The 144,179-nt window shown below is 36.4% G+C and overlaps 1 protein-coding gene across 1 annotated transcript; it reads right to left on the minus strand.

Moving 5' to 3' along the window:
* Positions 1-9,731: 9,731 nt before the first annotated feature.
* LOC145669812 (putative cytochrome P450 49a1) lies at positions 9,732-103,756 on the minus strand. The gene is made up of 11 exons (XM_081738155.1): positions 103,713-103,756; positions 100,396-100,556; positions 94,741-94,987; positions 57,095-57,211; positions 54,995-55,071; positions 50,395-50,596; positions 40,942-41,104; positions 35,534-35,703; positions 27,791-27,869; positions 16,824-17,078; positions 9,732-10,689 (listed from the first exon to the last, which is right to left on the minus strand). Exons 1-11 carry the CDS (start codon positions 103,754-103,756, stop codon positions 10,579-10,581), a joined length of 1,626 nt encoding a protein of 541 aa, XP_081594281.1. The 3' UTR covers positions 9,732-10,578.
* Positions 103,757-144,179: the final 40,423 nt, after the last annotated feature.

Below are 144,179 nucleotides of genomic sequence, written 5' to 3' on the forward strand. Positions count from 1 at the left end.
ATGTGGATTGGAGTAAGCACTTGTGGAATATCGTTATGTTACGGAATTATACTATTGTAGAGAATCTGAACGTTGCTCCAGTCCAAGCACATCTAAACGTGAAGGATGTAACGCCTGTGATGAAACGACTGTTCCAAGAGGAGACTGATGAAGACGGATATTCGTGAGACAACCGGCTACTTATGATTGCACACCATAAGAAGTCTCAGACGGCGAAGAAGAATCAACGTACCAACGAAAAAATGACATCGGATCGGCATGCTAATGTAGGCGATCTTATATTCCTCAGGGCACATCCCACCAGTGATGCAGCAGCACAGCAGATAAAAAAAATGTTCGATCTGTACTCAGGACCGTACTTATGTGTTCGTAAGCCAAGTCTTAAGGTTGTGGAGCTGATTCATCCGAACAATGGGAAATCGATAGGACACCGATCCGAACATCAGTATAAATTGTGGAAGCCCACTAAGGAGGAATACTGGAAATGGCGGAAGAAGGCAGAGGAGAATTGTGCCAGTCAACTTTTGAAGGACTTGCCTGATGAATACTGCGAATAGATTGCGGGCTGTACATATTTCAAAATATTGTGTGTATATATATATATAAGTGTATGTGTTAGGTTTCATTTGTTTGTGTATTATCTTGTTCTTATAAGTATCTGTGGAACTAAGTGAAAGTTAATCTGTAAATGCTTAGTGACGGCGCAGGGATCAACCTATTCGGACGCCATATGTGACAGGACACGCTGCCCCATCAGCATTTGTGTACCGTTGTTTTCGCGAGTTTTTCGTTTCGCTCACTTCGAGCGGTGTGACTGAGCGCTCCGCTCAGTAACCTTCTGAACTCTACCTTAGCTGTCTAAACTTGACTGGCAACAGTGACAACATATGATCGGGGAGCAGCAGGTTGAATCGACAGCAGGAGGAGCAGGTTGCAGGTAGACAGAAGAAGAGAAATGCAGTGTAATAAGAACAAGTGGGAAAGCATAAAGAAAAGAATAAGATAAAAATGCAACTATGAAGAATTATTTGTAAGTGAATTAATAGAACAAGAATTGTTTAAGGACTTGTTTTGTGTTAACCTATCAGTCAAGGTAAGAAACTAATAAGTAAGCCGTATTCGTGAAGAAGCCAGCCACTGCAAGTAAACATCGCATGTCACGTACTAATGTCAACGAAAAGAATTAAAACAAGTGATATGTGTATACGGTATACGACACACTAAAGCATGCTTAGCGTTCGTAACATTATAGAATTCTTTTGATATTACCGTAAAAACATATGCGCATATAAAAAGTAAATCTAAAATATTAATACATTATTTATATAAGCCGACATAATATCCATTTCAAATACTTCATTCATGACCTAATCTATTTTATTGGATACTGCATATCAGTGCTACAAAAAGTAAATATAAAGTTTCTTGCGCCAGTCAATATTAGTAGAAGTTAATAATTTGTATACACTCTAGAGGATCAGTAAATATAAAACGTCATGTATATAATGAGGGCACAATACAAACGCATTACTTTGTATTGAATTCTTTCAACCTTAAGCTCAAGTTTGAAACATATATCCACAAAAAGCGCTTGAAAGAAAATCAATCTATATTTGATATAGGCCTATATAATAGCGGAATATTCAAATTATAGCTATAAAATATCTAACAACCACAGTAGTGATATAACATCGTTACATAACTGCATTATTTCTGAATAAGAGATCAAATTTCTCTAAAACAATTCTTTCTGGACTTATGAAATAACATAATTTGCTACTGTCGTCTGGACTTTCATTTATTCTGAAAAGACTTAGAAATATAGTAGAGAAACCTTATTGCATGTATTATTATTATTTTTGTTGTATATAGTATTTTGTATGTTTCCTTGTTTGATATATCTTATTTCTTTTAATTACTTGTCAATCTCAGTTTTATATTGAACGGTATCATTAATTAAAGTGAGTGACGTTATCAAATCATTATTGAAGCGACTGTTTACGTCAAAATATTTTTCATTTGTGGTGACCATTATCTGTTGTGTATATGAATACTATTTTGTGATAGAATGTGGTATTATAGAAACAAATATAGTAAATAAATACATGTGGTTTTTGATAAGTTTACGCAAGTGTATTCTAAAACTCCAGTCTAGATTGCATCATCTCTCTACGTCCACGCTACGTCTGACAACTTCGTGAATAAAATCAGTGTGGAGATTTATATTGAATGCTCGAATGGTAAGTTGTCGATTACGACCCAAGAGTGTTGTAGTATTAATATTAGTATTCTTATTTGAGTTCATTACTTTTTGATGCACTGTTTTCGGAGCGTGCGCTCCTGCTACCGAGATTCCGGATAACGGGAGGTTATTAAAATTTTGTTTCATATTTTAACCACTAATACCCTCCACCGTTACCGTCACCGTCACAACTCCATATTGGCGTAGATATTAATATTACAGTAGATTGGTAAAATCAATCTTCCACATTTAAAAATTAAAGTACACACAAATACAAAAATAAGCATTTACCATAAAAACACTAGCTGCAAGTGTTCAAAATAGATTGATGGTTTCTATAAAATCAATTGAAAATTGCTATTTTTAATTAGGCAGCTAGTGAAAAACAGCAGCTTTCGACTCCACCGAGTTTAAGCTCAACCAAAACTCAGTTGACCAAAGTGAACTGACCCGACTGACCCGACCCGACAACCCGACCCGAGCTGACCCGACCGACCCGACCCGATATTATTAGTTATGTTTTGTTATTTTTTTCACCACTATCCCTGCCATTGCCAATTATTTTGGACATATCGGCAGTCGCAACTGCCCCTAACTCTTTCCTAATCTCCCTACTTTTTATTTCTTTTTCTCTCTCTCTTTCGTTTTTTATTACCCATTACTGGGGCTGGGGCTTTCTTATTAACCCGAGTCCTAAATTTAATCTCGGGTCTCTGCTTCTACTTGGAGCATCTTTATTACTGTAAGATAAGAAGATTTTAGTACATAAATATAAACGTAATATAAACATACATACACACACCAACAAACAAAACACAACAATTACAATTACACAATCAAAACAAATTACACTATTAAATCTCACCAATTCTATTATTTCTCTCCTGTGGAATATTATTATTATTATTATTATTATTATTATTATTATTATTATTATTTTTATTTTGATAATATTGCTTGTATGCACATGTATATTATCTATCTACTGTAACATTATTATTATAGGTTGGGTTCTCTCCTGTGTTCCCACATATAAGTTTATCATGTACCTTATTTGTTGATACATGCACTTAATATCTGATAAAATTTTAAAAGCTTAGTGAACAAGGATTCACCTGTATGGTAATAAAACACAACATTTCACTTGTATGAGATGGTTTCCACCAGTGTGTATCAAGAAGTGAATACTGGTGACTGGTGAATACTGGTGAATATGGTAACTGATAGACTTGTTTCCAGTTGGAGGCTAACTGTACTGTTGAATTCCAACGGTCCTCCGTTTCAGTTTTACAATGCTGCTCTACATTACTACGCGGTCCTCCGCAATTATACATATGGTGATATTTATTCATCTACACTACACTACAAATACCGTAACGCAACAACCACGACACGACACAACAACACACACACACAGACTTGAGTCATAGACTTTATTATCTTCTTAATTTCTTCTTCTTAAACTCTATTGATTTCTAAAATTCTGTTGCAAAAGACTGTTCAATTGAGATATTTTATTTTTGTCTTGTAATATCATCCCTAATCCATCTCGTGTCATATCCTGTCTTAAGTTATGTCTTAAAATCAATGTCTCATTGGTTAAAACAAGGTTATTGCAATAAAACAGTAAGTGATCTGGCGTTTGAGTTTCCCCACAATCACATTCGTCACTGTTTAAAAGTCCTAATTTGTTAAATGTTGTTCTAAATGGATCATGTCCACTCAGAAACTGTATGACTTGCTTGCTTAGATCTAAATTGCCTAGTTCCATTCTTTGTACTATATCTGGGAAAATTTCGTGAACTCTTCTGGCCTTTGAACTCCTATCCCAGTCCTCTTGCCATTTTCTACTAATAAAATTATCTATTTCCTCGGTGGTGTTTAACCTGGTTTTAAAAAGGCTTTCCACTTTTCCATAATCTCCTTTGTGAAGCCAAAACTTTCCTGCTTGTCTTAATATTGCCAAGTGTAACGGCTCCACGCCTAGTAGTACCTGTAAGGCGCCTACCGGCGTGGTCGCCATTGCTCCCGATATTCTTAGCAAAATCAGTCTTTGTATGCTGTCAATCTTGGATCTTATTCTGATGTTCTCCAGAATTCTATGTCCCCAAGCACTTGCACTATAGGTAGCAATTGGGCTGACCCGACCCGATAACCCGACCCGAGTTGACCCGATTGACCCGACCCAACAACCCGATCCGAGTGACCCGACCCGATAACCCGACCCGAGCTGACCCGATTGACCCGAAATAACAACCCGACGCGAATAACATGACCCGACAACCCGACCCGAGTAGCCTGACCCGGCAACCCGACCCGAGCTGACCTGACCAGACACGACCCGTAACCCGACCCGTTTGAGAGCACTAATAAGAGATATCTGACTCGGTAATGAGAGGAAGTAGGTGAAATTCGTATTAAATAGTACTTTCCATTTCTATTGCAAGCAATGATTTGATGCAAAAATGAATCAACTGAAATGCTAAACAAAATTGTCAAACAATGCAGTTTTTAGAACAATGAGTAGACGTTTCTTTGGTTCAACTGCCGTTTTCATTTAAAATTTCAAACTTGTGGTCTGGGCCTCCATGCAAGGCGGCCCTGGGGGTACCGCGATAACATCATTCGACGTGTCCCATGCCATTTTCCTGTTTCACTTTTCGTTCTGTTCTTTATTTCCAAGCGTTTTCATATTAGTGGTACTGGACGTTTTATCTGATGTACGAACCATGTCTTGGCGAACATTTTTAATATGGTGATCTAAATGAAAAATATTTTACCACTACGCTGTTTAGTGTTTAAAGATCTATGGAACGAGGTAACACTTGATCCATGTTTGCATTTAAAATTTTAAAGTTGGGCCGTGATCCTCCATGAATGGCGGCCCTGGGTGGCACCGAGACAACACCGTTCGATGTGCCCCATGGCGTTTCCTAATTGAGTTATTTGTTCAGTTTATTTATGTTCAACTGTTTTCGAGATATTTCCCCGGAAAGATTAAAAGGGACCACCCGATATATATATATATATATATATATATGCCCAAAGAAGTCTCCTTCTTAATTTCCCTTACATTTCACTATATATGTAGTAAAATGTAAGGGAAATTCAGGAGACTTCTTTGGGCATATCTTAAGATTGTTGGAAGGGTTTGTATTTAAAATCCAAAATATAGTTTGGCTACATATATCTGTGAAATTAACAGTAATTACTTATTTTTTTAATGAATAAAAATTATGCATTTAAGGTTACTTATTAACAAACATAATAAAAACTCTCTCTCTCTCTCTCTCTCTCTCTCTCACACACACACACACACACACACACACACACACATATATATATATATATATATATATATATATATATATATATATATATATATAACAACTTGATATTAAAAAAGTCTTAGGTATAAAAGAGGTTGATGGAGAAATGATCTTAATACATTCCTTCAGATTCAATACTAGAATTTCATATTTCGATGGAATAAAAAAAAAAAGTCACTCGAAGTGATCAGCCTTTCAAAAACACGAAATTCATTGCGTGAAGTTCTGATCTCTAAAGCCCCTATTCTCCAGTTGCCTCACGTTCAAAAATGTTATTATTCCCCAGCTTGCATATGTATTTTTTCGCTTTCTAATTGTTATATCTTTGTTCTGCCCGTGAATAATCTGGGCAGAAAAGCACGATTGACTAACCAAAATCATCATCTCCGAAATGTCGAACAAGTATTTCAGGCTTTGACAGTTTCTGATTTTAAAGAAAAATCCTCGTACTCGCCAACTTAAGCATACATAAAAGTAACTAATCAATTTCTGTCACTTTTTTACCCACCACCTTCGAACGTCGATATGTCACCTGAGACGTACTTGGAAGGTCAAAAATAGTCCCTATCAGCATCGACGACCTTCTGCCAACGAGCTGGAAACTCATGGATTCAATTTCGGTAGAACTTGGTGGGCCATGAAGCGAAGAAGGTATCTAGTGCATTTTTCACCTGTACTAGGGATTTGAACTGGTGTCCTCTAGAGTGATTGTCAAAGGAATGAAACAGGTGTTAATTGGACGGAGAAATGTCCGGGGAGTATGGCGGATGCAACAGTGTTCCTCATCCAAGACAGTATGGTGTCACGGGTGATCCTAGCCACGTGGAGCTTACCGTTGTCCTGTAACAAAAGGACCCTTTTGCAATTCAGAAGTGCTGCCTCCAGAGTCTTGAGTTTTTCTTCGACACGGCATACCTGCTGACAGTTCACAGTTCCATTGATGCTCTGACCAGCTGGTAGCAGTCCCCGATGCATCACCAAACAACAGAATTATCTTCTTCTGGTGCAGTGCTGGTTTCACTTGTTTTGGAACCGGTTCATGGGATGCTAACCAATGATGACGGTGCCGTGAAGCTTCGTACAGGACACACTTTTCATCACATGTCAATATCCTATCCAGAAATGGCTCCTTCCTCAGACGAGACAGGAAAGGAACACAGGTCTCTGCACGCATTGACTTCAAATCCTGTGGGACTCATGGATCCTCACATGTCTGGCCACAGTTCACGTCAATTGCTGAATTACGATCTTCCTTTTATAAATGTGTTGGTCTTCCGGCACGTTGTACGTCTTCGAGTGTTTCATCACCATTCTTAAACTTGTTAAACTATCGCTGCACTGTCCGCATAGTCACCACACTCTCACCAAAGGCCTGGCATATCTTCCGCCTCGCTGCAGCGGCGTTTGACTCTAGTGTGAACACGTACAGCATACGTGCCTTTATGAGGTCCTATGTTCACTCTCTCCTTACGCAAGTTGACGGTGTAACTGAACTGCCACAACCAGGTAGTGTGTTGTATATACCCAGACCAATAACTGACCTTCGCACAAGACACCCAAATGTACAAGATTTGTTACAATCGATTTCCCTTTATAAAATCCATGCTGAAATTCACTTAATTTGTTTTTTACATTAAAATATAAATGTTTGTGTATTATAATTTCAAAAATCTTGCAAAATGCATTGACTAGTGTTATTGGTCTGTAATTTTTTATAATCCTACGATCACCTGCTTTGTATACTGGTACAATGTATACTTGTTTCCACATTGAAGGAAACTCACCATTTCTCAGGGATGCATTAAATGTATTTGTTAAAACAGTTGAATATTCGGTACTACAAGCTTTAATTATATAATAGGGGATATTGTCAGGACCAGGAGCTGTGCTCGCCTTAATAACTTTGATTGCATGAATTACATCAGACTCAGTGATATTCGGTATATCTATGACGTCATGGTTGCTAATGAGCGAAGGAGAATTCATAACCTGGCTATCTGGGTAATGTCCTAATTCTAAATTAAAATTTTCACTAAAAACATCTTTAAATAATTCCACATCATTTAATTCTGTAACTGATTTGTCATTATGTTTCATTTCAGTTGGTATTTGCTTGCCATCAGAATTTTTAAATATTTTCCAGAAAAACATATTATTATTGACAACACTATTTTCCAGACTCATATAATATAATTTTCTCGCCTCTATGTATTTCTTTTTGACAATTTTCCGTAAATTGGAGTATCTTTGATACCATGTATTACTATTTGTTTGTCTTGCTTTAACAAAATATTTGGTTTTCTTATTAATTAATGATTTCAGCTCCTTGTTCATCCAGGGGTCTCTGTATTTAGGCCTATTGCTAATTGGTTTCTTAGGAACACAATTATCTAGCACATCGTATATATTGTTATACAATATATTGGTCAATTCATTAATATTACTACTCTTAGTATCTATCCGATCCATTTCCTTAATTCCATTATATACACCTAGAAAATCAGCATTTTTAAAATCATAAATTCTTTCAATAAATGTAAAATCATTAAATATATAATTACATGTAATTCATAAATGTTGCGAGACTGCGAGAAGTCTCGCGAGACTTCTCGTGCGAGACTTAACTGAGTCTCGTCTCGCGTCTCGTCTCGCATGGTTTAGTCTCGTCTCGCATAAAATTTTCAGTCTCGTCTCGTGCCTCGTCTCGCAAATACGAGACGAGACGCGAGACGAAACGAGACTTCTCGCGTCTCGCGTGCATCCCTACCTCTAAAATAATAAAGATTCAGATAGTTACATAAAAAATATATAATGTAAAATAGTTGAAATAAATAAATGTAACTATCCTGAAAATGGTAGAGTACACTCTGATTGGTTAAACAACAAATCTGAAACTGAATTCTGTAATTTGCTTGTAAACAAGCTTCATAGAGAATATTTAGGTATTCATCCAATTGGAAATTTGTGAGATGCCGGCAACACTATTACTTGTCGTACGAAAGAAAAACTAATTTTCACGTGTACGCCAGAAATTGGGTACAATCATGCTTCCTACGAGAATCATCGTATATATATATATATATATATATTTCTTTTCGAAAAATTTTGGTTTACCCTGACGTTGTCAGACCTAATGATGTCCCTAGTTGTCACAGAAATGTAAGCCATATCTCGTTCGAAAGCTTATGGAACACAGATTTCAACGAGCTAACTTTTGTCTCCCCATACCAAACCTGTAGAAGAGAAAGATTATTTCTTAAAAATGAGGATTTTTTGTTTTTGGAAATTTGTGAGAGGTTGGCAACGCTGTTATTTGTTGTATGCAAGAAACAAGTTCTTACATATACAAGGATATCAATAGTTAGTATATTCATTTATCTTTATTGACATCACCTTTTATGCTTATAGCTCCTTTGGGGGGACAGTTTCCCCGCAAATGCTGAAGGGAGGGGGAACTACAACATCCAACATTTGCCCCTACTCTTTTGCTGCGGGAGCTCCTCCGTGGCTAAAGGGTTAGCGCCTTTGGCGTGGGAGTCACGGGTTCGATTCCCGGCGAGAGCTCATGTGGGTCGGATTCCACGTTAATCAGTAGGTCCACGTCTCATACAGCCTCGCTGCTGAGCGGGACGTTAAACTCAAAATCAACTCAACTCAACTCTTCTGCTGCGGGACACACGATGCCGCTCAAATGCATATCGTTGGAAAGTTTCATTCTTCCTGAAGAGACAGATACCTAAACCATCTCTTAGGTTAATTAGGAGTCGAGCTACGGAGGCTTAAACTGCTGGCTCGACCACTAGAAAATAAGCCTTTGATTATTATTATAGAGAAGAAATCTACAATTTTATCAGTATCATTAGCGAAACTGATAGAAAAATGTGGTTACCTTATAGGCCACCTACGACTTTTGCGTATCGTGATATAGAGAGCTATTTAGGCCATAAAACATCACATATCATATCACGCTGTACTAATATAATGACAAAAGAATCTTGGGTCTGAATTCCTTTCTTGAAAGAGGAAGTTCTCTCGAAGTAGAACTTTACCAAAAAATTGCTGAATATGTTGACAAATAGCAAAACTTGATTTACTAAGAGTTCCATAAACTAATATAAGAAATCAGCTTGGAGTTATTCAGATGGAGCATGTTGCAAGAAAAAAATGCTCTACACAGATATAAGAGTTTCCCGAAAGCTCACTAAATCACTGAGAGAAGAGGCCTTACCCGTGTTTTCAAGTTCTCTTTCTAAATCACAACAAAAGTCTTGTGAATACTACAAATTTGAAATTCGAAATTCCGCTAGCTCGGTTTATAGTTGAGTAACTCTGCTGATCAGGACCAACAGACAGCTTGTTGGGGCTAAACCTAGAATAGCCTATCAAATGAAATGATCAAAACCTTTGATATCTCCAGAGTCAACACGCTCTATGCAAATCTTCAGCCACTCAACCATTATTATCAGAGTTACTATTGTCTTTCACCACTAAAATTCTCGTGTTGGATAAGTGAACTCGAGGCTTGCAGCTCAAGCAGTGTTGATTGGCATCACAGCAAGCCATGGATCTATTAATGACGTCGTACCCATAACGAAGATCAGAACACATTCATATTTTCGCCCTGAAAGGTTCAAATAATCTTGGAGATGCCGCTTTATTACCACGAAGAAACCTACTGGTGTACATCGCCGTGAGATCGATTGCGCATATCACCTAGAGATCGCCAATACACCTATAGAAAGTGTTGTGTGACTGATTACTTTCAACACACTTTTCTGATGGATTCAGAGCATAACGGTTATAAATGGAGATATTTGAGGAACACTTAGTGAGTTTTGAGTCTTTCTCTTGTCTAAATTTATTTAGATTAATTGACGCGCAGATAATAGGGAAAAGTATCGACATTTTCTGAGTTTTTATATGCCTTTGAACGATACGACTTTGCTTTCCTTTTTCTCTTTTTTATTCTTTATTTCACCAATTTCAATGAAAACAGATTCGAAAGTTTTATATTCTGTCCAACAATCGAAACTTAAGTGGCTTTTTGGGCAAATTGATAGCTTTGCAATCATACGTCATCTCACCATAATGGTATTCAACTTTGAAACGCTGAAGTATCTGAAAAGAAAGAAGGAAAAGTAATAAAGCAAAGATTCTAAGTATGCGTTTACAATAATGATACTACGTTATATTGTCGTAGGTTTCTTAATTGCACCAAGTTTACGCTCGATATAATCCTGGGTCACTAATCTTGCATAGCCTCAGAAACTATGCACGCAGATATAGTCCTGAGTTACTAGCCTGAAAAGCTACGCAGAAAGATACAGTCCTGAGTTATTAACGTGAGAATATACGCAGAAGGATATGAGACTACATAGTTCCTCTCTCACTTGATTGGCGTGTATTGGAAAAACATGAAAGAACATTTAATAGACGTATTGTTTTGCTGCATACCTTAGCAGCAAGTTATCAGACAGTACCAGATTATTGTTTTTTATCTTATTGTTTGAGGTTCTAGTAATACAGATTCTACTAGTTTAGTTTCTTTCTACTTAAGAAGACATTAAAAAATAAATCTTTAAATTCTAGTCTTTTAAACATATAACGAAAATGAATCTCCAAACATAAAACATACCAATCCAAGGATCTCATTGAGATGAGCGAATTGATATATACAGAGTGTTTCAAAACAACACCGACAACGTTTGGGAAGTGATTTCTGACACCATGATAAGACAAAAAGTATAGACCAACCTGGGTGCACAAATGTTTCCTTTAGAAGTTATAGGCTCCCAAAAACACGAAAAAAATTAATTTTAAAGGTCCATAGCTCCAAGACTATGGGACGTACCGTAGTCGGTTCAAGACTTCACTTAGGAACTATCTTATCCAAATATCCATATTTCAGAATTCTACTGTACTTTCACAACAATTTTTATAGATGTGGTTGGTGAGTACTTCAAATTATATGCCCGTGAAAAGCTCCCTCTATAAAGAGTGTCACGTGAGTGCTTTATGATTCTGAAACATGGATTTTTGGATAGGGCACATATTACTTCCTAAGTGAACTCTTGAGCCGACTACGGAGGTACCACAGTTTTGGAGCTATGGACCTTTAAAGTTTGTTTTTTCGTATTTTCGGCAGCCTATAACTCCGAAAGGAAGCACTTATGCACCCAGGTTTGTCTATACTTTTCGTCTTACCTTGGTGTCAGGAATCACCTCCCACACGTTGTCGGTGTTGTTTTGAAACATCCTGTATGTATGAGTGCAAATCCTTATACGTAGAGTGTCCGTACTCTTTGTAGGTTTTCTCGGGTACTCTCGTTTTCTCTGATATTGTCAACGAAGTCAGTGCAAATGTTAGAGTATAAGCATATTGTCAAGAGGACAGAGCAGTCACAGCAGGAAACTGAACAATGAAACAAAGTCTCATAAGACATTCTCACTTGAGCACGTTGTAGACAAAGGCCTGTCCAATGACAATTCACTCAGGCTTTTTCTGTCTCTTCTCCTGCCTCCGTCTGCTTTGGCTTGGCTATTTTATCCTCTGGTCAATATGTAGATAGCCTTATAGTCATACGTGAGTGCCGTGAATCTTAACGAGGAGATTAAGCTGAAGTCATAAGAAATCTTTTCGACACAAAGTTCTGATTTAAAACAAAAGTCAGTGTATGCTATAAAATACTTGATACTTCAGGTTTGAGAAGTGTAGAAATAGTAAATTTTTATATGGATAATGAGATGAAGGTCATGTTGTGAACTTGGACTATTCTAGCTTACATCTAGACGTAAAGCTAACGATTCTCTTGATCTTAATAGATTCAATGTCACGTGAGATGCTGGAAATAATACCAAGATCTTACAAACTGTTTCTTTATCAAGAAGTCTTGCCAAATAAATCTCATTATTAGTGCATTATTTCTTTTTACTTATTCTGTAGCAAACCTATTTGTAGATAAATGTTTCATCTGATGTATAATCTAAATCATTTCCATATAATTATTGTACTAGTCGAAAAAGTTGTTACAATTCTTCATTATGAGTAACCTCAGACATTCTCCAGTTTCGATGTCCCATTATTTTATTAATTTTATGGTTGATAGAACTATAAAATCTAATCTTATATCACTTTAATCATCAACAATATAGTGACAAAATCTCATAAACCTTCTAGAAAGAAGGCTAGTTATTAATGCTTCAACTGCAACCCAACTACAGCTTAAATTTATACTATGAATTGATTTTACCAAACTGATTCGTGAGACGTAATGTAAATTCACTTTGCAGGTTCATCTTTCAAAGAACAATCCCAAATATAATAAAAGAAGATATCGGTCTGTGAGTAAAAAGTTAATATGCAAGCTTCAAAGCATTTTAAAGTTACGGGTTACATAAATATCTAGGCGGAAATATTTAGATCCTTATACATCTGCTCCTCGGAGACAAGAACTTGTAATGCTCCGTTTCTAAAATTGATTATCTTAAAACGCGTTTTCATACATATACCATAAAATTTACTTAGTTTCCTCCAATTGTTTTAATGCATTAGGAACAACAAATATATCCAGATGTTATTGTATCAACCTCGTACAACGATGTTGCAGTTCTTTGGTTCAGTTCTCCATTTCCCTGAAAACCACGAAGAACTGAACCTGTGGCCCAGTTAAACGTCGCCATCTCGACTTGCGGAATCGAGAAGAAAAATAGTTTAGGTCGGTTCGTGGCAAAACAAGCAAGATCTCACGAAACAGAATATTTACAATGCCATGTAAAACATGCTGAAAAGAAGACATGACATAATGAATTTACGAACAAATTTAATAATAAAATCAACAGAATTGTACACACAAATAGTGATGTTTTCCAAAATAATATATTATTGACTTTATCAACATACGCAATTGATCTATTGTTTTACAAATGTTTACACAATAGTGTTCAAATACTCAAATGAACTTCCAAATGTTATATTCAATATTTCCGTGAATGAGTATTGTTACATGTAATTATTATTTGCCTAGGGAATTCAGGTAAGGTTCAGGTAAGTATTATCAATTCCAAGTAGCAGTAGGTGAGGTTTGATTTTAAAAGGATAAGTTCAGATAGAAAGTAATGAAGTAAGTTCCAGACGAATTTCAAGTAAACTAAAGTTGATTTCCATAAGGTAAGTATTTAGCATAAATCCAGGCAAGGAATTTCCAAAAGGTAAGTATCCAATATGTTTGCAGATAAATATTAAAAGAGTAACTATTAATTTCCAAATAGGATTAATGGCTAATGTATTTTTAGTTGAACTTTTGAGCAATTGTTGCATAGTTTGTCTTTCTAAATATCCAGAAAGCTACAAAGCTGGTAGTTTTCTGATCTTTCAGGTTCAAGGATGTGTTAGATGTGGCAGACGTATCAACAGTAACGAAGTGATCCCGGTACTTGTTAAAATCTTATCCCTATATCCAAAACGTCATTCAATTTGTTTCTTTTATTTGTAAATATTTATATTCTCTTAATTCTTATTAACACATTTTCTTTATTATTTTATTTTACTTTTACTACCTTTTTTACCACGTAGCTTCATTTTTTATATACATTAATTATCAAATTATTTTTCTTTTCAGGGAATCGAAATCAACATTTTAGTACTAGGGATTATATTTTTAATACACACGTCATAATGACATCTTCCTGCTGATGAATTGCTAAAGGATGTATTTCCAAACCGTTACTACATCTATGAACACATTGCTCCATTACAAGAATATGCAGCCAATTTATGAATAACCTATGTAAATTTAAGTACCGTATGCATATTCAATAATTATAGGAAATTTTGAGTTGTGAAGCCAATCATTGATTACTAGAATTTTGTCATTATCTCTGTATATAAATCAAGAGTGCATATTATCAGGTGGAACATGAAACTTCGGGAATATTAGCTTCCCGAGCAAAGATTACTTAGCTCATAGCCATTATTAATTTTCCTTTCTACCTTCAAAATAAATAATAATTTTTAGTAATTTGATAATCAAATTACCTGTTAGTTTCTTCAGAGCTATTTTACTATAGTTTTCTGCACTTTTATAATATAAGCTTCAAGAATAATTTGAAGTTATCGTCAGCAAGTTTCCCTCTTTTCTTTCAGACGTTCAAAATCTTTTTCAGATCAATAAAACAGATAATCATTAATTTAATACATTTTCTTCTTCTTTTAATGTTTGTTTCTAGGGATGATACAGGCCACAAAACTAATTGCCCACATCTAAATATTTAACACTAAACATAATTAAAATTTTAAATTGAACTTATTTTAGAAATACAAATAAACAAAAGTCAACTACAAAACACAAATTAAAAATATATGTAATGCACGGTATAGATTCAGAATAGAAATAGAAGAAGGCTAGTTATTAATGCTTAAACTGCAACCCAACTACAGCTTAAATTTATACTATGAATTGATTTTACCAAACTGATTCGTGAGACGTAATGTAAATTCAGTTTGCAGGTTCATCTTTCAAAGAACAATCCCAAATATAATAAAAGAAGATATCGGTCTGTGAGTAAAAAGTTAATATGCAAGCTTCAAAGCATTTTAAAGTTACGGGTTACATAAATATCTAGGCGGAAATATTTAGATCCTTATATATCTGCTCCTCGGAGACAAGAACTCACTAAGAGCACTTACTTTTGCATCTACATCTTGAAACCTACTGCAGCATATTCTTCATAGCGAGTCTAAGAGAGGAAACGGTCTATATTTATGCTTGAGTGTGCATTCTGTATACCGAAATCATGATTAGAACGTTAGGCTTGAGTGACATTAGAAGATGGCTACTTTCAATCTTAATTGACCCTCAGAACTTTTTGTTTTCTCAGTTACATATTAAGTTATGAATAATCAAGCAGTAATAGCGCTTACCTCACTTCGGATCCCTGGTTCGATTCCATTACCCCAAGTGGGTATTGTAGTGGACATATGTTGTGTAGAATGGTTTTCTGGGGTCCTGTTTCTTCCCACTTTCTTCACTCCACTATTTTGTTCATTATCAAGGTCACAGTCTCCGATAGCCTCGGAGCATAATGATGGGACGTTAAACTATGGAAAACAAGAAAGTAGGCCAAGTGTTGGGGAAGGATTGTCATTTTTCTGTCGTTGTTCAATAGAAAGATTAAGGATGGCATTTTTGATAATACACTGGCTTGGAAACACCAAAGATTATGTATTCACAAATACCTTGAACGGCGCGGATGTTCAATATCGGATTTACTTATCGATTTTTTCAGCAACATTTGAGCAATGTTAAACGTGATAGATAGGAAAAGATTATTAAAAAAACATGCTAAAACCACTGGAATGCCACATGAGTTTGAACTTTCATTTATCCCAAGTTTCATCCTTGATTGTATTCTATGAAACTTCAGTGCGTAGAGCGAAATACTGAGAAGGAGGCTCCACCAAGATATCAAAGAGACGGTAAAGAGATATAGGGTCGATGGGATGTGTCAGTGATGAGAGATTTCTGTTGGTATCTAGTTCGAAATATGGCGCACGAAGGCCATAAGTACAAATGAACACAGCGCACACTTGCAACTGAATGACGGAGCTGATATTATTTGGTATTTGGTGAGTTTCAACTAACTTCAAGATTTTTTTGAATGGGTTCGTTACATTTTGTTGTTGGTAATAAGTCTTACGCATATTTGATATTGTCATCGATACTAAATGTTATATTTATTACAAATCAATAAGACATTAAATATGTCATCGAGCCATCGTAGAGAACTCTTACATTATGCGGAATAGCGGTTGTTAAATCTGAAATAAGCACACTGAAATTAAGTGAGGATATCTGTTTCACTTTATGTTCGTTTTAATGTGAAGGCCTGCTTGTATATTTTATGCAATGACACTTGCGTCACGGCACAGAGAGTCCAAGAATACTATAGAAATCTGAGATAGTTTCGTTTTACAGTGATACATGAGTCAGGGCTCCGACACGTATAGTATCTCCCTGTTCGCCAGATATAGGAAAATTATATCTGTAGCCAACCTTTTGTCGAAGAAATTTGAGTCAAGACTGAAAGATATGGTCGTGTAGGTCCCTGTTCTGGACAGTTCAATGAGGTCATGAACATATATTTTACCGTTGAAGAGTAGGCATATTCATATAGATTTTGCATAAATTTAAGTCACTGGTTTACGCACGTTACTCAAAGAAGCATCGGATGTTTTACTCCTCCATCATACTTACCTTGGTAATTATCGTTCCAATTTCCAACTCTGCAAACCTTCTCCCTATGCAAGTGCGGGGACCAAATCCAAATGGGAGAGATGCGAATGGATGAATTTTGGTGTTCTTCAAGAATGAGCATTTATCATTGAATCCTTCCGGCAAAGATGTATTTCTTTCTTTAGATACTATCCATCGCTCGGGAATGAACTTTTCTGCTTCGGAAAAATATTCCTCCATGTGGCTTAGTAACATGTGAGGTATTATCACCATCGTCTGTAATAGAGTTAAATACTGTATATGACTCTTATTAATATGTATTATTCTAATATTCCAATATTACATAAGAATAATATGATTCAAAGGGAATCATGGAACAAATTCAGAACAAGCTGATTTTGGTACACGTTCAAAATAGCATTAGAAACAATATTGGCGAGTTGAATTGATGTCAATGGTGGGAAACCTGGGAAATCGCCGCCATCTTGAAAAAACTATTTTCGGCCATTTTTTCTTAACAATTTTATTTTTTGTGCTAGCACTATGCAAGATACGCAAAAATGTTATTGGACCTTTCTTGTAAAGCATTAAATTTCCAATAAATTGAAGAAAATTGCAATTCTCTAAAGCAGTTGTTTACAATAGGTGGTCCGCGGATCCATAGAGGTTAGTACGCAGTTATGTGATCAAGAAATTTTGCTATAGCTCAGTAGTAGTAGTGTTTGATGGCTATGAAGCCAGCTCAGCACTAACAAAAAATGTCGAAAGGGAGAGACGATCTTTGAAAGTAACTTGCCCTGAAATAGTTTTTGAAGAACTCAAGGATTGAACAAAATAAGGTTTTGCCAAATCTGGCGAATAAGTTTCGTTTCATTCTGTAACTCACAAAAGAACTCCAAGGCAAGGGATTACTATCATTCAAGCAAATGATGATGCATATAGGCTCATCGTGCAAACGGCTGCCGAACTGGCTAGCAGTGTCATTAATAAGCCTGAGTTATACGAAGAGGAAATTCTTTTGACATCACTTACACTCAATGGATACCTATCTACCTTTTGAACCCAGGACGAGGCAAAGTTTCTGATAAAATGTTATCTTCTATTGATGCGAAGCACTACTTTAAAAATATCAAAGATCAATTTCTGTTTTTATGCATTATCTTTGTTCATGCAAGAAAAGAAGAAAAACTTCCAAATCCTGAGAACTAACCCTGAACTTCAAAATATAGTTTCAGTTTTCAATGCTCCATCAGCACAAGCATCTACATTACTGGCTGAGGGAGAAAAATTTCTTCTTCGAGTCTTCGAAGCTACAAAGCCTTCTTTAAATACCTTCAAGTACACTAAATTCTGTCAACTCGTTTCTAAAGCCAAAACTGAAGTTAACTTAGCTGGTCTTCCCGAACAACAGGCGCTGCCCAAAACACCTATTCAGAGTGTTTCAAGTGCAACCATGGAAAAACAATGTGTTACCAGCAGAAAATGGATTTTGCAGAAAGATGGAATTTCTTTGGTTCCAGTCACCACACTTAAGCAAACCGCTCCCGAAAACATCTTGAATTTAATAGCATGTAAATGTCAAAAGGTTTGTTATTTAGGTTGCAGATGCATAAATGCAAGTCTTCGATGTTCTATTGTATGCTCTCACAGTAATGGATTGGGATGCCACAATTCGCCACCTATTATGTCAACTAAAGAAGAAATCATGAGTGAAGTTGAAGAACAACTCTTTGGTGATTAAGACAAAAACATAAGAGAACCAGAAAATGAAGAGCTGTGTATTTCTGGTAGTAGCGTTTCGAAAATCAGAGATAGAATGGCTGACGAAAAATTGATAAGAGAGGATTGCGAACAGCCAGGACATTCAGATGAATATATAATGGGATATGAATAAGGAATCTTACATGATGTTAGCCTACTTGAAATGAAATGAAATCTTTGAGTTTTACGTCCCACGGTTATGCCGGTGAAGCTGAAGAAGACGGTGATGATGAGTAATGAATGAAATGGTGGAATGAAGTGGGAGGAAATGGGAGAACCCCGAGGAAACCCACGTACACGGTGTTTGCCCACCAGAAAGTTCACTTGGCGAGAGCTGGGATCGAATCAATAAGATGTCAGAAAACTTAAAGACTAGCTGTGAAGAATAAGAGATGAAAATAAATGTTAGAAAGACAAAAGCCATGGTGATTGGAACAAAGTGGTCAGTGTCAAATATAGAAGTAGGACAGGAGAGAATAGAACAGGTGACTAGTTTTTCATACCTGAGTACTGTTATTAGTGATGACAAGAAGTGTGAACGTAAAACCAAAGCAAGGATAGGAATGACGGAAAAAAGCCTTTAAGAGGAAGAAAACACTAATTTGTGGACCTTGAACAAAGAGTGAGAAAAAGACGCATAAAATGCTTCGTCTGGAGTATTGTAGAGTATTGTGGAGTATTGTGCTGTATTGTATTGTATTGTATAAAATGCTTCGTCTGGAGTATTGTGCTGTATTGTATTGTGGAGTATTGTGCGTCTGAAGTATTACGCAAACATGATGACAGACGACTGGAAGTAAGCTTTCGAAATACGGCGTGGAGAAGAATGAAAAGAATTAGCTGGGTCGAGCGGAAAGCGAATGAGAGGAAGAAAAAAAGCAGTTTTAGATATTATTAAGGAGAAGTAGAGAAACTGATTGGGACATTGCCTAAGAAGGAACGGTATCATGAGGGACATTTTAGTAAGTATTGTAGCAGGAAAGAGAGAGAGAGAAGGCTGAAGGAGGTTACAATTAATAGACGATATCAAAACAGAGAAATCGTACGTGAAGACGTTAGCAAAAGACCGTGTAGCATGGAAGATTCTCAGTTCGGCAAGTGACCAGCCAATAACGGCAGAATACCTATGACGATGAATCTTCTCTACCCATTGCGTCAGGTGCATTTCGCCAGCCCCCCCCCCACCCCCCACCTTGGACTTTTGAAACAAAACCTATGCCAATCGTTTGTGCTACGTTTGTGCCGGAATGTACCGCAAAAATTTTCGTTTGTACCACTTCCGGTACGAAGTTATAAGGGATTTAAAGTGGGGGGCTGGGGAAACGGCAGCCCGCCCACCTAGGAATTTCAAAACAAAACCTATGGCAATCGTTTGTGCTACGTTTGTGCCGGAATGTACCGCAAAAACTTTCGTTTGTACCACTTCCGGTACGAAGTTGTAAGAGTTTTAATGTGGGAGGGCTGGGAAAAGGGCAATCCCCTACCTTGGAATTTCGATACGAAACCTATGCCAATCGTTGTGCTATGTTTGTGCCGGAATGTAAGGCAAAAATTTTCGTTTCTACCACTTCCGGTAAGAAGTTATATGGGATTTAAAGTGGGGGCTGGGAAAACGGCAGCCCCCACCTAGGAATTTCAAAACAAATCCTATGCCAATCGTTTGTGCTACGTTTGTGCCGGAATGTACCGCAAAAATTTTCGTTTGTACCACATCCGGTACGAAGTTATAAGAGTTCTGAAGTGGAGGTCTGGGAGACGGCAGCCTCCCAGTTAGGAATTTCAAAACAAAACTTATGTCAATCGTTTGTGCTAGGTTTGTACCTGAATGTACCGCAAAAATTTTTTGTTTGTACCACTTCCGGTACGAAGTTATAAGGGTTTTAAAGTGGGGGACTGGAGAAACGGAAACCCCCTAAAGTAAAATTTTGAAACGAAACCTATGCCAATCGTTTGTGCTAGGTTTGTGCCTGAATGTACCGCAAAAATTTTCGTTTGTACCACTTCCGGTACGAAGTTATATGGGTTTTAAAATGAGGGGCTGGAGAAACGGCAGCCTCCAACCTTGGAATTTAGAAACAAAAACTATGCCAATCGTTTGTGCTACGTTTGTGCCGGAATGTACCGCAAAAAGTTGCGTTTGTTCCACTTCCGGTACGAAGTTATATGAGTTTTCAAGAGGGGCTGTGGAAACGGCAGCCCCTCACCCAGGAATTTCGAAATGAAACCTATGCCCACTGTTTGCACTACTTTTGAACAGGAATGTTTCGCTAAACTCTTTCTGTACCACTTTCGGTACCAAGATACGAGAGTTTCATACTACGGGGCTGCCGTTTTCATACCCCTTCGGAATTTCGAAACGAGACCTATGCAAATCGTTTAACAACATTTGTGCCGGAATGTATCGCAAACATTTTTGTTTGTATCACTTCCAGTACAAAAGTATGACAGTTTTAACTAGGGGGCTGCCGTTTCCAGAACCCCCCACCTTGGAATTTCGAGATAAGACTATGTCAATCGTTTGTGGTACGTTTTTACCGGAATGTACCGCAAAAAAAATTACGTGTCTGAAGTTGGCCCCCCACCTTTCCCAAATTACACCAAACGTTGCACATCGTTAATGCATCGTTAGTGCACGTTAGTGCATTTAGAACTAATGTTAGTGCTATCAGCGTTTACGATATTGAAGCTTTTGGTGGGGGACCAACTTCATATGAAATTAGCCCCCCATCCATCTTTATGCAGACAGATTTTCACAAAACTTAGCGCATCGTTAGTGCATCGTTAGTGCACTTAAACACACTAAGCACTACCGTAAGTGCTACCATATTTTGGGATTATTCAAGTTTTTCGGTGGGGGGGCCAACTTCAGAAATATCAAATTCTATACAAATAGAGGTAGAAACATGGGGTTGACGATAATCGTTAGTGCATCGTTAGTGCACTTAAAAGCACTAAGCACTAACGTTAGTGCTACCATATTTTGGGATTTATTCAAGATTTTTGGTGGGGAGCCAACTTCAGAAATATCAAATTCTATACAAATAGAGGTAGAAACATAGTGTTAACGGCAATCATTAGTGCATCATTAGTGCACTTAAACGCACTATGCACTAACGTTAGTGCTACCATATTTTGAGATTTATTCAAGATTTTTGTTGGAGGGGCAACTTTAGAAATATCAAATTCTATACAGAGGTAGAAACATAGTGTTAACGGCAATCGTTAGTGCATTGTTAGTGTACTTAAACGCACTAAGGACTAATGTCAGTTCTACAATATTTTGGTATTTATTCGAGATTTTTGGTTAGGAGTCGTCAACGTCAGAAATATCAAATTCCATACAATTGATGTATAAATATGGGGTTAACGGCAATAGTTAGTGCATTGTTAGTGCACTTAAACGCAATAAGCACTAAAGTTAGTGCTACCATATTTTGGGATTTATTCAAGATCTTTGGTGGGGTGCCAACTTCAAAAATATCAAATTTTATACAAATAGAGGTAGAAACATGGAGTTAACGGCAATCGTTAGAGCGTGATTAGTGCACTTAAATGCACTAAGCACTAACGTTAGTGTTACCTCATTTTGAGACTTATTCAAAATTTTTGGTGGGGGCCAACTTCAGAAATATCGAATTCCATACAAAGTGTCAGTATTTTCAGGAATCAGTAACGAATGCACTAATTACTTTCTTAGTGCTTGAAGAGGGCGCAAATTCACGCTGACCACCAAAGATATTTTACTTGTAGCACCTACACTAATTAAGTACTAACGTTAGGGGTTGGTGCACGAAGAAGCACTAACGATGCACTAAGGATTGTACTGGAAATGATCATTAGTGCTTTTTAATTTGGCAGAAATTTGACACAGTGAAAAACTCCCCTCAAATTTCTTATGTGAGTTTCCTGAGATGTAACTGGCCATAACTACACTAATAGTGAAGCACTAACGAAAACGGCTCTAATTTTTTCGTTATTGGTTGAAGTGGGGCGCCAAGTTCATGAAAGCTTCCAAAGGTTTTTTTACTTGTAAGACCTACATTAATGAAAAACTAACGTTAGGTGTTAATGCACTAAGAAGCACTAACGATTTCAGTAGAAGAGGTCATTAGTGCTTTTGATTTTGGCGGAAATTTGACGCAATGAAAAATTCCACATGAATCTCTTATGGGATTTTTGTGGCATATAATTGGCCATATCTATAGTTAAGCATTAACGGAACTATGAGTGTTTTCCAGAAGCGCTAACGATACATTAACGAATGGACTTATTTTTCGTTACTGCTTGAAGTGGGAACCAAGTTCACGCTGGCCCGCATAGGTTTCTTACTTATAGCACCTACACTAATGAAGCACGAAACTTAAGTGTTGGTGCACTAGAAAGCACTAATGTTACAAGGAAAGAAAACTTTCGAAATTATCGTGAACTTAGCCCCCACTACAAGCACTAACAAAAAAATTAGTTTTATACGTTAGTGCATTTTTAGTACTTCTAGAAGATACAAGTAGTTTCGTTAGTGTTTCACCATTAGTGTAGAAATGGCCAATTATAAGTCTCAAAACTCTCATCAGAAACACATGGGGAATTATTCATTGTATCAAATTCCCATCGCATTCAAAAGCACTAATTACCTCTGTTAGTGCAATTGTTAGTGCATCGTAATTGCTTCTTAGAGCACAAACACTTAACGTTAGTGCTTCATTAGTGTAGGTGTTACAAGTAAAAAAACCTATGGGGAAGTCAGCGTGAATTTCGCACCGACACTTTAAGCACTAACGGAAAAAATAGTCCAATTCGTTAGTGCTTCTAAAAAGCACTAACAATTTCGTTAGTGCTTCACTATTAGTGTAGTTATGGCCAATTACATATCACGAGACTCACAAGAAATTTAGGCAAATTTTTCATTGAATCAAATTTCCGCCAAATTCAAAATCACTAATGATCTCTTCTAGAGCGATCGTTAGTGCATTGTTAGTGCTTCTTAGCGCATCTACACCTAAGGTTAGTGCTTCATTAGTAAATGTGCTACAATTAAAAAACCTTTTGAGGCCAGAGTGAACTTAGCGCCCCACTTCAAGCACTAACTAAAAACTTAGTGTCATTCGTTAGTGCATTTGTAGTGCTTCTGGAAAACATTAACAATTTAGTTAGAACTTCAATATTAGTTTAGTTATGGCCAATTACATGTAACGAAACACATAATAAATTTATGGGAAATTTTTCATTGCATCAAATTTCCGTCAAATTCAAGATTACTAATGATCTATTCTAGTGCAATCGTTAGTGCATCGTTAGTGCTTCTAGAAAACACTAACAGTTTCGTTTGTCCTTCAATATTAGTATAGTTATAGACAATTACATGTCACTAAACTCCTATAAGACATTTATTGGGAATTTTTAATTGCATCAAATTTCCGCCATATTCAAAAGCACTAATGATATCTTCTAGCGCAATTGTTAGTGGTTCTTAGTGCACCAACCCCTAACGTTAGTCTTCATTAGTGTAGGTGCTACAGGTACAATATCTTTGGAGGGCACGGTGAACTTGCGTCAACTTCAAGCACTAACAAAAAATTAATGCCATTCATTAGTGTATCGTTAGTGCTTCTAGAAAGCACTAAATGTTTGTATGGAATTTGATATTTCTGAAGTTGGCCCCACCAAAAATCTTGAATAAATCCCAAAATATGGTAATGCTAACCTTAATGCTTAGTGCATTTAAGTGCACTAACGATGCAATAACGATTGTCTTTAACTGCATGTTTCTACCTCTATTTGTATAGAATTTGATATTTCTGAAGTTAGCCCCCATCTAAAATCTTGAATAAATCCCAAAATATTGTAGCACTAACTTCGGTGTTTATTATTTTAAGTGAACTAACGATGCACTAACGATTGCCGTTAACCCTATGTTCCTATCTCTATTTGTATAGAATTTGAAATTACTGAAGTTGCCCACCGAAAATCTTGAATGAAATCCAAAATATGGTAGCACCAACGATAGTACTTAGCACGTTTAAGTGCACTAACGATGCACTAACGTTTACCATTAACACCATGTTTCTATCCCTATTTGTATAGAATTTGATATTTCTGAAGTTGACCACCCCAACAAATTTCTTGAATAAATCTCAAAATATAGTAGTACTTACGTTAGTGCTTAGTGCGTTTAAGTGCACTAATGATGCACTATAATACTGAACTTTCTCACTGTTATTTCTTAAATTATGTCAAAATGTAGTTATTATTGAATCATTCATTTATGTAATATGAATAAAATTATAAATATGTATTTTGACAAAGTTGCAAAGAAATTCACCTCTACAGTAAATTAACCCATGTGTATGTTTTTCAGAAATGGTTTATACTGTATTGTAGAAGTGTTTCTTGAAGTACACATACATATATTTGTTATATGTAAAAGTGATTGATTATTACTGCCATCCAACTTAGATCCCAATTCAATCTACACCGTAAAAAATCGTTGTGTTATTTCAACGACATGCCTATGTGTTAACACGATTGTGTTAAAATATAACACAAACAAGTGCTTAGAACAACTCACTCCCCATTTGGAGTTGTGTGTCAAATGCTGGTAGTTGAAATGACACACAACCTGTGTGTTAAATTAAGTGTAGAATCTCCGATGTTTTTTTCTGCGTGATTGCCAAATATGTTGGGCGTTTAATTATAAAGGCTTATGAATTGAAGCTTCAGACAAACACAGTAGAAAGAAATACTTAAACAAATCCAGGTATACGCAAAATTTCAAAATGCAAACCGCGCGATGTGTTTTCAGTTGTTTTACATAATGTTTCTGAAGAAACCCTAACAGCACAAGATGTGCTAGGCATGCGCCATTTAGGTGTTCTAAATTCATCTCCCACATTTGATGCATTTATTTCTTATTTTTCTAAGCTATTGTGTACTAGAAGTAAGAAACGTATCAACTTTATTAGATAGCAACTGGAGCCGATCATTTGAAAGTGAATTTGGAAGAACTATAAAATAAAGTAAATAGACAGTCGTCATTTTGTTATAAAATTAGGTCTACATGGCGAGCAGATTTTATCTTATCCCGAACGGTTATCTTCGAATATACGCGGCTTAAAGGAGCACTCTGATTAGTCAAATTCAAAAGACCTCAACAATTTATCCCTCTACAAGCGACGTTTTCTTTATCGTCTCCTTGGCCAAGTTGGAAGAGCATGCGGCTAGTAATTGAAAGGTTGGTGGTTCGTGCCGCCCCCCCCCCTCCCCCGCCGCTGGAGGACTTTTTTTTTACTTGTTTAAAGTTTTATTTTTAGACTCAGCATAAAGTAAACACATTACGCATATATGCGATGTAACATATTTTGGGGGAGTAGTTTTGTGGTTCATTAACGCTTAGGGCACGACTCAACACCGGTTGTGTGTTAAAGACGTAACACACCCTGTGTGTTAAACGCCAACCCCGCGGGGTATGTGTTGAACTAATACCGCATAGTGGTAATCACGCTGGAACCACTGCCCTGTGTTAAAATTGTGTTGAATTAACACAACCATTTTTTACTGTGGATTAATAATTCATAGTGGATTCTATTAACAAATTAATATGTCACAATGGAACTACTAATAATTACACACTGCATTAATTCTTTGCTAACTGCATTAATTCTTTATGATTTTTAAACCGTATATTATATCTGAATTTAAATGCCAGCCCAACTCCCCATTAATTACGATATAATATTTACTCAGAACAACCATGAACATTAAACAATTTTTACGAACAAGTTCTGAGAAAATAAATAAATAAATAAATAAATCAACAAACTCCTAGCAACCAGCTTCTATATCTTTTTTATAAAAATTCAACATTGTCATGAACTGGACGATTTTATGGTAATTGTTATCCCACATTCGTAAAGTTTACTTTCCAACTGGATTTTTTCATGAAATATAAACAATATCATCTGAGCACTTCTTTAAGAAAAGATTGTCAAATAAATCTCTCCTAAGTGCAAACTATAAGTTGTGGACTTCAAAAGGAGAAATGGCTTACGCAATTTTATGAAGTAATTAATGAACTATGAACTAGATCGCTTGAAGAGTTTTGGAGAAAATTTTCCTAAATGTCCATCCTCAAGAATAAACCATTTCTTGTTGATAGTTTCAGTAGTAGTGGCATATGCCACATTAGAGAAGTGCCGAAGAAACATTTATTTAGGAAATACGAAAAAATAGCCCGAAAAAATAGGCCTATTTGAGAAAATTGTCCGAAATAATCTGAGTTCTAAAAGTAAAATGGACCTTGGGAATGTTTTCATGTGAAATCAATCATTGTAGTGTTCGTAATTAAGTATACACTTATGAAATACTAGCAGAATACCCGTTCTTCGCACGGGGAGAATATGTTTCATTTTAGACATAAAGTAATAGAAGGGTGGAAGAATTTGGTTTTAAGTGTCGCTGTACGTCTCAGCAAATCCGAAAACTACGGATTCGACACTAATATCGATCATTTGCGATCATTTTATACTGTCACATGAGATCCCACTGGAATTATAATCTACACTTTTGTCTTTGATATAATTGCAATTTTTAACGAAACTAACATAGTTTACAACTAAAATTAGTCTTCTTTACTATGTGAAATCACGTGTGTTTATTATATGTAAATTCTGAATATCACGTATCTTATTTTCTCCGCTCCCCTAAAAATAGTTTTAAAAAATCCTTTTTCCTCTCTCTCTGAAAAATCTAACAACCCTAAACTCAGCTACCAATCTCCGTTTCATCCCTTCAGACATTTGCAGAAGCACCTGCTAGACAGGCGATTGTCAACAGATAGGCAAGTTCAACAAGCCCTCATAAAGTGGTTAGCAGAACTTGACACAGATGTCTTGTCGTGTTGTTGCTTTGGTACGGTACATGGATGCGTTGATGAACAAATGGTTGAAAATTTATGATACCTATATTGAACAGTAACATATGGCAGTCGTGATCTACTAGTATGCTTCTAGGGTTGCCAACTCTAAAAAATAAAATTTGCGACACTCATTTATATTCATCAAAACACATGAAGAATAGTTGTATTTTAAACCTTGAAATATATAGTTGAGACTGACAAAAGTGTATGTAGTTGGTAAAATATCAGTCAGTTGGAAACTCTATCTTACTGTGGAATAAACTACGAGTTGTTATTTTACTTCTTGAATCACCTTGTACAATAAAAGTATACTTACATTTTTAGGTATCCTATAGTTTCTGATTATAAGGTCTTTCACAATTGTTCTTGCATTACTGTTCGTGACTGGCGATAATCTGGAAAAGTATAATAATAATAATAATAATAATAATAATAATAATAATAATAATAATAATAATAATAATAATAATAATAATAATAAATTTCTAAACTTGTATGATAAGAATAGTAAAGAATATAATGAAAAACTACATTTGTGAAAGAATCTATGCTGATTTGTTTATTTTCTTGATGAAGTATATCGTTCCTTTTCAGATCCGAGGCTATATAAGACGTGAACTCACAGTTTAAGGTATAATTCGAATCACCGTCATGCGGTCTTATTTTTTACTGTTATTCCACCACCAGTCAAACATAGGTACACGTACTGATCACTAGACTAGCCAGAATATCTGAATTTATGTTGGTAGTGAAAGTGATCAGTGTGTTTTATGTCTTCTCATACCTCAAGTATGAAATGAAATGAAATTTTTGAGTTTTACGTCAAACGGTTATGTGACTAGGATAAAGGAGACGGTGATGATGAGAAATAAATGAAATGGTGAAATGATGAAAGTGGGAGGGAACGGGAGAACCCCGAGGAAACCCATGCACACGGTGTTTGTCCACCACGAAGTTCACTTAGCGCGAGCTGGAATTGAACCAGGGACCCCATGCAGCAGAAGTGAACGCTCTATCACTGAGCCACCGCAGCTCATACACCAAGTATGTGAGGATTCAACCTCACCAATATTTTTAAATTTAACCAAATAATCTTATATTTCAGGTTAAACCGATAACAAACGACAATAATACCCGAGGTTTCATATACCTTTTCATGTGAGGTTTTTATCAATATTTTTTGAAGTTTAACTAAAAAGTCTGTTAAACTCAAACACATTTTAAAATTTTAAAAATCTGAAAAAGTAGTTTATTTTTGAATCTTAGCACTCATTTGCGTGTATAGGACATAGAGAGCTTACATTGAAATCGCATTAACCAGCAGAGCGACTTTGTTAACGAACTTGGGTGACACAATTATTTTAGCTGTCTAAGGCAAAAAATAAAATTTAAAAATTCGTTCTCCTTCGAAAGATATCATGTGGAGTAACGGACAAATGTTCTAACATTATACTCTTATAAAGCCCACTAGCGAGATCCTAATAACTTTACAATATTATAAATAATACTAACGTGTTTCTAATAACATTACAGCTTTATAAGATTCACTAGAGTGATATTAATAACATTGCAATTTTATAAGGCCTATTGGCATGATGTTAATAGCATTATAATCTCATAAACCCTACTAGCGTGTTCTTAATGTCATTACAATCTTATAACGCCTAACTTTACGATCTGATAAGGCTTACTGGCGTGTAGAGGCCCATTAACATGTTCCTAATAACAGTACAATCTTGTAAGGACCACTAGCGTGAACTTCATAATCTTACAATCTTATAAGGACCGTTAGCGTGATCCTAATAACATTACATTCTTATAAAGTTCACTAGCATCATATTAATAATATTACAATCTTATAAGGACTACTAGTGTCATCCAATTAACATTACAATCTTAACATTATCCTGATAACATTACAATCTTATAAAACCCAGTAGCGTGATCCTAATAATATTACATTCTTATAAAGTTCACTAGCATCACATTAATAATATTACAATCTTATAAGGCCTACTAGTGTCATCCAAAAAACATTACAATCTTAACATTCTCCTAATAACATTACAATCTTATAAAACCCACTAGCGTGATCCTAATAGCATTACATTGTTATAAAGTTCACTAGCATCATATTAATAATAGTACAATCTTAGAAGGTTTACTAGTGTCATCTAAATAACATTACATGGTCCTGATAATTTGGTCCTGTTAGTATTACTAACATGGTTCTGATAACATTACAATCTTATAAGACCCGCTAGCGTAATCCTAATAACCTAGCAATATCATAAAAGCCACTAGCATGAACCTAATAACATTACAATCATATAAGATCTACTAGACTGATCCTAATTGCATTACAATGTTATAAGGCCTACTAGCGTAATCCTAATGACATTACAATGTTACAAGGCCTACTAGCGCAGTGGCGTAGGGAAAGAGGGTAGAGGGGCCTCCTCCCCAAAGAGGTCCGACAATGTACTTTGGTACTTTGATGTTTGTAATTTTTTTTATATATTTTTATGTTTATTTATTTTTTGTTTGTAATTTTTGTATATGTACCTATAACAGCAATTGCCCCCCCCCCCAAACACACATCCTAGCTACGCTACTGTACTAGCGTGATTCTAATAACATTGCAATCTTGTAAGATCCACTGCCGATATCCTAATAATATTATAAGCAGTACCGGATTTACGTATAAGCTAAACAAGCTATAGCTTAGGGCCTCCCTCTCTTGGGGGCCTCAAACTTTAAGGGGAAAATTGAATGTACGTTTCCAAAATATAAGAAAAACAAAGGATAAAATCTACTTATAGCAACAATGCTTCTTGTTGTGTAGACGGGTATGGTATAAATAATGAGGCCCCTTCTGCTAGCCTGCTTTCTGAAATATCACTAGTTTCTTCATATCTATATACAGGTGCCTACGTTCATCTGGATACATAAAGGGCCCCATTACCTTCAGTAGCTTAGGGCCCCATTACCTTCAATAGCTTAAGGCCCCACTTAACCATAATCCAGCTCTGATTATAACCTTATATGAACATGATTCTAATAGAAGTAAAAAGAATTTCCCAAAGAGAGATATATACCAGAAGTTTTTGAACACGACTTCACAACCGTGGCATTTCTTGGCTATTATTTCGATATCCACATAATCACTTTTGTTTCTGTATGTATTCGCTCAAGGTGTATATTTGAACAATGCATTCCGTTTAAAATAGGATTTATGTTCTGAATATTCGCTACTAAAAACTACTGAAGGTATTACGATCATTCTTTATGTGAGTATATGTGTGTGAAAATTATTATATTAAAGCCCGGTCGTCAGGCCCGAAACCAGGCAAGAGGTTTGGGGGGCCAAGTCATTAAAAATTATTTTACAAATATGTAAATTGTGTTTTTGTATTAATAATAGCATTTTGTGTTCAGGTCTGGAGGGGCGACGAAAAGTTTAGGGGGGCCAAGCCCCCTTTAGCACCACTCTGTTTGCGGGCCTGCCAGACGTTACTACTAAAATGATTCTTTGTTGCCGGATAGTTCTTGAGATTATATTTTATATGTGATGTTAATCATACACATCTCTTTGATATTAACCCTTTCACCTCGAATTAGTTTTGACACAGCAAGCTGTACAGCTTGGATTTATTTTGAGATATACCCAGTACTTGAGTCGGCCAATACAAATATTGGTTGGCTTCTGTGGGTTGTGGTACTTGAAAACTATTCTCCCTTTGAGCCCCACTGTACTTTCATCAATTCTTACATTTTGTCCTGGCACAAAACATTCCCTAAACTTATTGTCAAGATGTTCCACAATGTTTTTATCTTTGAACACCTTGCACGATCACCTTGTTGCATCTGAGGTGTTGGGGGACACAAGTGAATCATCCAAAAAATTTGAAAATGTCCTTATAAAGTGAACATTTGTCCAACCATTCCTCTGAAAAGTAATCTTGTATTTTTGGTTTAGGATTTAGTGCCATATTTAGTATTACACCCAAAAATGCCTTCAGTTCAGGAACTCTCATGTCATGGCAAGTGGACCAAATGCACCTTTTTTGTAGTGGCATTTGTATCTTAGACTTAGCATAATTGTTTGTTTAATTTTTAATTTCCTCAAGCAAAGTGTCACTAAAAATAATTGGAAAAATTCAATTTCTGTAGTTGGCCTTCCAAAAACTGGTGGTTTATACCCGGAATTTGCTGTGAAGGTATTTTTGGAAAATCTGCATCATTATTATCATAGGGAGTCCAATTGTACCTTGTCAACACATCACCTGTCACTTGGTCATCATTTTCATTGGAATCGGAAGATTTATCGCCACTACTTTATTCATTCAAACTATCATTATCTAAATATTCGCTACCACTATCACTCAAATCGGTATCTGCAGCTTCGAAAACACCTTGTATATCTTCGTCTCTCACAAACCCAACCATCTTTGGTGTTTGTTTACATTTGTATATCGCTTTTCATTTGTTGAAAACTATGGCAGGAACAGCCGAGTAAGGAGTTGAATAGACTGCCAAAAGATGGCAGAAGTTGTCGACTAAATCATACAAGCGGGGCTCTGTCGACATGCGAGTAATTAAAGCGTCAAAATTAGTGTGGGGTAGCCCGAACATACGAGCGGAAAGGAAAATCTCGAATGTCGGGGCTCTCGCCGCATTCGAGGGGAAAGGGTTAAGTTGGGAAATTACCATATGGGTAAGTCCACGTATCAAAAAAGTCAGAGCGGGGTAACCAGACTATAAATATGGAAGTCACGCATGCAGGAATGTCAGTTTAGCAATTATTTTGATCTTACCGTTATTTTTGTCTGTGGGTAGTGGAAGTTTATAACAAATTCATAAAAGATTTTCTAATTTATTCTAATAAGATTGAACATACCTATAGGCAGGATTGTTTCCATGTTTTGCATTTCAACATCATCTCCTGCACTTCACACGTAGGGCCTGGTCGGCTGAAACTAATATAAATTCGGCCTACTTAAGTTTCTGTCGTAACAACAACTATGAGTTCTGGAATATTGTTTCCTGAGTATATCGAAGGGACAAGAATGATTCTAACCAACTAACTCTATGGCCTATGGAACCCCAATGTTCAATGCCGTGTTTACAAAAGTTCTCCACTGACTTCTATTTTTAGCCAATTGGATCCAGTTTCTACTTTGTATTCCTATTTCTGCGAGATTCACCTTAATATTGTCCTCCCATCTGCGCCTAGATCTTCCTGATGTCGTTTTCCGTTTAGTCATTCAGTCAAGACTTTGAAAGCGTTTATATTTTTTCCCCATCCTAGCCACGTGACCTACCCACCTAAGCATCCTAGAGTTGATGACCCTAACAATGTTTGGTAAACCGTATAAATTATGCAGTTCGCGTTATGAAGTTTCCGTCATTCCCTATTCCCGTTCCTCTTGGGTCCGAATATTCGTCTCAGGATCTTGTTCTCAAATACTTTCAGTCTATGTTTCTCCCTCAGAGTAAGCGATCATGTTTCTCATCCATACAGAACAACAGGCATGATTATCGGGAACAATGATTGTAGCCTTATTTATTCTTATTTTACTATCGTTTTATTTTCCTTTAGTTTTTTGTTGCTTGATTATGGAAGTTTATTTTTACGAATGAAAACCAACATAAATAGATAAATTGGGGAAATAAAATGTCCATATATATGTATAATATAATCCAAACTACGAGAGTGAATCAGAAAGTTATACCTCGAAGGTGATTCGTTTATTTGTGTTTGACAGATAACATAGATTCAGTGGAAAGCTTGGAATGTCAGCTACAAATGGTGGCATCATTTTTCAACATAATCCCATTACAGGTAACACACTGGCGCCAACGTGAAACAAGGTTTTCATGCTGTCGATGAAGAATTGTGGTGGTTGGTTACTGCTGCTTCCACCTCCGCGTCACAACTGTAGCGTTGGCCCTTAAGGTGATCCTTAAGTTTGGGGAAGAGCCAGGAGTCGCAGAATGCAGACTATAATGGCAGGATGAGGCAGAATGGGAACAACACTTTGCCAGCAGATGGTACAACTTTGAATCTTTTTTGGCGAAGGAGAGGACGTGTTTCGGTACTCGGTGTCGACTGACGCTTCATTTCCGGATCCTAATGATGTATCCCCGACTCGTCACCGACGATGAATGTTCTTGGGCGCACAACCTTCCACAGTCAGAAGTGCAATGACAGCCCGTTGTTTCAACCGGACGTCATCACTGAATGCAATGTATTGCTCCATTACTCTGAAACGAGAAGATATAGGAAGTTGAAACAAGTGGCATTCTGTAGCTTAAACGTCAGTACATGTAAACAGTTCGGAATGTTTGCAGTACTGTTGGCCAACTAGTGGGCTTGGAGACATTACTTTTTGAATCACCCTCGTATAGAATGTGTGAGAATGCGTCTTCCGTGTATTGTGTAATGTGCAGACGTCTTCAAAAACACTAATCTCTGCTATAAGTGTAGGTTGCAACAGCTGTTCCTTAATTTTGTACCGCAAATTCCCGGATCACCACAAAATATTCGTTGATGTGATTATATACGTACAGTGTATAAGATTAATACATTTCAGGTACATCGTATTTTTAAATAGTATTGATTTTTTTTTATTTTATTGACATTTGTGGTAATGATGGGCACAGAAAGCGGTTTTCTGGTTTCCGGACCGGCATACGACCAGAGTAAACATACAGGCTGTCTCAAAAGTTCCCTGACATAAGGTAATATGTTATTATCATAGATATAACAACATGTAAGAGGGGAAACAGTCTCCAAATATGATGTTTTCAATCTAAAGTGAAGGAATTTTTAAAATCGGACGAGCCGTTTCTGCTGTACACTCTTTATGGGCCCAATGTTAAATAAAAATGCAATGTTGTCTACCTAAGTGAATAAAGTTACTGTCTTTCACGCTAATGTGTAGATGGCTATCTCCCATTTCAAACAGTAACTTCGTTTACTTATGTTGTCGGTCCAGGTAAATAGCAATGTTGCATTTTCATTTAACATTGGACGCATAAAGAGTGTACAACCCAAATGGCTTGTCCGATTTAAAAAAAAATCCTTCACTTTAGATAGAAAACATCATGTTTGGAAACGGTTTCCCCTCTAACATGTTGTTGTATCTCTGATAATAACAGAGCTACTCTATGTCCCGGGACTTTTTCGAGACACTCTGTATGCACGAATTATGGTAAACTCAGATCTTTAAATTAAAAACTGTTTTCTATCCAGTGTTTCTCGCCATCTATGGATAAAATAATTTCATTAGCAGTTTAAAATAAAAATCAAAATGGAATACAAATAAAGTCTTATAATAATTGATATAATTGGGCTTATGCAGGTAGAATCGTTCTGATGCGTGATTGGTGCCATACTAAAGAGTTCGACTAACATGTGTTTCCTGCAGTAGCCAGGGTTTAGTATGATACTACTCATGCGTCAAAACGTCTGCATAAGGCCCAAAATGTTTACACATAAGCTTATCAGGAAGGTGGTACACATAATGAAAAATAATAAATATACAACCTGAAATATCAAAATAATTGCAAGATTTTAATAACACCCAAAGCTTTGATTTTTTTTTCTTTTACATGACACTAATAACTTTGGAGAAAAGGAGATGAGGGATATTGGGGAAAGCTAGCCTTCTCTAGCATAAATTAACAATCAATGTCTTCCTTGTTTAGATATAGATTTCAGGCATATCATGACAATAATCCTGTTCCCTACCAACTATTCCACAACTCATACGTCCGCAGAAAAACTCGTCGTACAGTTCAACTTTTCTATATACTTACGGGTACACTCCTTAACGGTTTGCTTCAACGCACGCCAAAATTTGTGATTTAGTTTACGATAAACGGCACAGAAGATCAAAGCGAGTTTTTGAATTTGTTTCGCTCCGTTGTGTTGTTATACATAGAATTTTAAGAAAACTAACACGGAACGTGGCCCTTAGTTATTTAGCTATCTGAGACGTATATGTAAGTACTACATAAAAAACTGTATACTATTAAAAGATTAGGTACTTACCTCAGGACCTCTTTTAAACACACTTTCCAGTATTTCATGTCTTCTAGATTCACTGGCAAATAATTATCATTCGTCTGTGATATAACTCTTGAAATTTCCTTGGCTAACTTTTCTTGTTTATCACGATTTTTAGCCAGGTAGTAGAGAGTATTTCCTACAGTCACAGATGTCTACAAGATAATACCTCTTTGTAATGCATTACAGTAACAGAAAATGGGACATTTAATTTTATATTAGACCCACTAATTACATTGTTATATATTATACTTCTAGATTACATATTTTTTCACGCGCTACCTTAGGTAACTATCTCAAGTTGGTGACAAGGAACCAGGTCAGGTTAGATTTACATAGAAGTTGCACCTCACGAGTGAGACGTATTATCATGAGGGTCAACGTGGAACAAATCGAGCCGGCAGGCAGGGATTGTCGGTTTTAAGTGCTTGAAGTTCCGGGCTTTGACCCTTGCCTTCCATGTGGATTGTGTTTTTCTTGACTTTTGGGTTCAGCGTTGTTTCATTGTAGGGCTGCAACTGTCGCAGGCCCTATGTTGCTTCCTTGAAATTGGTTCAGTGTGGTCTTGGCATCCGGTAGATTCTTCTTCGTGGATCTCCAGTGGCGATGGCAGTGACGTAGTGGTTTTGGTGTCTTTGGACTGTGTCCCAGAATCTTCTTGATTGTACTTGTTGTACTTCAGTCAGCAGCGGAAGCTCTAAGTCTTCATGTATTTGGGCGATTCTCGTGTCACGGCTGTGGCCCGTTATGATCCGAGCTGCCCGGTTTTGAATGGTCTGCAGTTGGCGTTGATTTGTGCGGGCTGCGTGTTCCCACGCCGGGTGGGCGTAGAGCAGCGTCGACCTGATGTACATTTCATAAACGTGTCTTCTCGTCCTGTGCTCAAATTGTGGGCTCAGTAGGATGGGAAGTAGATACCGCACTCTCTGGGCAAATCGAGCCCTGCGAGGTTTCTAACCCCATTCGGTCGTTGACGCTCGCTCAGCTATGTTCCGTAACGTAAGCAAGTCACTTTTTTTTTATCAATAAAGTTGTGTGTGCAAAGTCTTTTCTCGTCATGGTGGCTTTGGCACCTTCCACTCTGTGTCCCCCAACTATCCCCAACAACACCTTGCTTGGCGAGGATCCACTTCTTACTCTCCTGTTGATTTATGACGTCACTGTTTGTTTATAAGGGCTATAAGAAATCTCTAGGTAGATGGTGAAAAAGGCAAAATTTATGCATTATATATTACGTATAAGGGAAAATGAGTACTATTTTTATCTTGTTTTAATAAGAGGAAGGGTTATTTAAATTTAAAAAATAAAAAACCTTCTTTGAGCACGGTTAGAACGAACGACAAAAGCAATCTTAAATAATAACTCGCTCGCTAGGACGCTCGGCTGCGAGGGCGAACGGCATCTGGCTGTTTACTTTGTGCTACATGTATGCTACATGGTGAGAAACGGTAACTCCAACCAATCAGAATGTTATATTTAGTTCCTATGGCTAGAGTACAGCATGATTAAAAATTATGTTTCTCGATTCACCGGAAAAATTATTACTATGAAATTTCATTGGCTAATTTTCTTGTTTGTCAGGTCTCTGTTAAGTCTTTTCTCCCTGAAGTCATTCTTAAGCATTTCCATCCATTTCCTTCTTGATCTCTCTCTATCTCTTCCCCTATCCACTTCCACTACCAACACTCGTTTGACCACATAGTTGTTCGCTTTTTCATTCTCATTAGATGGCCATAACACGGAAGCCTTCTTTCTTGGATCTTCTTAGATATCTCCAGTGTTACAATGCTAAATTTTTCATATAATATATGCTGTTTTGTGAACATCTATGATTGGCTTAAAATACATATTTGACAATAAACGAGTTATTTTTACTCCATTAATAACACAAATGAGTATAAATGGGCAGAACGAAGTAACCCTCTGCGAGAGGGAAGATAGAAATCGCGCCCGATGTATTAGAAAGAATTAAGGAAATTTTCCTCAACCGTACACTGGAAATACAAATATGCGAGGTAAAGAGCTTTCGCACTGATACTCTGTGTCAAAACAACACGAACTTGGACAGAGTTAATTTAATCTTTCGGTTTTCTGTCTCTTCCTCTCTTCCCCCCCTCTCTCTCTCTCCCTCTCACTTTTGTGCTCCCAAACTAGCCAGAAAGAACAATTTCTTTTTAGAGTTCATATACGCCTACTTTATTTTATTTTATTATTTGTTTAAACATATTTCTAGACAATACTGCCCTCGATGTCCTTAAGCCCATCATATATGAGAGATGGGCCGTCGGCGAGCACACTATTCCGAGAGAAAGAAAGGAAGAAAGTGATGGAAAAGTGGCCTGGAATCTGTATGTTAGATAACATCCCGGTATTTCCCTGGTGTGGACGAGAAAAAAATCAGAAGAAACTTCACAGAGAATGATTGGCCTGAAAGAACTGTTACACTTTTTCGACGATCGAGTTTCCCTACCAGGAATCGAACTCGCGATATCTCGCACCAAAGGCAAGAGCGTTAGTACGAGAATTACAAGTAAGCTAAGAAGAACGCCAAGCAGGTAGTTAGTGTAGCAAAGGAAGGTTTATGAGTTGTACAGCAAACTGGAAATAAAGGAGGGAGAAAGCATGATATACAAGCTTTCGAAGGTAAGAGAGAGTCAACAGAAAAGTATTTATCTCCACTACATCAAGGGTGAAAATACGAAGGTTCTGACAAGTGAGAATAAGAAGAGGTAGAAACAGTATTTTCAGAAACTTCTTATTGAAGACAACTCGAGTTAAACTTGCAAAAATCTCACTGATTGGTTCTGCTTGTGACCATAGTATAGGTAGAAAATGCCATGAACATAATGAAAAATGGTAACGCCTAAGCACCAGATAATTACCCTATCGGAGCATGGAAAAGTTTAGGTAAAGGAGTGCAGTAGTTTCCTTGAAGTTGGAAACAGGAAATGTACCAAACAAATGGAGAATCAGCTACATTGTACCGGCTTTTAAAAAGAAAGGAAATGTGCAAGAATGTGGCAAATACACGGAAATAAAACTTATGAGATATGCAACAAGGCTCTGGAAGAGAATGATAGAAGAAAGATTGAGAGAAGAGATGGAAATAACCGAGAATCAATTTGGTTTCATATCAGGAAGGTCGATAACAGATGTAATATTTGCGCTTAGGATACTAATGGAAAAGTAGAGGGAATACCAGAAGGATCTTCATATGATTTTTATTGTCCTGAAGAAAGCGTATGATAAAGTGCCATACCTCGTGATCTTATTTGGTGGACATTAAAGAAGTGTGTTCCGAACATATACATCTGTATAATTCAAGATACGTGTGATAGATGTAGGACAGGAGTGAAGAGCGCATGTGAAATAACAGAAGATTTCACAGTTAAAGTGAGACTTCATTAGGGAAGTAGTCTGAGAACATACCTTTTCGCAATTGTGATGGGCGAGCTTACAAAAGATATATGAGTTAGTATCTTTTACCGACGACATAGTGCTGGCAAATGAGACCAAGGGAGCACTGCAAGAGAAATTAGATAACCGGAGAGGAGCATTGAAGAGCGAAGGGCTTAGAATTAGTAAAACCAAGATAAAACATTTACGTTGTCATTTCAAGAAAAATGTAATCAATAACTAAAGAATACGACTGGATGAAGAAGAGGTGGTAATGGTGAAGAAATTCAAGTACTTGGGATCAATACAGGAGGAAAAAGCAAGGATAAAAGAATATATAAAAACAGCAGAATCAGCAGCGGTTGAAGAAATGTAGAGAAGTGGCAGGAATATTGTGTGGCTGCGGGGTACAAATGAGCCCTAAAGAAAAAAATACAAAACAGTATTGAGACCTACCATATTATAAAGAGCGGAATATTGGACAACGAAGAACGGAGAGGAACAGAAGTAGGATGTTGTGAAGATGAAGATGTAGCGATGGTTGTATGCAGTAACGTGGAAGGACAAAATTAAGAATGAAGTGATCCGGGGAACGGTAAAGTTGACCCTGTGGTAGAAAACTTTCAAGAAAGTAGACTGAGATAGTTTGGGCACGTAAGAAGCTGACCTTCCTAATGCATAGCTCAGCAGCGACTGGATCCTGTAGAACTTAATAGGCAACGAGCTTGAGGCCGGCTGAAGAAAAAGTGGGGAAATTATCTTCACTGAACGATTTGGTGCAGTGGGTGTTACAGTGGATATGACACAAGATAAAAACAGATGGAGGACAACACTCCAGAGAGGCAACCATAGTAACTATAAAAAAGAGTTAGAACAGGAAGGCCATTGGAGTGAAAACCGGCTTAAATAAATAAACGAACAAGTACATATGAAACAAAAGTACTGTATGCCTTGAAGTAGAAAGTATATTCTAATCACTATGATTAAGCAAAGGATATACGACATACACCACAGTGTACCTACGACTACAGCCCTTGATATATCTATGATCTTGGTTGTTTCCTTACTTTTATTCCTAATTCTTCTTTCTTGTTATCCCACACGTCCAGAAATAGATTCTCATTTCGGTAACAATCTTTTTTCTTGTGCTTTCTTTATTGGTTATCTTGTACTCTGTATATCATTGCTGGCCTATCCACTGCTTTGCAAATAATCTCTTTATCCTTTGTTATGATTCTGTGGTCACACAGAACTTCACATACTTTCTTCCAATTTTATTTAATTATGTCGGTTTATTTTATATTTCATTGAGATTTTATTTACTTTCACTATAGTACTACCAGCATTTCTGATAACTGTTTATAAAACTAAATGAAATCTTTCAGTTTTACTTCCCAAGGTTATGTCCTGTATCGGACGAAGAAAAGCAGTAAATAATGCAAGTGAATAATCTAGAAAGAATTGATGGAACATGAACATGGAACGAAACGCGGGTTACTCGAAAACACTCTAGGACACGATATTGTACACCACAATCTCACATGAGTTGTGATTGAACCAGAGGCTTCATGCACCGAACGCAAGCGGCCTATCATTTTTTCCTATTGACGGACTGCTTACTAGATTCACGTTTAGGTAATTGAAGCCTTTGTGATAGCCTTGGTAGTGACGTATCCATTAAAACACCTAATAGTTTATTCATCCTTAGATATTTTAGGTTAAAATCCAATATATCACTTGAAAACATTAGTGTTCGTAGCGAAATAATAACGATGGTTAAACTCCATAAAATTATTTTTTTTTAAAGATGGTGTTTGCAGCGGAATGATAGAAAAAGTTAAACTTCGAAATATCACTTGAAAACATTGGTGTTAGCAGCGGAATACTAACAAGGGCTAAACACCGAAAAATCACTTGAAAAAATTAGTGTTAGCTGCTGTATAATTAAACCAATGTGTACAACAAGAAGAATACAAAGTAAAATATTATTTACATACCGTATCAATACCTCCTATCATCATGTCCAAAGCCATTACAGTGGGTATTTCGGCACTTGGATCCTTGACCAAAAGTCTTTCCAGCAAAGTCATGTTCTCGCTACTGCTTTCCGGTCGATGCTCCATATTAAGTAAAGCTTTGTCTATATGCTTCGAAGCCACTCTATCAAAAATGATAAAAGTAGTTAAATACACTTTGACATGGATAAAGACAAACATTAAAAGATTTTGTGGGCGGACAACCAGTAGAACAACTGAATCTTCATTCTACGAAAAATGTAGTGGTTCATGCTTTCCTTGTGTCTAGTATTTTCTCCAGATGCACTTTAGTGAATAGGGAGTAACATTCTCGTAAACATTTTGCTAATGTGGGCTAACTAGCTAACTAACTAAACTCTATGGCCTAAGTAAGCCGGAGGTTCAATGCAACGTTCACAAAAGCTCTCCATCATCTGTCCTTAGCGATCTGGATCCAGTTTCTACTTTGTAGTCTTATTTTTGCGAGATCCATCTCAATATTGTACTCACATCTGTTCCTAGGTTTTTCTAATGATCGTTTTTCGATTGGATTTCCAATTAGAACTTTGAACGCGTTCATACTTTCTTCCATCCTGTCTATAAGACCTGCCCACCTGAGCTTCCCTAGACTTGAGACCCTAACAATATTTGGTAAACGATACAAATTATGCAGCTCTTCGTTATGAATTTTCCTCCGTTCCCCATTCCCGTTCCTCTTGGGTCCGAATATTAGCCTCAGTATTTTATTCGCAAATACTTTCAGCCTGCGTTCTTCCCTCAGAATAACCGACCACATTTCGCAATCATACATCACAACAAGTATGATAATCCATTTACATTTTATTAAGGTTCAAATTCTTACATAGAATTCGTGACGACAAAAGATGTTGAAATACATAATAACACGAATTTCCTGCTTTCAGTCGACATTTAATTTCTTCGTGGATTTGTTTTTGGTCAGTTGTTAATGAAAGTATTCTCTTTGTCAAAAGTATTATTTGATATTTAAACGCATCCATATTTTTCAGTTTACGATCCCGGCGAACTTTCATGTGTTTAGTTTTGTCTCTATTTACTTCAAAATTCATGTCCCTGCAATAGTTTAATAAAACCTCTGTATTCCTTTATATAGTTTTCCTACTATCCCCAATCATATTTACACCATCAGCACACGCCATCAGAGGATTTGTACTTCTTGCTATAAGGTTTTCGGATGTTGAAAATTTTACGAGTCTAACAACGTTGTCATTATCTCCCTTATGCAAACTTTCATTCCTTACAATTGTTTTGAAAATATACTCTTGTTCTATCTTTGCATTGAACTAACAAAGTTGTCATTATTTTCCTTATGTAAACTTTCATTCCTTACAATTGTTTTGAAAATATACTCTTGTTCTATCTTTGCATTGAACTAACAAAGTTGTCATAATTCTCCTTATGCAAACTTTCATTCCTTACAATTGTTTTGAAAATATACTCTTGTTCTATTTTTGCATTGAACTAACAAAGTTGTCATTATTTTCCTTATGCAAACTTTCATTCCTTACAATTGTTTTGAAAATATACTCTTGTTCTATCTTTGCATTGAACTAACAAAGTTGTCATTATTTTCCTTATGCAAACTTTCATTCCTTAAAATTGTTTTGAAAATATACTCTTGTTCTATCTTTGCATTGAACTAACAAAGTTGTCATTATTCTCCTTATGCAAACTTTCATTCCTTACAATTGTTTTGAAAATATACTCTTGTTCTATCTTTGCATTGAACTAACAAAGTTGTCATTATTCTCCTTATGCAAACTTTCATTCCTTACAATTGTTTTGAAAATATACTCTTGTTCTATCTTTGCATTGAACTAACAAAGTTGTCATTATTCTCCTTATGCAAACTTTCATTCCTTACAATTGTTTTGAAAATATACTCTTGTTCTATCTTTGCATTGAACTAACAATGTTGTCATTATTCTCCTTATGCAAACTTTCATTCCTTACAATTGTTTTGAAAATATACTCTTGTTCTATCTTTGCATTGAACTAACAAAGTTGTCATTATTCTCCTTATGCAAAATTTCATTCCTTACAATTGTTTTGAAAATATACTCTTGTTCTATCTTTGCATTGAACTAACAAAGTTGTCATTATTTTCCTTATGCAAACTTCCATTTCTTACAATTGTTTTGAAAATATACTCTTGTTCTATCTTTGCATTGAACTAACAAAGTTGTCAATACTCTTGTTCTATCTTTGCATTGAACTAACAAAGTTGTCATTATTCTCCTTATGCAAACTTTCATTCCTTACAATTCTTTTGAAAATATACTCTTGTTCTATCTTTGCATTGAACTAACAAAGTTGTCATTATTTTCCTTATGCAAACTTTCAATCCTTACAATTGCTTTGAAAGTATACTCTTGTTCTATCTTTGCATTGCACTAACAAAGTTGTCATTATTTTTCTCATGCAAACTTTCATTCCTTACAATTGTTTTGAATATATACTCTTGTTCTATCTTTGCATTGAACTAACAAAGTTGTCATTATTTTCCTTATGCAAACTTTCATTCCTTACAATTGTTTTAAAAATATACTCTTGTTCTATCTTTGCATTGAACTAACAAAGTTGTCATTATTTTCCTTATGTAAACTTTCATTCCTTACAATTGTTTTGAAAATATACTCTTGTTTTATTGTCTTTGCATTGAACTAACAAAGTTGTCATTATTTTCTTTATGCAAACTTTCATTCCTTACAATTGTTTTGAAAATATACTCTTGTTCTATCTTTGCATTGCACTAACAAAGTTGTCATTATTTTCCTTATGCAAACTTTCATTCCTTACAATTGTTTTGAAAATATACTCTTGTTCTATCTTTGCATTGAACTAACAAAGTTGTCATTATTTTCCTTATGCAAACTTTCATTCCTTACAATTGTTTTGAAAATATACTCTTGTTCTATCTTTGCATTGAACTAACAAAGTTGTCATTATTTTCCTTATGCAAACTTTCATTCCTTACAATTGTTTTGAAAATATACTCTTGTTCTATCTTTGCATTGAACTAACAAAGTTGTCATTATTTTCCTTATGCAAACTTTCATTCCTTACAATTGTTTTGAAAATATACTCTTGTTCTATCTTTGCATTGCACTAACAAAGTTGTCATTATTTTCCTTATGCAAACTTTCATTCCTTACAATTGTTTTGAAAATATACTCTCGTTCTATCTTTGCATTGCACTAACAAAGTTGTCATTATTTTCCTTATGCAAACTTTCATTCCTTACAATTGTTTTGAAAATATACTCTTGTTCTATCTTTGCATTGAACTAACAAAGTTGTCATTATTTTCCTTATGCAAACTTTCATTCCTTACAATTGTTTTGAAAATATACTCTTGTTCTATCTTTGCATTGAACTAACAAAGTTGTCATTATTTTCCTTATGCAAACTTTCATTCCTTACAATTGTTTTGAAAATATACTCTTGTTCTATCTTTGCATTGAACTAACAAAGTTGTCATTATTTTCTTTATGCAAACTTTCATTCCTTACAATTGTTTTGAAAATATACTCTTGTTCTATCTTTGCATTGCACTAACAAAGTTGTCATTATTTTCCTTATGCAAACTTTCAATCCTTACAGTTGTTTTGAAAATATACTCTTGTTCTATCTTTGCATTGAACTGACAAAGTTGTCATTATTTTCCTTATGCAAACTTTCATTCCTTACAATTGTTTTGAAAATATACTCTTGTTCTATCTTTGCATTGAACTAACAAAGTTGTCATTATTTTCCTTATGCAAACTTTCATTCCTTACAATTGTTTTGAAAATATACTCTTGTTCTATCTTTGCATTGCACTAACAAAGTTGTCATTATTTTCCTTATGCAAACTTTCATTCCTTACAATTGTTTTGAAAATATACTATTCTTCTATCTTTGCATTGAACTGACAAAGTTGTCATTATTTTCCTTATGCAAACTTTCATTCCTTACAATTGTTTTGAAAATATACTCTTGTTCTATCTTTGCATTGAACTAACAAAGTTGTCATTATTTTCCTTATGCAAACTTTCATTCCTTACAATTGTTTTGAAAATATACTCTTGTTCTATCTTTGCATTGCACTAACAAAGTTGTCATTATTTTCCTTATGCAAACTTTCATTCCTTACAATTGTTTTGAAAATATACTCTTGTTCTATCTTTGCCTTGCACTAACAAAGTTGTCATTATTTTCCTTATGCAAACTTTCATTCCTTACAATTGTTTTGAAAATATACTCTTGTTCTATCTTTGCATTGAACTAACAAAGTTGTCATTATTTTCCTTATGCAAACTTTCATTCCTTACAATTGTTTTGAAAATATACTCTTGTTCTATCTTTGCATTGCACTAACAAAGTTGTCATTATTTTCCTTATGCAAACTTTCATTCCTTACAATTGTTTTGAAAATATACTCTTGTTCTATCTTTGCATTGAACTAACAAAGTTGTCATTATTTTCCTTATGCAAACTTTCATTCCTTACAATTGTTTAGAAAATATACTCTTGTTCTATCTTTGCATTGAACTGACAAAGTTGTCATTATTTTCCTTATGCAAACTTTCATTCCTTACAATTGTTTTGAAAATATACTCTTGTTCTATCTTTGCATTGCACTAACAAAGTTGTCATTATTTTCCTTATGCAAACTTTCATTCCTTACAATTGTTTTGAAAATATACTCTTGTTCTATCTTTGCATTGCACTAACAAAGTTGTCATTATTTTCCTTATGCAAACTTTCATTCCTTACAATTGTTTTGAAAATATACTCTTGTTCTATCTTTGCATTGAACTAACAAAGTTGTCATTATTTTCCTTATGCAAACTTTCATTCCTTACAATTGTTTTGGAAATATACTCTTGTTCTAACTTTGCATTGAAATTCCCTAATAGAATTTTCAAATAGTATCGCGGAAGTTGGTCAAATATCATCAATTTGGCAGCTGGTCTTTTATATGGCGTACTTATCTTGTGTTCGGGCACGTACATTGAGAACAGTAATATCACACCACTGGCCCTTAAGAGTAATAAAAGAAAGTCTACCATTAGCAAATCCAACCAGTTTAGTTGCTGATATTATTTGACTGTGAACGAAAAAACCTTTACGTAGTTGGAGATTTTTATTTCGTTCCCTGTAAAAGAACGGAAAATTTCTGGATTTCACTGCTACCTTTCAATTCCCACCTACCTTACTAAATTTCTACTGGATTGACAATATTTCTTTAATTCACTTGTTACGGATTTTAGCGCGCATGTGCTATGAAGATTTATTATATTGCACGTTCCAAATCTCATACCCATATTACTTTGCTGAGGTCGTGCTTGCTTATCAGTCCTAGTCCGAGACTTCTATGAATATTTCTGAACAAGTGTGTGTTTTTTTTTTTTTTTTTTTAACAGAACAAGGTTGTTAGCTTTATGCCAAACCCCCAAGCTGGAGGACCACCTTTGTCGTCTGTCCGCGGCTGCTTATTCAATATATTAGCAACTAACTTTTATATCTAGAAATCATCTCGTCGATCCGCAACCTGAGGACGCGCCATGCCGTGGTAACAGGAACCCACATTACATGGGCTAAGGAGAGCATATTTCTTTCATTCTGAGAATTAAAAGAGCTTTATCTGTGAACAAAGGAAGTCCGGGTGGATCAAGGTTCTATGCTATCTAGTGAACAATTATTTTCACACTTGCATTAATAGATGGAGTTAAAGAAGTAGATTTTATTTTTTCAAAAATAAATCGTTATATATACAAGCGGTCTAATTTGACAAATTCAGAGACCTGCTTCTTTAGCCTTTGTTGACTCGTTCAGAAACATTACAGAAGCCTGGGACTAGGACAGATAACTTGGCACGACCTCAGCAGAAAAAAATGGATATGAGATTTGAAACATGGAATATTAGAAGTCTTTATAGGGCAGGCGCGTTAAAATCCGTAACGAGTGAGTTAGAGAAATAGTAGGAGTTCAGGAAGTTAGGTGGGAAGGAAATGGAACTGTGAAGTCCGGAAATTTTACGTTCTTTTACGAGGAAGAAAATGAAAATCACCAATTAGAAACAAGGTTTTTCGTTCACAAACGAATAATATCAGCAAATAAGTGGGTTGAATTTATTAATGATGTGCTTTCTTTCATTGCTCTTAAGGGTCGGTATTGTGATATTGTTATAAATGTACACTCATGTCCAAAATGATTGTCGCATATCTATAACTGTCTTCTTGTAATATTATAATTTGATAATGATTTTGCAGGGTACTTTTAATATTGATACTAAGTGCATAACCGGGCAATGCATGTTTGTGGTAAATTTCATAGGAAAAGAATTGTAAATACGAAAATTACAATGAGCAAAATAAAATGTTGCTAAATGGACAAGAAAGTTTTATTTTCGTTTTATTGTTCTTATTTACTGCTCGTTTGACATGAAATTTGCCACATATATATCTTTGCCGATTATACACATAGTAATATTATAAGAAACACAAAGTCGTTATCAAATTATATTCCTACAACAACATATTTATAGACATGCGACAATAATTTTGTACATGAGTGTGCATGCCGCAAAAGAGAATAAGGTTGAGCATACAAAAGACAGTTTTTATGAAGAAGAGGAACGGATATTTGACCAACACCTGCGATACCATATGAAAATCCTATTAGGGGATTTCAATGCGAAGTTAGGTGGAGAGTATATTTTCAAACCGATTATAGGGAACGAATGTCTACATCAGGAGAACAATGACAACGGTGTTAGACTCGTAAACTTTGCAACATTCCAAAACCTTACCGTGAAGAGTTCAAAATTCCTACATCGCGACGTCCATAAATATACTCGGGCCTCACTAGACTGAAAAACACACGATCAAATTGATCACGTTTTAGTAGATAGAAAAAGACAATCTAACATAACCGATGTTCGTATATATTCAATATTCAATATCTGAAAACGGAGAGATTTAACTTAAAGAAATTAGAAGAGAGCCAGGTAAGAGAGAAATATCAGATTGAAGTGTTAAATATATTCTCAATTTTAGAAGGTTCTTAATGCACTAGTGTTCAGGATGCTTGGGTTGAAATCAGAAATAGCAGTAAAATTTCATCAAAAGAAAAACTGGGACACGCGGAAATACGTAGGAACAAACCATGATTCGACCAGGAATGCATTAAAATAACAGAGAAGAGACAATAGGTAAAATTTTGTTGGCTATAGAATCCGAATAAAATAATTCCAGAAAATTTCGTAGACATCATGCGAGAGACTGCCAACATTTTTAGAACAAAGAAACAAGATATTTCAAAATTTAAAATTAATGAATTTGAAGATAAAAGTAAAAGCTAAAACATTCGGGACATGAATAAGGGAACCAACGAATTTAAGAAAGGATATCAACCGCATTCGTATATTGAAGAAAGCCGATGGAACAGTTCTCACTGATACAGGTAGCATCTTAAAGAGATGGAAAGATTTCTTTGACGATTCGCTTAACACGCAGACAAAAACTAATGTGTGTGGAGAAAGGGAAGTTTACACCGAAGAACCGTATATTCCAGAACCTAACCGAACAGAAATAGAAAGCTCTATAAAGAAATTAAAGAAACACAAATCTCCCGGTGTAAACGAAATCCCGGCTGAGTTATTTTAGCTGGTGACGAAAAATTGTGTGACAAGATACACAAACTTATTCTCTTTTCTGGAACAAGGAGGAATTACTACAAGAGTGGAAAGAATTACTAATTGTTCCAATTCACAAGAAAGGAGAAGAAACTGGTTGAAATAACTATCGAAGCACTTCTCTTCTGTCAACATCGTATTGAAACCTCTCAAACATTTTATCACCATGATTGACCTTATACGCAGGTGAAGGATTATTGGATATTATAAGTGTGGTTTTAGACGATATCGATCAACTATCGACCAGATATATACCATTCGAAAAATCCTAAAAAAGAAATGGGAATACAATACCCCGGTACATCAATTATTTATTGAGTTTTGAAAGGCTTATGACTCGGTTAGGAGAGAAACATTGTACAACGTTCTTACAGAATTTGGAATACCGAAAATGCTAATTAGAATATTTAAGATATGTTTAAATGAATCCCAAAGTAGTTTCCGGGTAGGATTTTTGTTTTTCAGCGAGCCTTCACGTCGAGAATGGCCTCAAACAAGAAGATGCGTTGTCGCCATTATTATTCAACTTTGTCCTGGAGTACGCTATAAGGAAAATCAAAGATAGCAACTAGGGCGTAGAGTTGAGTGGTATTCAACAGGATATGGCATATGCTCATGATGCAAATCTAATAGGGAATGATAGGAGAATAATAGAAAGAAAAGCAGAGGTCTTATTAAACGCTTGCAGGTACATGAGTTTAGAAGAAAATGTAGAGAAAAATAAATACATGGATGTTCGTCGAGATCGTAATACGGAAAATTACGGATGCTTTAAAATATCAAATAATACTTTTGATAAAGTGAATACTTTCAAATATCTAGGACCAATATTACCAGACGAAAACCATATTCACGAAGAAATTAAATGTCGACTAAAAGCAGTGAATTGGTGTTATTATTCAGTTCAAAATCTCTTGTTTTCGGGAATTCTGTCGAGAAATTTGAAGTTTGAAATGTATAAAAGAATAATCATGCTTGCTTTTCTGTATTGTTGCGAAACATGGTTGCTTACTCTGAGGGAAGAACGTAGACGGAAAGTATTTGAGAACAAGATCCTGAGGCGAATATTTGGATCTAAGAGGAACGGGAGTGGGGAATGGTGGAAATTTCATAACGAGCACTACATAATTTATATGGTTTACCAAACATTGTAAGGTCATCAAATCCAGGAGGCTCAGGTGAGCAGGTCATGTACCTAGCATGGAAGAAAGTAGGAACGCTTTCAAAGTCTTAACTGGAAGACCAATCGAAAAACGACCATTAGGATGACCTAGTCGTAGATGGGAGCACAATGTTTAGATGGATCTCGCAGAGATAGGAATACAAACTAGAAACTGGATCCAGTTGGCTAAGGACAGAAGTCAGTGGAGAGCTATTGTGAACACGGCATTGAACCTTCGGGTTCCATAGGCCATTTAGTTAGTTAGAAGCCTGCTCAGGAAATCAGGAAATATAAAAGGATCGCAAAGGATACGTTCATATGGCTGTTCGTTATGTAACCTACAATAACACAAAACGATAAAAAAAAATGGGAATACAAAAAAGTATGTAAATTACTCCAAAAATTATTATTTTCCGTATTGCTCCGAACAATCTATAGATTCTCATATAGTATATTTGTAGACATGGCCAAGCTGCTCCCAGTAACATGTAAATAGAACAGCTAGTCTACAAGACAAATGTAATAATTCAACAGATAAAAATATATAAACTTACTCTGTGAAATAATCCAATGCGTTTATAAATTTCTTCCAGGTGGGAGTTGGGATGTATTTCCAAATTGGAGGCTGGAATAACAAGGTGGATGCTGTTTGAAAGAATACTTGTACAGAATCTATGAGTCTTTGCGGTTCTGAATCTGGTGCTAAGTTTTCGGAAAGGCAACCAAGGCGAGCATCCAATGCAATCATTGCTATAGCTGCAACAATGAAATATATTATTAAACATTAGGTACAAATACACTGCCGAATAATATACAGATAATGACATACATTCTGTACAAATAATAAATATTAGTTTAACATTTACAAAATACATAAATTAAGAGATGAGATGTACATATAGTGATTTTATAGTATATCACATGTACAGCTCACAGATAACGAGAACAACCCTAGAAGAAGTAGTGTGACGTACGTATGGGCTCGCCCACTTTTCGCACGGGGGTTTCAAATGACACCACGGAATAGCACACATAACTTTACCCGGAGTAGCAGACGACATTTAAATATAGACCACACCTCAAAAACCGAAAATGGACTTGACCGTGTCGTTGACCTTTCCCCGCTGCCCCTGTTTTTGGGTTCTTCTCGTCATCTGTGAGCTGTACTGTATGAATAATACCTATCCGTTAAATTCAAATTCTTGTTTTCAGTGAAAAAATACTTTTAGCGTGTGTACCAACAGTCTGAATGCAATCTTGTAGAGGTTATTGTGTTTAAACACATAAGCTGATTTTAATTATATTGAGACTTCCTAAGTATTGAAATTAGTGGTTGAATGTTTGTTCAGTTTCAGTATATTTGAATGCTTCGTATATGTGAAGGTATAAAGAAGTGTCGCGAAATAGCATCGAGTTCGAAGTGGAAGAGAACAGATTGAACAATTCAGTGTTCCGTTTATTCTAATTCGTTGGTATTCCTATTTCTCTGAGTTTCAAGTTAGCACAATCGTATTCTTTTCATTTTGTGCTTTCTTCAATCAATATGCATCTTATATATAATGGATGAGTGTATGTTCCAGCCACCGTGCTAGTGGGTTTTCTCGTGGTTCTCCTGTTTCCTCCCACTTTCTTCATTTCATTTCATTCATTTCTCATCATCACCATCTCCTTTAGCCTAACTGGCATAACCGTGGGACGTAAAGATTTCATTTCATTTCATGTATGTTCCAGCATAACTCTGGAACGCCTGTAGCAATTTTAACCAAACTTAGTACACTTACTACTTGCAGTCTGAAAAAAAAAAAAACACTGTCGGAACCCCCTAGCACATCTAGGAAGAATTGGAGAGAAACACATAAACATGATCGAAAACAACCAATATTAGTGTCAAATCCATTGTTTTTTCGGTTTCCGTGAGCTAATTGGTGACAATTTTTATGCCCTTTAATTCCAATTCATCTATCCAGTGAAAGTAAGATTCCCTAGCACACCTAGTATGGGTGACAAAAATAATCCAAAACAGACGATATTAGTGTGAAATTCGTAGTTTTCGGGGTCACTAAGATGAACAGAGACACTTCCGATGCCATTTAAATCCAAATTCACCCCCCATTAGTACCGTGAAATGGTGGAAAAAACGGTGACATGTAAAAAACCGATATCAATGTCGTATCTATAGTTTGCGAAGTACCTAAGTTGATTGGTGACAAGTTTGGTGCCCTTTAAATCCAAGGTCAGTTTACAGTTCGGGTAAGACATCCCTAGCAACCCTACGGGGAGAGGAGACACATAAAAATGATCGAAAACGACCATATTAGTGTTGAATTCATAATTTTCGGGGTCGCTTAGATAAATAATGATACTGTCAATGCAAGTCCGATAAAATCCCTCATTAGCATCCGAAGGTAAAATAACAATGTAAAAATATCGGAAACGATCGATATTCGTGTCGAATTGTTAGTTTTCAGCGCCGCTAACTTAATTGGTGGCAGTCCTGATGCCGTTTATGTCCAAGTTCAGTCCTCAGTGGGAGAAAGACTCCTTAGCAAGCCTAAAGGGGACTGTGAGGGGCAAACATACAAATTATTTTAGAAAACAACCGATATTGGTGTGGAATTCATAATTTGGGGTACCGGTAGCTTACATAAAGAGTGACACTCCAAATGCGATTTAAGTTCAAGTTCGGCCCCATTAGTACCCGAGGGGGGAGGTAAAATTCTGACATGGAAAAAATAATCAAAAACTACCGATATTAGTATCGAATCCATTATTTTCGTAGTCCTGAAATTGATTCTCGAAAGATTATCTAAAACCCCTATACCATTTAAATCTACGTTTCTAATCCTTACTAGTATCCCAGAAGGTAGGAAGGGTTTAAATTATAAAAATAATCGAAAACAACCTATATTAAAGTGGAATCCATATTCTCGACGCCGTTGAGATTAATATGCGATAGCGTTAAAGTACAAGTACAGAGCCCATCGGCATTGAGAAGGGATGAAAGTGTCGAATCCATAGTCCGGGTTCATCAAGCTATTAAGTTACAATCACATTGACGTTTAATCCCAAATTTAGGGATGAAGAGAGTGTCAGCTGGATTGGGAACTTACAGTGGCAACGCTGGTAGATAGGAAAAAAAAATGAAATGAAATCTTTGAGTTTTACGTCCCACGGTTATGCCGGTTAGGCTAAAGGAGACGGTGATTATGAGAAATGAGTGAAATGGTGGAATGAAGAAAGTGGGAGGAAACGGGAAAACCCCGAGAAAACCCACGAGCACGGTGTTTGTCCACCACAAAGTCCACACGGCGCGAGCTGGGATCGAACCAGGGACCCCAAGCGCCGGAGGTGAACGCTCTACCACTGAGCCACCGCGTTCCCCGCTGGTAGATAGGGATGCGCACGAGACGAGTCGAGACCGAATTTTCCTGACAAAATTCGAGTCGAGACACAGCTCTTCCAATAGAGAAGAATACAATTTTCGAGTCGAGATATCACTTTTACAGCACATTTTCGAGACGAGATAGCCTCAAATCTTGTCTCGTGCGCATCCCTACTGGTAGGCTGGGGGTACCGGGTGCGATACTAGCCAAGAAAGTTTATGGTGGATAACATCATGTCTGTGGGTTTTCTCGGGGTACTTCCGTCTCATCCCAGCTTCTAACTTCATCAAAATGTTTCCACCATCATTCACTTGTTTTAATCATCCGTTCCTTTAGGCTAAAGGACATAACGTGGGACGTTAAACTGAAAAATTTCATTCATTTTCATTGTATTTTCGGGTATTCATCCTCGGGTGTTATGCGAGCCCGCATAACTAATGTGTAGTATTTGTTGTATCAGTTCAGGCGAAAGGCTATCTCAAAATTGATTTTTATCTAATTATTAAATGCTTCAGGAATTTTAAATTTAAAAAAATCACGGCACACCGTATGGGACTACGCGACATACCTGTTGGGTACCACTACCCGATAAGGTTTTATCTGGCTGTCGAATGGTAATTGTTGTACCTGACCCAACTGAAACGAAGCGCATTTTCCTTGATTTGCTCTTCTGTTTTACCTGTTTTGATCTGTAGAAGGTATTATTCGTTTAACCCATTCTTACAGGTTACTTATATTCAACAGGTGAATGGAATTCCATGAAGCTTGGTAGTTTGTAGTTGGAAATTACATCATCTACTAGATCATAGTTGCCGCTCAGTGCTCTATTCTCACACTGTAAAAAACGAGGTGTTGAAACAACACAAAATGACTACCACTTTAGCGTGTTACTTGTGTGTTAATTAAGCACCAAGCACATCGCATTCCGCTAAGCTTATAGTTTAATATAAGCAAGGCTTTGTGAAGTATATTTGGCACTTATACCAAAAAAGAATAATGCTCTATGTTTTCTGTAATCGGTCACAATCATATTGTTGTAAACCTGTGAATCGTCTGAGAAGAGTTACACAGGCAACAATTCTGTCATCTTCTGTTCATGTGTGCTAAGACACAAGAATAACAGATACAGAAAACAGATGAAAGCACTGCTCTGTGTGTAACTGTTGTCAGATGATTCAAAGGTTTACAACAATATTATTGTGACCAGTGGCGTATTTAGGGGGGTGGCTTCCGGGCTTAAGCCCCCCCGAAATCTTACTTAGTATAGTAAAGTAAATGAAATATCTTGCAGAGTTTTCACATTTCCAGGCAAAGCCCCTCCCCCGAAAGTTAGCAAAGCCCCTCCCGAAACAAAATCGTAAATACACCACTGATTGTGACTGATTACAGAAAACATAAAATGTGTTTAGTTACTTGCCACAAATGTGAAATATATTTCACAAAGCTTTGCTTGTACCAGCCAGTAACGAGGTATTTTTGATATACTCTAAGGTGACGTGCTTGGTGTTGATTTGACACATAAGTAACACGATAAAGTGTTAGTCATTTTGTGTTGTTTCAACACCTCATTTTTTGCTGTGCACATTACGGGGAAGCATGAGGATGGATTGTCTATTGTTTCTCAGCTGATCCATATAATAATAATAATAATAATAATAATAATAATAATAATAATAATAATAATAATAATAATAATAATAATAATAATAATAATAATAATAATCATCATCATCATCATCATCATTAAGGGATGAAATAAATAAGAACTTACATTCAAGACTCCACTTATACAGCTCATTCAAGAAGTTGTCTGGCATTTCCATATTAGAGTCGCGCAGTGAATAAATCCTGAAAATTAAACAATACAATAATTAAATAATTGTAGTAGTGAAACATTTTATCTTTATTACTTTTATCATCCGCCATTAAGATATAACATCTTTCCATATCTATTCGGGACACTGAGTTTCAGTGTTGCCACAGTCCTAGCTCTGGAGTGGGCTGAAAAATAGTACCAAATTCAAACAAAAAGGGCTGAATTCATCATTATTTCATACCAGAGTAATACATGGTTCTATAACACGAAACTAAAAGGGGTAAAGTTCTATAACACAGTCCTCCCCCTCTTCCAAGATTCCAAATCAAGAAAGTGTTATTTTTAAAAATTACTTTTTAATACCATCCAAATAGGAGGACCCGGTGTCGAACCGTTTTCTTGTAGAATCTTTGCAACGACACATAAATTACAGACTTACTTTAGCACGCACCGGTCTTCTTCAGAATATTCAACATGTGTTTATTATTATTATTATTATTATTATTATTATTATTATTATTATTATTATTATTATTATTATTATTATTATTTCAAGTTAAAATTTTCACCACACTGCTTCTTTCTTGTCTTCATGCGCGGCGCGGATGAGCCCGTCTAGCGTCATTTGTTTCCCAGTATAGTTTGAATTACGAATATTCCACAAAAAGTTCGTAGCGTTATGCGGTGCAACGTCACAGAATGAATGTTCAACAGCATTTTTTAAGAGTCCAACACGCAGTATGGGTAACGTGAGATGTAGTAAATGTATTACTGACACTTTTGAAAATGTGACAAGTATTTGTTAAATGGTGCTGAATTGGGTAGAATTGTACCAACTTTTTCACAAAAGGGGCTGAAAATGCCAGCGTGGTACCAACGGGCCGATGAATGACAAAAAGGGCTGAATTTGGTACAATTGTACCAAGTGTGGCAACACTGCTGAGTTTTCAATAACGTCATTTTAGGTTTTGTTTGGGTTGACGGGATAAGACTCTCCTCATTAGTATAAAAATTATTATTTTATAATTGATTTAAAGTATATACACATCCCAAATTCAGGGGTCAATTGTCGCCTTTGAGGGCCTAAAAGAGGCCTCTAACCTAGTTAGGGAGGTAGTTTTGATTTCATATTGTATTGCAAACGTTTAGAACAAGTAATATTTGCATTTGAAAGCGGTTAGCTTCTAACTGCCAATGACGACTCAACTCGTCATGAGAATTTCGCTTGTATTTGCAGTCTGACGACTACGTTCGTCATAATATGATTCGTATTGGGCGTGACGAATTAACACAAATAGATTTCGTGTTTTCCGTGGGACGTAAAGTTTAAAGATTTCATTTAATGTCATAATACGTATTTTTAACAAATTTATTCCCCTTTCTAATGTAACTTTCTGATTGAGAAACTCCTCAGTTAACAGGTTAAGAAGAAATTGAACAATGCTTAGTGATAACAGTTAAACGAAGAACATTTTATGCGAGTAATAATTTGCATAAAATGGCACTAGGTGGATGAAAAGTAACAAGACAGGTTTTTAATATACTATAAAAATATATTACTGATTTTATGTTGAACGTAATAATGTCATAATAGGGGTCTATACAGTATTTATTATGTCCAATCGTTGACCGCTGGTCCCCACGATCCCCACCCATAACCCTTTTGACTTCTTCCTTAGGTTAAAGACAGGGTTTACGCAACACCTGTCCGTGATATTGCAACACACAACAACATGATAAGGGACGCAATAGACACAGTGACTTCTGAAATGTTGAGTAACACATGGATGGAAATTGAATATCGCATGCATGTCTTGAGAGCAACTAATGGAGCGCATGTGAAAATTCTCTACAACAGAGTGAGTTTGAGTTTTCTTATTGTTTGCTGCAAACCGCACGCTTGTATGACTGTTAGTTTTCTTGTTATTTATGTTTGTTATCAGGGAGAGACTTTATGTCCACCCTGTACAAACCAAAGAATAATTTGAATAATTTAATACTTTCATTTTTACGATATACAATAAAATAATCCATTTAACAATGTTATTTACTTACCTTTCAATAAAATCATCCGCCACTTTGTTAATAGAAGATTCATAAAGCTTCACAATATTTGGTTGCATCATAGGTTGGTTGACAACGCTTCTAAAGTTGTACCAAGACTCTCCTTGTCTACAGAAATCAAAGTAAAAGAATTTCTCATATCTAATTTTAAAAATATTAGGCCTATAATTTAGATACATTCATTCTATTATGTAAACATTGATATATACAAGACACGTCAACAAGGAAAAATTTAGAATGAAATAATTTCACTCCGAAGGAAACTTCTGTTAAATTTTCAGTACATTGACACCCTCCTTAACAAATACTACTACAATGCAGATATATTCTTCTGTTCTTCTGAACCGAAGAATATGTACAGTGCTAGCACAAATGATTTCCCTGAGTTTGTTCGTATGTTGTGTTAAAATACACTCAAAAGTCCCTTGACATAGGGTAACTCTGTTATTAGCAGAGCTATAATAAAATGTAAGAGGGTAAACCGTCTCCAAATATAATGTTTTCAATCTAAAGTGAAAGAATTTTTAAAATCGGACAAGCCGTTTGGGCTGTACACTCTTTATGCACCCATTGTTAAATGAAAATGCAATGTTGACATTTACTTGGGGCTGGGGGAGGGAAGGATGGGACGGAAGGTGGACAAATTTTGTAAGAGTATGGTGAATGGGGGCATGTTTGAAATGAGGCTGGTCATCGACACGTTAACATAACAGACAGTAATTTCATTCACTTATGTTGTGGATACAGGTAAAAGGCAATGTTGCATTTTCATTTAACATTGGTTACATAAAGAGTGTACAGCCCAAACACCTCATTCGATTTAAAAAATTCCTTCACTTCAGATTGAAACCGTCATATTTGGAGACAGTTTCCCCCTGTTACATCGATTAGTGAAGGAATTTTCAAAATAGGCGCAGGCAAACATAGAGAAAATCGCTTCCCCATTTTGAAAATTCCTTTACTAATCGATTTCTCTCGCCGAGTACTACAAGAATCAGTTAAAATCTCGCGGTCCCTTTTTCTTCCCCATTTTGAACCGGTACATGAACATGCGATTTTCTCCATGTTTGCCTGCGCCAATTTTGAAAATTCCTTCACTAATCGATTTCTCTCGCCGAGTACTACAAGAATCAGTTAAAACTAGCGGGCCCTTTTTTTCATTTTGAACCGGAACATGAAAATGCGATTTTCTTCATGTTTGCCTGCGCCGATTTTGAAAATTCCTTCACTAATCGATTTCTCTCGTCGAGTACTACAAGAATCAGTTCAAATTTCGCGGGCCCTTTTTTCTTCCCCTCAACCCAATTATATACACAAGTATAGCATAAATCCCTACAACTGTGGTTTGAAGACCAAAATAATGTCTTTTTGTAGGCCTTCGTTGGTAAATGGATGATTTTCAGGCCCAGACAACAAGGTAAGAATACTTTGGAGTTTAGCCAAGCTAAGGATTTGCGGTTAAGAATTCTCAATGCCTTAGGCAAGCAAAGAAAATATGATTAGACACAGAGCTCTAGGCATGATAAGTGAACAAGGAACCTTGGATCTCTAGGCAAGTTAAGAGTTTTGGGTTAGGTTAAGTCCCTCAGAGCTCCAGACAAGCTAGGAGCTTTGGGTTGGATACACTTTTAGAGCTCCAGGCAAGCTAAGAGCTTTAGGTTGGATACTCTTTTAGAGCTCCTGACAAGCTAAGAGCTTTGGGTTAGATACTCTTTTAGAGCTCCTGGCAAGCTAAGAGCTTTGGGTTGGATACTCTTTTAGAGCTCCAGGCAAGCTAAGAGCTTTGGGTTGGATACTCTTTTAGAACTCCAGGCAAGGTACGAAAGAAGAGTGACTAGTCGAAACTGCTTCCGTTGGAGGTCCTGCGGTGCTTTTAATACCTTTTCCGTGGGTTGTGGAGGCGCTAATGTTCTTCGGTCATTTTTCCCGTCGGTGATGATGATATCGATTGTCTACTTGCTAGTGATGCTGGTAATCTAAGAATAAAAAAATTATTTATTTACTATTTTAGTGGAAAACCTTGACTAGTCTATCAATATTCGGAGGTACACTGGATGGTCCAAACAGAGGATATGTTCAAAGTGAACATCCGTCATCTAGGAAATAAAATCAAAATCGTTTAAGACAGGTCTCTCAGCCTTTGATATGCGTACCACTTGTAGTACATGAGCCACTTTTGGAGGTACATACACCTTATGGTGGTATCAATAATTAATATGCTCTGGTGGTACGACTGTGAAAATAGTTTACATCCCCTGGTTTAAGAGATTACGTAATTAATACATATTCAATAACAAGTCAGGCGGGTCGGATGAAAGAGTTCAGTGGGCTGGGGCAGGCCGGAGGGCCTGGTGTTGCACGTGGCTGAGATATAATCTCAGTGGACAGTGGTACCCAACCGGTAGGGTCGCGTAGTCCCATACGCTGTGTCGAGAAATTTAAAAATTATGAAGCATTTAATAATTACTGTAATAATCAACGCCTGTATAAAATCGCATAAAATCACTACTTCTTAGAAATGTATAATCTTACAGTACACAGCAAAAAATGGGGTGTTGAATTAACACAAAAGGACTACCACTTTAGCGTGTTACTTGTGTGTCAATTCAACACCATGCATTTTTTTTTTTTTTTTTTTTTTTTTTTGTCGTTTACCCGGTTAAAGGGTTTTGCTCTTTCTTCGGGAACACCATGTTTTTTTGTTTTTTTTTTACAATGCTACCTTTTACAGGGTTATGCCCTGTTTTAGGGAAGTGGTGTGGGAAGACTTAGGTTTCAAGGTCTGTGGTTGGTCTAAGTGCTGTAACATATCTTTATTCATTTATTTGTTGGACTTAAGGAACTTTGCGTTCCCTAACATTTGGCGTGGATAAGGAATGATTACAATTGACAAACATTAAATACAGTGATATATGTTAATACATACAGTCATGCAGGTGCTATGAATTGCAGAAAACAAAATAATAATAAAAATAATGAAAATGGGTTTTCTGTCTATAGGATAGTCACGGAAATAACATACATAATAAGAAACATAATATGAAATAACTAGAACAAGTATGAAAAGAGGCAAATTTTGAAATAAAGACAAAAAGAGCAAATATATGTTTTAATATATGAGTCTGGAATTATTTGTTGATGAAAGTGAAGGATGAAGTGAGGTGCAATGCACAGGACAACACAAAGGATTAAATGTTAGCAGACGAATGCGGTTATCTTCTTGCCTAGGGGGACTCTAGGCTATGATGAAAGACGGTGGGAACCCAAGTTAGTAGACAGAGGAAATCACTGTGCATGAAATGATGGGAATATGAGAGGACGATGAACATGAGTGATGTAATCATTGATAAGCAAATGTGAAGGATCATCGGGTGGAAGTGTGTAATGATATAGTGTGAAAAGTAGGGATAATGGAGTGTGTACATATCATGAAGGTGTGGTATTTAATGTTATGTATTGCATGGTGTCAAAGAGAAGGGGATGATGAGCTTGAAAGCGGCTACGGATGTAGGAGAGTCGGAGAGTTTCAAGGTGATATTGCAACGTTGGAAATGAGATACGGGAATAGAGATCACGTGTTGGGCTAGGCAATACTATACGAAAAGCTGTCCGGAAGGCGTGTCGTTCAAGGACAAGTAGTTTTTTGTAGAATGTGTCGGAAGCAGCGATCCAAGCGGTGAAGCCATACGTTAAGGTAGGACGCAGAAAAACCTTGTAGGTGTTTAAGACAGTAGAAGGTGTTAGACCCCAAGTCGTACCCACGAGACGTTTAAGCAAGTTTAGTCTATTGTAAGCCTTTGTCGTTATTGTTTTAAGATGGTGCATCCATGTAAGGTAAGTGTCAAAAGTGATGCCTAAATAGGTTACTGTCCTGGTAGCTAGCAACGGAACATGGTCTACCTGTAAGGAGAGTCGATTTCTGCGTACTTTAGATGTTTTATTCTTCGGGATGAAAACGATGGCTTATGTCTTTGTAGCATTAATTTTAAGTTTCCAGTGTCGACACCAGCGGCAAAAGTCATCTATGGCGGTTTGTAGGATGTCGTTAATATATTGAATGGATGTGCCTAGCGCGAGAAAAGCGGTGTCGTCTGCATACTGGAAGGCATGAACGAAATCCGGAAGGCGTGGCATATCAGCTATAGTAAAATCGCTCGAACCATCCCCACGCGGCTACAAAGGAAGCGGAACACAATTGAAGGAAACCGCGTGTTTCTTTGTTACATGGGAGGGATAATTCAACATGTCCTTCGAGTTGAGGGTGGCCTGCCAGTTGACCTGCTGAAAAAGAAAGCGATGTTGCAATTTTCACCCTCTTGCTTACTGTTCTTCAGTAGTCTTCGCAGAAAGACAGATTTATCTAGTTGTTTTTTCGTTACTTTTGTTTTCATTGCATCCTCCTTCCGTCTCCTTTAGCTTGGAGGGCATAATTCTGGGGCGTTAAACTGAAATATTTAATTTAATTTGAATTCGTTGTAATGAAAAGAAAAAATAAATCAATCATTAGTTTCATGATATGTGCTTATATTACTCTTAAATATAGCATATTGTTAATATTATGTAACTTCCATAACGATAACGCTTGTACGAACCAAACATGTTAAGTAGTTCGCCCCTGTCCTCCCCCCCGCAAGGCAATGCCGCAGAAGCCTGATGAGAAAAAATACAATCTTTCTTTGCCGCTCCCAGAAATCCGTCCTTGACCACCCCTGTCCATACTATTATACTGAATTCCTTTAATGATTGTTGTGTTTTATTATTATTATTATTATTATTATTATTATTATTATTATTGTTATATAATGTATCCATCGATAATAAAAGTTTAACGATGGCAACAACGTATTACTTCGACACCGAACACGTGCTGTTTATGGCTTATTTGGAGTGTTATTTATGAGGGTGGTTAGGGCAAATTTTCTGCTTGAGTACAAAGGAAGCCGGTTGGGGACGAATAGAACGTCTCGACTATACAAACAGAATGTACAATAGAGGTGAGAGAGCGGAACCTTGAGGGACTCCTGAGAGTAAGAAGATCGGATGCGAGAGGCAATTTCGGATGGCTACGTATGTAAGACGGCCGGAGAGAAAGTTAAAGATGAGGCGTATGTAGGCGGTAGGTAGCTGAAGTCTAATAAGCTTGTAGATAAGTCCAATATGCCACACTTTATCAAATGCTTTTTCCAAGTCGAAGAGGACGAGGCATGATGGGTGCACTGAATTATAGTGTGTACGGATTAGGCTTGTGAGGCGTAAGACTTGGTCATTGATAGAAAAGGAAGGGTGGAAACCCGCTTGGCTGAGAGGTAGGATGTTTCTATCTAGGAGATAATTATGGAGTCGTTTAACAAGAATGCGCTCAAGAAGCTTGCTAAATGTTGTTGTGAGTTGAATCGGTCTGTAAGAAGATAGTTCTTGAGGTGGTTTGTGTGGTTTCAGAAACATTAGCGTTTTTGAGGTCTTCCAAGGCATAGGGAAGTATCCAGTGCGCAGAATGAAAGTGAAAACGTTTGCAAGAAGAAGTAGTAGTGTAAAAGGACATTCTCGGATCTGGCGATACGTTATATTATCGAGGCCTGGTGCTGTATTTCGTTTATATCGTACGGTATCGGTGATCTCCGTGACGGTGATGGGTGCGGTAACAGGTTGATTTGGATTGAGAACATGCAGATGACTAGGCTGTAAGAATGGAGTAGATGGGTTTACCCGATCAGCAAATGTGTGGCCGGTCCTCAGAGGGGGGCGGAGTGAAAATTGTCTGGAGGTGATCTGCAAAAGCATTTGCTGTGTCTGTGTCTGTAAGAGCAGCGGAGTTTCCTATCAGTATGGGGTATGGAGTGCTACTGGACTTGCCGCATAAAGCGTTGAACCTTTTCCAGTACTTTGTTGGATGACTGGTGTTTGATAGGTTATTGCAGGTTTTAACCCAGCATCTGAGTTTGTACGCTTTGATGTAGTTGTGCACTGTATGTTGCATTTGTTTATGATGATGTAAAGCTTCAGGGTTTCCGGTGCGAAGGTAATCTCTGAAAAGTTGGCGGGAGCAGGATATAGTCACATACTGTGGTGGTAGACGTGGTTTGTATGGAATGCTTTTACTAGTGGGAATAGAGAGTTTACTGGCTTCCTGAATGGTATTTGTAATAGTATCCATTGTAGCGTAAAGTTCATCTTCAGTAGTGGGTGATGTTAGGTGTGCTGTATGTTGAGTCAGATAGTTTCGATAATGAGTCCAGTTTGCTTTATCGAAGCGGTAACATAGGCGAGAAGGCAATTGCGAGCGAGGTGATGCAGTGGCTTGTAACTGAAGCGTAAATTGAACAGGAGCGTGATCGCTACCTATTGTATCGAGAACAGTGGAGACTATGGGTGGAGAGATTTGCTGAAGTGATGACAATGTCAGGTGTTGTGTTGGAAATGGGCCGAGTAGGCTTTGGGAGTGGATGTATGATCCCAGTTGTGTGCGTAGTTATAAATGCTTCGAAATTCGCACGATCTAGTTGTGAGCGACTGTGCAGATTAAAACCGGCCATGATAATATAGTGACGGTAAGTGTTTGAAATATATTGAACAAACTGAGTCGGAAGAGGGTGACCAGGACGTACATAAATGGTTGCAAACGTGATAATGAGAGATTTGAAGTATAAAGTGGTGATGAGATGTTCAGGTAACAGATTGATGGGACAATCGTGCTGACGATAGGGGAGATGTGGAGAGAAACCAATTGCTACGCCCCCATTCGCTCGTTGTGCTGGAATGTGACTGTCTGCCTACAATGGTGTAGCCTGGTATGCGACATGGAGTTCTCTTTGTCAAGAATGTTTCGTTTAAGAGAAAAACTGTGATATGTTCCTCCAGAAGTAGAGTTTCAAACATGAGTTTATTAGTAGAGAATGATCTGATATTCAAGTACAGAAAGTTTAAAGCCATAATGAAAGATTGATTATCCGAGGTGAGTGTTTGGAGATGCATGGAAGTGTACTGTATTACCAGAATAAGTAGCTGTGAAATTGATATGAAATGTTGATTTAGCTGCTAGAGTAATTTGCTGGAGAATGTGTGGCCGTATGAAAGGGTGAATATTTTGGAGTGCCAGAGTAAAAAATTGTGAGCAGTTGGTTTAACGTGACAGGAGCGTCAATAGCAGGTGGAGTTGAAGTGGCGGCAGGTGCTGTACGGAGTGGTACAACAAGTTCAGGATGGGTTGGTGTTGGTTCCGGCTTTGCTTTACACTTATAACTATAAGTGGGGTGGTTATCGGGACATGTGGAGCACTTTGCTGGTTGGTGTAAATTGGTACAGAGCCGTGTTGAATGAGGTCCTGCACAGTACCCGCACTTATAATTGTTTTTACATTCAGAAGTGGTATGTGTATTATATTCCTGACACCGTTCACAGCGTACTGGCAATGGTGCTAACGATCGCGACGGTTCGACTCTATGTTTTCGATTATAGATGTATGCCCCATGTGCAAGTAGATCGTCTATGGTCTCCTGATGAGGTGTAAGAATTCGGACCATGTAGGTGGGCCCACGGTCGTTACGAATCCTAAGAACTTTAGTAACGGAGTAACCATTGAGTTTCAGTTCCTCATGGATTTCATCGTCTGTGTATGACGGATCTACTCCGCGGATAACCACAGATAGAAGTGAGGGCCGTCGGGGTGGAGGTGGTTGTTTGGGTGCTGAATCGGAAAGGCTAGTGATCTCAGCGTTTGCGCCAAAAGTATCGATTGGTACTTTGTTACGAATAGTGGTGTAAAGATCTGGGTCTGCTGTCTTGAGAATGTAACCATTCCGGGTATGAACTATTTCCTTGAGAGCAGCACGTGGTAGATATTTCCGTAATTGGAGTGAGACAAACTTCTCGTTGGAAAACTTGCTGTCGTAATTACGAAGTAGTATGGAAAAGGTTGATGAGATAGGTGAAGTGGACGATGTTGATGCTCCTATATCCATAGTGTCACTAGCAGAATCTTCGTGGTGATGTTTTTTTCTTTGGAGGTGAATCCTGAACACGTGCAGCATAGGTGTCTCTAGACTGAGGTGACCTGGAGCGGACGGAGGTTGTAGATTCAATAGAGGCAACTGAAGTATGAGAATCTCTCCGTGTGCGAGTGGTTGTAGCGTTTGTCTGCGCCTTTGATGATCCCTTCCGTGGCCTCACCTTCAAGGGACACACAGGAGGTTCATCGGCGACAGAAGGAAGAGAGGTATGCCGACTGTTCGTGCGTTTGCCTGAGGTATTGCGTGAATCCGCCATCTTTAAAGACCGTCCGATGGGCCACTGCCCAGATGGAAAATGCTAGTGAGACTAATGTATGATGAGATGTGTGAGTGATCTCAAGGTGGGACTACCCGTTTGGATAGTAGTCCAGGTAAGACAGTTCCCCTATTAATGCAGTAACACTGTACACCCTTGGCTTAGATAAGTCTGATGAACAGTGTCCTGTAGAAACGCGGAGAAATGTCCAGGATCAGGAGTAGGAAGGTTTCTACAAAAATCGTCACCGTTCTAGGTAGGTGGCGCTTCAGAGGCAAAACCTCTGGAAAAGTATGTCCGAACACCATGCACATCGCCTTCACAGCATATCAGAAATACGTCGTTACTGGCTGTGAGTATTTGCTTTGTTTTTTGTTGTTTGGTGTGAGGAAAGCTTTGAGAAATATATTTCGCTTTCGTGTCAAGTAACTAATAACACTTTATATTATCTGTAATCGGTTACAATAATATTGTTGTAAACCTGTGGATCATCTGACAACAGTTACACAGATAGCGGTGTTTTTATCTATTTTCTTTATCTGTCATTCTTCTGTCTTAGCACTTATGAACAGAAGATGGCAGAACTGTTGCCAATGTAACTGTTGTCAGACTAATCACAGGTTTACAACAATATTATTGTAACAGATTACAGAAAACATTGAACGTTTTTCGTTACTTGGCATAAATGCCAAATATATTTCGCAAGACTTTGCTCATATTAAACGATAAATACCAATGCAAATTCTCCCAGGTAGTAACGTTATTTCTGATATGCTCACAAGGCGATGTGCTTGGTGCCGAATTAACACACAAGTAACACGCTAAAGTGGTAGTCATTTTATGTTGATTCAAGACCTCAAATTTTACAGCGTACCTACTATAATTTATATTATCTTTAATAATAGTAAAATAATGGAGGGTCTGTTTATGTGCCTGTTATCAGCATTTCGTATAGAAATGATTTGTTTAGAGTTTCCAAATTTTTGTACAGAGATAGATCAAAGAAAAAGAAAAAAATAGGAAAAACTAAGCAAAACAGAAATAAAAAGATAAATATATTAAAATAATCTTCTTGGCGTTATTTTAAAAACGTACAAAATGCTAGCCAATTCACTGTTCCACACAGCAGCGCTTACAGCAGCTTTTCCCAACCTTTTCCACCCTACGGCCCCTTTAGAGTCTACAATACATGTGAAGGAGCCTTTGCAATATATACGGTTAGTATTTATATTTCTTCCCCATGTTAGTATATATATATATATATATATATATATATATATATATATATATATATATATATATATATATATATATACAGTATATATATGGGTGTGGGTGTGAGTGCTTTTGCTTTTCTTCGCAGTGGTATAATCATGTTCGAGTGGTATGATGCCTACTCCGTAATCGGGTGGTCCTGGCTTTCAAACCTGGGGCCGGACCCCTTGACTAAGATGTTGGAAATATATCAGGACCTTGTAGGAGAAAGGGTCAATCCTGAAATCGGGACGTTGGAAATCAAACCGAAAGTTTTGCAAGTACATTAAGATAGCTAGGGTGAATCTTTATTTATCTTGAAATTGTGAGAAAACTAAGGACAAAGCAGGGCAAAACGCGGTATCTATGTGTTGTCCAGAGCTGTCGGCTGCGAGGGAAAAAAAAAAAAAGAAAAATGAAAGAATCCCGAGCAAGAATTTCTTATTTCCTCTTTCCTTTTCGAGTTTTCTATTGTATCAAAGATTTTAGTTTCAAGATATTTTTCGAAAACGTGCATCAGTCTCTACACGCTTTATGGCTCTGTCAAAAAAAAAAAAAAAAAAAAATATCCCGTTGGAGCATAGGAACCTTTTTGTAGATAGAATATCACTTCTCACGCAAATTGACTTGTCATTACTAATTCGATGTTTTAACTTAAAATGGTGTACTGCTCACCGCTGTGTGTGCCTTTGTTAGATTGTCTCTGAAATTGTTTTGAGGACCCCTGGAGGTCCGCGGACCCCACGTTGGGAAAGGCTGGCTTACAGCATATGGTGCAATCAGTGATGTAAATTTTCCGGAAAATTTTGAAACAGAAACTTTTCCGATTCATAAAAACATACTCCACTTATTTCTACCTCGTTATTTAACGGTTCCTACCTCGTTGTAATAAATATTGTGTGAAAAAAGTTTCATGAAGTGAAAATCTAACGATTCATCGTTTCTGCAAAAATGTTTCAAAAACTTCAATGTATTCTTCCCTCAAAATTCATCTTTGACCTCACAAAATGATATTTCCTTAAGTTAATACGCGTAATACAATATTTTCTCATAGCTTTAAAGACAATAAAACCAAAGCATTTCTTCTTATTTCTGTTAAAAAATAACCTTCATATGGAACTAGAACTTTTATGTAGTTATTTCATTACATATTCAGGCATATATGAGAGCAAATAGTGGAATTTTCTGTCTTTAAAATAACTGATAAACTCACAAAGGTTTCTTTTCGCTTTCTCGTTACATTTTAAACAATGGGATGGGATATTTTTACTCTACGAACTCGATTTATGTTCCCTGCATTTTACACACACACACACACACACACACACACACAGAGAGAGAGAGAGAGAGAGAGAGAGAGACTATCTAAATTTTTACTTGCCAACTTGAAACATTTGAAATTTTCCTGTTCTCGAAAGCTATTTGGAAAGTTGTTGCTGTCTTGCCTTCCTCTATAGGAATCCATTTTACAGCTCGATGTGCAACTAAATATAGTGGAAAATTCCACCTAACATCACTATAGATAATATTCAAAATTGTCCGAGTTATGAAAAGTTTTTTCACTTGTTTCTACACCATTATGAAACTTTCCCGATCCACGAATGTTCCTTTCCCTTGTTTCTACAGAGAAATAAAACTTTCCTATTCAGAAAAAGTTGTTTTACTTTTTTCCTTCAAAATGAAAATTTTCTTACTTATAAAAAGTTTTTTTAAATTTTTACATACACGACAGAAAATTTTACGATTCATGAAAAATTGTTTCACTTGTTCCTACATAGTACCGGAAATTTTCTGAGCCATGAAAATTTTCAGATTCTTAAACAATCTTCCACTTTTTAACATTTCTATACATCAAATCAAGCAATTTTATGGTTAATGTGGAACTGTTAGTTGATCACTGATATTTGTTTAGAACGGAAAATTTTCCAGAAAAATATAGGGGAAAATTTTTCGGAAAATTTTCCACCTCACATCACTAGGTGCAATGCTGTCCTTTCCTACCCCTCTCTCCTCCTCGCTCCCTCAAGGCTACCGCGTAGGACGCAAGGATGTTGTAAAATAGTGGATCTGCCCTTACAACAAAATCTTACAGCTACACATCACAGTTTCGCCACCCCTACTCTACTCCGCCCTATCGCCACTCCGGCCAATAAGTTCGCAATGTTTTGAGCCAATAATCATGGCGGAAACGAAAATAGCCAATCAGACGATGGCGGAAACGAAATAGCCAATCAGGCGATGGCAGAAACGAGAGTAGCCAATCAGAAATGCCGATGCTCAGTTGTTTTCTGGCTTAATTGGTTCAATAGAATGAAGATGCGTCTTGGTGGGACGAACAAGAGTCTTATATAAGCACTGGATATGGCCTTGAAAAGGGCAGATTCTCTCCTGAACTTTAGCGACTAGGATGTACGAGACAGGCGCATAGTCGCAGCAGCAACCATGTAAACTATTTCTGAGACATAGAATTTTTAGCAGCTATGGTACAGATCCATAATACTTCAGCAGGCAGTGACATACCCTGATTTGAAGAGGACACTTACATCAGTCTGAATTTTTTTTAACTTTTCTCCTTTTCCTTTCTATTGAACAGAACAGACAACTTAAATAATTTATATACTTCAATTGTTAGTCTAGCAGAACACAACACACAGAGCCGGCTCCACCATATGTGCAACATGTGCATTTGCACAAGGCAGCAAAATCTGTCATAACTTTGTTATTTAAAATAAGCACCTCTTGTACTTCATGATGATGATGGTAGTTAAATTTACTAAACTTACTTCTACTTGAATGCTACATTCGTAAACCATGTTTAGATCGCATTAATTTTAGGTCACATGAACAGTGCTAAACAGGGTCGGCCTTAGGTAGTGCGGGGCCCGATTGGGCCCAGGTTTAGAACTAACTTCTACCAAGGTTCTAGAACCAATATATATATAGATAGATAGATATATAGATATATATAGATATAGATATAGATATATAGATATATAGATAGATAGATAGATAGACCACTCCCTGCTGGTCTAGTAGTTACCGCGTGTGTATGTGGTGTACATAGTCTAGAGCCCGATTCCCGGCGAGAGAGCACACAAAATTTAATTTCATAATCACTCCCTTCCATTAATCATCCATCTCCTAAGAACAAATCCTGGAACGTCAAATAAAAAACAATGTCATTTCATTTCAAAAGTTTAATAGAGATTTTGCAGTCACAATGGATGACAATCAATATGGCCACTTAAATAGTGCATGAAAATTAATAGATTAAATCAAACGTCCTGAAAATGAAAATGCAGTCAGCTTTTCCGTATCACCCTCAAATTTTCTGCTTTGATAATGATGATTAACTGCTGATAGTACAACAGTACATTGTATATTTGTAATTTTTGGGCCATAAGATATTTCAAATATGTACTAGGCTGGCTGATTTTTACTATCATAAGAAGAGAAAGAAATGTTTCAAATAATATGATTGTCAATGTATAAAAGATTTTCAAACGTTTCAAAAATAATAAGTCTTTGGAACGTCGTTGTCAGGACAACCAGATAGATAATATATAAATAAATGGAATCAATGAAAGGACGGAGTGTATATATTTAATGGCTCAAATTTATTATAAAGAAGAACCAGAAGAATGATTTTTATCGTCTTGTACGGTGCCGAAACCCCGGAAAGGAAGATAAAAGAATTTTAACCGTTGTATATGGTGCCGAAAACCCGAGAGTGGAAAGGAAAAATAATTGTATCATTTTTGAAGCATAGTAAAAAGCGATCAAGATTGAGCCATTAATTCATCCGACAACATGTTGGAAGCTTTAAGAGAAATATCAAGGCAACTCAAAGATCAATCCCGACTAATTAAAGAACAGGCTCAGGACCAAGCTCGACGTAGAGAGGAACTATCTCGACAGATTAAGAACCAAGCTCAGGACCAAGCTGAACAGTTTGCAAAAATGAACCAACAACTGGAAAAACTAGAACAAACGTTGGATCAGCGAACAGTACTGAGGCAAGAATTGAAACAAACAATTACTGAAGAAACCTCATCAACAGTCAGCAGGAGCGCGTCAAATGAACCTGAACATTCTACAAATCCTAAATTTGCATCGATGAAGAAATATGATATTATTGATTTGAATGTTTGGATGAAATTAGATGAATGTTCGTATAAGCGTACTGCCGTACTGATTGTATCAGATTATCCTAACTTTTCTCTTCGTTCAAATGTTTTTAATTGTCCTACTGATGTTATGTATAATGAAGATTTTGGTATGTATCAATGTGCAAGAAGTTATGATCATTTTCGTCTCATGAACGCTATTGATCGTTTGTGTTCACGATATATTCTATATAATATTAATGCTGGAAATGAGGTAATGGTAATAGAACCGTTTGGTGATATGTATACGACATTGGTTCATATAGCAGGAAGAAAGTTGATTCCAATATTTGTGAAATTCAGAAAGAAAGTGTGCGTTCCCATCAATGCTTGTAGCGATTGTTCAACTGAATTGGAGGTGTTGAATTGTACGTTCAACGAAAATACCAGAGTGATGTTAGTAAACAATCCGATGATGCTTTCACAGAACGTGATGCTGTGCGTAAGTTTCCATCATCCAAGTGTGATGTTACAAAGTTTTGAAAATCCTTCAATGGTACAATATAGTGACTACTTGAACCGAACTAACGTTAATCGATACCAACTTCGATACATTCCTGTGAAATTAAAGTGCGATCCGAATGTAAAAGGTTAAGTTAAATCCATATGTACGGGTAATGTAACCGAGTCTAATTACAGAAGAAGCAGAAGTCATAGAAGGACAGAATACCGTAGATATCACGTAAAGGACAAATACAGATCCATTAGAAGACACGATATTTCACTTCCAGTGAAACGAAGGAGAAGTGAACCTAGTGTTACCAGTAAGACAACCGAGCCTAATCTTAGTAGTGACAGTAAATATGATTGTGTGACTCGACCTAATCCTAGTGTAGTACGATTATGTTCGCCTAAGAAGCATGTAAGCATTAGATCTAATCACGTTCGATTGGGATTTCATAGAAATCCCACAGATGACGAAAATTCTCAAAGTAAGAAACAAAGAACTGTAGATGTAAATAACGCGCTAAATCGTGTTCCGATTTGTGACTTTCAATGTGACTTGAATGAACTTATTGGTCATGTAACTTAACCTAATGTAGGGTCGTCTGAAGGGACATATCAAATTGATTCTTAATATGACCACATATTTCTTAATGTTATGTGTTACTTTGAAATTTGTATTATCAATCTCATTATTCGTGTTTCATGTTATTGAAGTATATTTAAAAGCATCTTTGTAATGCGAGTATATATATTGAAGTTAATAAGTTTTGTTTTCAATAATTAATTTGTTGGTCATGCAACTTAGACTGGGATTCCGATGTTCAAAAAGGCCGTACTCAATTGATTTTGCTTCAAATATCATTATAATTTCGTTTGTTATTCGTACCTTATTTGAGTTCATGTCTATGAAATCAGTTTCTCAAATTATGTCTACAAATGCCTTAATGTTATGTGTATTACTTAATATTTGTGTTTAATACTATCTATGTGTTTTCCTGCGATTGCCAAAATGAAATATCAATCACATACTCATCTTATGATGTATAATAAGACATTAATTCTTATGCTACGTCCTGATTATTATCGATATTTCAATCTTCATTTATATTTTGTTTAACTATATCTTATATTTGATCATTTTTGTGTTCAAAGAACAACTATATGAATATCACATACATTTTCTCTAAAACCTTCTTCATGATGCTCATATAAATAGTTATTATCTTGTAGCAAGCATTTAATGGACCCGAAAAGGGACTTAAAAGTCAAACAACTTGTAAATCAAATTTCGAATGTGCCTTATCGTTGCTGAAATGTATGAATAAATGAAAATGATGATAAAGTGTAAAATAAATATGATAAAAAATATGATAATAATATTGTTAAAGAATTGAATATGAAATATATGTATAATTATATGAATTGTAATTTTTAAGTATACGAGGTGCATTCGAAAACTCGAATGATTAACATGTATATGTAACGGTCCAGATTTCTTTTTCTTTTTATGAAGTTAATGAATAAAAAGAAAAGTCTGTCGGGCGCCATAATACACAACAGTACATTGTATATTTGTAATTTTTGGGCCATAAGATATTTCAAATATGTACTAGGCTGGCTGATTTTTACTATCAGAAGAAGATTAATAAAGGTTTTAAATAATATGATTGTCAATGCATAAAAGATTTTCAAATGTTTCAAAAATAATAAGTCTTTGGAACGTCATTGTCAGGACAACCAGATAGATAATATATGAATAAATGGAATCAATGAAAGGACGGAGTGAATATATTTAATGGCTCAAATTTATTATAAAAAGAACCAGAAGAGTGATTTTTATCGTCTTATATGGTGCCGAAACCCGGGAAAGGAAGAAAAAAGGTTTTTAACCGTTGTAATTGGAGCAAATGTAATTTGAATAACAAATATTTATGAGGATAAATTCTAAGTTTTAATGAAAGAAATACATGTATGTGATACTAAACATCGCAAACACATCAGTTACAAACTTATGTGTATATCGTTATTACGTATTCATATACAGGGTACTCCAGGAAAAGCCGACAAACTTCGCATATGTGTGCAGAACCTCAATACAAACAAACAAAATGAAATCTGCAACTTTGGTCGAAAACGCTTAATTATGGAGATACGGATAATAAAAGGTTAAGAGGAATGACCAACTCCAGTAATTAGTTTTAATTAGCTCTCTCCGTAAGTACGCGTTTCCTACAAAAGTCGCAGAGAAACATTTTTCTTGTATTGAGATCCTGAACACATATGATAAGTTTGTAAGTTTATCCCTGAAATACCCTGCATGTTTACTTATAAGCTTGATTAAGAAAAATGATTAACGGCAAAGACCTTCAAAGACCCTCTAGACTCTCCTGCTTCTATGTTTTGGAGTCCTCTTTCAGGAGGAACTAATAATAGTCTCTCATTATAGACGGGTCCCATTTCCCTTTATAACGTTTTACCATCCGCAAAATGTTCTGGTGAAAACGTTCACCTTGTTCGTTGCTTATAGCAGCTAATTTTTCAGAGAAATAACTGAAATGGAAATGCAGGCAGTCAATGAAATTTAAAATACATATTTCACCCTTGTGCCTCACAATTTTTCAAGAAGATTCTGTACTGGTATTTCATAATTTTCTTCTCTTACAACTAAACCTATCGATGACGAAATCTAATTTCTTGACAAAACTTGACAGAGAAGTCTGGAATATCAACAAACGAGCGTAAGCAAAATTTAAAAGGCTTCCGTGCATAAGAACGGCAGCAGTGGCCAAAAAGCTGATTGACAGAATAATCCATAACAATGTGTTTCAAGTTTGAAAATGGCATTTTATTTGTAACATGGGTAAAAGGATGAAAACCAAAAACACATTAACCTACACCGGGAGGAACTAGGCATCTATTTGAGGGTATGTTTATCATGGCCGCCATCTTGTAGTCGGCCGTCTTCCATCTCGCTCGATTGTTTAAAATATGAAGTGGGTCATGTAATATATTAAATTGGGCTAGAATTTTACGACAAATACAATAGTAAAGTATATGTTTCCATAAGTTTATATTTGTAAGACATAATGAAATGCACATTGGTATGAATTCGTTGGTTCAAAGATTTCAAGTCAGGAAACCTAATGTAAGTTAGTGAGAACATCGTAGGTACTACTTATGAAAGGTATAATCAGCTTGAAATGGTTATTGACTGCAGACAAAATGAAATGATGATGAAACAATCACAAACCTTAAGAAACTGACGAAAGATGGATGACATATTTTCCATTTTATTATTCGAGTTAGAAGACAAACCTTCATAAGTTGCCACTTATTCAGTACGCACTACTATGCATTCGGCTTTCCTGACTTGATTAAAAAAGTACCTCCACGGGATTATTTTTCGCAGGAGAGGGCAAAGTATATTCTTTGGTTTTGATTTGATTTGGAGTTTAAGGCCCGTTCAACAGCGAGGCTATATGAGACGTGGAACTACTGATTAATATGGAATCCGAACAACAGGAGCACTTGCTGGGAATCGAACCCGGGACTCCCACACCAAAGACTCGTACGCTAACAGCTTATATAATCTGGTTTTGCATTTTTAATATAGCTATAATAAGAGAAAGGATATGCAAGGAAATCGCACTGACGTTGATTTATTTTATACCATCTCTGTATTCACGGTAGTATAAGTTGACATAATCAGTAAGAACGCCAGGAACTTTTACTTTACTTAGTGGCGTGTTCAAAATAAAAGAGGGTGTGCACCCAGAATAATGATTTACATTTTTACACAAACTCAAAGAAAACAATGCTTTTACGCCCAGGGATGTGTGTGAGGAAATTTGGAGGAGTGTTAGGAATGTGCAGAATACTCCCTGGACATAATATCTATCTTTACAACAGAAGTTGTAAACGTAAAAACTAAAGAAACTAGTGCAGCATTAAATTAAGAAAAAAATGTTTATGCTCGGAAACCTAATTCAAACTATTCATTTACTTGTTAGGGAGAGGCCATTATTCTCCCTTGTGGAGTCCGTGGATGCATCTGTATTACAATATGTTGTTGTGTGTACTTCACAACAGAGACTAGCACAAGGTGACCAAACGTCCCGTTTTAGCCGGGACAGTCCCTTTTTTCCAACCGTTGTCCAGTTTTTTTTTCTGATTCTCGAACGGGACGCCTAAATGTCCCGTTTTTAAGTAAAAATGACCTAGGTGTCTCGTAATTATTATTCAAAATATAAATTGTCAATGCAAATTCTACTCTCTTCCGTACCAACACTCGTTGCCAAGGTTCAGCCGTGTCTAGAACTTCTGAATTTTCAATGGGAATTGAGTGTTCGTAGTTCAAGTGGGAATTGAGTGGGAATTCTGAGTGTTCAACTAGTTAAAAGAATTGTTGGGTAGAACTTGCAATCGGGAACCATTATTTGTTGTGTGGTACACGTAAATTTAGAAACGGTGTGTTATCACTCCTAATTGTGTATTTTGTAAATTGAGAACACTGCTGAGTCCCAAAATGCAATTTGGAAGTCAGATACCCCCCTCCCCCCCCCCGTAGACGATTCGTATGCGTCCCGTTTTCGCAAGTGAAAATTCTGGTCACCTTGGACTAGCAGAGCAATCTTAACGGTACTATAGCCACTTGGTCGGACATCCCGCAAGCATTGGGGCTCCACGAACAGCATGAAATCTATTAATTACATGAATTAAGAGTAAAATTTAGTCATAGGGACCACAACACACTTGTTTGCTCTGGAGCTTAATATGCTGGAGAGTAGAATAGATGGCATTAGCGCGGGGCCCCCTTAGGCGCGGGGCCCGATTGGGAACAATCGGTCCAATCGGCTTAAGGTCGGCCCTGATGCTAAAACGAATGGTCAAACAAATCCCAGCATGAATTGGTTAATTATTGTCAAATACAAGAACTCAATTCTCGAACAGTAGCGAACATTTATTCCATTTAGTTAGTTATCACAGTTTTGATTTGAAAACTAGACCTGTCTTTGCCACAAACAAGTTCCTTATCATTGAAAACAAGTTATATATATATATATATATATATATATATATATAAAGAAAATTAAACAGATGTAGAGGGAAAATCAAGAAATAAAGATAAAAGAGCTAGTTTGACTGAATTGCAAAGTGAAGATCGATATTGAATTCTATAAAAGAATTACTATCTTTCCTCTGCATGTGTGTTTGCTTCATCACAGACGTAACGAGATTGTATTAGTAGTGTTTGGGCCTTTCTGAGTGCCAGTGCCCTTCGTTGTTCATGATGGGGTAACATACTAGGGTGGGTCGTTTTGCCACTTTTTTTCCGGAACGAAATGTAATACCTGGCAAAAGTGGCCCACCCACACGGACATAACAGGTATAGATTTTTTTTCAAATCAGATAATATCTTCTGTGAGAACTATTGCCTCAAAGTTTCAAAATTTCACTGAAAATTACAAAAAAATACCAAAATTGTTCATTATTTTAAGTTAAGTTAAAGTAAACATATTTTTGGATTTTCATATGCCAGATGCTATGAAAACTGACATCCAAGTCTCAAAATGCCAGTTACAGGGTTTGTATGATAAGTAATGAGACCAGGTCTGGAAACATTGTTTTATTGATCTGATCTGTACAGGGACTTAAAAGCTTTCGAAGTACTCTCCTCTTGCGTCGATGCACTTCTGCAATCGATGTTTCCACGCTGCAAACGCCCCCTGGAAGTCAGCAGCCGGCATGTCCTTTAGAAATGTGGTCACGGCTGCTTGGATGGCTGTGACGTCTGCAAAACGGGTTCCTTTCAAGCGTGGCTTCAGCTTCGGGAAGAGGAAGAAGTCGGCCGGGCTCACATCTGGGCTGTAGGGTGGTTGTGGAAGGACTTCCACCCCAATCCGGGTCAAAAAGGAGGTCACTAAGAAGGCGGTGTGGGCAGGGGCATTGTCGTGATGCAACTTCCACCGGCTAGCGATCGCCGGTCTTTTCCGCTTGACGCTCCTGTGCAGTCTCTCAAGGACTTGTTTGTAGAAGGCGGCGTTGACGGCTTGTCCTTGGGGTACAAACTCCTTGTGGACCACCCCCACATTGTCAAAAAAAACAATCAACATTGTTTTCACCTTTGACTTCGACATTCTGGCCTTCTTGGGGCGCGGGGACGCAGGAGTGTGCCACTCCGCGCTTTGACGTTTCGTTTCAGGGTCGTACTGGAACACCCACGACTCGTCACCTGTTATGACGTCATCTTCAAAGTTAGGGTCACTGTTCATGAGGTTCAACAGTTCCTGACAACAATCAACACGTCGTTGCTTTTGTTCGTCAGTCAACACTCGCGGCACCAGTTTCGCACAGATTTTTCTCATTCCCAATTGTTCCGTCACAATCTTGTGCACTGTTGTGTGGTTCATATCGAGTTCATCAGCAATCAATCTCAACGATAATCGACGGTCTGAGTTCAGGAGATCCCTCACTTTTGCCACAGTTTCGTCCGTAGTCACTGTTGTCGGGCGTCCAGCCCTCTCCAGATCCTCAACGCTTTCCCGGCCGTTCCGGAACGCACTGTGCCAACGAAACACCTGGGCTTTGGATAGGGCTTCCTCTTTGTAGGCCTCCGTGATGAGAGAAAGCGTCTGAGTAGCCGTTTTCCCCAGGCGAACGCAAAATTTGATCGCATAACGCTGTTCGATGGAACCCTCCATGTTTGTTGATTTTCCGCCGTGACAAGAATGTTCACAAGGGCTTTGTCCAAGGCTTGTCCGCGCTCCACTAAGGCTCGGAGCCAACTGACGCGCGGTGCGTTGCTTTGCTCGGACCCCCCCCTACATCCTCCATCACCGACAAACCCGCTCCAGCGACACGCGCGCCGCGGCGCGGCGAGTCTCATTACTTATCATACAGACCTTGTATATGCCCCTGTGGTGGGATAGGGGTACCTCTCTGGGGCCGGCAAAGGGGGCAAATTCAGTACAATTAAGAGTTTCTATAGCTATTTTCGTCCTTGCCTTTTCCTTCTACTGGTGGTTCATAGTGGTAGCAGAGCATTGTTATTTTTCACCATGACACTCCCACCCCTCCACATCACAATACTGCAACGCCCTTCTCCTGTCCCGATCTGCGTAACTCAGCGTCATTATCAGGAACGAGTCTGATACGCTTCAAATTGGGCACCATTTCTCAAGCGCTATATTTGGTTACTGTTGCTTTCAGCTCATATGAATTGGCCGTTACAGATAATAGTTTGCTAAACACTATTTTCACAGAAAATTCTGTATTTCTTTTTTTTAAAAAAGTCAATATTATTTATTATATCACAAAAATGACTTTAGTGACAATGGAGCAGACCTTGAAGAGAAAGCAGAGGAAAGCTCTTCTGAGGAAGAGACCAAACTCAGAGACACAACATCTAAAGCGAAGCTAGATTTGACTGAAACTGCTATGATTGCTTAGAGATACAATGTAAGCGAAAGTGCTGCGGCACATATAACATCAACTGCGCTTCAGGCAGCTTTAAAGGCTGGAATTATAACTTCTCAACAATCTAGCAACATAACTCTGCTTTAATTGTGGACAGGAGGAAAATAAGGCGTGCGAAAATTAAAGTTGCTCGGAATTTAAAAGAAAGTTCTAGAAATGATGATCCCATTAAAAGCGTATACTTTGATGGTCAAAGGGAAGACACTAAAACACACGCAGGCATCGTTAGAGAAGAGCACTTATCACTTGTGGCTGAACCTAACTCGCAATACGTTGGTGACGTGACACCATCCTCTGGCTCAGCCATGACGAGACCACGGCTATTTTCGAGTATATCATGAACCAAATCGAAGGTGGCTTTGATCAAGTTGAGGTTCTTGGGTGTGATGGAACAAACACTAACACTGGTTGGAAGGGAGGTATTCGTCGAAAATTAAAGGAGCTAACAAGCTATTTGTGTCTTGCATTTTAATGAACTGCCTTTCCGAGCTCTCTTCACGCATATTGGCGCTAATTCAAGCCTCTATTCTTACACAGGTCCCATAGGTTCAAAACTATCTGACTGAAAAGTTTCCAGTGGTGTTATTCAAACCAATAAAATGTGACTTACCTCATCATAATCAGAAGAGCTCAGAAAACACAGTAAAGACCTGAGATACTTATCTCAAGTCTTCCATTGCTAATGGTCCTCGTCACGTCTTTGAGACCATTCATAGGTCTAGATACTTACCAAATGAATACCAGGCTGTTATCCGTTCATCCATTCAGACGAATGCATTTCTCGCACTCCCAGAGAATGTTCTTTTCGCCATGATGACTGATGGTCTACTTGCTGTCCGACAAGATGATTTACATAAGATTCTTAGTGCTCGAAAACACGAAGCAGAGACTCTTCATAACACTATTAGATATAACATCATTCCCAGACTGAATTTTGAGGCGAAAGATTACACTGAAATGATCTTTTGGGAAAGCACTGATGTTTCAATAACTGTACTACCATTTCTAAGAACGGTATCATACAAATAGCTCATGGACAAACTCACTTTCTGACAACACTGTGCCAGAATAGTCCTCCACCGTCTATCCATGCCACACGATGGCAGTAGACGGATAGCGAAATTAGTCACTGAAGCAGCCTCTCGAGTATGTGGCAGTGATGCTAGGGACGGGATGATCAGGTCAACCTTACTTTCTAGGCAAGCTGTGTCTAAATTTCAATCAAAATCCCAATTTGTACCAATTTTTCCTGACTGACGAATTGATTAGTTCATCCGTCGTCCCTATGTATGCTTAATTGGTTGGATAGGGCAGGCACAGGAGCCTAGGTGCAGACTCTGGGACGCTTGGATAGGCTATACGACCAGGTGAGCGAGGACCTGCACAACCGCTTAAATGTACTGAATTTGCCCCCTTTTCTGGCCCCAGAGGAGTCATCCCTATCCCCCCAAGGGCACATAACTGGCATTTTTATACTTGAATGTCAGTTTTCTAAGCAACTGACATGTATTTAACCAAAAAAATGTTTACTTTAACATAACTAAAATTCATGAAAAACTTTGGTATTTTTTCTAATTTTCAGTGAAATTTTGAAACTTTGAGGCAATAGTTCTCACAGAAGATATTATCCGATTTGAAAAAAAATCTATACCTGTAATGTCCATGTGGGTGGGCCACTTTTGCCAGGTATTACATTTCGTTCCGAAAAAAAGGTGGTAAAACGCTGCACCCTAGTAACATACTTAAAATCGTAGCTTTTAATTTTTGCTATTTCTGGAGAAAGGGGGCGGTGAATGATGCCATTACACAGAGCGGCAAATTGCCTAGGGCCAGTTCTGATGGCTCATATATTTTTAATGTTAGTTTTTGAGTTGGTTCTTTAATTGCAATTAGTTTTTGTAACTAACGACTAAGAATATTGATCATGTAAGCCTTTTTCTACTTCTTTGTACACGTTTTGTAACTCCCTTTTTATAATCAACCTTTCTATGAATTTTTTGAATACTCATAACTCCAGACTACGGTTTTCAACAAGGTATGTGAGAGCGAGTAGAAACTAGTAACGTACTGTATTTTGGTAGATTGACTTCTGAGACCTACTTCACCCCAGAGATTCCTATCTAATGAGGTGTTAATTCTCACCAGTCAGTCAATTTCACACCAGCAAGCTAATGAAGACATTCATTGCTTGAGGCTAAAGAGAGGTTGTCAAGACTTGTCAGTTGGAAGGAAAAGGCAAATAAAGAGTCCCTAAAAAAGGATATTAGAACGAATAGAAAATATTTCCTCATCCGAAACCTTTTCTATTGTGCTGCCAAAATGTCTTGAGCCGTGGCAAAAATGCGAACTAAAGCTCACACACCCACGCGTTGAGCCAATAAGGGTTCAGCTGTTGCTAAGGGAGAGAAAGCGAGTGGAATTCCTTCAGCCGATAGCAGCGCTTGCAACGGAAGACTAGGGATCAAGTCAATGTGGCATTAGAATAATCGGGATAGTGTGAGGTCTATGACTCCAACCCATGGGGGTCCGAAGGGGAACAGGGTTACCCCACCTCTGACTCACGAAAGCAACTTAAATTTCTTGAGATTTTCTTAATACAAATAAAAAAAAAATACCAAACGTAATACTATAGCGACCAGGGAGAGGGACCCCTTGAAAATTTTCTTCGGGCGCCCATGCTCCAATCTCATAATCTGATAAAATCACATGCTCTAAACACCTACAAGAACACGACACAACACACACACACATATATACTATAACGTCACATATATGCGAGTGTGTGTATTTACCTAATTAAAATGAAAATATCTTATAATCAAATTAAATATGCAAATTTGATTTTTAGCTAATGTAAGAATTTACATATTAATATGCAAAATGTAGATATGCAAACTGGCATGTCACACTAGCAGAATGCTCCCTAAAGATCCCAAAATCAGTTTCGCTTTTAACCCTTTCGGGAATTAATGGCAAAAGTAACACATACGGGCTTGTCGCTTACTTAATTCTCTGCTGTGTGAACACTAATCTAGATATTGGGATATTTTTTTCTATTCTAAATATAGTTTGACTATAGTTTATCCTGATGGTATTTGTTTTTTCCGAGTATCGAATTTCCTTCTCAAATTTGAGCTCAAACTCAGAGTCTTGAATTTTCGAATTACGAATTTTCTTTTTTTAGTGTTTTCAACATAACTTTCTTCGGTTCATAGAGATCTACTTAGGACTCGCCAGGTATATACCTCATATGGATACATAACTTTTAGACCAATTTTACCAACTCGCAATCGGTGTTTCCAACTAGGGAAATAAAAAGTTTACTATTTTTTTTGTCAAAAAACAGTCGAAATGTTTATAAATCCGTATCTATACGTACGAACGCAAGTCAACTTACGCCAATCGTACATCAGTCCTTACTGAACAAAAGAAAGTACAGATCGTTACAATAGGGGTAATTAGGGGATGCACAAAAAATTCGAATTTAGGTTCTAAATCTTGAATTTTTATTCTTTTTACTTTTCTGTTTACCATAATCAGTTTTTTTTTTAAATTACAAGCGGGACCGCGGTGGCTCAGTGGTAGAGTGTTCATCTATGGTGCGTGAGGTCCCTGGTTAGATCCTCGCTCAAGCCAAGTGAACTTTGTGGTGGACAAACATCGTGTGTGGGAGTTTTCTCGGGGTTCTCCCGTTTCCACCTACTTTCTTCATTCCACCATTTCATTCATTTCTCTCCTTTAGCCTAGCTGGCATAATCGTGCGATGTAAGACTCAAAGATTTCATTTCATTTCATTTAAATTACAAGCTTCGTTTCTTAGATATCGACATCATATTTCTGTGATATATTAGTGGAGTATCAAAGTTTATTTTAAGATAGGTCTCGTCTGTCTGGTAGTAGTGTTTCTAGCCATAGAAAGTTAATTTCCTATTTTAGAGGGAAAATTCGGATAATATCTCAATTTTTGCTTTAGAATTTCTCTTCCCTCTTATTGGCTACATTGGAACAATCGTACCAGTATCTGAAATCGTCGTCTTTGGCCTACACAACACACCACAGAAAGTTTCACTTGAATAATTAGGGGAAGTGCAGTTGAGGCTTACATTAGACGTTCTCTAAGAGGAAAGATAATTGTTATTTTTTTAAGGTAGAATGAGATATTTCTTAATTACATGCTGTGTTTATTAGATATCGTCATGATACTTCTACGATATATTAGTGGGGTACCAAGGTTTATCTTAAGATAGTTTGAGTCTTTCAGATTGGTGGTTCCAGCCACATAAGATTTTAGATGAAAAATTCGGAAAATCCCACTTTTCCCTCTATAATTTCCCTCTTGTTGGCTACATTGGAACAAACGTAGCAATATCTGAAAGCCACATCTTTGGCCTATACAATACACCATAGAAAGTTTGAGTAGAGTAATTAGGGAAGCTGCAACACCTGCAGAACGGTTGATTTTAGCTTCTGATGAGGAAAAAGTTTCAAAATTTCGTGTGGACGATGAGATATATTTTTCTCTCTATCTTTGTATTTCAGCTAACGACTTCACGTTTCCACTGTGAGTTGTCGACACAACAAATAATTTATTGAGGTGACTTTGACCCATCATATTGTGACACTGGTGCCAGCTCCAGAAAGTCTTAAATTTCGGTTAGGGAATTTTTTGTGAATTTTCAGCCCTACATTTCCTTCTATAATTTCCCTCCATAATGTCAACACTACAATCAAACTTACACCGCAAAATTTCTACACCCTTGTTCTAAGAAAGGAGGTCTTAATCATATCAATCGGGTACATAGTCTCTGAGTTATAATTCGGTAACTGAAAGTCTACGAAAACGCCAAAAATGACTAGGTCCCGAAAGGGTTAAAGAAGTTTGGAATACGGGGACCTTAAATTAGCATCAATGTCAAAACTTGGGTCCAAGTCACGTAAATAAATTATTTGGTTTACAGATAAATGTTCTATGTGCGAAAGTTGCGAACAATATGCTGTATAAGAACTGTTTTCAGTTATTTTTCCACCAGTTAAAAAAAAAAAAAAAAAAAAATTGCTGTTCACTGATTTTTCATTATCAGTTACTAATATGTCTGTTAGATGTTAGCCTTTACTTTTAAGTTCCACTAATCAGCTCGCATTTGCTGTGCACATTTTTCTTCTAAAAACAGACGGAAATAAAAACAAATTAATAAAATTTGCATGCAGAAAACACTGTTTGTACCTATAATAGAACCTGGGGGGCAAACGATGCGTTATTGCCTTAGCGTTTAAAATGTATCATTTAGCACAATCTAATTGGATTGTTTAACAATCCTCTAATATAATGTAATTACACATATATATTAGAATTTTGAATTTTTGATAGGTTTACCATCTGATAGTGTAGATATATTATTGCACGTTAGATGGTGCCACCGTTCGGAGTATAGATATTTATGGGCTATATGTTGAAGGGACTGCACGTTTTAAGTGGTCTTGAAATTCTGTCCGCGTCATATCTTCTGATTTATTTATTAACTTCGTTACAACATTCCGTAATATTTTAGTATTCTTACAACTGCGATACCTCGTCCTTTAGTAAGTTGTGCATTCACTAATCATCACTTGAAATAATTGGAGACAGAAGTAGCATAGGCGTGCCCACCAAAAATTTTCTGGAGGGGACAGTACCCTTCACTCAACATTGTGGACCAAATTTAAAGAAAGACTGATGTCATTGCACCCCCCCCCCTAATTTTCAAAATGTCACATAATATGAATTAAAGTGCCACAATTTAGGACAGATAAATCCTATCAATGTTGATAACAGGTTCTATTCCAGCGACACAAAAAATCCTATTTATGCTACTGTTGACAATATTTATTATAATTAATGGGATTTTAAGGGCGATGATATTAATTTGTAAGTTTCTTGACCGTACAATAAACTTATGATCAGTGACTAAGCATATTATTCAAGTTCATGTTTTCATTTATGATTTGTATTGTTTCCCATTTTGATAATGAAATTGGGTCTTTAAGTGTCCTGTTAAAAAGCTCCAACCTTTGATATCTCTAGCCATATGAGCCCAAGAAACTTAGACCCTTCTTCAAGAAGCCGTAAAAGCCCAGCTGCTGATCCCGAAGATGTGTTGACAATTCCGTCAGTGTTAAGCTTTTCCAAGTCGAGAGAATTTCTTCATAATGTTAAACAACTCCCGTTATTAGACTGTCTACAAATTCACCTAGTGGAACACAAGGATTTAATGTTTACAATGTTTAAGACGAGAACACAAGCATTAACCTCGATTAAAGCAGAAAATCGTAATCTCACTGAAAGTGACTGCGAAAACAGTACTCATAGTTCGTGCACCCACTGCAAAGAGTTTCTCATTACTTCTGACGCACTACAGGCACCCTTAATCACAAGATTAGTACTGTGAGCTCCACAATGTATATACAAGGCAATAAGTTGCTGTTTACATATAATAGATGGAACACTAATTCCAGAGCCATCATTCGTATTTCCAGAGCCATCAATCGTATTTCCAGAGCCATCATAAACTTGTCACCTGAGTTGAGCAATGGAAAACTGAAGTCTCACCATCTCATCCAGAATAACTGAAGTTATAAACTCACCAGTAGTATTTTGATAAACTGTAAAACACAAGAAAACTTTCATGAGAACAGAGATCTTCATCAACTCACCTGGCGCAAATACTTAATTGTCCTTCACCATTCACATCACGGGAACCATCAGACACGATAGAGAACAGAGGAGGGGTTTGAGATTTGATTTTGTTACATATATGAAAAGCAATTTCTTGGCCCATGGTTTCGAGATTTCGTTCTGGATTTTAGCATCCATGAAATTACATCTCTTCATGTTTCCCTTTATCCGGCTCTTCAACTGTGGAAAATCTTCAGAGCAAAGGCTCATCAACTGAAATAAATTCCTGAACCGGGAGTCATGTCCTCTAAATGCGAGTCCTCGTCTTGCAAGATAACGTATACTTGAGATTACATTTCTTCCAAGAATTTCCTGGCTTTCAGTTGTTTATCTAAAATTTGTCTGTTTAGTTGGTTTTCTATTGGATTTTTTCTCTGCATGTAGCGCAGTACAGCCTGTTTATGGCATTCTGAAGTTTCGTGTATACTTAATTTCTCTTTAGCCTTCTTCCAGTTGCAAAATCCTACAGTAGAGAAAGCGTCTTCCATAGTTTCCACTTTTTTTTTTTTTTTTTAAAGAAATGTTTTTCAAGATGTCCATACAGTAAAAACAGAAAATGGCGTTAATTTTGTTTGGATCGACTTGCAGCCACGGAAGGAACCAAGTTGGCACAAATTTCAATGTTCGACCTTTCAGTGACTGTTGTAGAATATTTGTAGGTAACATTAAAGCTTAATTGGGCTTTGAAAAGTTCGAAGAGTGGGGAAAATCTGAACAACTTGCTAGATGTGGAGATTGAGAGGTTTCTTCTATAGACACTGATGGAGATGGTGACCGATACAAGATTTGAATTTCCATTGTCAGTTTCAGGTTGTAGTTATCCATCAGCTGAACTATCATTTGAATTAATTTTTCTCTTCTTTTCTTCAACAATGGCACTGCTTTGGCCCACGTGCAGTCTTCTTTTCTTTTTCTAGGACAAATTGATCCATTTCAAACAATAAAACAACACTAAACAGAAACAAAAGATGAAAAACTTCATATCAACGTTATATTCACAGTAACACACATAAACATAACGTTACTGTTGGAGAAAACAGGCTGCAAAACATATCCTTTCAAAAACAGTGGCGTACTTACGCACAACCCAGTTGAAGAAATTCAACAATACATTAGAAAGAACATGCAAAGAGACCTACGTTACCCGCACACGAAAAAAAGGTCTTTTGAGGCAAGTTTTGAGTTATATTTCTGAAGCTAAACACTGTTATAAGTCTTCCATCAATTGTCCAGGTTGGCACAATAATGGTGGTATTTTTACACGAAACCGATGCAGCAAGTGTAGGTATATTAAATAAAAGAAATCATTTCACATTTTCTCTTTTCTCTTTGTAATGGTATATTTATAGAGGAAAAGGAATCTTTTTAGATACTTAGACAGCGACATTTCTTTTTTCTTGCAGCTACCCTTTCTTGGAAGACTAAAGATAAAATCTCAAGGCAGAAATATTTGAAACTGCACAGTAAAAAGTGGTTGTGTTAATTTGACTCAAATCTAACACAAGGCAGTGGTTCCAGCGTGACTACCACTATGCAGTTTTAATTTAACACACACCGCGCGGTGTTGGCGTTTAACACAGTAGGTGTGTTACGTTTTTAACACACAACCAGTGTGAAGCGGTGTTAAATTCGGATCTGTGTTACTATTTTCGGTGTTGATTCAATACCATGTCAGGGTAAGTAGTGTCGGGAAAAGTGTTGAGTGTTACTTACGCTGTGTTGCACCAACACGAAGAAAGTAACACAGCGTGTAATGTGTTAATTATTTAATGTTAATATTACACCATGCCAAGTATCAATATAACACAGTCCCTGTGTTATTTCTACACCATTACCTTATTATTTTAACACAAAATCTGTGTCATAATTCAAGGTCAAAGCAGTATAAGTAACACCGATTTGGTGTTAATTCAGCACTTCCTGTGTTAAATTCAAGGTCAGACCAGCAAATTAACACCGCTTTTGGTGCTTATAGTCTCCACTTCTGTATTACTGCTACACTTATATCGATGTTGAAATAACTCCGTGTGCGGTGTTGATGTAACCATTTTTCTGTGTTGGCAAAGCTTGTGGTGTGCATGTTTGTGTATGCTTACAGTTACCGAAAATTCTGTTTAAAATAAAATAATAAACTACAAAACACTTCATTTAGAAAATCTTCATAATTTTTTTTGTCGTCCTCCCCAACATTTATTGTGAAGTATTTCTTAACGATGCGAAACACAACCTTCACCAACATCTTGTTCAAGAATGATAGGAAACTCTTACCTATATCCTTATAGTTTGTTTGCCTCCCAATCGTGTTTCTACTTGTTTTCCGCCATTTTTGAAACAGTCCCCCGTATTGACTTGTGAGCTCTAGTGCAATGTAGAAGTGACACAGTAACACGGTGTTGTTTCTCGCTGTTGACATATTTCTCCAGAAACATTATATAAAACAGTTGAGAACACATCGCGCGGTTTGCACGTTGAAATTTTGCGAATATCTGGATTTGTTTAAGTATTTCTTTCTATAGTTTATTCAAGGAACGTTCAGTACCTCATGTAAATAGATACACGTGGTAATTGTTTCACTTTATTGGTTAAAGAGCCTTGGAACATCCATGCGGCAGAAGAAAATAGTCCATTGTCAAATAAGCTGTTTTTCAATGTTTTTGTTGCCTGTAAGGCTCATTACCAGAAAGCAATTTCCTTACAGTTATATAACAGAAACAACACGGTGTCTAAGAACTAAACTGAATTAATGCAATAAATGAGAATATGCATGCGCAAATAGTGGCTGTGACTCACCTTACGCGCGAATCACGGTTTAGAGTATGGCTGCGTGCGAGGAATATGTAAAACACCGACAGGGTACAAGCACGTGCTTCTTGAAAAAAGTGCTGACCGATAGCCAATCATCCGATGACTGGCGGAGTAATACCATTCTGGAATGTTGACATCAGGATCAGAAGGTTCGTTGAATGAACTATACTGTGTTTGTCTGTAGCTTCAGTATATAAGCCTTTACAATTAGATGCCCAACATATTTGGCAATCACGCAGAAAACAACACCGTTGATTGTACACTTGTGTTAATTTAACGCATAGGCTGAGTGTCATTTCAACTACCGGCATTTGACACACAACTCCTAATGGAGAGTGAGTTGTTCTAACCACTTGTTTCTGTTATATTTTAACACAATCGTGTTAACATATGAGCATGACGTTGAAATAACACAACGATTTTTTACAGTGTGAGCATGAAACTTTTGATAAGTACTAACGTAAGTCAAATTCGAAATATTTTTGCCTTGGAACCAAGTTGTAAATCTTTCACAAAGCGGTAGCTGTTCAAAATGAAATGACACACTAAGAGTTGCGTACTTTCAATTAGAATCTACTATTTTCATAAAGATACTAGCTCACACACACAATTAATTATAATGTCAGTGATAGGCTATATGGTATTCATTGGGCCAAACACTCCAAACAATAAAGATTCATCTTACACTGGAGAAATAGTTATGCTTCGTATTTCATTATCATTTGACCATGAAACAAATGCCGGAGAGATATACTAACCTCGTATACAAATGTGCGGTGTTCTTTTAAAATTTTCAATACTTCCGCGTAGTCCTAAAAAATGTAATAAAGAAATAACGCCCATTTAAAAAAATATTCAATTATAACTGAACAATCTTCACAAAATTTGCAATCGATCAGTGAAAACAGCATCTTTCCAGAGCTTGTAGTTTCCGAGATATGATTGTTAAAAGAATTTGCCACAAACATATAAACTTTTTTGACCACAAACATATAAACGTATCATTTTAATATATAGATATTTCAAAATTTTCTTTTTGCTGCAAATGAATGTGTGCACGCTTTATGGTAGTTTTCGACGTAGCTAATACAGTGTCGCTACTTTCTGTACTTCATTTATATACCCTGGTAATTGTTACAGAATTTTCTTCAATGAAACTGTAATTCCTTTCAACTCCAGAAATTATTAATTGACAATCGACGTTACCGTTCCAATATTTCATCATTTTTGCCGAGATATTTGGGGAATTATTCCTGTTATACAATTTTCTGGAGGGGACAATCCCCTCCTAGAAAATTTCTGGGGGGACGAGTCCCCCTCATACCCCCGGCTGGCACGCCCATGGAAATAGGGATGGCCAGAACCGATTCCTGGTGGAACCGATTTTTGGCTCTGAACGGATCCAGTGTCTAGGAGATCCAGTTCCGGAACCAGTTTTTCTGATCCAGGTCCGGAACCGGTTTTTCGGGCACAGGTCTCGAACCGGTTACTCAGATCCAGGTCTGGTGCTGGTTCCCAAGATCCTGTTCAGGAACCGGGTTTTCGGATCCAGGTTTGGAACCGGTTATGAAAATCGGATCTCCAAGAACCCGACAGAACCGAAACTTTGTGGGCATCCCTACGCTAAACCCAAGCTGCTGGCTTTGAACAGTGTGCTAAATAAAATGGTGGAAGCGACTAGCAGGTGCCCAGGCAGCGGCCGCTTGTCTCATTTGGCTAAACAAACTGAGTAACTAGCAAACTCGTTGGCTAAACAGGCAAACTCATTTGGCTAAACACCCACTGATGGACAAAATTTTTTTTGGGGGGGGGCACAAGCAGGTCTGGGCGGGGAGAGCACAAACGCGTGGTCCTCTTTGCAGTATTTTGAAGGTGAACTTCGTGCCTCCTTTACGGGTCTTTAGGGGTTTTCGGATCCGGGTCTGGAACCGGTTCCTAAGATCCGGATCTGAAACAGTTTTCGGATCATGGTCTGGAACCGGTTCCTAAGATCCGGTTCTGGAATCGGGTTTTCGGGTCCAGGTCTGGAACCGGTTCCTAAGATCAGGTTCTGGAACCGGGTTTTCGGATCCAGGTCCGGAACCGGTTCCGAAAACCGGATCTCCAAGAACCGGAACTTTGTATCCATCCCTAAACAGAAGCAATCGTTTTCAATATTTTCAATGGGTAACTCACACTTCAGTATGTGTAAGATACATGTAAACCACAAGCTCTGCCAAAGTAGGGGGACTTCCCTTGAGAGGCGTAGAATACCATGATGGGTGACCACACTATTGGAATAAAATGAACTGTGAAACTAATTTTAAAGTACAAGTGCGTCAGACATTTCAGACTTCCAAACTATGCTATACATAAGTAACGAAACAAAGTCCTAAAGAACAGTTTTGTCTCTCCGTCCGTCTGTGGACAGGTATCAGAGTAAAAGTGGTAAATGATGTAAAGAAGCGACTTTTTACAATCGATTCAGCGTCCTAAGAATAAGTTCCATCTCTTCCGTTAACTCTATTCAAATTAACCACTTGCGGTTTCAATACAGGGTAGCCAAAAAGTAGGTATGCAGTCTCGTACTGATCGATACTAAGTATTTGTTGTGTACTGTTCAGATCTGCTTCTATTTCTTTCATAATTTGAAGAAATACTGTTCAAGTTTAATTATTTCAAAACATAAGTTTGAGAAAAAAGTTTAAGCTATATTTTAGAATCTTATTTTTGTTGTTATGTATTTGTTTGTCACAAGAGTATGTATGTTATTGTAATAAACTATTTTGTTACGTTATGATAAAAACATTGCACAGTGTGTCCATAAAGTCTGTGTACATAGGAATTCTAATAATTTGTTTTTGTTTTTCCAGATTGAATGATGGCTCCTTCTCGAGTTGGTACTCTTAAGTGGACAAGAAGGATGGTCGTATTGCAAAATTGCGGAAGAATTTAAGCTTGGACATCCTCATCGTCAACCTATTTGTTTTACTGCCTTGCGGAATTAATCAGCAAGTTTAAAGAAACATGCAGTTTGTTGGGCAAACCCCGTTCCAGACGACCAAAGACTTTAGACGAAATGAAAGAAGCTGTCTTGGCTAAGGTTTATACTTGTTCAAAGAAATCGCTTCATCGGACATACACGGAGTTCGGTATTCCAAGGTCCGCCATCCACAAAATCCTAGCAGAGAAGAAGTTTCATCCGTACAAGTCACAGATATTGCATCACTTAAATGAAGATGACCCCTATAGATGCATGCAGATTTGTGAATAGATTGCAGATAAATTGGATGAATATATCAATTTTACTAAAGACTGTGTGTTATTCAGTGATAAAGCTTTGTTTTATGTCAATGGTGAAGTGAACAGACAAAAATCTTCGATACTGGTTTCAAGGCAGTCCACATTGTATGAGTCCATACAAACAGCAGTGTTGCCAAAAAGTGATGGTGTGGTGTTGTTTGTGGAAAAATCATGTGTTAGTACCTTTCTTCTTTGTTGAATATGTGACGGATGATACTTATCTGAACATGCTGAGAGACAAATTGATGCCTCAAATAGAGCGTTTGGGTTAGGGACTTCCAGACTGGTTTCAGCAGGATGGAGCCCCTGCCCATTTTCCTGGAGCTGTTAGAGATTGGTTGAATGACAATTTTCCCCACTGGATTGAGAGAAGAGGTCATGTGGAGTGGTCTCCTCGTTCGCCAGGCATTTCTCCCCTTGATTTATTTTTCTTGGATATGCTGAAAGAGAAACTTTACTCGATGAAGATTAGAAATTTAAACCACCTGACAGAACGCACTACCAATCAGTGTGCTGAAATTGATGGCAATTCAGACCTATTCCATCGAGTTCACCTTAATCTTTCAAAGCGCATCAAATTATGCATTGAACAGCACGGAAATCTTGTTGAAAATAGTATTCATTAACATTAAATTGACTAAAATATGCTTTTTTCCCCATGTACCCAGGCTTTATGGACACCCTGTACAATCTGTTTGTAAACAATTATACAACCGTCGGGTAGCATGTTGAAAGTTATTTCATTTTTTCTTTTGTGATGTTAAACTGGATGATGTCTGGGAGATTTTTGGTTGTCAAAGAATCTTGAGAGTACGTGTAAGATTTCAAACAAATTATAGAAAACCGTGTGCGTAGGTTTCCTAAGGGTTTTCCCGTTTCCTCCCACTTTCTTCATTGCCCCACTTCATTCATTTCTTATCATCGCCGTCTCAATTAGCTTAGCCGGCATAACCGTGGAAAATAAAAGATTTCATTTCTTTCATTTTGTTTCAAATTATGGAAATAGTATTACTGCAATTCAGCATTTTCCAGTAGTATACCGGTATAATCTTCGGGTTTCTTCCTGAAATAGAAAGAAAGCACACAAAAAGAGAAAAGTGGAAATATATTTAGTGATACATCGAAAAATTTCGTTTTACGAGGTAGTAGATTTACTGTACTAGTCATTGTGAAAGTTTAGTACTCCGGAAAACCGCTGAACAGTAAAAGTTATTTCCTTCATCAGGAAATCTACACGGCGCGGCGTGAAGGCATGTAGCCTATCTTTCAACCAAAATCCTATCTTCAAAAGTATAAAGCCTAACACTTAAATCTAAAATAATATCGCTCAAAGATCTAGAAAAACAACACAATACACACTAAATTCAATTTATTATAATACTTCTTGTTCACCTCAACCATTGGTTAGTGGGCAACTTGGAAATTTTAAAACTTTCCTCTCCCTTGGGAGAGCTGTTTTACACTTTGATAAGGTCCCTCCTTCGTAACTGCATCTACATATTCTGTCCTTGGCCTTCCTCTTCCTGATTTTCCTTCTGTTTTTCCCTCTATCAACACGCTGATCCAGACAGAGTGCCGAATAAGATGGCCAAACATGCCGTTTCTTCTTTTTTCTATTATCTTCATCATCTGTCGTTCTTCATTAGCTTCTTTTAGTACGTCTTCATTCCTTTTCCTTTCGGAGCATGATATGCGCAGCATTCTACGCAAACACCACATTTCAAATGATTCCAGCTTGGATGTTTCAGCTTTTCTCAATATCCACGTCTCTGACCCGTAAAGCACCACGCTCCATACCAGAGTCTTAATAAATCTTTTTGGAACCTCCAACGACACATTTCTTGATTTTGGCAGTCCTCTTTTCCTATTGAATGCTTGTTTGGCCTACGCTACGTCTTTTTCACTTCTTCCGTCCGAGGATATTACACTTCCTAAATAAGGGAACGTCGTAACGTTTTCGATTTTCTCTTCATCTAATTATACGTTTCCCTCTTCCTGTCCTCCTCTTGTGCACTTTATCACTTTGGTTTTCTTCTCATTTATCTTCATTTTGCATGTTTTTTTCCGTTGGATTATAAATACACATTTCAATGACTTGCTTTTCATTCTTATTACAGTTCTGTTTAGCCGTTAAACAAAAGGTAGTGAACATCCTCAAATTACCTACACCTCTCGCTTGCCCACCATAGGTGTGATAATGTATAATGTTAGTTCCAAATACTAGCAGGTAAATCTGGGTTACCCACGAGTTTGTAATAGCTACATCCTACAAAATTTTGATTAAAAAAAAAAAAAAAAAACAGGTTCACAATAATGTATGTGTATTAATGAGAGTTTTATATACGTGAGAGTAACTATTGCGTTATTTTTTATTTTTATTTTTATTTATTTATTTATTTATTTTATTATTTTTTGCGTTTTAGTGGAGAAAAATCAGTAACAGAAAGAAAAAAAAATAGTATCTTCAGAAAAGTTAAATTTGAGGAAAGTAATATACTAATGAGTGTAAAAACCGTAGCTGTGAAGAAACTAAATGTCGACTAAAAGGAGGGAATTATTCAGTCTAAATTCTGTTGTCTTCGCTAATTCTGTTGAAGAATTTGAAGTTTATGGTCGCTTACCCTGAGGAAAGAATGCAGACTGAAAGTAAAACATATTTGAAAATACAATCCTAAGGCAAATATTCGTATCCAGGAGGTATGGGAATAACGAATGGCAGAAACTTCATAACGAGGAGCTAAAAAAAAAAAAAAAAAAAAAAAAAAAAAAAAAAAAAAAAGTTTAAGTTACACGTCCCACGGTTATGCCGGCTAGGCTAAAGGAGACAATGATGATGAGAAATGAAAAAAATGGTGGGATGAGGAAAGAGGGAGGAAGGAAGTCAATGAAGGGGCATGTGTCATTGAATGTGTCATTGAACTTTCGGGTTCCCTAGACCTTAGAGTTAGTTAGTTTTAATATCTTAACGGGTACTGCTTTGACTACAATACCTAACATGTTAAACTATCTCTATTTTATACCTAGTTTACTAGCCAATAAGATATTGTGGTCGCATATATCTTATTGGCGATCACATATTAAAACTTTCTTGTTGGAAAATGATCTACATGTGAAATTATATTCGGTTAAATTACAAGACACAAAGCAAAAGTCACTAAGTTTCTGAGAAAATATTGATAGTCTTCCACACACACACACATACACGTATAATATAGGATATCTTAAAAATTTACTCGGCTACTAATCCTCCTGTGCTGCTAAAGAAATCTCGTCGGGTGACCTTCCTATAATGGTCAAAGCTAGGAAGTCCTTCTCTGATTGGCCATGGACCTTCACTGCGGTAAACTTTTGCAACATCGTCGGGATCAAATACATACAATATGGTGCGGTTACCAGGCATGCCACTCAATTTGCAAATCTTACCATATTTCCTGTTTAGTGATCTATGCATTTCATAGAAATCACCTCCAGAAAATTCACCTATAATTTAAAAATATAAATTAGATTTCAAGAGGTATTAACTATTACATTTAAATCTATAACATTTAACTAAGTAAATACTGAGTAGACTTAATATCTTGAAACGTCTTGTAACTTTAAGAATGATAGTGAAATTCTGTACATTGCAAATATCAAACTTATGAAACGCGACTGGAATTTTGTTATTTCCAGATATGATTCGTGACTTCAAAACAACTGATTTATCACGGAATGAATGCCATGAAGGTACAGCAGATGATTGAAAGCATTCGGTAACTAAAAAGTCAACATGACATGATTGCTTCTCCTCAGAGTCTAAACTTAAGACAATTCTATAAATAGAGATAAACTCAAAGATTTGCAAGTTTTTATGATTAGAATTATGCTTTGGAATAAAACTCAAATTTTTGAATTTTGAGTGGCACAGCAAACTTAAAAGTTTGGTAGAGCTTAGAAGTACTACTAAGGATGAGTTTATGCTGTTTGGTGTAAAAGTTAAGTCGTGTTAGAAAGGTATTTTAAATGAAGATGGTGACTAAGTTCCATATTCAGAATGATGGCGTCTTGTCGAGCGTACTGACGTAGTTCTGCCCTCTATGAAGTAATTCTATCCTTTCATATCGAGAAAATTCTGCAGTCCAGTTTGTATCTTAGCCCTTTTCCAGGTTCCGCTCCCCACATCACCACATTACTCCAAACATGGCAAATCGGCCCCCCAAAAAACACCTCCCATAACTTTACATGATCCTTGAAGTCACACACGACGTCTTCATGACAGGTTCCATCTCCGAGGAGATGTCCTCATCAACCTCAATTGTCAAAATTCAATCCGAGAAAAAAAATTCGATGTTGAAGGAGGAAACGGAGAACAAACTTCTGACTCTCCAAGGAAAACACGGAAGATACAGACTTTCAGGGGCGGATCCAGGACGGACTTCTGGGGGGGCGGTGAGTTGTAATACTGCTACTTAGAGCTACTTTTAAGAGCTCCAAACTCTGTTTTATTTATATATAAAATAAGAAAGTTTCCTCTTCTGAGAAGGGGGGACAATCGCTCCGATCCCCCCTTGGATCCGCCACTGCAAACCTTAGTAATATTTATCTTCCTTGTTGCTCAACACGGAAGCGATCACTAAATTCATCATTCAGCGTTTCTTAATAAGTTTATGGATAAACAGCATAATGATAGCAAAAGCGGAAATAGAGGAAAAGGTAAAGGACTTTTAAGGATATTTGCCTTTATGTGCCGAGTGTAATGAATTACAAAAATAAGAATATTACAGTGCTCTATGAGCCTTGATACTACATGATCATGAAAAACAAAAAGTTTTCTTCCAATTTCGGTTCCAGCGGGAGTCGAACTTAGAGGCCATAATCTCAACACTTAAGTAATTTTGTCACCAAATATTAGCATTAAGTAATTTCATCATCGAAAATATGATGTAGTACTTTCGTCACCGGTAATTTTGACACAGTAAATTTCTCACCGGTAATTTTGTCACCAAAATATTAGCATGTAGATAATTTTATCACCGGAAATGACCAGTGTTTTTTTTAAGTTAATACTACAATGAATGAACTCAAAATTTTTTTTTTGAAATTGCTTTCCTTAATCTTCAACTGAAACAAAATTACTAAATATATATAATTACTAAATAAAGTGTTATATATTTTAGATATTATATTTGAAATAAGAGAACAAATTTCCCGTAATTCTATTACAGAAATATTACCATATAGGAAATTGTATACTACGTAGAAATTACCTACATGCTAGTATTGTTGTGACAAAATTACCGGTGACGAAATTACTATCACAAAATTTCCGGTGACATATCGTTACCCGCAAATATCAATTAGGATACAGCCAATGAATCATTCAAGAAGAAAAATAACGAGCAGGCTTAATACTGGACTAAGAAAGAAGATAGTCAAGTATTATATATGCAGCATTTGTACTGTATGGTTCAGAGACTTCGACATTACGGAAGTTAGAGAAGAAATATTTATAGAGTTTGAAATCTGGTGTTGGAGGTATCATAGGGAGCTAGCTTGTTTACCAGTGGGGGCTGAGGTAGAGGAAAAAATGTTCAACGTTTTTTCTGCCTGACTCTTGCGACACTCCCTTACTCTCCTCCTATATGCCAGCGTTGCCAGTCGTAAAAAAAAATGTCACATGAATGTCATTCTGAAGAGTTAGTTGATTATTTGTTGGGTGTTGTTGTGGTCGCGGTTTTGTTGCTTATTATTCTTTTGACAATGGCTTCACAGCGTAAGAGAGGGCAAACGATACGTAGCGAAGCTAGAGAAGTAATAAGGAAGGTCATAGTGCAGTGCGACGAAGAAGCGAGTGAGAAAAAAACTGAAGCATCTGTTATCACAGTCTAATTTGCGTCTGTCCACGTATACACGTTTCTATATTCTTTGAACATTATTTATGACTTAATTTCTTAAAATTGTATTGAGAATTTATCTTCATTGTTTTCTGTTACATTTTAGTGCCTATTTTACTGCCTATTTTGTAAATTTTAAGTGCCTATTTGCCCACCTATTTTCCAGGTTTTTAATGCCTAAAAATCTAGTCTTTAGTAATAATGATTAATCGAACTTAAACATGACACATACCGGTATATTCTTCATTGCACTTCTAAACTGTTAATAGGAAATTATGTATATAATTTATATATTTCAAGTGTTATGTATAAGCTCTGTAATTAGATTGTAAATAAATGTATTATACGAAGACAATGCTATTTTTAGAGCCAACAAAATTTCTCCGAAAGAGCGGAATATTCTTAGATATTATTATTATTAATAAGAATTAATATATTATTATTATTATTATTATTATTATTATTATTATTATTATTATATTAATAAGAATTAACGCTCTAAACAAGCTTAGAAACTTCTAAATGTAGAACCTACATTTTTCTTGCTAAAGCGGCGTTTGAACCATCGCATTCAACTATCCCCAGCGGAATTGACCCTTTTGTTGCAATCGAAGACTAAAATGCTAGACTCCTCCGCCACGCGGGTGGTTATAAAATATAGAAGGTAAGTAATATGCAAAATGTATTCAAATACGGTAACTGCTTATGCAATTTTTTTTAAATATTCTTTCGATAGGGATTGCACAGTTTGAATAAACTCTTTGAATTAAGTGAGTATTAGGTGATTTTTTTTTACAGCGCACTAGCAACCCTGCTCAGGACCATCGAGTGACCGTTTCTTGATGACGGGGGTGGGGCACCTGTCAATCAACTCTGAATTTCTCAGCCTCGCATTAAAGCCAGTTCCCAGATAACATAAAAGGGACGGAGAGAGTAACAAATGAGTCTTAAAATGGGTAGGAGAGAAGAGGACGACTTTAGTCAGCACCCTTAGTACGAAGGTCAATTGAGTTCGACATCTTGTAAAGAAATTAAGGTCAATTGAGTTGGACACATCTTGTAAAGAAATTATCTTCTTAATTCCGCCGTAGAGGGAAAAATGGACGGAAAGCAGTGAGAGGAATAACACAACTGAAGAACGATTTGAAAAATAGAAGAAAATATTAAAAGTTAAAAGAGGAAGCTGCAGGTCGTAAAACATGGAAGAAACATTTTCAGGTCAAAACCTAAGGTTAAAAGAACACCTAATTAGTCCCAGAACCCGCTAAAAGGCAAAATACTTAATAATAATAATAATAATAATAATAATAATAATAATAATAATAATAATAATAATAATAATAATAATAATAATAATAATAATAATAATAATGTAATGCATTATTTGACATACTTCATAAAACACTAGACTAACAGTGTTGCCAATCCAATATAACATTGTTTTTTTCAAGTGGTACTGCGTCATGTTATTACAGTATTGTTCAATGCTACAAACTAAGGACGTTACAATATCAGAAATACTTAAAAATGACCAAACTATGAGGTCTCTACAAAAACAATGACGTACGTGAGACGAATGGAGCAATGCACGTTCACAGTATCTATCGAGTAATGTGCTCATGATATGAAGTATTTTTAATAAATAGGAAATGGATTTATTTCAAGAAAGTATTTGGAAACTATCACGTCCTATCACACTGATTATTTTTTTTTAATGTAAAAAAGATCACACTGCTACTTACAGCAATTTTTTTTATAAATAAAATATGAATGAAAACTTATCTGACCAGGGGAACAACTTATTAATTTATTAAAACTTCAATAATGTGCAAATGTTTCGACAACGTAATATTATCTTCCTCAGACACACACTGAAACAACACCTTAGAAACCTAGATGTACCCTGTACATAACCAAAAGTGAAAGGCATAAGGTCCCATTGTATGTCTGAAAGTCACTTCTTTAACTATTCTGTCAGGCCTTGTTTCCATATCGTTAAACTACACACAACAATGCACTGAGCAAGACTATGTTATACGTATTATATTTAAAACACACAATCACGTAACAGTTTCAACACAATAACTGTGTCTTCATCAGACTTCCACTTCATCTCCACAGAGAAGTAGTGGAAGTCTGATGAAGACACAGTTATTGTGTTGAAACTCTTACGTGATTTTGTGTTTTAATATCACATAGCCTTGCCCAGTCCGTTGTTGTGTTAGTTTGAAATCACTTCTTATTTCTCAAAACACCTGTTTCAAAACCACTTGCTTTTAAAAGCCACCTGCTATTTTTTCCTTTTTAGATCAACAGAAAACATGGTAGCCATAATGTTTGCTTGCAAGTGGGTGAAGTGTACTGCACTTTCGATCCTATTGCTTGCTTTATCGATAATATGTTAGCTGCTAACTCATGTTCATATATAGTTACCCAACGATACATGATAAAATTTCATTTTGCAACTTTCGGATTTAAATACAACATGGAATTGTTTCAGACTACTTACAAAATATCTTTCATATTCGGTTAAAGGTAATGTAAAGGATGGATTGAAAGACGATGAAGTACAAGCTCGATCTGTAAATAACACAGAAAAAGCTTTTGAAGCAAAAGTTTAAATGAAAATGTGATTTTCTCTTGCCTCCCTAATTTTACACTCATGAAAAGGGAAATTTGGAGTTTGGACACTTGAAATGATCTGAAGTTCTATTGAAATTCAAAATCGGGAAATGAAATTTGGAACTTCATTCCTGAAAACTGCTTGCCAAACAAAACCCTTATGATGCGATGCTGTATAGAACTTGTCCTCAGCCTATGTAAGTTATTGCAGAGAGCATGAGAGCATAAGCTAGCTAAACCAACAGAGTATGCACTACTATATATTTCATACACACAAAATATGCATGAACATCTCGTAATTTACATCTCATAATCTCCCAATTTCAATCTCATAATTTAATTCACAATGTATATATGTAGAACGACTCTCGTTCTAAAATGTAAAATACTTACCAATCATAGGTAAAAACTTATATGTTGTTCCTATGATAGGCAAAGGTTTAGGTCCCGGGATGTCTTCAAAATCTTTAGCATATTTCCATTCTTCTGATGGATTCTTATCTGCCATTACAGGAGGCATAGTTGACTTTTGACGCATATTCTTTATGCCTTTTCTAACAAAGTGATTTCTCACTTGGACGTTAACCCTCCTACTACCGTGGGGTCCTATATGACCCCAAGCTAAGTTTAACAGTGTGTAACTCGCGTAATATATTACATTAAAAAGTAAAAAACATTGGATTTTCATGTTTGCTATTCAATGTTTTTCACTTTTTAATGTAATATATTACGCGAGTTACACACTGTTAAACTTAGTTTGGGGTCATATAGGACCCCACGGTAGTAGGAGGGTTAAGTAGGTGGAATGAGTAATTCATATTTTCTGAAAATAAAATAATTGTTTTCTTATTATGATAAATTAGAAATGATTACCAATAATTGAGAAGAAGACATGTGCTCTGAGATCTAATCGATGGTTATTTCGTCTCTTTGGATGAGCGCATAAATATCTAGATTCCCAGTCATTTATTCCTAAATTCGGCGTCCAAGTAACAAGGAACTTATAACTACAAAATTAGTCTCCAGTATATATATATACTTGTAGGTAATATGGTACGACATAAATTCACAGCTACAGTAGAAAGAAAAAAAAAACATTTTCCTGGGGACCACGGTGTTTTATCACGAAATTACGAAATGACAACCCTGAGTCTATTTTCATAATAAAGCACGTCACGAAAGCAAATTTTCTTTCTACAGCATGCCAATGCGAGTCGTCTGTGCACCACGCGGCTCCCAATGTAAAGAAAGGTACTTGTGAATTATATTTGAGTGAGTAAAACTCAATCCGTATGGTAGTCAATGCTTTAAGTCTAGAGTCGTAAATAGGGGCGCGGTGGCTCAGTGTTAGAGCGTTCACCTCCGGTGCTTGGGATCCCTGGTTCGATCCCAGCTCGCGCCGTGTGGACTTTGTGGTGGACAAACACCGTGCTCATGGGTTTTCTCGGGGTTCTCCCGTTTCCTCCCATTTTCTTCATTCCATCATTTCACTCATCTCTCATCATTACCATCTCCTTTAGCCTAACCGGCAATAACCTTGGGACGTAAAACTTAAAGATTTCATAGGGTTGTAAATATACGAACAGGAACAAGGGTAACTTTGTAGGATAGAATGAAAGTTACAACAGTGAAATTACTTCGTTTTCAAGAGGCATTAAAAAGAAATGGGCTCCCAACATGTTTTAAAATCTTCTGCATTCGAAGATTTGCACTTTCCGAGGAGCTTATAGAGGAATCTGGTCATATTTGTGAGTGCATGATTATTGATGGAAGTTTATAGGAAAGAAAACATATTGTACGTGACAGATGAAACAGTAATCGAAACCAAACTATTTAATCTACAGGGTGTCCGAGAAGTCCTTCCCTGATTACAGAAATTGATAACTCAGGCTAAAAATAAGATAGAAATATGAAACTGGTGTTGAATTGTTTACAAACTATAAAAGTTTTTGTTTGTGTTAGGTTTTTTCTATTTTACCAAGTCTCAATTTTGTTTGTTTTAGGTTTGTAGTACGTAAGTAAGAAGCCCAAGAAGCCATGCCAACCAACCAGGAGAAGGCACAGTGTGTCCTGTGGTACCATGAGACACGATCACCAACCACGGTGCAGAGACAGTTGCAGACAACATTTGGGAGGACTCCACCTGATGTCAAGAGCATTAAAGCCTGGTATGAGAAGTTCAAGAACACAGGGTCGGTTGCTGACCTTCCGAGGTCTGGTCGACCAAGAACCTCAGCAGACACGGTGGAGGCTGTGCGGCAGTCTTTTCTGAGAAGTCCTAAGAAATCGGTGCGCAGGGCCTCACGTGAATTACAGATGCCAAAAAGCTCTATCCATGACATTTTACACAAACGTTTATTGTTTCGTGCTTACAAAGTGCAACTCGTTCAGGCCTTGTTGCCCGACGACGGTACACGTCGATATGACTTTGCGGTCGAAATGCTATCACGTATTGAGGACGATAATGGTTATCTCAGACGAATTGCCTTTTCCGACGAAGCGACATTCTTTGTCAGTGGAGTAGTGAATCGCCATAATGTACGCATTTGGGGTTCAGAACCCCCCAGGGAGGTCAGGGAGTTCACCAGAGGCAGTCCAAAGGTGAATGTTTGGTGCGCGTTATTGCACGATCGAATTATCGGGCCATTCTTCTTCGCTGAGGATACCATCACATGTGCAGTGTACTTGGATATGTTGCAGCTGTATGCTGTTCCTCAGCTGCTTCAGTATCGCCCCGATGTCGTTTTTCAGCAAGACGGTGCACCACCTCATTGGGGTTTGGACGTCCGTGCCTATCTCGATAGGACATTTCCTGGGCGATGGATTGGTCGTAATGGACGAACAGCTTGGCCTCCACACTCTCCTGACATACCCCATTAGACTTCTTTTTATGGGGTTATGTCAAGGATGAGGTCTACCGAACACGTGTACCAGATCTTGAAACCCTGCAGCAACGAATAACCACAGTCGTTGCATCGATCCCTCCAGTGATGTTGGGTAATGTGTGGATGGAAATTGGATATCGCCTAGATGTGCTACGTGCTATCAAGGGTGCTCATGTGGAAGTGTACTGACGTGAACAAAACTTTTATAGTTTGTAAACAATTCAACACCACTTTCATATTTCTAACTTATTTCTAGCCTGAGTTATCAATTTCTGTAATCAGGAAAGGACTTCTCGGACACCCTGTAGAAGTATGAAGTTTGAACAGTACATAGGATTTGTCACAAAGGTAGCGCTAAGGAAGGTCTTTTTTGGAAATTTGACTTGAAGAGAAATAATGAGAGGTACAATAATAAATCTAAAATTTCCATATCTCGAAATCCCTTGAAGTTATAGGCATTCAGTTTGGTGTATACTCGTTTAATTGAAAATAATTAAACGTATTTCAGTGATTTTTAAAATATTTTTCATAGAAGAGAAGAAAAACTAATTGAAGTGAAAAGGATGGGGGTTGCAATTATTACAATAAGACTTCCATATGTCGGAGTCACTTATAGTTACAGACATAAAATTTGATATTTAGACTTTTCAGTTAAAATACTTGCTTCAGTCCTTTCCTAGGTGTGAAGAAAAAGCAGTCGAGTCCGTCCCCTCCTATTTCTACATTTGATACCGAATATTTCGTTCTATCACTACTGTTTTTTTTTCTAACATTTATTTTCATCTCATATTTTCCGCAGCCCTTCCTCAGTTTTTTTTTTATCACCCTATTAATTTTCTGTTCAGATTCAGCAGCAAGGTCCGTATCATCTGCAAATTGTATACACCCAACCATTGTACCTTTTGCAAAGATATCGTCTTCATTATGCAGGCATCTTTCCACTATATCTTGTAGAGACATATTAAATATCGTTGACGAGACATCACGCCTGTTTAGCTCCCTTTCCAATTGAACCTATTTTAACTGTCGCTAACTGCTCCATGCATGTTTCTTATGAGTCTTCGATCTGTCTATTTCAAACCAACCTTTTTTAGAAGTCTCACCAACAATTTTCAGTTTATCCAGTCAAAAGCGTTTTATAGATCTATCAGAGGAACTAAAACACCAAATGGGTTTATCTTCCCGTTCGTTAGCCTAACACCACAGGTGGTTGGACTACATCACAATGTTTTGGTGCTAACCCTAAAGAAAAGGATAACTTCGACCAAACATATACCTAACAGACGGATTAAATACTCTGTACCGGGTGGTTTGGAAGTAGGCGTACTCACCTTTACTTGCAACAGTATAGTGTTAGTTATGGTAGAATGTCGGTACAGTTACCTTGAAGTCTTAAGAGTCTTAAGAGTCTGTATGATCACCATCCATGTCGTATTTTGTCGTACAGCTGAATTCTGCGCCAAGTCCCCGCATATGTTTTGCGGAGATACTCTGGAGTCACGAGGGTGAAGTTGTGCTCCACACAGTGTTTCTTCCAGACATGTTTTGGCGGGGCACTGCCCCCCAGAGCTCTGGAAGTGCCCTCCCGGAGGAGACCAAAATAATACGTCTATAATACAGAAGTATATTAATAAATAGAATAGCATCAGCAGTACCCCCCGAAATACTAAGTGTGCCCCTCGCGAACATTGTTTCTGAAAGAAACACTGGTTCCGCAGCTGCTCGTAATTCCTGCGTTGTTTGATATCGAGTATTTCTTACTTGTTGCTTTATGAAACCCCAGACAGCATTGTCTGATGTCGCCAGATCGGGACTTCTTGGAGGCCAGGAGGGGAGCTGGTGAAGATGCCAAATCTCTTCTAATCCAGTGGCTAGTATAACAAAATACTTTGGATTGAGTAATATTTACCTGTACCTTGGGCAGAAAGTACTCATACATGTGCACTATACTTAGTAGAATGTTAATTTCATATTAACAAAAGAAGAATGTTTTTAAGATATGTAAATTATTATTATGGGATAGTTGTTGCTATGGACATGTTTTATGAATACCTAGTCAGCAAGTTTGTGTGCTTGACAGTTTTAAGAAAAGGATATTATAAGTTATATCAAGTAATAAACCATTTTTGCACCGTTCATAGACGTTGTCATTCCTATTAAAAAGGTGAGATTAATAATATATAATTATTGAAGCTAATCTTTACATGCAAAAGAAATACTACCACTCCGGATTTTTATCTCAGCAAACGAACCAGGTTTACGACTATCTTTTTGATAAGTCGTTATAAAAATTTTGGTTTACCTCACCCGGGACTTACTGTAAATTCTTATCCCGAAGAAGAGTAAGGTTGAATTTACTTTTATACTATAGTTAATGAATACGAACTTGACCATATTGCGAAGTGGTAGAGTAATTATAAGAAAAATGGACAACGAAACAATGCTGCATGAATCAAATAATAGTGACAACGATGAAACCAGTGTAACACCAGGATTGACATCGGAGGACCGAATCTTGTTAGCTTTACAGCGACAATTGATTCAGATGTCTACCGAAATAAAGCAGACTATGGAGCAGAAATTCAACGAATCTAACAAGACCATGGAACAGAAGTTCAACGAATCTAACAAGACCATGGAACAGAAGTTCGACGAATATAACAAGCAAAATGAAGAATTGAAGCAGACGATAGAACAGAAGATAGAACTGAGATTTGACGAATCTAACAAGCAATATGAAGAATTAAGTAGACGGATAGAACAGAAATCAGATGAAACGAAACAGACAATTGTCCAGGTGGTGAATGACATATCCTCACAGTTCGAGGAAAAGTTAAAAAGAATATCCGATGATTGTCAGGAAAAGCACAATCACCAAAACCAAGAAATCAGTGCTGTAAAAAAAAGATTTAGAAGTAATAGAATCTTCCATTAAACAGCAAAAGATCCAGGTCATCAACAATTCTAACAACATACGTGTAAATACGCAATTATTAGCTACCATACAGGAAGAGATTAGAACGTTAAAGGCTAAAGACAACACTTACCGTAATAACTTGGGTAGTGATCGCTTGGAGTTTCCCCACTCACCAGAGATGAACTCGCCTTCGCCGGGGTCTGATGAGGATATTATATTGGAAGAAAGTTATCCGAAGAGTACAGATGGGCGAAACATAGATGGTGTGACGACACAGCACGTCATGGATAGAAATTATCATTCAACAAGTACACGGAACGAGAAAAAGAAGGTAAAATTAAGTGTTAAGATGAGTGAAATCCGAGCTATGAGCAAATTCAGTGGTAAGTGTAATGAGAATGCTACTTCTTTCTTAGAGAAATTCCAAGACGAATGCAATATAATGTGTATCGATAGATCACAATATATGAACTTAATACCCCATGTATTACTCCCACCTTGTTCCTTATGGTTTAAAGCAATACGTGATCACATTAGTACATATGAGGAATTCAAAGCGGCATTGATCGCAAATTATGAAAATGACTTTTTGCTGGCAAATAGAGATGCCACCCTTAGAAATCAACACTTCAATCCTCGATTGCACAAATCTGTTGTAGAGTTTGTTGTAAATGTTTACAACGAATTAAAGGTTGTTAATCCACTGCAATCGGAATCGAGAATAATAGCTTCGATTCGAAATTTGCTTCCATTTAAATTGCAACAGATCTTATTTTCCACACAGTGTATGAGTTTCAGCCATTTATTGATGCTTGTCCAATGCTATGAAACTCAATACCATGCTATGAATCAACAAGCCGGAATGGGTAAAATTAAGAATAATTCAGATCATTTGGTGCCTGTTCGGAATTTAAATATCCGTAGTGTGAACGATACGAAACCTAACCTAAGCCGAGTAAATTCTAGCAATCAAAATGAGCAAAATAGGCAAAGCTATGTTGGGAATCGACTTAACCTAACTAATCATGATAATTATGATGTCAGATCACCTAACAGCAGTAGATATAAAAATAATCGAAGTACTGAACGAAATTATAGGAATACAACGAACTACGTGGATAGACGTAATTGGAGATCAAGAGATGACACTTTGCATCAAAATCTGAATCGTAACGCAATTCATGTACAAAATAGTGTAGAACCTAATCATGATTGTGCAGTACAATGTACTTTATTAGAATCGTATGCAAGTACGATTGTAACCTGATTACCGTTAATGAAATTTGGTTAGACTCATATCAGCTCTAGATTTTCATGAACATTTATTTTATTTTTATTCAATTTAATTCTCTTTAATTCTCATTAATCAATGATAATTCTCAAATGTTTTTAATATATGTAAGAATTATAATTCGATTCATAAATGATTAAAAGCAAAGGTTATTTATATTAGATTGATTTGTGTTGAAAAACTTAATTGTCAAAGATTATGTTAAGAAGAAGATCTATTCTATAAAACTAATTATACAACGACTACCTTGAATGAGATTCTTCTTTATTATAACATCTTGGGATTATGGGTGTGTCTAATTTACTGACCAACACATTTCTCTGGCCACCGGCAAAACTACAACAGCTATCGACACCAAACTCCACACAAATATCAACCTCCAGAACCCCGACATATTCACAAAAAATCATTAAGATATCATGATATTTAATATATCTTTATCACGAGAAACTATTAAAAATATGATAAAAACTTGGCCACCACGGAAACTACAATGGCCACCGACACCAAACTCCACACAAATATCAAACTCCAGGACCCCGAAATATTTACAAAAAATCATTAAAATATCATGATATTTAATATATCTTTATCACGAAAAACTTTTAAAAATATGATAAAAACTTGGCCACCACGGAAACTATAACGGCCACCAACACCAAACTCCACACAAATATCAACCTCTAGGACACCGACATATTTACAAACAAACATTAAAATATCGTGATATTTAATATATCTTTATCACGAGAAACTATTAAAAATATGATAAAAACTTGGCCACCACGGAAACTATAATGGCCACCAACACCAAACTCCACACAAATATCAACCTCTAGGACCCCGAAATATTTACAAAAAACATTAAAATATCGTGATATTTAATATATCTTTATCACGAAAAACTATTAAAAATATGATAAAAACTTGGCCACCACGGAAACTATAATGGCCACCGACACCAAACTCCACACAAATATCAACCTCCAGGACCCCGACATATTTCCAAAAAATCATTAAAATATCGTGATATTTAATATATCTTTATCACGAAAAACTATTAAAAATATGATAAAAACTTGGCCATCACGGAAACTACAATGGCCACCGACACCAAAATACACAAAAATATCAACCTCCAGGACCCCGACATATTTGTTAAAAATCATTAAAATATCGTGATATTTAATATATCTTTATCACGAAAAACTATCAAAAATATGATAAAAACTTGACCACCACGGAAACTATAATGGCCACCGACACCAAACTCCACACAAATATCAACCTCCAGGATCCCGAAACATTTTCAAAACATTTTTAAATATCTTGATATTTAATATATCTTTATCACGGAAAACTATTAAAAATATGATAAAAACTTGGCGACCACGGAAACTATAATGGCCACCGACACCAAACTCGACACAAATATCAAACTCAAGGACTCCGACATATTTGCAAAAAATCATCAGAATATCGTGTTATTTAATATATCTTTATCACGAAAAACTATTAAAAATATGATAAAAACTTGGCCACCACGGAAACTATAATGGCCACCGACACCAAACTCCACTCAAATATCATCCTCCAGGACCCCGATATATTTACAAAAAATCATTAAAATATCGTGATATTTAATATATTTTTATCACGAGAAACTATTAAAAATATGATAAGAACTTGGCCACCACGGAAACTATAATGGCCACCGACACCAAACGACGCACAAATATCAACCTCCAGGACCCCGACATATTTGTTAAAAATCATTAAAATATCGTGATATTTAATATATCTTTATCACGAAAAACTATAAAAAATATGATAAAAACTTGACCACCACGGAAACTATAATGGCCACCGACACCAAACTCCACACAAATATCAACCTCCAGGATCCCGAAACATTTTCAAAACATTTTTAAATATCTTGATATTTAATATATCCTTATCACGGAAAACTATTAAAAATATGATAAAAACTTGGCGACCACGGAAACTATAATGGCCACTGACACCAAACTCGACACAAATATCAAACTCAAGGACTCCGACATATTTGCAAAAAATCATCAGAATATCGTGTTATTTAATATATCTTTATCACGAAAAACTATTAAAAATATGATAAAAACTTGGCCACCACGGAAACTATAACGGCCGCCGACACCAAACTCCACACAAATATCAACCTCCACGACCACGAAATATTTGCAAAAAATCATCAGAATATCGTGATATTTATTATATCTTTATCACGAAAAACTATTAAAAATATGATAAAAACTTGGCCACCACGGAAACTATAATGGCCAGCAACACCAAACTCCACACAAATATCAACCTCAAAGACTCGGACATATTTACAAAAAAATTATCAGAATATCGTGATATTTAATATATCTTTATCACGAAAAACTATTAAAAATATGATAAAAACTTGGCCACCACGGAAACTATAATGGCCACCGACACCAAACTTCACACAAATATCAACCTCCAGGACCCCGAAATATTTACAAAAAATCATTAAAATATCGTGATATTTAATATATCTTTATTACGAAAAACTATTAAAAATATGATAAAAACTTGGCCACCACGGAAACTATAATGGCCACCGACACGAAACTCCACACAAATATCAAACTCCAGGACTCAGACATATTTGCAAAAAATCATCAGAATATCGTCATATTCAATATAGCTTTATCACGAAAAACTATTAAAAATATGATAAAAACTTGGCCAACACGGAAACTATAATGGCCACCGACACCAAACTCAACACAAATATTAACCTCCAGGACCCCGACATATCTACAAAAAATCATTAAAATATCGTGATATTTAATATATCTTTATCACGAAAAACTATTAAAAATATGATAAAAACTTGGCCACCACGGAAACTACAATGGCCACCGACACCAAAATACACAAAAATATCAACCTCCAGGACCCCGACATATTTGTTAAAAATCATTAAAATATCGTGATATTTAATATATCTTTATCACGAAAAACTATCAAAAATATGATAAAAACTTGACCACCACGGAAACTATAATGGCCACCGACACCAAACTCCACACAAATATCAACCTCCAGGATCCCGAAACATTTTCAAAACATTTTTAAATATCTTGATATTTAATATATCTTTATCACGGAAAACTATTAAAAATATGATAAAAACTTGGCCACCACGGAAACTATAATGGCCACCGACACCAAACTCGACACAAATATCAAACTCAAGGACTCCGACAAATTTGAAAAAATCATCAGAATATCGTGTTATTTAATATATCTTTATCACGAAAAACTATTAAAAATATGATAAAAACTTGGCCACCACGGAAACTATAATGGCCACCGACACCAAACTCCACACAAATATCATCCTCCAGGACCCCGATATATTTACAAAAAATCATTAAAATATCGTGATATTTAATATATTTTTATCACGAGAAACTATTAAAAATATAATAAGAACTTGGCCACCACGGAAACTATAATGGCCACCGACACCAAACGACGCACAAATATCAACCTCCAGGACCCCGACATATTTGTTAAAAATCATTAAAATATCGTGATATTTAATATATCTTTATCACGAAAAACTATAAAAAATATGATAAAAACTTGACCACCACGGAAACTATAATGGCCACCGACACCAAACTCCACACAAATATCAACCTCCAGGATCCCGAAACATTTTCAAAACATTTTTAAATATCTTGATATTTAATATATCTTTATCACGGAAAACTATTAAAAATATCATAAAAACTTGGCCACCACGGAAACTATAATGGCCACTGACACCAAACTCGACACAAATATCAAACTCAAGGACTCCGACATATTTGCAAAAAATCATCAGAATATCGTGTTATTTAATATATCTTTATCACGAAAAACTATTTAAAATATGATAAATCTTGGCCACCACGGAAACTATAATGGACACCGACACCAAACTCCACACAAATATCGTCCTCCAGGACCCCGATATATTTACAAAAAATCATTAAAATATCGTGATATTTAATATATTTTTATCACGAGAAACTATTAAAAATATGATAAGAACTTGGTCACCACGGAAACTATAATGGCCACCGACACCAAACGACGCACAAATATCAACCTCCAGGACCCCGACATATTTACAAAAAATCATTAAAATATCGTGATATTTAATATATCTTTATAACGAAAAACTATTAAAAATATGGTAAAAACTTGGCCACCACGGAAACTATAATGGCCACCGACACCAAACTCCACACAAATATCAAACTCCAGGACCCCGACATATTTGTAAAAAGTCATTAAAATATCATGATATTTAATATATCTTTATCACGAAAAACTATTAATAATATGATAAAAACTTGGCCACACGGAAACTATAACGGCCACCGACACCAAACTCCACACAAATATCAACCTCCACGACCACGAAATATTTGCAAAAAATCATCAGAATATCGTGATATTTATTATATCTTTATCACGAAAAACTATTAAAAATATGATAAAAACTTGGCCACCACGGAAACTATAATGGCCAGCAACACCAAACTCCACACAGATATCAACCTCAAAGACTCGGACATATTTACAAAAAATCATCAGAATATCGTGATATTTAATATATCTTTATCACGAAAAACTATTAAAAATATGATAAAAACTTGGCCACCACGGAAACTATAATGGCCAGCAACACCAAACTCCACACAAATATCAACCTCAAAGACTCGGACATATTTACAAAAAAATTATCAGAATATCGTGATATTTAATATATCTTTATCACGAAAAACTATTAAAAATATGATAAAAACTTGGCCACCACGGAAACTATAATGGCCACCGACACCAAACTTCACACAAATATCAACCTCCAGGACCCCGAAATATTTACAAAAAATCATTAAAATATCGTGATATTTAATATATCTTTATCACGAAAAACTATTAAAAATATGATAAAAACTTGGCCACCACGGAAACTATAATGGCCACCGACACTAAACTCCAAACAAATATCAAACTCCAGGACCCCGACATATTTATAAAAAATCATCAGAATATCGTGATATTTAATATATCTTTATCACGAAAAACTATTAATAATATGATAAAAACTTGGCCACCACGGAAACTATAATGGCCACCGACACCAAACGACGCACAAATATCAACCTCCAGGTCCCCGACATATTTGTTAAAAATCATTAAAATATCGTGATATTTAATATATCTTTATCACGAAAAACTATAAAAAATATGATAAAAACTTGACCACCACGGAAACCCTAATGGCCACCGACACCAAACTCCACACAAATATCAACCTCCAGGATCCCGAAACATTTTCAAAACATTTTTAAATATCTTGATATTTAATATATCTTTAACACGGAAAACTATTAAAAATATGATAAAAACTTGGCCACCACGGAAACTATAATGGCCACTGACACCAAACTCGACACAAATATCAAACTCAAGGACTCCGACATATTTGCAAAAAATCATCAGAATATCGTGTTATTTAATATATCTTTATCACGAAAAACTATTAAAAATATGATAAAAACTTGGCCACCACGGAAACTATAATGGACACCGACACCAAACTCCAAACAAATATCAAACTTCAGGACACCGAAATATTTACAAAAAATCATTAAAATATCGTGATATTTAATATATTTTTATCACGAGAAACTATTAAAAATATGATAAGAACTTGGCCACCACGGAAACTATAATGGCCACCGACACAAAACGACGCACAAATATCAACCTCCAGGACCCCGACTTATTTGTTAAAAATCATTAAAATATCGTGATATTTAATATATCTTTATCACGAAAAACTATAAAAAAATATGATAAAAACTTAACCACCACGGAAATTATAATGGCCACCGACACCAAACTCCACACAAACATCAACCTCCAGGACCCCGACATATTTGTAAAAAATCATTAAAATATCGTGATATTTAATATATCTTTATCACGAAAAACTATAAAAAATATGATAAAAACTTGACCACTTCGGAAACTATAATGGCCACCGACACCAAACTCCACACAAATATCAACCTCCAGGATCCCGAAACATTTGCAAAACATTTTTAAATATCGTGATATTTAATATATCTTTATCACGAAAAACTATTAAAAATATGATAAAAACTTGGCCACCACGGAAACTATAAATGCCACCGACACCAAACTCGACACAAATATCAAACTGAAGGACTCCGACACATTTGCAAAAAATCATCAGAATATCGTGATATTTAATATATCTTTATCACGAAAAACTACTAAAAATATGATAAAAACTTGGCCACCTCGGAAACTATAATGGCCACCGACACCAAACTCCACACAAATATTATCCTCCAGGACCCCGATACATTTACAAAAAATCATTAAAATATCGTGATATTTAATATATTTTTATCGCGAGAAACTATTAAAAATATGATAAGAACTTGGCCACCACGGAAACTATAATGGCCACCGACACAAAACGACGCACAAATATCAACCTCCAGGACCCCGACATATTTGTTAAAAATCATTAAAATATCGTGATATTTAATATATCTTTATCACGAAAAACTATAAAAAAAATATGATAAAAACTTAACCACCACGGAAACTATAACGGCCACCGACACCAAACTCCACACAAACATCAACCTCCAGGACCACGACATATTTGTAAAAAATCATTAAAATATCATGATATTTAATATATGTTTATCACGAAAAACTATTAAAAATATGATAAAAACTTGGCCACCACGGAAACTATAATGGCCACCAACACCAAACTCCACACAAATATCAACCTCTAGGACCCCGACATATTTTCAAAAAAAAAATTAAAATATCGTGATATTTAATATATCTTTATCACGAAAAACTATTAAAGATATGATAAAAACTTGGCCACCACGGAAACTATAATGGCCACCGACACCAAACTCCACACAAATATCATCCTCCAGGACCCCGATATATTTACAAAAAATCATTAAAATATCGTGATATTTAATATATTTTTATCACGAGAAACTATTAAAAATATGATAAGAACTTGGCCACCACGGAAACTATAATGGCCACCGACACCAAACGACGCACAAATATCAACCTCCAGGACCCCGACATATTTGTTAAAAATCATTAAAATATCGTGATATTTAATATATCTTTATCACGAAAAACTATAAAAAATATGATAAAAACTTGACCACCTCGGAAACTATAATGGCCACCGACACCAAACTCCACACAAATATCAACCTCCAGGATCCCGAAACATTTGCAAAACATTTTTAAATATCGTGATATTTAATATATCTTTATCACGAAAAACTATTAAAAATATGATAAAAACTTGGCCACCACGGAAACTATAATGGCCACCGACACCAAACTCGACACAAATATCAAACTCAAGGACTCCGACATATTTGCAAAAAATCATCAGAATATCGTGTTATTTAATATATCTTTATCACGAAAACCTATTAAAAATATGATAAAAACTTGGCCACCACGGAAACTATAATGGACACCGACACCAAACTCCACACAAATATCATCCTCCAGGACCCCGATATATTTACAAAAAATCTTTAAAATATCGTGATATTTAATATATTTTTATCACGAGAAACTATTAAAAATATGATAAGAACTTGGCCACCACGGAAACTATAATTGCCACCGACACCAAACGACGCACAAATATCAACCTCCAGGACCCCGACATATTTCCAAAAAATCATTAAAATATCGTGATATTTAATATATCTTTATCACGAAAAACTATTAATAATATGATAAAAACTTGGCCACCACGGAAACTATAACGGCCACCGACACCAAACTCCACACAAATATCAACCTCCACGACCACGAAATATTTGCAAAAAATCATCAGAATATCGTGATATTTATTATATCTTTATCACGAAAAACTATTAAAAATATGATAAAAACTTGGCCACCACGGAAACTATAATGGCCAGCAACACCAAACTCCACACAGATATCAACCTCAAAGACTCGGACATATTTACAAAAAATCATCAGAATATCGTGATTTTTAATATATCTTTATCACGAAAAACTATTAAAATATGATAAAAACTTGGTCACCACGGAAACTATAATGGCCAGCAACACCAAACTCCACACAAATATCAACCTCAAAGACTCGGACATATTTACAAAAAAATTATCAGAATATCGTGATATTTAATATATCTTTATCACGAAAAACTATTAAAAATATGATAAAAACTTGGCCACCACGGAAACTATAATGGCCACCGACACGAAACTCCACACAAATATCAAACTCCAGGACTCCGACATACTTGCAAAAAATCATCAGAATATCGTGATATTTAATATATCTTTATCACGAAAAACTATTAAAAATATGATAAAAACTTGACCACCACGGAAACTATAAGGGCCACCGACACCAAACTCCACACAAATATCAAACTCCAGGACCCCGAAATATTTTCAAAAAATTATAAAAATATCGTGACATTTAATATATCTTTATCACGAAAAACTATTAAAAATATGATAAAAACTTGGCCACCACGGAAACTATAATGGGTCACCGACATCAAACTCCACACAAATATCAACCTCAAAGACTCGGACATATTTACAAAAAATCATCAGAATATCGTGATATTTAATATATCTTTATCACGAAAAACTATTAAAAATATGATAAAAAGTTGGCCACCACGGAAACTATAATGGCCACCAACACCAAACTCCACACAAATATCAGCCTCAAAGACTCGGACATATTTACAAAAAAATTATCAGAATATCGTGATATTTAATATATCTTTATCACGAAAAACTATTAAAAATATGATAAAAACTTGGCCACCACGGAAACTATAATGGCCACCGACACGAAACTCCACACAAATATCAAACTCCAGGACCCCGACATATTTATAAAAAGTCATTAAATTATCGTGATATTTAATATATCTTTATTACGAAAAACTATTAATAATATGATAAAAACTTGGCCACCACGGAAACTATAATGGACACGAACACCAAACGACGCACAAATATCAACCTCCAGGACCCCGACATATTTGTTAAAAATCATTAAAATATCGTGATATTTAATATATCTTTATCACGAAAAACTATAAAAAATATGATAAAAACTTGACCACCACGGAAACTATAATGGCCACCGACACCAAACTCCACACAAATATCAACCTCCACGACCACGAAATATTTGCAAAAAATCATCAGAGTATCGTGATATTTTTTATATCTTTACCACGAAAAACTATTAAAAATATGATAAAAACTTGGCCACCACGGAAACTATAATGGCCACCAACACCAAACTCCACACAGATATCAACCTCAAAGACTCGGACATATTTACAAAAAATCATCAGAATATCGTGATATTTAATATATCTTTATCACGAAAAACTATTAAAAATTTGATAAAAACTTGGCCACCACGGAAACTATAATGGCCACCAACACCAAACTCCACACAAATATCAACCTCAAAGACTCGGACATATTTACAAAAAAATTATCAGAATATCGTGATATTTAATATATCTTTATCACGAAAAACTATTAAAAATATGATAAAAACTTGGCCACCACGGAAACTATAATGGCCACCGACACCAAACTCCACACAAATATCAACCTCGAGGACCCCGAAATATTAACAAAAAATCTTTAAAATATCGTGATATATAATATATCTTTATCACGAAAAACTATTAAAAATATGATAAAAACTTGGCCACCACGGAAACTATAATGGCCACCGACACGAAACTCCACACAAATATCAAACTCCAGGACTCCGACATACTTGCAAAAAATCATCAGAATATCGTGATATTTAATATATCTTTATCACGAAAAACTATTAAAAATATGATAAAACTTGACCACCACGGAAACTATAACGGGTCACCGACATCAAACTCCACACAAATATCAACCTCAAAGACTGGGACATATTTACAAAAAATCATCAGAATATCGTGATATTTAATATATCTTTATCACGAAAAACTATTAAAAATATGACGAAATGTTTTTATCATATTTTTAATAGTTTTTCGTGATAAAGATATATTAAATATCACGATATTTTAACGATTTTTTGTAAATATTTCGGGGTCCGGGAGGGTTATTTTTGTGTGGAGTTTGGTTTCGGTGGCCATTATAGTTTCCGTGGTGGCCAAGTTTTTATCATATTTTTAATAGCTTTTAGTGATAAAGATATATTAAATATCACGATACATTAATCATTTTTTGTAAATATTTCGGGGTTCTGGAAGTTGATATTTGTGTGGAGTTTGGTGTCGGTGGCCATTATAGTTTCCGTGGTGGCCAAGTTTTTATCATATTTTTAATAGTTCTTCGTGATAAAGATATATTAAATATCACGATATTTTAATGATTTTTTGTAAATATTTCGGGGTCCTGGAAGTTGATATTTGTGTGGAGTTTGGTTTCGGTGGCCATTATTGTTTCCGTGGTAGCCAAGTTTTTATCATAATTTTAATAGTTTTTCGTGAAAAAGATATCTTAAATATCACGATATTTTAATGGTTTTTTGTAAATAGTCGGGGTGTTTGAGGTTGATATTTGTGCGGAGTTTGGTGTCGGTGGCCATTATAGTTTCCGTGGTGGCCAAGTTTTTATCATATTTTTAATAGTTTTTCGTGATAAAGATATATTGAATATAACGATATTCTGATGATTTTTTGTAAATATGTCGTGGTCTTGGAGGTTGATATTTGTGTGGAGTTTGGTGTCGGTGGCCGTTATAGTTTCCGTGGTGGCCAAGTTTTTATCATATTATTAATAGTTTTTCGTGATAAAGATATATTAAATATCACGATATTTTAATGATTTTTACAAATGTGTCGGGGTCCTGGAGGTTGATATTTGTGTGGAGTTTGGTGTCGGTGGCAAGTTTTTTATCATATTTTTAATTGTTTTTCGTGATAAAGATATATTGAATATCACGATTTCTATGATGATTTTTAAATATGTCGTGGTCGTGGAGGTTGATATTTGTGTGGAGTTTGGTGTCGATGGCTGTTATAGTTTCCGTGGTGGCCAAGTTTTTATCATATTATTAATAGTTTTTCGTGATAAAGATATATTAATATCACGATATTTTAAAGATTTTCTACAAATATGTCGGGGTCCGGGAGGTTGATATTTGTGTGGAGTTGGTGTCGGTGGCCATTATAGTTTGTGTTGTGGCAAATTTTTTATCATATTTTTAATAGTTTTTCGTGATAAAGATATATTAAATATCACGATATTTTAATGATTTTTTGTAAATATGTCTACGTCCTGGAGGTTGATATTTGTGTGGAGATTGGTGTCGGTGGCCATTATAGTTTCCGTGGTGGCCAAGTTTTTATCATATTTTTAATAGTTTTCGTGATAAAGATATATTAAATATCACGATATTTAATGATTTTTTGCAAATATGTCGGGGTCCTGGAGGTTGATATTTGTGTGGAGTGTGGTGTCGGTGGCCATTATAGTTTCCGAGGTGGCCAAGTTTTTATCATATTTTTAATAGTTTTTCGTGATAAAGATATCTTAAATTCACATATTTTAATGTTTTTTTGTAAATATGTCGGAGTTCTTGACGTTGATATTTGTGTGGAGTTTGGTGTCGGTGGCCATTATAGTTTTCGTGGTGGCCAAGTTTTTATCATATTTTTAATAGTTTTTCGTGATAAAGATATATTGAATATCACGATATTCTGATGATTTTTTGTAAATATGTCGTGGTCTTGAAGGTTGATATTTGTGAGGAGTTGGTGTCGGTGGCCATTATAGTTTCCGTGGTGGCCAAGTTTTTATCATATTTATTAATAGCTTTTCGTGATAAAGATATATTAAATATCACGAATATTTTAATGATTTTTGTAAATATTTCGGGGTCCTGGAATTTGATATTTGTGTGGAGTTTGGTGTCGGTTTCTATTATAGTTTCCGTGGTGGCCAAGTTTTTATCATATTTTTAATAGTTTTTCGTGATAAAGATATATTAAATATCAGGATATTTTAATGATTTTTTTTATATATGTCGGGGTTTTTGAGGTTGATATTTGTGTGGAGTTTGGTGTCGGTGGCCTTTATAGTTTTCGTGGTGGCCAAGTTTTTATGATATTTTAATAGTTTTTCGGTGATAAAGATATATTAAAGATCACGATATTTTAATGATTTTTTGTAAATATGTCGGGGTCCTGGAGGTGATATTTGTGTGGATAAGGGTGTTGGTGGCCATTATAGTTTCCGTGGTGGCCAAGTTTTTATAATATTTTTAATAGTTTTTCGTGATAAAGATATATTAAATATCACGATATTTTAATGATTTTTTGTAAATATTTCGGGATCCTGAAGGTTGATATTTGTGTGGAGTTTGGTGTCGGTGGCCATTATAGCTTCCGTGGTGGCCAAGTTTTTATCATATTTTTAATTGCTTTCGTGATAAAGGTATATTAAATATCGCGATATTTAATTATTTTATGTAAATATGTCGGGGTTTTGGAGGTTGATATTTGTGTGGAGTTTCGTGTCGGTGGCCATTATAGTTTCGGTGGTGGCCAAGTTTTTATCATATTTTAATAATTTTCGTGATAAAGATATATTAAATATCACTATATTTTAATGATTTTTTGTAAATATGTCGGGGTCTTAGAGTTTGATATTTGTGCGTCGTTTGGTGTTGTTGGCCGTTATAGTTTCCGTGGTGGCCAAGTTTTTATCATATTTTTAATAGTTTTTCGTGATAAAGATATATTAAATATCACGATATTTTAATGATTTTTTGTAAATATGTCGGGGTCCTGGAGGTTGATATTTGTGTGGAGTTTGGTGTCGGTTTCTATTATAGTTCCGTGGTGGCCAAGTTTTTATCATATTTTTAATAGTTTTTCGTGATAAAGATATATTAAAGATCACGATATTTTAATGATTTTTGCAAATATGTCAGGGTCCTGGAGTTTGATATTTGTGCGTCGTTTGGTGTTGTTGGCCGTTATAGTTTCCGTGGTGGCCAAGTCTTTATCATATTTTTAATAGTTTTTCGTGATAAAGATATATTAAATATCACGATATATTAATGATTTTTTGTAAATATTTCGGTGTCCTGGAAGTTGATATTTGTGTGGAGTTTGGTGTCGGTTTCTATTATAGTTTCCGTGGTGGCCAAGTTTTTATCATATTTTTAAATAGTTTTTCGTGATAAAGATTATATTAAATACTAGGATATTTTAATGATTTTTTTATATATGTCGGGGTTTTTGATTTTGATATTTGTGTGGAGTTTCGTGTCGGTGGCCATTATAGTTTCCGTGGTGGCCAAGTTTTATCATATTTTTAATAGTTTTTGTAATAAAGATATATTAAATATCACGATATTTTAATGATTTTCGTATATGTGTCGGGGTCTTAGAGCTTGTCATTTGTGTGGAGTTTGGGGTGAGTGGCCATTATAGTTTCCGTGGTGGCCAAGTTTTTATCATGTTTTTTATAGTTTCTCGTGATAAAGATATATTAAATATCAAGATATTTTAATGATTTTTTGTAAATTTGTCGGGGTCCTGGAGGTTGATATTTGTGTGGAGTTTGGTGTCGGTTTCTATTATAGTTTCCGTGGTGGCCAAATTTTTATCATATTTTTAATAGTTTTTCGTGATAAAGATATATTAAAGATCACGATATTTTAATGATTTTTGCAAATATGTCTGGGTCCAGGAGGTTGAATATTTGTGTGGAGTTTGGTGTCGGTGGCCATTATAGTTTCCGTGGTGGCCAAGTTTTTATCATACTTTTAATACGTTTCGTGATAAAGATATATTAAATATCACGATATTTTAATGATTTTTTGCAAATATGTCGGGGTCTGGAGTTTGATATTTGTGCGTCGTTTGGTGTTGTTGGCCGTTATAGTTTCCGTGGTGGCAAAGTCTTTATCATATTTTTAATAGCTTTTCGTGATAAAGAATATTAAATATCGCGATATTTTAATGATTTTTTGTAAATATGTCGGGGTCTTGGAGGTTGATATTTGTGTGAAGTTTGGTGTCGGTGGCCATTATAGTTTCCGTGGTGGCCAAGTTTTTATCATATTTTAATAGTTTCTCGTGATAAAGATATATTAAATATCACGATATTTTAATGATTTTTTGCAAATATGTCGGGGTCCTGGAGTTCGATATTTGTGCGTTGTTTGGTGTTGTTGGCCGTTATAGTTTCCGTGGTGGCCAAGTTTTTTTCATATTTTTAATAGTTTTTCGTGATAAAGATATATTAAATATCACGATATTTTAATGATTTTTGTAAATATGTCGGGGTCCTGGAGTTTAATATTTGTGTGGAGTTTGGTGTCGGTTTCTATTATAGTTTCCGTGGTGGCCAAGTTTTTATCATATTTTTAATAGCTTTTCGTGATAAAGATATATTAAATATCACGATATATTAATGATTTTTTCTAAATATTTCGGAGTCCTAGAAGTTGATATTTGTGTGGAGTTTGGTGTCGGTGGCCATTATAGTTTCCGTGGTGGCCAAGTTTTTATCATATTTTTTATAGTTTCTCGTGATAAAGATATATTAAATATCACGATATTTTAATGATTTTTGTGTAAATATGTCGGGGTTTTGGAGGTTGATATTTGTGTGGATTTTTGTGTTGGTGGCCATTATAGTTTCCGTGGTGGCCAAGTTTTTATCAAATTTTTAATAGTTTTTCGTGATAAAGATATATTAAATATCACGATATTTTAATGATTTTTGGCAAATGTGTCTGGGTCCTGGAGGTTGATATTTGTGTGGAGTTTGGTGTCGGTGGCCTTTATAGTTTCCGTGGTGGCCAAATTTTTATCATATTTTTAATAGTTTTTCGTGATAAAGATATATTAAATATCACGATATTTTAATGATTTTTTGTAAATATGTCGGGGTCCTGGAGGTTGATATTTGTGTGGAGTTTGGTGTCGATAGCTGTTGTAGTTTTGCCGGTGGCCAGAGAAATGTGTTGGTCAGTAAATTAGACACACCCTTGTCAAAGATTATGTTAAGAAGAAGATCTATTCTATAAAACTAATTATACAACGACTGCCTTGAATGAGATTCTTCTTTATTATAACATCTTAGTGCTACGATGTATACCTTTAAATGCAACATCTAACTTATTTATTATATAATGCGCCCTGACTATTTGTAACCCTCGTTTGTCCTTTACGATTTTTGAAATCGCACCCTTCATCGATTAATTAAATGAGCGACGATATTTTTAATATGAAAATGTAATAATAATATAGTGGATAATAATGAAATAAATATAATTATTGTAATAAAAGATAAGTATTGATGAAGTGTAAGATTTGTTAAAAATATATAAATGTGAAATGTAATGAAGAGATATACGAGGTGCGATCAAAATATGATGAACATATGTAATGTAAGAACACTAATGTAAACGGACCAGTGGTTCTTGAAGATAAAAGCCAAGCTTACTCTTGACTTTTATATTCAGTCCATTTGTCGGGCGACATTTTCTATAACAAAATACTTTGGATTGAGTAATATTTACCTGTACCTTGGGCAGAAAGTACTCGTACATGTGCACTATACTTAGTAGAATGTTAATTTCATATTAACAAAAGAAGAATGTTTTTAAGATATGTAAATTATTATTATGGGATAGTTGTTGCTATGGACATGTTTTATGAATACCTAGTCAGCAAGTTTGTGTGCTTGACAGTTTTAAGAAAAGGATATTATAAGTTATATCAAGTAATAAACCATTTTTGCACCGTTCATAGACGTTGTCATTCCTATTAAAAAGGTGAGATTAATAATATATAATTATTGAAGCTAATTTTTACATGCAAAGAAATACTACCACTCCGGATTTTTATATCATCAAACGAACCAGGTTTACGACTATCCTTTTGATAATTCGTTATACTAGGAAACTTCTGATTCAGGTAATTGCACACGTGTGTCGCGAAGTGCGCTGGTGCTCCATCCTGCTGTATCACAACAGTGTCTTTAATACCATTTTCTTCCAGTTGAAGCAATGTTACCTGACAAATGGCGGTAAAACCTAAAACCGTCAGAAAACACCAATTAGGGATACGCAAGCTTCCGGACCACCCTGTATTGCTATGATCTTCGTGGAATGCATGTTCGTAACCATTTGGGATGTTACACTTCAAAAAATTGTTTTAATGACTTGTTATATAAGACAGAAGGCGTTTCTTTTTCATTTGTTTTCCAGAACTTGAAGTAATATGTTCTCTCGGGAAGTATATATATATATATATATATATATATATATATATATATATATATATATATATATATATATATATATATATATATATGTGTGTGTGTGTGTGTGTGTGTGTGTGTGTGTATACCATGTGCAATAAACATTTCCATTGCATGGTAAACAGAATAATTTGTTTAAGTTACTTTTTTCACGCGTAATTTAGGAACTCAAGGTTAAATTTTATTACTTTTTGACAGCTACAATAATAATAATAATAATAATAATAAGGCTGGGGTTACTTTGCACAACATACAAAAAAAGTATGTTCAACATACGAACATAACGTTTCTGTACGTTACTGTTTCCCCTTCAGTATTTATACATTTTACTTTCTACACAAAACTGCATGCAATCTATAATTATTGATATTAGAATGATGGTACGGACGGAAAAAGTCATTTCTTCGCAACCATGAATCCGAAATGAAAGAAAGAAAAACTATGTGGTGCAATGTATAGTTTTATATGATTACCGCTAGAGAGGGGCGTCCGTTTAGAGATCATCAACCCCTACCCTGAATTTCAGATTTTGGGCAATAATGCAGATTTAGAAACCTTATGCTGAGCAAAGTCCAACAGAAAAACATTGTAGTCCTTACATCGAATAAATATGGATTTTGATCAGTTATAATCCATTTCCATTGGCTGTAAGGACTATAGACCTATATTGCTCTTGCGTATATTTTTGGCCCAGGGATTTCAAAGGTGGCTCCACTTTCGAGTTTCGCGTCCGCTTAAAATTCTGGAAATTAGGCCTAAGCAACTTTCCAGTTTTGATCATCTGTATTTGTTCTGTATTTATTGGGTGTAAGGGCCTCAAGCTTGTTCTGTTGGACATTGCTTATACTATCAAAAATGTTCTAAGACTGCCTTACTGTCCCCAAAATTTTAAATTCAGGATGAGACCAGGAGCGGCTTTAGGATTTTAATTTTGGGTAAGCTTGCTCCCTCGCTTATGGATACAGATACATATTTGATTGCTTAATGACAGTAGGAAATTGCTTTTACAATAGTGGTTGATGCTATTTGATAAATAATTATCTATCATTAATATAAATAGTGGAAAATATATTTACTCTTTATTGTATCTTTTAAAGCTTATATATTTTTTCAAAATTTTTGAGTAGACCCCTGCCTACCCGGCCTACACGCTAAAGCCGCCACTGGGTACAGATGGCTGCTCTCCTGCTCCACTGATGCCTCACTCTAGCAGCTGTCATATGAAACTATTCTACACCTTTTCACGTGGTTTTATTTACATTTATTTCGAAGTCTTGACTGCGAAGATATTACGTTTTAAAATATAATTAATTTTTTTGAGCAAAACTGAACTTCATTGAAAATGGATGTGGACCCATTGTGCTTTGAACGCCCCGAATATTACTTTTATTCAATAAATTATTGACTTAAACAACAAACAGTTACATAAACTTGCAAAAAATATTCTAAAGTTTGCACAACATAAAATGTGCTTCAAACATTACTTCAATCAAAATTTATTATTTTAAAATAATTTTATTAGTAACAGTGTTCTGAAATAGTAATCAAATTTTTGCAACTAAAATCTCGCCCACCTCCACGAAACCCGAGCTTAGCCCGAAGGGCATGATTAGGAAACTTTCAGAAGCAGTAACTCCGAAATGACTTGTTTCAAATCTAAAATAACCACACAAGCGTATTTTTGTTAAATCTAACCTTTAAACATGTAACATGACTCATTTTGCGTTTGATATTTTGAAAACCAATTAAAAATGGCCGCCAAGATGCTTGATAGGACGATCTGATGTGTCAGACTTCTTCCAAGATTTATCATTCTCCCTCAATCCGTTCTCAACACACAAGTGTGGTGAGGTTTTTTGTTTTGCCATGTATATTGATAGATTGTGTGAAATCTCCACAGTAGGGTAGGATGGTCACAATAAACCGGTTCTTGGAGATCCGGTTTTCGGAACCGGTTCCAGAGCTGGATCCGAAAACACGGTTTCGGATCCATTCCGAGTCCAAAAAGCGGTTCCGGCCATCCCTAGTGAACACAAAAAATGGCTAGGTATTTTTCCTGTAACTGTAAGTTTGCCTTTGCATTGCAATGTACTTAGAATTTGCAGGGAACTGAAATTGTCCGTAGATACCTTACTAGGTATCATCCGAAATACTTAAATACACAAAGGAAAAGTAAGATTTGCTTGAGTATTGAAAGCTGGAATGAGTCCGAGCTATTTATGTTCAGTAGTGATTTTGTATTACACCATTATTTTAGGGGGCACGGTGGCTCAGTGGTTGAGCGTTCACCTCCGGTGCTTGGGGTCCCTTGTTCGATCCCAGCTCGCGCCATATGGACCTTGTGGTGGACCAACACCGTGCATGTGGGTTTCCTAGGAGTTCTCCCGTTTCCTCCCACTTTCTTCATTCCACCATTTCATTCATTTCTCATCATCACTGTCTCCTTTAGCGTAACCGGCATAAGCGTGGGACGTAATACTCAAAGATTTCATTTAATTTACACCATTTGTTTCAGAAGTCGTTTGCGAAAAATAAAATCAATTGTAGCTTACCCATAAAAGTCCCTGTTCGATTACGTTCCCACGTTTCTCCTTACGAGACGATATCGTACATAAATTCAGAACCGGTTCCAGAACTGGATCTCAGAAACCGATTCCATACCTGAATCCGAAAACGCAGTTCCGGAACCGCATCTTAGGAACTGGTTGCAGACCTGGATCTGGAAACCCGGTTCTGGAACTGGATCTTCTAGAACCGGATTCGTTCTGAGTCGAAAACCTTTTCCACCAAGACCCGGTTCCGACCATCCCTGGCAGGGAGATTTTAAAATCTACCAGAAAGGCTTATTACAATCAAGAGAGTACTTATGAGGGTCATTGTAAAGAGGATGTAATAAAAGGGAATCTTGATATGAAATAACTTGAGAATTACTAATTTATACTGAAATATTCTGTACCCAACACAGTGTAGTCTTAACCAGGGTAAAATAAATAAAAAGGTCGGTTGCAAGTAATGAGCAAAATGTCTTAACAAATAAGTTATTACACGGTTTGAAATACATGTTTAAAATCATCTTTTAAACTGTTCAAAATATTTATACATGTTTTCTTCATGTGTGTTTTAAAACATGTTTAAAACATTTTGAACATCTTTTTGATGGTTTAAACACATGTTTTGTTCCTTTTTCTCAGGAAAAACTTTTTTCCAACCCTGTTAATAGGTAAGAGAATTGGGATATCTATTGTGTCAGTGCTCCTAACAGTAACACACACACACTCCTAACTTTGACACACATGGTCCATCTAATTATATATATATATATTTAATAGTAATACTAACCGACATGTTACTTATAAAAATATTGCTTTTAGTTAAAAAGTGGTAAAAAAAAATGTTCTTTAAGAGAGATAATTCAAGATAGTAGTGAAGCCATGTGCAATTATAGAAAAAAATATTATTTTCGTATTACATGTACTAACAAAATAAAAGCAAGGATAGGAATAGCGAAAGAAGCCTTTAGGAGGAAGAAAAGACTATTTTGTATGCCCTTGAATAAAGAGTTGAGAAAAAGACTAATAAAATGCTTTACGTGAATGTATGGGGAAGAAATATGAATATTACGCAAAAATTATGAAAAACTATTGTTAGGTTTCGAAATATGGGTGTGAAGAAGATGAAGAGAATTAGCTGTGTCGAGTGAAAAGCAAATGAAAGGGTATTAGAAATGGTGAAGGGACGAAGAACAATTTTAGATATTATTAAAAAGAGGAAGAGAATCTGGTTGAGACATTAGCAAGGAAGGAACTGTATCATGAGGGACGTGCTAGAGGATATGATGGCAGGAAAGAAAATGAAGAGGCAAAGGAGAGTACAGCTAATGGACAATATAAAACAAAAAGACGAAGAGGTTAGCGGAAGACCGTGGAGCATGGAAGCTTATGGCAAAATACCTATGATGATGATGATGATGATGATATTGCTTATAGAGTGTCGAGAAAAACTATTTCGGAAGAAAGGTGTGAAAAGGTCTGAAACAGTTGTTTTTGTGACTGTATGAAGAAGAAAAAGTTTCCATGGTACCTAGGTAGAGTCACCCCTTATTCGAGAAAAAGGAAATATGGGAAAGCTGGGAATGGTTGATGGCCTGAACAGGAAGCTTTGTTTTGTTGCCATTCACAATATCTTGAGTTATGTAGCTGAACGTTTACCATCATTGCAGAGATTACAGTTTTTCGAACTTTTAAATCTCAGAAAATTCAAGTTCAATTTCGAAGCAAAATTAATTTTCCTAAAATTTTATTACTTACTTAGAAAGGGTTTATTCAAAGAAATACTGTAAATTTTCAGTCTTAAAAATGTATTTTATAGAACTGCATTCTAAGAGAAATTTTCTCATAAATTTGTAGCATTTTTGAAAGAAGAAAATTTAGATAGGAAGTTTTTCGTTTGACTAAGTTAGTCTGTACTACACTAGGTACAACAGCGTCAGTCGAAGGAGTTTTTCTGTTCTCAAGAGAATTCATACTTTTAAAAAGTTCATCCCGATGAAAAGAGCGGATGTGTAGCTTATTCAGGCTATTTACCGAGAAAGAACTCTTGGAGTCTCTTACAATACAGTCACCCAGAAATTCACAAAGATAACAAGGAGGTAGACTTCATATACAAGTAAGGCCAAATACATTAATTAGACCTATTTCTGTTTACAAAGTTTGTAATTCACTTAAGCTAACTAGTGTTCAGCTACAGGACGAATACAAATTAATCAGTTCTGCTATAGCCAAAGCTGCTGACGCAATGTTAAATCCCCAAGCAACAAATCAATCAATTTGTTTTGCCGTATTAAGGTTTTATAGTATTGTATTTAGCTCAGAAATATTACGACTTCGCATATTCCTTCTGACAACCGTATCATAACATTCCAACTTTTGCAATGACTAGACAAAAATGTTACACCTTGCCACTGGTCTATATCTTGGAATCAACTGGATGACTCACCTGCATCAAAAAAACCAGCTCCCTAACTTTAGACCCTCTACGTAATGGCCAAAATTGATGGTGATCCATCGGTAGTTATTGAGATATCCTGTCTCCCGGAAGGACGTACGGACAGATAATCTGAGTTAGAAGCGATAAATATACAACGGAATTTTCGATAAATAAAGCTTCTTAAATCAAATTAAGGACTAAAAATTATAATATTTTATAATTTCAGTGTTAATAGCAGGCTCTAATTTAAAAAATAAAATAAAATATGAAGGCATTTCAGTGGAAACTGTGATAGAGAGAACAGAAATAAAATAAAATAAAATTATTTCGTATCTTACCGTTGTTGAAGAGCAATAGAAGAATGTGGTAAGTTTCCTTGCTATCTAGAAGTTAATCATACTGACAACAGTAACAACAAAAATAACAATATTCATTTCTCACCATAAGTTATTTATATAATTCTTTCTCATGTCTGGCATTGAGCACATTTTATAAAACCAGTTTTGTGGGTGAGTCTGGGTAAGCGCGCGGATCTGAGGAAGAACTGTAGTAACGAATAAATTATTTTAGTGAATTCGTAATTATGGTTACAAATAATATTAAAAAATATATACATTGGAATTTAACATTTAGATATAGGTTTGAAATAAAACTTCTTTATGAAACATATTTTATAACTGTTATCTTACAGAGAAATGTTTGCAGTAACAGTAGTAAAACTTAGACATAGCAGCCTTTATGCAGAGTCGTTATGAAGCGTTATTAGTGCCATACTAAAGAGTTCGACTAACAGAAGTTTCCTGTAGTAGTCAGGCCTTTAGTATGACGCTAATCGTACGTCAAAACGACTCTGCATAAGACGGAGCAGCTCTTATTGACATCTATTTTCATTTACCCTGTTGCTATGAGGTAACAGTTCTAACAACACGATTACATAGCAGGCATATGCCTAACATGTTCCCTAAGGTACATGGGAATATGTCCAGTATGTGCCTTACGTACCTCTAAGAGAGAAATCACATAGATGGCAAGTGATAGTTACAGTCTATGTCCGCCCCTAGGCACACGCCTGACACGTACCTGGGGAACGTGCCTAGTATGTTCTAGGTATGTTCCCCATTGCGTAATCGTCAATGAACCACAAAATTACTCCCCCAAAATATCTTAAATCGCCTATATGCTAAACAACACTTTAAACAAATAAAAAAATGTAGGGCTACCCTACAGGTGGTGCGAACCACCAACCTTTGGATTACTAGCCACGTGCTCTTTCGACTTTTTTTTTAACAGTCAGTTTTATTGCGAGAAATTACATTACATATATGTATATATAATAAGAATAAAAGAGTAATCACAAATTACAAAAAGGATACCACTGCAATACAATTGAAAATCAATCACATGAAGTATACACACAAACACACACGAAAAAAAAAATTAGTAAACAGCAGTCGGGTAGTGGGCAAAATGACTTGGCCACAGAAGCGATGAAGAGAACGTCGCTTGAAGAGGGATAAATTATTGAGGTCTTTTGCATTCAGCTAATCAGAGTGCTCCTTTAACCGCATATATTCGACTATAACCGTTTGGGATCAGATCAAATCTGCTCGCCTTGTATTTTTATGGCTGACGAGTGTCTATTTACTTTATTTCATGGTTCTTCCATATTCACTTTCAAATGATCAGCGACATTTGCCATCTAATAAAGTTGATACGTTTATTGTTTCTAGTACACAATCGCTTAGAAAAAGAAGCAGAAAATGCATCAAATGTGGAAGATCAATTTAGAACGCCTAAATAGCGAATGCCTAACACATCTTCTGCTGTTAGAGTATCTGAAACAGTATGTACCTAAAGTCCGTTATAGACGAACAAATATTCCATCATATATTGTATCAACTATTAATCAAAGTGGAATTTGAACATGTATGATATCAAGTTGTATACAACTTTTGGATTCGTTACAACATTTGATACAACTGTAAATTAGAACTTGTTCTATTTCTATCCAACATTGTATCAAAGAAAACAAACGAAAATCACTATGCGGTGGCACTAAAATCGAGCATAATGTGGACACGGAAAGTTGACATTCTTTTGATGCATACTAGCAGCAATTTGTGTTATATAACTATAAAATTAAAGAATATTAGAGCTAAGTACCGCAGTTGACTTCTCAAAATTGACGTAGATTGAGAATATTCCGTGAAATTAAAAAAAAAAATCTTTCACTTTTCTTGATTTAAATGATTCCTTAAGACGTTCTGGCATGTTATTACTTTGGCGCATGTTCAGATTATTGCGTACAGATTGTCAATATGCCTGCATATGATGTGTCTGGAATGATAATATGCTATCTTATTATATGTAGTTATTTCTTCACGAAATTCATTCGTAATGCCTTAAAAAATTGTTTCTCAGGGTAGGAGTTGAATTCATGAATGCAGATACACTTTATGAGGACTTTCTTTAAGGTATAAATACGCATCGGACGAATACCATTTAAAAAGAGACTGCAGAAAAAAGCAACTTACGATAGGTGGCCATTAAAAGCGAGGATGATGTTTAACCGATTCAGAGCAGGAGTACAGTATGGTACCTACGAGTTAGCACAGAGTTGGGTTCGCAAGAGACAGCGGCATCAGTGACTCAAGATGAGAGCGAAAATGAGGATAGTGAGAATAACACTTGATGTTGCATAAGATCACATATGTTTGAGTGCGTAATATGTTTGCATTTCTAAATATAAATTACTGGTTTCCTACACTGAAAAATTCCTCCGGAATTTAATATCCTACAGAAACCTCTTTAATATGTACTCTATCATTTTAACTGTAAAACATAACATTTGGTAATTGTTTAGTAATGGGGGGGGGGGGCTTCACTAACGAAGACAGAAAACAACGTGCTCTGCGGAACTCTAACCCGCCTCCACTCGCTAACGTTCGCTCGGCAATACTGTCAGAATTAAATGTAATTAACCTAACTTAACCGAATGTGAATAGAATATCTTAAAAAAAGTTAATTAAAAACCTGCTCCCCCCAAAGCTAAACAATAGCCTAACATTTTTATGACAGACTATTTATTCTTAATCAGTGCCCCAAAAGTACAAAAGTTACTCGAAAATTAACTGAATTAGACGGAAGTTAAGCATCGGAGCAATAAATAGAATATAGATTCATACGTGTTTACTGAACAAGAAAGGAAGCATGAAAATAAGATTTATTTGGGAATAGCAATAAAGGAGGGAAATGAGACAGAAGTAACTGAATAGTCATTCCATTCATTTCTACAACTTTATTTATTATGGTTACACCAGCAGGTACTACCATAAAACTACACAGATGATACTCACTCAGAAACGAGAAATTACACACTAATAATTTTATGAAAATGGATCAAAATTTACTTAACCTTAATCTAACCCGTTCCTAACCCCTACCCTACTTATTTATAACTTACTCTACTCTACCCTACCCTACTCTACTCTACTTTTTAAAAGGGCCCTACTTATCGATGGGCAGCTGGAGCGTGTCTTGTAAAGTTTATCCCATCTTTATATTTGATAGTTTAGAATGAGTGCGAAAGTTTTAGCCAACTTATTTGACCAAATTACCATCAATGAAAAGTTTGATACAATATTTGATGGAAAAGTATGACGATGTGTAATACGCTTAAAGAACGTACCTAGAATATGATAGATATATGTCCCAAGTGACGATATAAAAACAAATGATTGTTAGAGTGCGAAACTGAGCCAGGTACATAAATGCTTTGTTTGTGGTACATAGTTGCAAATATCAATTAGGTGTAACAAGTACCTAAAACTGTAGGTAGCTGAAGTATATACTTAGCACATGAATATCATACATACCAAGTGTCGGGAATGTAAAAAAGTAGCTGGGACACCTAAATGGCACATGCCTAGCACATCTTGTGCTGTTAGGGAGTGATGGTTGAACATTCCGAAATACAGTAGCATATATCAAACCAGATTCTTCACTAATTCTTGACTTTATCCCACTCTAAGTTGCGTACCTCTCTTAAGACTATATGGACACATGTCTTTGGCGTGGGAAACCCGGGTTCGATTTCTCATGAGAAGTTATGTGTTTTGGATCTCACATTAAGAAGTAGGTTCACGTGTCATATAGCCTTGATGCTGAAAGAGACGACAAACTCGCTTCTCTTAACCAACATATATAAGAGTCATCTCAACTCTTCCAGAATATACAGGGTGGATACAAAGACCCGTTACCCCGAAAAAAAAGTAAAACAAACCAGTAAACGTATGTAAATAACTATATGGAAAGAACTGAATGACATGAACAACAATGCTTTCGAGAAGTTTTGTTAAGATAGGAGACATTAAGTGTCCAAAGGATCAGTCTGTCGGCCGTCGTTCTTATGACAAAAGATAATACGCCGAAAATTTCTGTGCAACATTTTGCAGAGCATTGCAGGTGTAACTTCAATGAAAGTTTGTTTCACAGCTTCTGTCAGTTTGGCAGTGTATCATAACGGTTTTGTTCAACGATGACCTTTATGAACCCCCATAACGGATTATCACAAGTGGTGATGTCTGGGCTTCCGGCTGCGGGCAGATCGGGGCTACCACGACCAATCCAACACTTAGGAAAGACTTCCATAAAATATTCGCGTGGAAAGACTTCCATAAGTTTCCAGGGCATAAAGGGCAGGTGCCCCATCATGCTGAAGCAAACATGTCTCATTGATTCCGTGCTCCTCCAAGAGAAGAAGAAACCAGTTGGGTAATATGTCCAGGTATCGCTGGTGATTCACTACACCGTTGAAAAAGAATGGCCCAAACACGCGTCTGCTGTCCACGTCTGCCCATATCATCAAATGCGGGGTATTCTGTTCCAAGTCTTCATAAAAGTATGGATTGTCTTTGGATTGAAATCTACATTGCGTGCGCGAGAACTGTAAATTGCACATTCATCGGTAAAGATCACTTTGCTGCGTTTTGGTACTGTGTCGAACGTCTCAAGGAGTTGCCTCCACTCTATGATCCATTTATAAAGGGATAACGGAAAAACATACATTAGCGTTTATCAAGGGTTAATGGGAAAACTTAACATCCCTTTCATTTGAACGTATTCAGTATAGCCTTAAACAATACGGCTGCGGATGTTTATAGCAAGCCACCAGCAACGGAGTGGGGCCTACCAAACTATACGCTCGGCTTATACTGGCAGCTAATAAGAAAAATAACCTCAGCTTCTTCTAACGCCAGTAGCGATGGAACTACAAAACTCGTTTGCCTTGTGGCATTAATATTCTGGACAGCCTCTTCTTTCTGGATACCATGAAACAGTCTCAACTTCTTTTAATATGCCGCCCTGGGCCATTCATATAAATTGATATGAATTCAAGTAATATGATCAATACACTCTAGGGGACAGCAAGAATAATCTAGCACTAACTAAATCTAAGGCCTATGAAACTCTCATTTTCAATATACTGTTCACTAAAGCTATGTAAAATGATAGAAACCATCCAAGGTGCGAGCATCATCTATGTTTAAATTTTCATCGAGATCGATCGGATGTTTCAAGAATTATTAACTCACAAACAGTCACTTTCGTTTTTTGATTTTTATATCTGCCCCTCCTCTCCCCTACGTTATACCGTCAAAGTAGAATGATAAGAATTATTCCAGGCCCGAACCTCATCTATGTTGAAAATTTGATCGAGATCGGTCGTGTGGTTCAAGAGTTATTAAGGCACAAATATAGTCACTTTCAATTTTATATACGTATTAGCCTAGCCTTTGGTTACCTGGGAGCTCTGTCCCCAAACCCCATCTTGACCTCCAGCTTCGCATCTCTTACGTATCAGCCTTTGCATCAAGAGTGAATTCATGCATTTGCTCTTAATATTTCCTGAATTCAGCCAGGTGGAGGCTTTGCCCCCAAACTCCCGCGTTTGCTAGGCCTATGACCTCGCACTTCTTAAACCAATAATTCTACCGAATTTCAAGGTTCTTTTCTTACCTGCTACCGAATTTCAACTACCTAAAAGATAAGATTTTGTATCCCAAGAAAACGCCAATTTAAGTAACATAGGAATTGCTTCGTCCCCCTTTTAAACCCCTTAAAAACTAAAAATATTCAGTTTTGGCAATTTTCCTGTAGATTACTCCCGGAAGACTTCAATCATGCCGAATTTCCTCATTCTAATCCTGCCGGAAGTGCCTAAACATTTCGGAGTGTAGAAGATGGACCATATAAATAACATGGGAAAGATTTGTTAGTTCCCCATAAAACCACTCTGAAGTTTTTTTCTTTATTTTATTTTTATTTTTACTGATTTGCTTGGGTAACGCTAGCGAAGTCGTACAAGCATACCGAAGAAGCGAACAAAGACGTTCAAGTTTTTATTCCAATTCCAAGTACCTAAAATATGAGATTATAGGTTTTAAAAAAAATAAAAAAATAAAATAACAAACATGCAGAATTTCTTCATTTCACTTTTAGACTCCCTAAAAATTAAAAATATTCAGTTTTGGTATGAATAATTTTGGAATGTAGAAGATGTCCAATATTTCTCAATTGCCAATAAAACTCAAAAAAGTTGGAAATTATTACCATATTTTGATGACCTACTTAGATAACGCTAAAGAAAATGTATCCTCGTCGCCAACAGTGCCTTTACATCGCCGTGACGGGTATGTGACAGCGCAGTACTCTAAGGAAGGGATGGTTGCATAAGAAATTTTGATTAATTTTGAAGAGTTTTTATTTTGACTAGGGAAATAACGTAGGTATAGGGAGTAAGGGCATAGATTTAAAGCATCGGTGCACTGTCATCTCTGAAAAGATTTGTATTCTCAGTTTTTCAAATTATTGCCTTATATGTTAAGTTAAAAACTGCTAACAACTGCTACTAGCCCTTTTCACTCTTCAGAAATTTACTACGACATGTTCGGGCTTGAATTATTTCATTCGCCTCACTGTAATTATTTTAGAATGGAAACTAATTACGTTGAACATGAATATGTTTCCTTGTCGTAAAGCAAGGACCGTAATAAATATAGATAAGGTTCTTATTATTATATAAAACACATAAGTATTTATTCCGTGTATAGAATAATATAATACAGTAACTAGGCAACATCATAATCACTAACTACCGCAGGATTTTTTCCAATGGGGGGGGGGGAAGACCGATATAGAGTTTTTCGTTTTATTCCCTATATATCTTAAGTTAACTGTAATAACATTTATCATTGATAGCGTATATCATCTTTCGCCGCTGTAGCCTATTAGTCAGAACATTCATCTCCAGATATGATGTCGAAAGAAAAAATAAATTGATATGAACAGTGATGTGATTAATTTTACTGCACCCTGGATCTATCTATCTTCGATTTACTCATACTCCCCCAGGCCCCCTGCCCCAGGTATTTCAGCTGCTGCGTTATATATATGGTTCCATGTCAGAAGGGCCCGGCAAAAGGGCAAAGACCGAAAGGCCAGAGTCAAAATGACCCGCGACAAAAGAACCCGAGCAAAACGGCCCTGCTTCAAACGGACCCGGGTTGAAAGGGGCCCCGCTACAAAGGGGGCCGAGTCAAAATGGCCCATATGAAAAGGACCCTGGTCAAAACGTCTCCGCAACAAAAGGGCCCAAGTCAAAAGGGCCCGAGTCAAAAGGAACCACGCTAAAAAAGATCCAGACCACAATGGCCCCGCAACAAAAGTGCTCGAGACAAAAGGTTTCCGCAACAAAAGGGCAGGAGTCAAAAGGGCCCGAATCAAAACGACCCTCATCAAAAGGGCCGGGTTAAAAGGGTCCCATGACAAAAGGGCCCGAGTAAAAAGAAACTTGCCTCAAACGAGCCCGGCTGAAAAAGAGCCCTGCTACAAAACAGCCTGAGCCAAACGGCCCGGCTAAAAGGCCTCCGTAACAAACGGCCCCAGTCAAAACGGGCCGAATCAAAACGACCCTTATAAAAAGAGCCCGGGTCAAAGGGAACCCACGACAAAATAACCCGAATCAAAAGGCCCTGGGTCAAAAAGGGGTATCGCTGCAAAATGGCCCGAGTCAAACGGCCCGGCGTCAAAAGCGCCCGGTTCAAAAGATCTCTCCAAAAATGGGCACGAGTCAAAACGCCTTTCATCAAAAGGACCCGTGTCAAAAGGGTCCCACGGCAAAAGGGCTTGAGTCCCAAGGGACTTGCGTCAAACGAGCCAGGGTCAAAATGGGTTCCGCTACAAAAGGACCTGAGTGAAATGGCCCCGCGTCAAAAGGTCTCAGCAACAAAAGGGCCCGAGTCAAAATGGGCCGAAACGAAACGCCCATCATAAAATGGCCAGGATCAAAGGAGTCCCACTACAAAAGAGCCCGAGTCAAAACTTTCCCACGTCAAATGGGCCCGGGTCAAAAGTTCTCCGCAACAAAAGGGCAGAAGTCAAAAGTGGCCCCTCTACAAAGGGCATGAGTCAAAACGGACCCGCGAAAAAAGGACATGGGTCAAATTTCTTCGCAAGAAAAGTTCAGGAGTCAAAAGGGCCCGAATCAAAAGGGCCGCGTCAAAAGGGTTCCACGACAAAAGAGCCCGAGTCAAAAGAAACCTGCCTGAAACGAACCCGATTCAAAAGGTGCCCCACTACAAGAGGGCCCGAGTCAAATCTCTCCGCAACAAAAGGGTTTGAGTCAAAAAGACCCGAATCAAAACGCTTCTCATTTAAATGGCCCGTGTCAAAAGGGCTCCACGACAAAATGACCCGAGTCAGAATGTCCCGCGTCAAACGAGCCCGAATAAAAACACCCCTCAAAAAGGGCCCGGGTCAAATGGTTCCCACTACAAAGGGGCTTGAGTAGCAAGGACTCTGCGTCAAACGGGCCTGGGTGAAAAGGAACCCCGCTACAAAAGTACCCGAGTCAAATGGCCCCCTGTCAAAAGGGCCTGGGTCAAAAGATCTACGCAACAAAAGGGCCCGAGTCAAAAGAGGCCGAATCAAAACGCTCCTCATGAAGAGGGTCTGGATCAAAAGAGTCCCACGACAAAAGGGTCCGAGTCAAAAGGGCCCTGCGTCAAACGGACCCGAGTCAAAAGGGAACCCGCTACAAAATGCCCGAGTCAAACCAGCCCCGCGTCGAAAGGGCCCAGGTAAAAGGTCTCCGCGACAAAATGGCCCTGCATGAAAAGGGCCCATGTCAAAAGGGATCCGCGACAAAAGGAGCCGAGTCATAAGGACGCTGCGTCAAAAGTGCCCGGGTCCAAAGGGTTCTGCGACAAAAAGGCCAGAGTCAACAAGAAACTGCGTCAAATGGGTCCTGATCAAAAGGGGCACCACTACAATAGAGCACGGGTCAAAAACGGCCAGGTGTCAACTGGGCCCGAGTCAAATGGGCCCCGCGTCAAAAAGGCACAAGTCAGAAAGACCCCGCGTCAAAGGGGCCCGGTAAATACGGTTCCACAGGTAAAAAGCTAGAGATCAAAGCAAGAGTGGAGATAAGGCATGCACAAGAGGATTGTGTCCCCTTAGTAAGTTGAAGTGTTTGTGCAAATGAAGGAAATATATCTGTGGTTATTAGTAACAAATAGGAAATGTGAATGGTAATATTAATTTTGTTTGCTTGTTGATTTTTTTGGAACAATCGCTATCGCTTAAGTCGTTCTCCATGAAAGTTTGCTTGCACTCCCGTCATAGGCGGACTGGGTGTATTAGGGCCTAGTCCGCGGTTACCATGGAGGGCCCTCAGACTATAACACCAATTTCTAAAATAACGTACAATCAGTGGCGCAACCACCTATGAACCTGGTGGCCCATGGCCTCTCCAAAACAAACCTGGTCTATCTTATACAGCAGCGCTGCAGACAAATTTTTGGGAAATTTCGAAATAGATCAATGTATAAATGAATATTGAATTAAGTCAAAGCACTGTACGAAAGGAGAAATATCCAGTGAAAACCCCCAAATTAATTTCTTAGAGTAATAAATGTTAGTAAAGAGTGTGTCATTTTATGCAAAAATGTTCAAAATAATTATTATAGCGCAAATTTTAAAACTTGTAACCGTTAATAATAGAGAATTTGTGAATTGGAATTTTCATTTTAAGGTTTTTTAGCATGTTAATAATAAGGATAACTAAATTGCTTGTAATGAGGAGAATTCAAAATTTCAATTTTGTCCACAACAAATGGTGCAGCACGTCGTTTGCAGACTACTGTACTGGATATTCTTGGCCCCTCCCGAAATAAAATCCTGGTTGCGCCACTGCGTACAATGAACATCTGCGATGAGCCATCGCGTTATGCAGTTGTAAATTCGTTGTTACTTGATAGTTTTTGCAAGCTATAATTTATCATTGCTCATTGGAAATTTGATGTCACAGCAAGCACAGAATTTCCAGAAACAAACTTTCAAGAGAATATTTTATAATTATTATTGTATTGCCACACGGGGTGTCTAAAAAGTCCCCTGACATGGATAACTCAGTTATTATCAGAGTTACAACAAAATGTAAGAGGAGAAACCACCTACAAATATAATGTTTTTAATAGACAGTAACTTCATTCATTTATGTTGTGGGTCCGGGTAAATGGTAACGTTGCATTTTCATGTAACATTGGACGCATACAGAGTGTACAGCCCAAACGGCTTGTCCGATTTGAAAAATTCTTTCACTTTAGATTAAAAACATTATATTTGGAGACCGTTTCCCCGCCTATATTTTGTTGTACTCTGATAATAAGAGAGTTACCGTATGTCATGGGACTTTTGAGACACTCTGTATAGTAGCTGAAACACTAAGAAAATAATCGCGAATAATTTTTACTATGGAATGAACAGGACAGCTTACTAAAAATTGTAACACTAAACAACTAATAATAACTTTTGACTGTAGAATGAACACGACTGTTTTACTGAAAATGATAAACACTGCTGAACCACTAAACAACTAATAATTTTAAAAAGTTAAGATTCTTTGCAGTTCAACTTATGAATTGCGGAGTTCCTGAATAACTTCGTTCACAGACACTAAATTTAACATGTATCTTTCCATATTCATTAGCAAAAATGTGTTCAAAATGTCTTCACACAAACTAGCTCTGAGATTTGTTTACTCTAACTTTAACTTTGAGAAGCACCTTCCACATATCACTTGTGTGCATGGTAGAGACAACGCATGTTTGTATACAATGTATAAATTATTAAAGCAACTAGACTGACAGAAATTGGTACAAAATTTTCCCTGCACATGACAAACAATTTTTATACAAGCTGTTTGCAGCATCATTATCACTCTTACCGTGAATCCCGTCCAAAGATGTTCCATCTCCCATAGCATGATCAGATGCATAATCATCATCTACGGATTCAGGGGCATCATTCTCTTCAGGATCATCAAAAACCAGAACGTTTTGTGACTGTGAAATACACGACAGAGAACTGCTGGAGTTCTTTGTATATTTTCTCCTGTTTTATATTTAGTTTTTTTTTCGCAAAAACTCTGAAAGCTCTTGCAGATACACCATTCTTCTTGATTTCTGAAAAGTGCTTGGGTTCCAGTATTTGGAGTTCTTTTGGCTGCTGAAATCTATCACTGACACGTGTAACAGCTGTATTCAGAATTTTCGTTGAAATTTTTTATTCTGAATAAATCATTTTCACTTATATTTAAGTTCTTTTCCAGTTCATCTGCTCTCCTGGCATTTTCTTCTTCTTTAAGATTCTCCTGTGCAGAAAGTCTTTCTCCATTGCTATCTCTACACCAGATTGCGCAAGCTGTTGATTTATTTTCACACAAAATATTTTTGTATTTTCGTAAAACATTAAACAGACATCTTTTGCCTCTATTTTCTTCTGAAGCTGGTGCTGCAAATTGTCTAAAAGTCTCCAGGTTGTAAGATAGTCCAATCCGTGAGACTGCAGGTATTTTGAAACAGGCTCCGTTTCCGTAAATAAGTCCTGAAACACAGAAGTCCTCATTACAGTGTTAAATTCTGTCCACTTATTCAGCAAAGTTTAGCTTAAAATTTTGATTTAGCATTAAAACCCCTGTCCTGTACAGCATCATTGAGGAACAATAAAAATGAAAGAAATCTTGATGATAGACAGTAGTCCTCGTCTTGGCTTCATGTTTCGTAGCGAAACTCGTTAGTGTCCACTACTGCATTCAGTGCCTTGTTTCTGCTCCATCATCATGTTGTCCAACTTGAACTTTTCGTAGTCTGCCATGTCCCTCGTGGCTTCCATCAATCATTTTCTTACAAACATCCTTTCTTTTGTAGCATTCAGACAGAACACGGCACTGGTTTCATATAAATTTGCAGCTTCAGGGATCTACTCAGTCGAATTTGTCATAACCAAATTAAGAGCATAAGCCATGCATTGGGTGTAAATGATTTCTGGATTATCCTTCTCCAGTAATGCTTTAACTCCTTAATAGCATCTACTGAAGTTAGCAGCTCCATCAAAAGAGCAACTTAAAATATCAGACATCAAAACATTTTTGTCACAAAGTACTCTTTTGATTTCATTATAAGTTACTTGTCTTGTAGTGTCACTGTTTACCACTGGCGTCTCTGGCATATACAATTTGGGGAGGACATCAAAGAAAGTTATTTAAATGGTACTATCTAGCCCAACCTGTTTATTATCTTTAATTCCATTTATTACATTTCTGCTTACCTTCACGGACCCCGTGAGGCATATCAAGAACTCTGTTATAATTGTTACACAGCCTGAATATTATATGACAAATAAATATAATTATTATTATTTATATGTTATTCTGTCGTTAGTAAATAAATTAAATTAGAACAAAATATTGAATATTTTGTACTTCAAAATATTGGGGGGACGCGTCCCCTCGTCCCCCCGCCGGAGACGCCCAAGCTATTTACGACAACTGCTAAGAGCCGCTCAAATACTTCACCGTTTATAACGTAGAGAATTACTATAGCCAGCTGATTAAGCCCTGAAACATCTTGGATAGAATCAACCATTATGTTGAAAATGCCCGCTTCCTTTGGCGTCTTCCACTGTTTTCTCCTGTTTTTCCATTTTTGAATTATCAAATATAGACCTACAAGGTGTATTAACATCCATAAAGAACCAATCAGCCTGTGGTTAAATATGAACCCAGCTACAAACCAGGCACCAGTCTTCAACCTTGAAAGGGCCGCAACTACCCAACATTATGAAAAAAAGGTACCAGGTCCCAACAGCTCAACATGATGAAAAACATGCCTAGGATCGCAACTGCTCAACGAAATGAAAGAAGGGCCCCAACTGCCCAATATAATGAATAAAGGGCCCAGGGCCCCAACTTCTCAATGTAATGAAAGATGGCCCCAACTGTCCAATATATTGAAAGAAAGGCCCAAGGCCCCAGGTACAAACTAAATCACAGTTTCTGATAATAAAAGACCATAGTGAAAGATGGACCTAGCCACAAATCTAGTAACAAAAGGACCCCATTGCAAAAGTAACTTACTGATTGATGGAAGGATGGAAGAGGAGTGTGTGTTGGTAGCATAATAACACTGAGCTACCGAATTATTTAGCTCTCTTTTGTTTTAGCTTTTCTTTCTCTTTCTTTCTTTATTCTTTCATCATCGTTTTCTTAGAGGGGGCAATTGCGACCTAAGGGCCCTGGCCAGTCCGCCCCTAACTACCGTTTTTTTCTGAGTTTGTATTCTCGTGACATAGCCCAATCAAAATTTATCAATTGCTGACTTTTCCCTTACTTCTAAAATTCAATTTCTACTTCTGGATCAAAGTATAAAAATACATATTAGTATGAAAAATATAATGTGGAAAACAGTAGTCTAATTTTGCTGTGGGAAGACATATGTGGATCTGTATACAGGGTTACTGAAAAGTATTGGGACAGAACAATAATAATGACATGTCAATTGCATTGATTTGGAGTGTGGTCAACATGGAAGGCATCTTGAATTCCGCCATATTGCATATCACACAATATTGTTTTAAATGTAAAATGTTATGATTTTACACTTCAACTTAGACTTGAATATTCCCACAAATGAGAATGTGAATTCATTTTTGACACTTCATCTGTTTGAGAAAGGGTGTGCTATATTTTACATATGTATCAGATAGGGAAAGTATTATGACAGGGCTGTAACAAAGAGACGCATAGACGGAGGAAAAACAAATGTTACAGTTTGGCATTGGTGTATAAACTGCGTTAAATGATTTAGTGCACATCATGGCAGCCATCTTGAATTCCGAATATTGTATACCACACAATATTTTTAAATAGAAAGAGATATGTGTTGAGTTTTGATTTAGAGTTTAACGTCCCGTTCAGCAGCGATGTTATATGAAAAGAGATATGTGTGTCACATAAATTCATGCTAGAATCTTCGTACAAACTACATTCATCGTCCGTTTCAAAAGCAGCGGAGTCTACATTATTTATTATTTCCATAATTTCTCCGGACAAAAATACGCCACTATCATAGGAACCACGACTTGTCGCGGTAGTATTCGTTAGGGATGGCCTTTTTCAAAAAATCTGTTTTTCGATTTTCGGAAATTTCATTTCTCGTTTTTTCGTTTGTTTTTCGAAAAAAAAAGTTTTTCGTTTTTCGGAAATTTTTTCCTTTCATTTTTCGAAAAAAAAATTTTTCCATTTTTTCGAAAGATTTTTCGTTTTTCGTTTTTCGAAAAAATCGTTTTTCGTTTTTTCGAAAAAATTCGTTTTCCCTTTTTCGATGATATTTCATTTCTCGAAAAGTTTTCGGAATTCGTGGAATAATAATGTGGGAGGAAATGGGAGTACCCCGGGAAAATACACGGACACGATGTTTTCTGCCACGAACTTACTTGGCCTAGGATCAAATGCACAAGAGGAAAGCGTTCTAACTGAGCTACCGTGCTCCTTGGATTTGGATCGAATGAAAGGATAGTGTGTAGTGCCTATTATTGACGAAACTCATCCTATCACGACCAAAATTAGTATGGTTGTGGCAGGCACGTAGCCAGGATTTCGTAATAGGGGGGTCCGAGACATGAAATACTGTGGTTATCACACCAGAGTTCGATTATTCTAAACTATTTTACTTGTAACATATATGGGTTCGTTTAGTCAGGATTTCGTGATGGGGGGGGGGGAGTTTGATATGAAATATTGTGGTCATGACACCAGGGGCTTGATCAATCTAAACTATTTTACTAGCAACATATATTGGTATGTTAAGACTTTAAAATTAGGACATGTTAGCAAGGGCGCCGATTTCTCTGTAAATTTGGGGGTCCATTCAGATGCAGAAGGCATATATGAAGGGTAAGGGAAAAAAACAAGGAATGTCCATGTATGTGCTTTATCGGGTGCTTTGTCTTATCTGTTGGTGACTCTTGGTACTATTTGACTGTATATGCAATGCATGCGTAGATGGAGAAATGTCCATGTAAAAAGGGGCAAAAATTTAAATAACCCTATTCTTTTTACGCTGTTTTCAATATTAAAACACCGTTTTCTCGAAAATGCAGTTTTGTGACATTCCTTCTTTTTTCCCCGGATTTTAAGACAAACTGCATTCAAATTATGCCAATATATTGTATATTCATAAATATAACAAGGGGGCCCACATGACTTTTGGGGGGCCGG

This window comes from Thermobia domestica, chromosome 14 (genome assembly GCF_964235325.1).
Source record: "Thermobia domestica chromosome 14, izTheDome1.hap1.1, whole genome shotgun sequence".
Classification (NCBI taxonomy): domain Eukaryota; kingdom Metazoa; phylum Arthropoda; class Insecta; order Zygentoma; family Lepismatidae; genus Thermobia; species Thermobia domestica.

Excerpts from the sequence above, each read along its gene's own strand:
- LOC145669812 (XM_081738155.1), bottom strand. The coding sequence starts at position 103,756 with ATGATACGGACCTTGCTGCTGAATCTGAACAGAAAATTAATAGG. Across the intron at positions 50,597-54,994 it reads GTATAAGTGGAGTCTTGAAT|CTATAGCAATGATTGCATTG; the intron begins GTAAGTTCTTAT and ends TCATTGTTGCAG. Across the intron at positions 10,690-16,823 it reads TTGGAACGATAATTACCAAG|ATACTTCAGCGTTTCAAAGT; the intron begins GTAAGTATGATG and ends CTTTCTTTTCAG.